Source organism: Chiroxiphia lanceolata, chromosome 2 (assembly GCF_009829145.1).
Source record: "Chiroxiphia lanceolata isolate bChiLan1 chromosome 2, bChiLan1.pri, whole genome shotgun sequence".
Taxonomy (NCBI): domain Eukaryota; kingdom Metazoa; phylum Chordata; class Aves; order Passeriformes; family Pipridae; genus Chiroxiphia; species Chiroxiphia lanceolata.
In genome coordinates this window covers 5,667,149-5,776,097 of record NC_045638.1, presented here as the reverse complement: position 1 = coordinate 5,776,097, position 108,949 = coordinate 5,667,149, and the positions used below count along the sequence as shown (strand labels likewise).

The 108,949-nt window shown below is 42.1% G+C and overlaps 2 protein-coding genes across 2 annotated transcripts; both read right to left on the bottom strand.

Moving 5' to 3' along the window:
- Nucleotides 1-24,158: 24,158 nt before the first annotated feature.
- On the bottom strand, nucleotides 24,159-73,356 carry PDXK (pyridoxal kinase). Its single transcript, XM_032677828.1, has 11 exons — nucleotides 73,166-73,356; nucleotides 51,770-51,824; nucleotides 45,311-45,415; nucleotides 42,279-42,362; nucleotides 40,380-40,426; nucleotides 39,684-39,769; nucleotides 38,821-38,866; nucleotides 36,260-36,371; nucleotides 35,123-35,259; nucleotides 34,474-34,540; nucleotides 24,159-33,684 (listed from the first exon to the last, which is right to left on the bottom strand). Exons 1-11 carry the CDS (start codon nucleotides 73,250-73,252, stop codon nucleotides 33,572-33,574), a joined length of 939 nt encoding a protein of 312 aa, XP_032533719.1. The 5' UTR covers nucleotides 73,253-73,356; the 3' UTR covers nucleotides 24,159-33,571.
- A 10,213-nt stretch (nucleotides 73,357-83,569) lies between these two features.
- RRP1B (ribosomal RNA processing 1B) lies at nucleotides 83,570-108,008 on the bottom strand. Its single transcript, XM_032679076.1, has 16 exons — nucleotides 107,797-108,008; nucleotides 102,831-102,913; nucleotides 102,296-102,353; nucleotides 101,152-101,237; nucleotides 100,050-100,111; nucleotides 97,416-97,545; nucleotides 95,960-96,024; nucleotides 95,271-95,434; nucleotides 94,967-95,058; nucleotides 94,087-94,184; nucleotides 93,576-93,595; nucleotides 93,027-93,155; nucleotides 91,487-92,229; nucleotides 88,820-88,966; nucleotides 88,031-88,097; nucleotides 83,570-86,940 (listed from the first exon to the last, which is right to left on the bottom strand). The coding sequence occupies exons 1-16, from the start codon at nucleotides 107,927-107,929 to the stop codon at nucleotides 86,750-86,752; spliced, it is 2,268 nt and encodes a 755-aa protein (XP_032534967.1). The 5' UTR covers nucleotides 107,930-108,008; the 3' UTR covers nucleotides 83,570-86,749.
- Nucleotides 108,009-108,949: the final 941 nt, after the last annotated feature.

Here is a 108,949-nt window from a genome sequence, read left to right as displayed (position 1 = left end):
TCCGTGGTCACACACAGAGGAAGGATGAGAAAGGGACAGCAAACACATCTCTTGGCAGACCAATTATCTGCTTGTTGTCAAGTTCGTTTTTGGCAAAAGAGGCTTTGCAGACCATGCAGCAGATTTGTGTGTGTTTCCTGGGAACAATTCCGCATTGTGAGGAGGGATGAGGGGGAAAAAAAAGCTGAGATTAGATAATGTCTCCCAGCAAGCATCGTGACTCAAAAAAAATCCATTAAAAACCTCAAAAATTGGCAATAAGACACTTTTCTATGGAGAGAATGGAGCTGAACCTGCACTTTAACACTTTTTTCGCCCTACAGTAATGAAGCGATTCTTCCTTCAGGTCCAGACACTTGTGGGACCTTCACAGCTTGTGAAATTACTGTCTTTTATAGAGTAAAAAAGAGACAGAGGAGAAAGAAGAAGGAAGGGGAGGAAATAAATGAGTGGCGCTGAGCTGACATCTTCCCAACCCACCCATCCCATGACAGAAATACCTCTGTGAGCAAAAAACACTCCCTGGAGGGTCCCAGCAAAGAGTTCCAGAACCCTGTGACCCACAGCACAATCATGGTTTTGGGTGCAGAGGGACAGGGCTGCTCCTGTCTGTCAGCACAGAAGGAATCTGTAAGAGATCTCCTGGAGACCTTGAGTAGCAGCACTTGCTCCAGGCTTTTGGGCTGGCCTCTCTTCTGGGTGAATTTCCACCCTGGAGAGGGGCTGTCCCAGCTCAGGTGCTGAGGGCATTGTTTAATTGTAGGAAGGTATTTAATTTCCCTTCCCAAAACACCCTCCTCCCAAGTGCCTTGTAAAGAAACTCCTTTGCATCTTCCTTTTTATGGCCAGATGTAAGTACAGATAATTTAGAGCCCTCCAGTTATTATTTCTCATTAGTTTTTAATTCAAGAGAAGAATCTCATACAGTCTGTTAAATGCTTTATTCACTGTCTTGCTGAGACTCTCATCTGATTCACTGATGGGTTGTGAATACCTTGTTATTGATTTTACTTTGCCCTTTTATTGCATTACTCTAATACAATAGTAAAAAGATTAAGTGGAATCAGCGGGTAACACAATGAATGTGCTGGCAGAGGGAAGAGAAGCTGGACTAGAAGAAGAGAAAGCAGTTCTGGGACCTCCAAGGGAGTTGGTTGAGGCACCTTATGGCTCTTAATACTTACTTTTGAGAGTCCATCAGTAACACTTATCAGGTGAGAGGCACCACGAAGCTGGAAGAGGACAAAACACAAACAGGAAAAGAGAGAAGCCAGGGACTGGCTTCACTTTACTGAAATTAATGATGAAAGCCTGGAAAAAATGTTACAACCCTTTCAGGATGTAAAAATCAGGAGGCCGATTAAAAAAAAAAAAAGTATATATATTTTTAAGTCTCAGAGCTTTGCATCATAGCTGTGGCTGTGAAGGGAATGTAAACCAAAAATTTCATAATGGTTGGGTGAGTCAATCCTGCCAACACAAGAGACAAGGTCATCTCACGTTCACTGTGTGCCTGGGGAGGGGTGGGTCACCAGGCTTTCTTTATCTCTGAGACACCAATATAATCACCTCCTGCTGCTTAATGAAGTCCTTTCCCATGCAGACCCTGCACAGAGCACACAGTCAGACTATAAATTAATTCCCAGTTCCACTTTTTTCCCATTAAAGTCACTCCAAGTGACACACAGCACTTGTTCCATGCAGAACACAGACAAGGGGAAAACCCAGTTGGGGCACAGGAGACAAGCCTGGGGCAAGTAAATTAGACACGACACGTCCTCCACCTGGAATAGGCATCTAAGCCAAACCAGCAAATCAGGAATCAGAGAAAAGAGGAAGAAGGAGACTTTTATACGGAGCTAAACAAAAGTAAAGCAGTATGGTGCAATTATTGAACTATCTGGCCAAATAATATTGTTTTTCCAGACTAATTAGCAGTCTATTCATCACAAGTAGCAGCAAAAAGAACCCCAACTCTGACGTCCCCTCCACTTCAAGCTCCATTTTGGCTATTTATATCATCTGCATTTTCAAGAGTGCACCAATTACAGCAGTTCTGCCACGCAGCCTTCGTGTTTCAGCCAGAGCACAGCGTCACAAATCCTGCATCCTTTGCTCTGCTTGGCCCCATTAGTGGTGGGCATACTTCATTCCAATGCTTTTCTGGGATAAAGGATGCTTTCTCCAAACCCTAAAGTGCAAAGGAGGAGACCTGTCCCCTTGGTTTTGGCTCAGACCCTGCTCTCCAGTCCTGACTGTGTCATGGCTGAGCCCATCTGAGGGCTGCCAGGCACGGCTGAGGGGGAGCCACGCCAAGGCAGCTGCTCCAGAAATCTCCTTGTCTCCCTGTTTCCCTTTTCCCTTCCTCACACAATCCTCCTGGTGCAGCCCCAGAAATGGGGTGTTGGGACCAGGGCAGCTGCTGTGAGGCAACAGTTGAAGCTTCCTTGCTAAAGTAAAACTAAAGAGAGCTCTGGGTAAGGTAGGAATTTCTTCCTTACCCGTAAGCCCAGGCCAAGAGTTGGAAAGCATCTTGAGACACAACTGAAAGCAGTGCAGAGTTTTATGAATAAAAGCCTGGTGTGCAGTTTCATTTTATGAGCATCCTTGTTCCTTGGAGAGAAGTAGCAGATACTGATTAGGGGCAGCAACATTTTCCAAGAAGACACATAACTTGCTTCTTCTGAGTTTTGCATCTCCAGAAATGACTTCTGTATCTCAAAGGCAATGAGCTTCCCTGTAGACTGTGTGATACAGGGTATTTTCACTTTTTTTTGGCCATGTTCATTTTCACTAGGGTGGGAATTTTGCACAAAAATACCTACAGACCTGTCAAAACCAGTTCCTCAGCAGCACCTTGTCCCACACGCCTTGGAGGATAAAAAGGACTGCAACAACAGCATTTTGACTATGAGGACAACTGCTTTTTCTCTCCTACTGAGTGTCCAGAGCACCCCAAAACCTGACTGTGAGCGTTGGAATTCATCTTCTCTTTAAAATCAGTGTTGGGGGTAGCATCCCAGTCTTCACAGCAGGTGGCAGCTTCCCAGGAAACATTAATGGAATGAAAACCAGTAAAGATCACCACAAAATATGCAGCAGCAGTTCTCCAGATGTAATATTTGGCAACAGGCTTTTTTAGCATTTCAGCTCACTTCACCCCAGAAAAATCTGACTCCTTTCACCAAATAATTGGTAATTTGATAGAGCCTCTTATGCTTACTTCATTCAGCATTTTGTGTGCTATTCACTTCAGAAAGACATTCTTCTTCTCTTGGCAGATGGAGAATCCTGTAGCCAAACAGTTCTGGATGTTATCCCAGGCCTTTTAATTTTCCCTTTCTCGTTGCCTTTCTTTCCTTCATCTTCCCCACATTGAAGTAGACTTTGCACAGATTTGGAGGATTTTTTATTTTATAGTGTTTGAAAAATAGGAGTGACTCAGGGGATACAAAACATGAAATGAAGCCATGACATCAACTATAAAATTTTGAAATCCAATGCTTTCTTATTCTGTGCCTGCATTAATTTGCTTCAACATATTACCAGTGCTTTCTGTACTCCAGCTATTCCTGCAGATGCCTTCTCATCTTAATCCCCAAGAAAAAGCATAAGTAAGAGCATGAATTTTCATTCATTATTAAATATACCTGTGCCCATCTCAAATTCCCTACTATCATTTCTGGAGACATTCCTTCTGTATTTGTATTCCATGTGCATTTCAACACTTAAAAAGAAAGGAAAAAAAAAGTGAGAAATCATTTGCCCATCATCTCCACATACCTCACTTACTGTCCTTCTCACTTGGTTGTTTGAATGTTGTATTCAACCTTCCTAAAGATTGGAGACGAGCTGGTTTTTTGTCCAGTTATCTGACTCTGTTTCAAACAGCTTTTGCTTTCAGCTTTTTTTTTTTTTTTTTTTTTTTTTTACCCCAGAGCAAACCTGTGGCAAATCAACCAATCTAGGGAAAAAAAATAAGACAAAATGAGGAGGGAGAATGCCCCAGAAGGACAAAGAGCCAAAAAAATACATTTTACTAGAGCACAAGTGATTTTTAGCAATATGTTGGTGATGGTCAGGAGCTCTGGCTGAAGGACTGTCACCGAGGGACTGATTCTGTGACCCTCCAAGGAATGCAAACAGGCATGTCCAGCATCTGCAGCAGGAAATTTCTGTGGTCTGTCCCTGCATCCAGGCAGGCTGACAACCCAGCAGTGCCCCTCCACTAGGTCTCACTTTCTTCTACCTGCCTTGGGTGTTATTTATTTCTCCAGCCTCACGAGGGTGGATCCCACAGCCTGACCACTGGCTTCAACCTGAATTCCAGAAGCCTCCCTAAATTTAGTGATGATCAATTATATGCGCCTCACAGTGGTTGCCCAGATCTGCCTGGATTGTGACGTGACCATAATGTTGTCCTTAGCTGTTAAAAATCATACTGTGAAGATATTGAAACCCTTCTTATCAGCACACGCAATACACCTCTTCTTCCTACCTCCTACATCTCCTGAAAATTCCTAAAAATAAAAGGTTTGTCAAATTAAATGAGTGCTACTTCTGCAGGTAGGCACTCTCACTCACCTGTGCAGTTTCTCCCCTTCAGAAAGTGGCTTCTTCTGAAAGGATGTTCCCAGATTCCCCACAGACAGTACAGTCAAAGCCCCAGTCTGTGCTTTCAATCTTTTTCTTGTTCCCTTATTTTATCCCACGGGATAAATTCCTTTCTTTTCCTCTCATCCATTATAAATGCCCTGTCACCAATCCACAATGAACAGCAAGGGATGGTAATTGTATGTGACTGGTGCCCTGTCCTGAGCCCTCTGTGCTGCATCAGGAGGTAGAAGAGAGGGCAGGAGGAAAAGAAAGAAAAAAACCAATGATTTGGAATTTACCAGTGACCACTGAGGGAGGACAGGGAAATGCAGACAAGCAGGTCACTCTTTAGGAACCCACTTGTCAAGTACATTGAGGTGGGAGCCCTGCCCAAATGCCTACAAAAGTTGGATAGGAGAGAGAGGAGCTAGAAGGTGGGCACCCCTTGGGCAAAAAATCCCTAGGCACTGTGAGGACAAAAAAGATAATAGTCCCATGTTTTTCCTCCCGATTTTTAAATGTTGTATTCAGCAGTTTACAAAAGATTGTGTGCTACACCGTAAGGCCATTGGCTGGCATTGTGTGCCAGACACTCACTGCTGTTCCTGGGATTTGTGTTGAGGGTGGCTTCAGTTGTGTCTGCCTTACCAGGCATGAGAGTCACAGTAAAGAGGAGCTGGGGGAGTCTGTTGTAGCCACAAACTCATCCCCACACAGCCATATCCCACGTGAGGATGGGGGAGAGAATCAGAGGGGTACCAGTGAGAAAACTCATGGGTTGAGGCAGTTTAACAGGTAAAGCAAAATCTGTGCACACCAGCAAAGCAAAATGCAGAATTCATTCCCCACTTGCCATGGGCAGACAGGTGTTCAGCCATCCCCAGGACAGCAGGGATCCAACACACTTAACAGTGACTTGGGAAGACAAACGACATCACTCCAAACATCCCCCACTTCCTCCTTCTTGCCCCGGCTCTGCATGTTAAGCATGATGCCATATGGTGAGGGATATCCTCTGGGTCCTGGCTCCCAAATCCTTGTGTACCCCCAGCCCCATCACTGGGGTGAGGGGCAGAACAGGCCTTGGCTCTGTGCCAGTGCTGCTCAGCAATAACTAAAACTTCCCTGTGTTATCCACATTTTCCAGCACAAACCTGAAACACAAACCCACAGCAGCTACTGTGAAGAAAACTAACTCTACCCCAGCCAAAACCAGCACAGCCATAGGAAATGTATAGGTGACACGTGCTTCTTATAACACAATATCATTTCCCAAGGAACCAGCCAAAACCTGGCAGTCACAGATGAATAAAAGGGATCCATGACCTGACTCCCTCTGTGCAGCCGTGGCATCCTGGCAGGACAGAGAGAAGAGCTCATTCATTTATAGAAAGCCAGTGTGTGTCCAAGACTGGAGAAAGGATGTGTGGAAAGTAACTTGCAGCTATTTTAATCAATGCTTGGTTCAATGCTTGCTGAACACTGTGCTGATGAAAAAACAACCTTACTCCTCCAGCTTGCTGCACACTGTGCTGATGAAAAAACAACCTTACTCCTCCAGCTTGCTGCCCACTGAGGGGCACAGCAGGGAAACACCTGATACCAAATAATTGTTTCCTTGACCTCGAGGTTTCATGAGGAAAAAAAAAAAAAAGGCAACTTTAAACACATTATGCAACCCTCCTCTTTAGTCCTGGCTTTTAAATTTCTCCAGGTGTCTTCACCTGCAGCTACTGCATTTATTGTAATGCTGGGAAAAAAGTGTCAGAGGAATAGCACTAAAAACCTACATCCCTTATAAGAGGGGAGAGCAGCACCTGTGCAGCCTTTCCTTCAGTGCAAGAACAATGAGCATCCCCAAAGGATGGATGAGAACCACCAAGCTTAATGAGGGTGACTCACTCCCTCTACTCACACATTCCTTGACTTTTTAACCTGGGGTTAAAAAGAAAAATCACACAGAAACTTCAGTAAACAGGTTATTTTCTCACACTGCCTTGTTTGCTGCTGGTTTGCAAGGACCTCAGCTGCTGGAGCTTGCTGTTGCTCCAGGGAATCAGGCCCCAGGTTTGCTTTTGGCAGTCAGGAGAGCCCTGGTGGTTTTTTTCCAACACCAGCATAGGAATTTTCCAGAAGCCACTTGAAATGCACTTCACCTTGCTAAGTGTTTTAGTAATGGGAAGTAGCATCAGAAAATAGTTCATTCTCATATTTCGTAGAACTTTCTCAGTTAATTATATATAAAGATTCCTGTACCTGATCAGTCAGTCTTGATCTTTCATTATTTAGAGCTGCATCCATTGAAACAAGTCAGTTATGTGGGAACATTATGGAGCTGTGGCTACAGACACTCGTGCAGACTTTTCTGATCCAGTCACTAGAGAAATTCCCTTCTCCAGGAAACAAGAAGGTGCTTCTACTGACACAGAAATTAGTGGATGTTTTTGAAAGGCTGATTGATTTTCCCTTTTGTTTCGGCATTATTTTTTTCTTCTTTTAAATGTGTTGCAAAAATCTCTCCTGATATATGTTTTTAATCTTAGTTATCTTGTGTTTTGGTTATTGCTTACCAGCACTGAAGGTGAATTTATAAGAATAGGATACAACATCTGACACCAGCTCATAGCTACAGTACATTTGAAAGCCCAGCTGTCCAATGTGCACCACATATGCACACAGGAGCAGTTCACATTTTAAACTACATGTGAAATGTAATGTATATGTATCATAATCATTTTGCCCATTGCACAGAACTTTAACATGCTTTGCATTATGTTTTATTACAGTTATCTAGACAATATTTTACAGTAACCATACTTACCCACTCTCTGCTTGGTAGGGACAGTTACAAGTTTCACCTCCTAGAAATGTGCACATACTGAAAAAAAACACACTGAAATCAATACAAGTGTTACATGGCAAGAATCAAGAGACATCTAGAGCCCTGCACACAGACACCATCCTAGGAAATATGAGAGGCATTTACACAGGTGACTTAAATCTTACAGAACTTTATAGAGAATAATACAGATTTGGTACCTCTCCTTAACCAGTCCAAAGCTGCAGGGATGTAGTGAGCAATCAGTAAATGTCACAGGCACTTTTAGTGGTGGTAATCTTTGTTTTGTTTCATTTAGCCAGCTCTCCTCCAAAAATTGTTTTGTACATTGAAATACCTCAACTATATTAAAATATAGTTCAACATTCTGGCCCCACTAAATCTAATGGCAGATTTCCACGCCAGATTATAATAGCACCAATATTTCACTTTCCAGGTAGGAAAAAAAAAAAAAATCCAGCCAGCCTTTAGCAACCTAAAAGCACCTCTGTTTTCCGTGAGTTTTTGGAAATACCACCCTTCAGGAGTTATGCAGAGCAGGTCTGGGCACAGCATTGAGCGTTGCAGTTTTGGCAGCTTGAGTAGCCACTGTGGAATAGAGGGGGAGAAGGATGGAGTTGGAGGGGTGGAAGCAGCCTACATGAAGCCTTTGCACCTCCCAGTGAGCAGCCATCCATGGTTTTATGGTTTGCTCTGAGAGACAAGGCACGGGCTGGGCTTTTAAAGAAAACATTTAACAAGAAAAATACCGTTTGGGGCACTTTAATGGGAAGACCTGTTATTGAACATACCAGAGGTCACAGAAAAAGGCACTTTGAAGCTACCCAGGCTGTCCTGTTGTGAAAGCTGCCAGGTTTTTGCAGCGCTGCCCCTCTGCTACTGTGACCGAGGCGCGGCTGGCAGGCTGAGCCTCTGGAGCTCATTGTGGGTAACTTGGCAGGGACAGGCAGTTTCTGGCAGGTAAACAAAACTCTTGAGGTTGGCAGGCCTCTATCAAGACTGTGGAAGGAGAGGATATAAAAAGAAAGCTGGTTTTGGATCCACTGAAGAAACAGGGCTGTGTTGGCAGATGAGCTGTGGGTCACCCTGCGGTGGAGCAGAGCTGCTTCCCTGAGGTGCAGAGATGCCAGAGGGAACGGGATGAGACATCCCCTCTTCATGGAGTCACATCTAGGTCATCAAGGTTCTTACTAGAAAAAAATAAGAACAACCAACATATCTCTTCCAAAGCAGCTGATGTGCCGTGAAACTTGATATGAAAGCACTCTTTATTTTATGTACGTCTCAGTAACAAACCCTTTTACTTTAATCCTCTCATTTCAAAGTGCCTGGGGTAAAAAATGAGCTCTTCTGAGAAAAGCTTTAGTTTAAACAGATCTCATGGCAGCACCACTGGGTATTTAAGTCCGGTTAATTTCTTACAAGGTAAGAAAATTTCCAGTGACACCTGGATTCCCTTTGTCCCCCCGCAGGCACACAGTGCCCAGTCTGTGCTCTCATAGTACAAGTTTAAGAAGGTTGAAAAAAAAATCTCCTGCAGACTTGTGGGGGAGGAAGCAACCTTTGGTTGGAAAAGATAAATTTTTTTGTAGAAGGCAGCCTTTCCACCAGCTGAACTCTGAATTAGTGAGTGGTAGTCACCATCCTCAGCTGGCTCAAGAGCCCCTCCTGAATGCCTCAGGGTTCTTGGCTCCCCACAAGAAGGATATGTCACTGTCCCTGCCTCATTTATCTGACAGACACCATATGAAAGGCTTGGCATTCCACCACTGAGGAAAGCAGAGCACTACTGGGCTCCTGGATAGATCCAACGCTCCAGTCTTTTTTCATCTGCTTTCCTTTAGGACCAAATGAGGAGCTCAGGTTATTCTAGGTGTGAGAAGAGAGGGAGACCAGCATCAGATGACTTTGATATCAGCTTATTTGTTAACAAAACCACACAAAGTCCTGCTTTGGTGGAGACATCATCGAGTTTTCCTGACAGCCATGCTAAATACCCTCTAGCCAGCATCCTGGCCCCTCCCAGGAGGCCTGTTCTTTGGGTCACAAAAGCTTGTTCAACCTCCCTCAAACTCCTTTTCACATTCTCACATGCACATACATACACATCCCAACATCTGAAAAACATTCAGTGAAAAAAAAGCCTACACAAAGCATTAGATTTTTCAGCATTTGCCTTAACTAAGCCCACCATGAGGACCAGACCTAGTTTGCCCAGTAAGCCCTGGAAAACAGTGTTTGAATTCCAAGTTGAGAAGCTATCCTGCCTGTAACAACACTCTGAAGACAAAGGGTCTAAACTCTCCCCCGTTAATGAGCACATGCATCAAGAGCAGAGTGGTGGCCTGTGCTACCTGCCACGCTGATTGCTGCTGCTAATGAACAGCCCTGATTAAAAGCTGTTCTTCTCTGTCCATAATAGTACTCTGAATGAAGCTCCTCTAGTAAATTAAATCTTGAGTGAAATGATGATTAGAGGGTGTAGGTCGTTAAAGTATATTGTAAAGCTGCTAAAATGGGGGTAGAGCAGAAAATACTTTTAATTAATTTAGGGTCAAACAGTCCCTGGCACGTCAGAATGGTCTCTCACTATACTCCCCAAAATTACACTTCAGAGAAACAGGTGAGAAAGGTGTCAGGACTTACCAGATAACAAGTGGCAGGAGGTAATTAGAGACTCTACTTCTAAAGATGAAGCCCCAGCTTGCAGAAGGTGTGCAGGCACTGACAGCTGGGCTGTGTCTGCTCAGGTTACCGTGGGCTTTCTTGCTTGAAAGGCTGTGAGCAACGTTCAGGGTGCCAGAAGTCTCACAGCACTTCCCAGCCCCTCGGATTGGCAACAGCAACGCAAAATACGAGACCTGAAATGACGACGAGCTGCAGACCTCACACTGTCTGCAGGCACAGTGTAGGTCTGAGAAAGGTGGACAGCAGCACCAGAGACTGCTGGAATTCAAAGTTTTGGGGGAGGGTTGGCATGGGAGGAACCATGACAGAGTAGCAAACCATGGGGGAAATGGGAGAGAGTGCCCCAGACTGCCCAGGGTGAGCTCTTCACACCAGAGTCGCTGTGGCTGCACCTTTCCATGGGCAGCACAGGCAGTCAAGAGCACTGCTGCCTCTAAGGAGGTGCCATCCTGCTGCCTCTGAGTGCTGATGAGGCTGAGCTTTTCCTCATGGGAATTGCTCTGTGTGGAAAGAGCAAGGGAGATGTTGGGAAGGACAGCTTGGAGATGCTCGTTAGGAAAGACTGGGAGGTTTCAGTGCCAGGCTCACCCTGAGGAGTGTGATAAAATCAGAAGAGGAAACAGGGCCATTTGTGAGGGTTGGTGCTAAAGGTGGGTCAAGGCTCTATGACAGTGTGACATAAGGGTCTCAATGTGTAGAGGGACAAGGCTGAGAAAGGGCCTTTTGCTTGCAAGGCAGCCAGGAGAACTGGGGATTTCACAAACTCTGTTCAAAGGAGAGAGACTGGAAAAGCAGGAACTAAAACTGACCTTGAATTCCCCAGTATAGCCAACACTGTCCCATCTTCTCCAAGCTGCTATGAAGGGGTGACATGAATTGGTTTAAACTCCAGAAAATAAGCTTCTCATCCATTATATGTGTTTGAGATCTGAGGGAAGGGTGTTTAAAATGCCTAGACTTTAGATGATTTTAAGAAAGTAGCTAATCTTGCATTGGAAGATGTTGGGAGCCTGTCTGAGTTGTGGCACAGTTATGCTAGGGAATGAGAAAATAGTAATGACTGTCCCACAGCAGACAGGGAGTGCTCCTATCCTGTGGTCCTTTACCCAGGTAACATATTAATCATTCAGGCTTTACAGAACAGAAGGAATTTACTTGTCTTGCACTAATTATTTCTATATGTTAATAAGTTCCCAGTCATGGCTAGATAATTGCAGGAAGCATCTGAGACCTTAAGAACTGCATCTTTAAGACCAGATGCTTAGTTAATGAGGTCTTCAAGTAACCCAGCTAACAATAATTAAATAGATTGAAAAAAATAACGTCTAAGAGCACTAATTACTATTTTTTCCTTTAGCAAATTATTACTAAATTAGAAATTGCCATTGCTTTGCTCTGAGGATATTTTTTAACTCAAAATTACAACGGGGGAAAAAATAGCAGCTCACAAAGCCATTGCTTTTCTCTGTTTTGCACGTTGGTGCAAAGCAGGAAGAGGAGAGAAGGCAAATAAATATCATTGAATTTGAAGTAGAGTGATGAGTACCTGGACACAGAGAGGAGCCTGTGGAAAAGATCAAATAAGAAACTTTAGGAAAGCATTGAAGAATTACAGTAAATTGGGGGGGGGGACTCAAGGAGAACGAGATGCTCTTAGAGGAATTACCAGTGGCTGACAGCAAATGCATCCTCAACAGGCAAAGGTGGTGGCACAAGGAGAGAAGCCAGGGACTCCTCTGAGGCTGGAGTACCTGCAATGGGCATTTGCTTGGTGACAGGGTTTCAATGCCCTGCATCAACAAACACATTTCCCTTGGTAAAGCTGAAGGGTGGGAATGGGAGAGTAGAAACGTAAAAAATTCAGATTTTTATCTGAGTAAATAGTAGGAATATAAAAATTCAAAATATATCAACAGTACAAGAACAAATAACAGCATTAACACTGCTCTCTACTGACAGATCAAAGCAAAACACAGGAAACACGGTTTTCAAATTTTTTACCCATTTCTGTGGCACTGTCTAATACTGTTGGTACCCTACTGGGATGTTATTATATCATTGGGGGCTATTACTGGACAAGGTAATGAACCTGGGAAATTTCATGAATGAGGGAAAGTTTGTGCTGAACACTGGATTGGAGTTTTTTGCTACCACGTATCCCATAAAGGATGATAAAGAAGCAAACAGAGATCCCACAGCCCCAGGCCCCCTCATCAGCTTCCCTGCTTTGGGTGGCACAAGTCCCAGCTGTCCAGAGAGCCAAGGTGGTGTTGATAATAAAGTCCAGTGATCCTGTGGAGCCTCATACAGGGAACAGGTAGGTCAGGCAGATGAAGAGGAGTTTCTCATGCAGGTTGGCATTCAAGGGCAGTAATAAATTGTTAATCACCATCTCCTGTTTGGTTTTCAAATGGCCAAACTGGTGAGTTGTATGGGGGGGGGCGGGTGTTGTGCTCCTGGAGGTGGTTTGTCTTTTCTCCAAATCAGCTATGCCTTCAGAAAGAGTATTTTACACTGAAGCAGAAGCTGGTTACTGTGGTTATCTCTCAGTCGGGGTGTGCTGGTGCTGTGCAGAGCACAAGCACTGCAGCCTCCTGGTTTATTTTAAGGTCAGGGTTAACATTTGAACATAAAGAGCAGACTCTGCCATCCAAGGGGTGCCAGCTTCAGCCACTCAGAACATCAAAACCCAACATATTTTCATTGTGATTTTTAACTGCAAAGTGAGTAGAAGACATTTGCTTCTCACCTGGGAGCACATAAACTAACTTTTGCAGCTTGGCAAATAACTCTTGCTCTGTTTGCTCTGTTGACTTTAGCTCCTTGCTGTCCAGATTGTACACTCAGCTTCTTGGAGTCCTGTTGGGTTAGTACTGAACTTTGTGCTCTCATATCCATTAGAGATTTCATTGATTGTTGTTGAGGACTGACTGGAACCAAAACATGTATGGGCCATTACTATCTATCCATTGATAGAATTCCACTTGCTGGATGGACAGACAAGCCAAACTGTAATTTCTTTATCTTGAATTTTGGGGAAGGGAAGCATTATCATTCCCTCTCAGAGTTGGTGGTGGTGTCTGTTTGGAGTGTTTTCTCTCTGATTGTTGTCACTGTGTCTCTGAAATGCATGAATTAGACTCTGGATAACGCTGGCTGAATTACAGCTCTTGGAATGCCTAATGCTCATGCATGATTACACAGCTCTCTCCACCTGAGTTGGCACCAGTGAATCCCTGTTCCTGGGAACTATGTTGGGCTGATTGTTTAATTTGCTTGATTTTATGACCTGTATTTTTGGTTTTACTAGGCGGACAACCCCATCCCATTTCTTGCCCACGATTTATGATGTCATGCATTGATGTTGCCCAGGCAGGGATATCTCCGCACTCTATGGCTTCTTCCTGGTCATCACCAACATCTCTCGTGGCAAACAGGGAATTGAAGTGAGTGTCTCTCCTAATTTCATCTTGTTTTGCAATGAGATAAGGTTTGAGTACAGCAGGGGCTCCGTTAATTAACGTTTTTAGCGTGACATTTGCCAAAACGGGAACATCAAGAGGGCTGTGCTCATGCATGGTCTGGATACAGGCAGCTTTTTTGACAGCTATGGAGAGCTCACTCAAGGATCTAATGTGTATTGGCAGAGGCTCTCCTCTCCAGTTTATCTATTCCACCAGCCCTGGATGCCACTCTACTTGTTATTAAGTGGGGATCATTTGGGGACTTGGGGCCAGAATTTAAAAAGACACCTGGACCTCAAAATCCTTTGGCTTCTTCACCATTTAGTATGATTCTGTCTCCTCCAGTTAGACATACACATTATAAATATTCCACCTCAGTCTCTCCTGGCTTATGGCCACAGTGCTCTTGCAAATGAACCATCTGAATCTGATCAAGTGGGGTTTTCTTTCAGGTGCATCCTGCTCCATCCTGAGGTCCATCCGTTTCTTCTGGTTTTATAGTCGGTTTGGCTTCATATTCAGGGGGATTTGAAAGAATAGTCTTCCCCCAGTTTGTTATTGTTGGGGTCACCCCATATGTTTCCGTCCCATTCTTCAGGAGATGCAAACTTTTCTTCCAGCTTTTGCTTTTTCTCCTTTTCTTCCTGTAACTGTTTCTGCAGCTGCTCAGTTTTCAAAGGCAGCAATTAACTCAGCTGCTTTCCTGCCTTCTAGTTCTTCCTTTAAGTCCTATTCCCTTTTATTATCATTCTTCATAAACTGGCAAGCAGCTGTTAAGTAGCTGCCTAACATTTTATAAGTAATTCCCTTTCCCTCCTTTATGTGGTCCCTGGCTACCTTTGGCTGTTCTTCCACAGCTTTCCAATCATGCCAGTTATCACAATCCCACTCTTCTGAGGATTTGGGACTCGGACTTACTCCATGCCTTTGTAAGTGATCAGTGATATCACTTGCCATCCTACTGACTCTGACAATTTGTTGTGAATTAGTGGGTTTGGGTTGCTCAAAGATTGACTATCAAAGGTGTTAACAAAAGTACCTTAAATATGAATCTGTAGAAGTACAACTTAAACAATTCAATGTTAAGTTTCACTCTACTACGTACTACACTCGTCAAGCATACAAAGGAAATTTGAGTTAAAATCAATTTAGAATTATTTACAAGGAGACTGAGGATGCAAAAGGGTAAGGGCAACCCTCCTGCTGATGAGAGCAGATCTTCTTGCTTTCTAAGCTCCTGATAGAGCTTAGGTGAGCTAGGTTGAGTCTTAGTCTCAGACTTTGTCAACAGTTTATATCTAAAGGATTTAGCAGCACTTAATCATCAACTAAACATTTACAGAGTGAGTGAATAGAATTTACTACAGCCACAATTGTGATTTAATTACAGATCTGAGATCCCAATATTTATATTGTACTTGCCGTGGGGAGTTAAATCAATTAACACATGCACACATATAAAGGAAAAAAAAGAGAGAAATATATGTATAAAGGGATAATAGATAAAAGCTGTTAAAAATTCCCTTTGAGTTCAGTGAAATACTGACTATTCCCATTCTCATCCTTCATCTTAGCCATTTAACAGAGGTTCCTGGTACAGCCAAGGAATGCTTCACCACAAAGACCAAGGCCTAACAGGAATTCCTGACGTTGTGGAGTGGCCCCAAGGAGGTGGGAAAAATGCACCACCACACACACCTGCTGGCTCCCATTGCCTTCTCTGATCCTTGCTTTAAGCACACTGTCCCCTACTGCAAATCTAGACTGCTGGGACTGTCATCAAGTGCCCTACAGCTGTGCAACTTCCCCTGTGCTGGAGGGTCTATGGCCAGCACCAGCTGGTTGTCTAAAGGAGGATTTTGACCCCAAATACAACTGTCATTCACCACACCAGTGGTGCCCACTGCAGACAGCTACAGCTATTTACTGGCCCAGAGCAACATGGAGCCACACAAGCTCCCATCAGTAGGTGTAAAACAGCAGAAAATCTACCTGAAGGGAGTTTCAGCAGGTAGGGCAGAAAAGCCGAGCCAGGACAGTTTGTGGATAGGATACCACTGTTAAAATGTTTATGCTTAAAATACTTTCAAGTTTAAAGTGAGAGCTGTCTGGGGCTCATGATGCTCTGCAGCACAGCAGGTCCAGGTGCTAATAACCAAATTATACTTATCAGCTCCCCAAGTTCTCTGGGATGTGAACAACTGTTGAGGTCAATAAAGCTAAGATGATCCCAGCTTGGGGGCAAGAAACTGGAATGGTTTATTTATACAAAACCTGGTATTTTTATAGGTCTGAAGTACTACATATTCATGGGGGGGTTGCATATTCATTCTATTGCAAATGGAGGCTTTTACAGCAATGAGGTAGAAGGGGAAAACCAAGGTTAACAAATTTGGGGTCTTAACACATACATCACAGGGGAAAACTCATTTTATCTTGGGGGAATTACAGGGGAAAAAGGAATTCGGGTTTACAGAATGCAAGGATCCAGAGAATACAAAGGGAGAGATAAAGCACAATAGGTCTTCTGCACAGGTTTGATGAAATCAGGATGCAGACTCTGGCTTGGGCAGGGCACTCCACACTGATGATATCTCATTTACTTCTTAAACTGAGGTTCTTTCCCCAGCTTTCGTGGCCCACAGCTTTTTGCAAAGACCACTCAAATATCTCTCTGCAGATATTATATCTTGGGATCCAACAGACAACTTCACCCTTCTTTTAGAATTGCTGGGCTTCAGTTTCCCAATGTTTAGCCCATTCCTGGCTCAAGCATGAGACAAAACACTCCCACCACCTCAGAGCACACAAGAGGTGAGAGAGCCCTTGCTCCAGTACCAGGGCTGGAAGGAAACAGCATTTGAAAAACTTGAAAATTTGAGTGGGCAGTGAGAGAACAGGCGTCATCTGGGCAGTGTTATTGCAGCACCTGAGCAGAACTTGCTGGCTGCAGCCACAACACTTCCAAGAGGCAGCACTGGGGGTTTCCCCCATGTGCACAGGCATTGGCAAGACAGTGCACATTAGGATGGTTTCTGGCTGCTCCATCTTCCCTCCTCAGGCTAAAAAATAAATTATTTTTCCAGGCTGACCCCACAGTTCTGAGGTGGGGTGAGAGCCTTCACAAAAAAGATGAAGAAAACCCCAGTCATTTAATTAATCAATCAAGTCCAAAATCAATTTATAATCGTTGAGGTCATGAGTTAATGCCTTGGTTTATGAGTCTCTTAATTTTAAAATCAAAACCAATTTGCAGTTCTTCTCTCTCAGCCTTTTGCAAGCCCCCACAGTCTGTGTGGCAGCTAATTAAAAATGTCACTTAGGGATGTAAAAAGGGTAACAGGGCTTTCTAAGAGCCAACTGCTCACTTTCTCCCCAGCACCCTCGTGCTACACTGCAGGTCCTGTGCTCAGAACAGCACACAGGACCGTCCTGTGTCCTCAAAGTCAGTACTTTAGGATAAAGTCCATTAATTGCTGAACAACAACTTGAAATTCTTGACTGCACAGCACCCTAGAGAGAGATGTGTGTTCCTGGACTGCCACAGGAGCATTGGGATTTCTAATGTGGGCTGAAGGCTTCAGACAGCTAAGTGCAGGCTTTACACATCAAGGTCATATTTGGCAGAGAGACTCAAGGGAGTTTTCTCAAAAGGATGGGAGCCTTTTACTTTACTTTGATTTGTCCTGGTTTTCTGCATCTCTATTATAGTGACAAATTTTAGATTCATTATGTATAGTCTTGGGCAATTTCCTCAGTCAGCTGGTTAGAACTCTTTGATATTCCCACCTCCTCTCTGTTCTCTAGGACTGCCAGGAGACCTCCAAAGGACATGAAGAGTTTATCAGTGTCAGATCAACACAATTACTCTGTTCTTCCAATGGTAAGTCTGGAGAGTAAACCAGCCCCAGTCAGTAATGATTCTCCCTCATGCACAAAAATGTAAAGAATTTATCACTTGCACATGTTCCCTTAAAAAGTGCATTCACCAGGGATTAATGAAAATTAAACAATAAATAAATTGCAGTAAAAGTACGCAGCTTGGTCTGTAGTCAAACTACTTCCAAAACACAAGGGCTTTCAGGGTCTTACAAACATGTGGTCCTCAGGGAAAAGAATCACTGCCTTTGACCCCATCAGGCCAAGGTGTTGCCTCAGGAGCATCGTTGTGACAGCAGCAGGACTCAACCCAGCCTAGGAGAAACCAAACCAGGGCCACAGCTCCACGATGTTCAGGTGGAGACAGCCAACAGCTGGAGGCTCATTTGACCTTCCCCCTCTTCTTTTGGCAGGGCAGCATGAGCCACTCCATCTGCTTGTGCCATCCCCAGCACTGCAAGGGCCGAGCTGCACAGAGGCAGCGAGGTGTCCATGTGGTTGGTGGCTCAGCTAAAGCCTCTCTCCACATCATCTCCACAGCAGGTTGAACACACTTATTCCGTGTTTTTATCTCACCTGCTGCCTGTTGACAGACACCTCAGTCAACAAGAATTGAGCAGAGGTCCCCATCTGCCTCTTCAGCAGCTGAACAGAAAGTCAAACCGTATCCTGAGAGCTGCCTCAGCTCCCAGTGGAGGTGAGTATCCTGCTGGCAAGGGCACGTGGACCTGCAGAGGTTGAGCCTAAGCCCCACACCAACATGGGCAGGTGTGGTCCAGGGCAGGGAGGGATGGAAGAGGGAAACAGATGGGGAACAGCCCCAGCAGAGATGGAAGAGGGAAACAAATGGGGAACAGTCCCCCAGCATGTCCTGTGGCATGCCCAGTCATCAGGAGGAAGGGACAAGCAGCTCCAGCCCGAGGGCTTGTGGTGGATCTGCATGGCCCTGCCACCAAACCCAAAGAGCTGGGACCTGCTTGGCATCTCCTGTCCTACAGCAGACAGGGAGCACATACCCAGCTCCATCCTGCCTACTGAGGAGCAATCACTGACTCTTCCACTGACTCTGAAGCAATGCTGCTGTGACTAACCCTCCAAATTACTGTAGATGTAATATAAAGGGATGGAGTAAACTCTGACCCACAGGTGCTGGATTTAAGTGTCACAAAAGCATTGAGGAGTTAGAGGGGCTTTTTTCCTTCATGGACTGAAGGTAGGAGGATAATGTTCAAACAACTGTACTACGAAATCACAAACAATGAGCAAAGACAGGATTTCCTTAAGAAAATGGATATCAGACTTGTTCTTGGGTGAAGAAGGTACCCTAAGCATACCTTAAGAGGGTGAAGGATGGTACCCTAAGCATACCTTGACACCACGAATCCATCCCACTTATGTTGGCTCACCTGCTTGGAAATCCCTCATCTCTGTGAAGTTCAAATGTGCTGCAGAGAAGTACGTTTAACCCATAGCTCTCCTTTAGGACAGAGAAATATTAATCCCTGTCTACTGGCACAAAACCAAGGACATATAGAGGTGACATTGGCTATGTAAGATCACACAAATGTTACCTTCATGAAACCACCAGATCAGGACAGGGTGTCTCTTTTTGTTGGGGAAGGAGCAAGAGAGGCAGGGGCTGCTGCTGCAAAGCAAAACTGCAAGTCACTGAATTAGTTGTTACTGGTAAATGTCAAATAAATATCTGCCACTTATAAATAAATAAACAAAATCTTTAAAAATTACATTTCCTTTATGTGGAAGCTTTCAAATCCTTGCTTCTCTCCCCAGGCTCTCCCTGGGGCACTGGGACAAAACCAGGGAATCCATTCACCTGCCAGGTGCCTTGCAGGGGCTAGTTAGCCCAGGTTTTGACCACCACCAGAGCACTTCACCATGGCAAAGGTGAAGTCAAACATTTCCTACTTAGCTAATAAATCAGCAGCTGCAATATTTCCCAGCTATTGCATCATTATTATTTCATGCCTTACTCTGCTCTGCAGGAAGCCATTTAACAGGCAATAAGAAGGTCCCTGGGGGGTAAGTCAGCTCCACCCAGGCTCTCTCACAACCTTGCCCAAAGGCAGCACTGGCAGAACAAGTCACCTCCCTCCTCCAGAATCATTCCAAAATCACCATGTCCCTGGTCCCAGGGGAAAGGCAGGAACAACCCACTTCTCAGCCTCATTTATCTGCCTTTATGAAGCAAGGGTCACTATCTGCCTTTACAGAAAATGCCAGAATTACTGCAGAAAGAGCCTTTATGCTGAAAGTTGACCACCAAGGCCTCCCAGCAAGCTAATGAGTTGTTAAGGGCTCAGCCAGGTGTTGAGAATAGTCTTTATCCACCTGAGTGTCAGGTGAGCCTGCTTGGGCACAGCCCCAGAAGTGCTGTCTGCCTGGGGAGTTCAGGGCAGACTCCCTGCTGTTAAGGCTGCGCTGGGGAAGGACTGTCAGGAGGCTCTGGCTCACACCCCACAAGCAGCCAGAGGTGAGGGACAGGCTCTCTGCTGGGGGTCCTGCTGGGCACCTCCCAGGAAAGTGTGTGACAGCTCCTCAGCCTCCTCCAGAGGACGGAAACAAACCTCTTGGAGATGCTTTGAGGATTATGTCCCAATGAATTTCTTAAATATCTGTGATGGGTTTGTTTAAAGACCTCTGTAGCCATGCTGACTGTTTTGACTGCAACAAACAAACAAACATCTCTCTGCACCTGGTGGGAGGGTGATTTCTGATGAATTTTCCAACTTCAAAGCACATCACTAGTCTGGATGCCCATGGAAGTCTAGATGCCCATTCTCACATGTGCTGCTCATCTGTGGGTTGATTTCAGCCGCGGTGGTGAAGGGAGCAAGGAGGTGAAGGGTGTTTGCTGAGTGGAAGCCAGGAAGGGGCTCTGGCACGAGGTCAGGTAGAAGTTGCACAGCTCAGCAGCACCTCTCTGGCTGTGATGTCTGGGGCACCTGGTGTGATGTGTTGGTCTCCACTAGCACCAGGATGCTGGGCAGTCCCTCCTTCCACCCGCTTACCCCTGCTCTTTAAGGACTGCACTTCTCTTAGCATCATGGTGGGTCAGGATCCAGCTGAAAAGCAATCCCTTTTTTTGCTAGCTGTGGTTTCCAGCAGGATCAGTTCCTTGAAACAGCTCACCATGGGCTTCTTTCCCAGCTGAAAGCAGGGCTCTGGGGTGAGGTGCAGGGGTCACTGGGGTGCCCTGCACTGGATCCACCTCCACTGCTGCACAGTTGCACCCTCAGCTGCTTTGAACCATCTAGCAGAGGACTCAGAAAATTCACCCCACACCTGAAAACCTCATCTCTCCCTGCCCATGTCACCCATCTGAGGAATCTCTGTGGCAGCCAGTGCTGCTTAACCGTCTTGCTTGCTTGGAAGCTGCAAAACCTGAATTGTGCCAAGGGGATAAAAAAGCCTCAATAAATCAAGAATTATTCAGATCCAGGGAATAACATTGGTGACCTCTAAAAGTGGGCCTTAGGTTATTTTGGTGTGTTTGCTCTCACTGACAAGGGCACCTGTTCTTTTGTAGTGCTAATTTAGCAAACCTTCGTTTAAATATTAAACACAAAGCTCAACCTTTAGTAGCTTTAGTAAAGTTGTTTTCTTGCACTCAGGCAGATTTGCTGGATCAACAGCACAGCCTAAAAATCCAAGCTGTAGAAGCCCAGGCTGAAGCCACATGAATGGGTTGGTGTCATACCATTACCTGCAGCACTGGGACCCAGCTGTGAAATGCTGGGTACCAGTGGAAAGGGGGATGTTATATTTCTCCCTGGCTTCCCTGCAGTTAATGTATTACTGAAAGCAGGGGATTTAATTGCCTCTGTCCTACCAGGCAGCTAATGAGTGTTATGAATAATGCCATGTCTTTCCAGCCCTCCTGAAGCTGTTCACCAGACCTGACTCATAATTCAGCTCAAATGAAAAGGCTGCCAGTTGCTGTTTGTTACCCTTCTGCTCATTTTTCAGACTTCTTTGCTTATTATTCAATCTAGTCTTTGGAATAAAAGGGGGGGGTGAGGGGATGTAGAGGGGGTAGTAGCTTCTATTATTTCTTTAAAATTCCTCTTGGTTATGTGGCCTGCAACAATCTTCTGTTGTGTCTGCAAATAACCCTACTTAGGGAAAAAAATCTCCCATGTTTGTATGACAGGGATAACCAGCCTGCTCCGTGGAGAGGGCTCGGCTTTGGGCAGTCACTGTCCGTGGCTGGAACAGGAATGTGAGGACTCCAGCTCCTTTGATCCAGCGCTCCCGGGGCATGAATAGGACACACAGAGCTCAAAGGCAGAACATGGCCTTTCTGTAGCAGTTAAACTCCCCGTTCAGAAGCGGAGTTACATCCAAAAATACTCCCCGGAGTCACACCTACCTCCCGAGTCTTCTCCTCCTTTCCCTTTGTTCCCTCTCGCTGCCTGTCACAGCTGCACCGCCTGCCCCCCCTGCAGTCCACTCAGACGGTGAGTGATGCTCTGTCTCTATTCCATGACAGCAGCATTCAAACCCACAAGGGAGGCAGCAAGAGCAGCGTTTGTCACCTGATCCTCGGCTCTCTGGGCTGCCAGCTGACTCAGGGGAAGGCTTGCCTGCCCCAGTGACCTCCTGTGCATGCACGAAATGCTCCTTTTTGCAGGGAACACTCTTTTTTTTTGGGACACGTGAGAGCCACGTGTCTCTCATCAGCCACACAGATCCCCTGGAGGATGGCACGTCCCCCCAGGACCCCCCAGATTGTATTGCTGGAGTGAGTGGCAAGTGGGACTGGAAGAGGACAGAGGATGTGGCAGAGAGACCTGCTGGAGGCTCTGCTAGATTTCCCCAGGGGGAGGTACCAGTCTTTCAAAGCCTCTCCTTATTTTGTATGTGTTCCAATTCTTCCCCAAAGCAAATTGCAGAGTAGGACAAGAAAAATGTGAAAGGGCTGCTGCTTATGACAGGAGAGAGCCCCAGCTGGGACAGTGCCCACTTTGAGGACAACAAGGCTTGTGGTGGTGCATCCCTCAGGGTCCTTGGGCCTCCTCTAATCTCAGGAGCTCCTGACAAGCCCTGACTGTACCTGTTGGGCTTCCAACCCAAACCATTCTATGATTCTGTGAAGTGTCCCTGACCACACCAGGCGCTCCTGCATGACACATGTGGGAACAACACTGACAGTGACAGGAACATCAGCTGCTTGACCAAGGTGGGGAACAAGGGTGTCAATCTCAGAGAGCCTTGGAACATCCCCTATCTGAATCACAGCCCAAGTGGAATGGCACCATTGTTACTGGGGTTTGGGAAACAATTTCCAAATGTTTTGGAAACTCCGGTAATTATTGATCTGAGGATGGAAACTTGCTGGTGACCGAAGTCAAATCACTTTGTGACCCCACAAACAGTGTGAAGCCCTTTGAGCTCTCCAGGACCACAACAGCTGTGCCAGCATCTCCCACTAAGTGGGATGTCTCTTGGAGCTTGACGACACTCAAATGTGGGTGCTCCAAAGACCATCACTGAGGAGGCCTGGGCTGATATCCACCTCCCCCCACACTCCTCCAGGGGCAATCTGGGGCTCTTGAGAAATATTAAAGGATCCAACCTGTGTCCCTGAACTCACGGGGAATTTTTGAGAGGTACCTTTACACACATATAGATGTAGATAAATAGATATATAGATAGATACATAAATATAGATTATGTTATGAATGTTGTTATCGTGAATCTATAATTAAGTCACTGCTATAATTGTAGCTAATCCTATTGAATCACTTCATAAATGTTATATTAGTCAATGATTAAGTGCTGCTCAACCCTTCTTTACCCATATATTTTTGTATCCATATCCTTTGTCCTTTTGCATCTCCGATCTCTGTGTAAATCATCCTAAATTGATTCTAATCTGATTTTCTTATGTGTGCTTCATGCACGTAGTAAGGAATAGAGTTCAACCTTGCCACTGAACTTTAATAAAGTTGCACTTTCATATATTCATATTAAAACCTGCAATAAAATGGGCAATTAGGAGAAATTTCTGGACTAATAGACCTCATCCTTGTGGAAGATTTCAACTTCCCAGACATCAGCTGGGAATACCATACTGCTGAGATGAGCAGCTCTTGGAAATTCCTGAAGTTTGTAGGACATAACTTCTTAACACACACAGTTGAGACAACTCCAAAAGCTGCCCTCCTAGACTTGCTGTTTGTGGAAAGAGGAGGACTTTGTGTGGGATGTGATGGTAGGTGGCTGCCTTGGCCACAGCAGTCATGAAATGATTGACTATAAAATTTTCAGTGCAATGAGAAAAAAGGACAGCAGAGTTGCTACCCTGGACTTCAGGAGAGCAAACTTTAAGCTATGCAGGGAGCTGTATATAATACAGTACCCTCAGAATCTGCTTTTGAGCACTAAGGGAGTCCACAAGGGCTGGTCAGGCCTTAAGAATCACCTTGTAGAAGCACAGGAGCAGGTGATTCCACTGTGTTTTGAGTCAAGCACGTGGAGCAAGCCAGCTTGGCTAAAGAGGGCAGTGGAGCTCAAGAGGAAAAAGAAATTGTATGACCTCTGGAAATGAGGTCAGGCTTCTCAGGAAGAGTACAGAGCTGTGGTTTATATATATAAGGAGGAGACACAAAAGGCCAAAGCTCAATTAGAGTCGAAACATCACCAAGGGGGAAAAACCAAACAGACCCACATTTAGGAAAGGAAATGTATTTTATTGAAAAAAAAAATTACATTTCACTTGTACACCATGAAAATACTGAGTTGTGTGTTATTTTCATAAGAAGAGGTTAAGACTTGCACAAGAAAACCACATTCTTTATTACAGCATTACTCCACGAGATGAGGCTCTGGTGGCATCTGCACTGGGCGTTTTCACTAAACAGTAGAGCAGGGCTAAATGTGCTTTGGGCAAAAACCCTAAATATTGGCCTCTTCCAGGTGCTACTGCCCATTGAAGACATGGCACTCCTTTGGTCAATACTGAATTATTTGTGAATTAGAGACAAATCTCAAAGTTTCTCTACTCACTTAGGTCCTAGGCAAATTCACAGCTATCCCTCCCCTCCATTTTTAACAATCTTGATTTGTGTTTCACACTCAGCCAGCTAAAAGCACATTAAAACAGCACACAGGCTGTCATCCTCCCATCTTCCAGAAAGAAAACAACACTGAAAGGGACACATTGCACCAACAAACACTAACAGCAAATGGCAAAATCATGGGATGGTGCTGAATTCTCCAGTGTTTCCTTCCATCACTGCAGCTCCAGCAACAAGCCCTATGGTTTCCTTCCCTAGCAAGGCAGGTATCCACATGCAGCACCTCTTAGGCACGTGAATACCTGTGCTGTACCAAATGCAGGGACAGGAGTGCCCGTCTGCAGGTGGCACCCCAATGCCATCTGTCACAGGTGTGTCACAAGACCCTGCTGTGCTCCCAGGCAGCTGTGACAGGCTCTGTCACCCCACTTGGCAAGGCATCTTCTGAAAACCCCTTATGAGCCAGAGACCTTTGGTGTGGAAAGATTTAAACATCTGCAGACAAAAATAAATGCTAATGCCACTTAAATTCACAGGTGAGTTCCCTTATTTATCTGTTGACTTATTAATGTGATTTCTTCTTTATTTAAAGAAATTTAAAGAGCCGGACCTGGACAACTCTGACACCATACAAGTGCTGTGAAAGCAGACTTGAAACTTTCTCCACCTGGATCTTCCTATTATATTCCCTATTTAGAGCACTGCTTTATTCAGTGCCGTTTTCTACTCTGCCAGGCACAAGCATCACACAGGTCATTAAGAACAGCCACGCCAAATCTTTTAGTGCTATAATGTTTTTGCCCTACAGGGAATGGGGCTGGATTGAGAACATCAAACTACTAAATCTGCAGCTCTTCTTTCAAGTACTTAGCTCACAAAAGATTTCTTTTGTTTCCCACTACCAGTGCAGCTCTGCAATTAGGCCCTGCTTACCCAGCATCTCACTGCCAGGGAAAGAGGCAACCCCATTCTCCCCTATTTTGAGCAGCTACATCATCCCAGTGCCTCCCCAGCAGCAGCAGAAGCACTTATCTGTTCCCAGGATGAGAAAGTTAAGGGAACTAAAGGAGATTGAAACCTCAGGGGTTTTGACTGGATAAATTCCCCATTGGTTTTAGCTCTTTCACTTTGCTTGTTATGGGGACAGGCAAATACCAAGGCCAGGACAGGTGATGGCAGAGGAAGGTCAGGGCACAGTTTCAGGGTGTAGCTGAGCTGGGTAAGTTAGATATATCACAGCAGCTGATAATTCTCTACCCTTCTCTTCTTAAAAACAAGAGCCTAGCCTGAGTAATCTGAATAATGCACTTTCAGAGTCTCTTGGTTCTCCATGGCCTATAGAAGAAGTATAAGGAGATTACACTGTGGCCAGGAAAGCAGCACACTGTACATCACAAGCTTTAGAGTGCACACACAGTTGTGCTAAAGCACAGCTTTGGTACAGCCCTGTGAAACAACCAGCCCAACAACTTCACACTGACCTCATCTCGGAATAAACTCCTCCGCGTTTCCCCGGAGGGAGGATGCAGGCAAACAGTCACTCTGCCACCACCACCACGGGGATACTGCACCCCCAGACTCCCAGGGGAGGAAAAGCCAGGCACAGTGAAGCACATACAACAGAGCTGTTCCCTACCACAGCCTCTCTCTATGATACATTATTCATCCCGGTGACGTTTTTCCTGCTGACTCGGCAAAGCAGAAGTACCTCTCTTTTAATGCATCCAGAACTCGGGAACACTTGAGAGAAAAACTTAAATTCTCCTCTACTTTTTGCAATAGTGATTTATTCAGAAGGGTGGTGAGGATGCCCCCATGTTTCTTAAAAGGGACACAGTAAGCGATGCTCAGTTTTCCCAGATCACCAACTGTTGTGGCAGGAGCGCAACATTTAGCAGAGGGCCCTGCTCAGAAAACTCCTTTATGTTGCAGACCTTGCACTTTATAGGGAGATCAAAAAAATAAATACATCTGGACAGTTGTGCTTTAGTGCTGGTCTGCCAGCCATGAGAAACAAAGACTCAGTTAAGTCTAGCAAGATATAAAAATCACGTTCTGGTTTTCAACCACGCGAACAGCTTTGCCTCTTGACTGAACGGGATTTTATCGGTAACTCAGCTCTTCTGAAAGGTATTTATGAATTTGAATTCAGAACACCCAACTAAAATTCTTCTCATTATTACAGCTGGCAAACCACAAGCAAAAAAAAATCTTTACTTTCTCCCCTTTAGGTTACTCATCTGTCTGTGCACACGTCCAGCACGAGCTATGAGTTAGCTTAGTCAGGTCCATACAATTAGAACAATCCACTTTTGTTCCAGTCTCCTGGCTTGTACATTTATTAAATACTTTTAAGATCTCCCAGTCTTATTTAATTAACTACACAAATCCATCACCAATTGTTAACCTATCATAGATGTATTTGAGACTTTATTCCAATGCAAAAATCTAAATTTCAGGCTTACACCACAAAGCTCACCTGATTTTTAAAATGGATAAGGTAGCAATATTTAGGGTTTTCTTTATAAACAATGGTATCTACCATCCTATTGCCTCTCTCTACAATCAAGCGTACAAGCCTCACTGCAAGAGGGATACAACTCATAACTGCCAACCAGAAAAGTACACAAACACTAAAAAGCCTACAATTTCATTAGAAATTAAATCATTTGCTATATTACACAGAACTTCATTGTTTTTCTGGCATAAAAGTCATTGAATTACTACATACGCCTCGAGGACAATCATTAAGATGTGTAAACATATAACAGGTCCACCTAGTCAGTACAAAGCACCACACAAACTTTAAGTACATAGAAAGTTTGCTCATAAATATTTCTTTGTTTAACAATTCAGCACTAAAAAAATATTACTTAAAAAGGCATCTTTTATTAAGTTATTCAGTTTGTCCAGGGCTGGTGGGGTTGTACTATCCCTACTGTATTACAGCCACCTGACTTTCTTTCCAAATCATTTTACTTCTCTGGAAGAAAAGGCTATGTGTGGCTGGGACCCAAAGCTTCAGCACAGTCTACAAAAATATATCTCTTTAAGACCTTCTGCTCACATCCTGAAGGCCTACTCAGCCAGCCCCCCAAAATTCTGTTTCCCACGCCTAACCACATTGCAAATAAAGCTTCAACATACACACACACACACACACACAGAGTACATATATTACACTCTTCTACACACAGAGTTTTTCTAAACAGCAATGCAACCACGAGGGCAATAGGTAAGTGTGATTTCAGTGGTAACATATGGCACAGCCTTCTCATATTGCTGGTTTTCTCTCTCTGAATAATGTGCTGCCTTATTCACTGCTCTGCAGATTGGGGGTTTATTACCTTTATTTGCACTGTGGAGGCACTAAGTCAGGAATGCATGCATATTTAGGAGCATCCCATTTGCCTCGAGGCCCACTGCTGCTGGAGCAGTAAAAGCACCAAACTGGTGGCACTGGTTTCCTGGTGAGGCAGACAGGAGCCTTCCTTGGCTGCTGGAATGCCACACCACGTTCCTCCCTCCTGGAAAATGGTGAGAACCAGCTTGGTCTCTCCTGAAACTGTGCAGACAAAATAGCAGCTCCCTTGCACTTTGCATGCAATGCCCTTCCTCCAGTGTCTGACTGAACCTCATGGATTCACCTGAAATCTGCTCCTGCATGCAAGTATAAACTCGTTGGTTTACTCACTTATTTAAAAGAGAAGAGTTGGGGCTGTGATTGAACATCTCAAAGCTTAGTTTCCATGGCTGATATATGTCTTTAATGGACGTGCTTTAGAAAGCTACAGAACTGTTCAGCAGGCTCTCACTTACCAGGAGCAAATGTCTTTCATGAAGAGCAGCTCTCTGAATATCTTATCCTGGGATTCTAACAGGAGTAGCCAATAAGCCAGTAAGGCTGCAATGGGATATAGAAGAAGGGGTTGTGTTTCCATTTATGGAAGAATATTTTAGTACCAGAGCGACCAAAATTTGTAACACGCCTCAGCCTTTAAAAACACTCTTTAACTGGGCAAAGACCTTTACTCAGGAGGGGTGGTTCTTTAGTATAAGTATAAACCAAAATTCTCCAGTGGAGCTAAGTGTAATGACACAGCACCTTCTCCAATGACCAGTGCTCTCACTAACCTGGATCCCTGCTCTCTCCCTCTTGCAGGGACACTGCTGAGTGCTGACAGAAGCACTTGTTCCCACATGAGGAACAACTGTTTCCCACTGTATAGTCCTGTATGTTCTAATCCACATAGTGAGGTAAAAATTCAGTGAAGGGGAGTGAAGCTACATTCTGTACAAGAAACAGATCTCAAAATGAGTTATGGTTCTTACTGCAAGCCCCTCTTTTCACCTTGTTTGCAGGAATAAAGAGCACAACACAATTAGTTCCTACATATACAAATAAAAGGAATGCAAGAGAGTTGTGCAGAATGCCAGTAGTTGTCTTCCCATGAAACTTTAAAAAAAATAAAAATTAAGACAACAAAGATGTTACTCACTTCCACATCCATATCTTACAGTAAGATGATTACAGGGCACAAATGTGTGCTCTTCCATTAACTACCCTTCCTCTATACTAGGACATAACTAAGGAAATATTTAATTACATCCACTTTATTCAGCAAGACTATAAAACCATTCTTGTGCTGTTTGATTCTGAAATGATTAACATATTTAAAAACAGGATCTAACGATTTGTGTGTGCACAGAATATAAACGTAGATGCTTTTATTACAATCTTCCTTGCCACATATTTTAAAATAAAATCAATCAATACAATCACCATAACAGTCTCAGACAACAAATTAACACCATCCAATCAAGACACAGTTAAGATACTCAAAAGGCAGTATGAGTAGCTGGAAACCTTGGTCCTCTGATTCTTTTGCTTAACACATTAATTATAGAATTCTCCCCTCTTATGATAAAAATCAGCAAACAAACATCAACAATTCATACATTTCTTAGATGTCTGTATTGAGTGGGAACAACACTGATTTTAGCACAATGTCTTTAAGCACGTCTCCCAAAGACATGGGAATTTTCCTGTAGAGACTAACGCGGGCCCAGAATAGAGTAGATGGTTTGTAAACAACTTTTGGTCTCTCCTGCAGGATGGCTCTGCCAACGAGTGAGTGCCTTGGAGTGAGTGCTTGGCTGAGCACATGCACTGTGAACCATTCCAGAAAAAAAGGGGGACCCATCACAAAATTAGTTCCAGTAAGCAGAACAAAAGGAGTTGACTGGATGCAAACACAAAGCATTCACCTCTCCCATGCCCACAGGTACTGCAGCATGAGGGATGTCCTGTGCCACTGACCTCACACGGACACGTGAAGTCTCCAGTCCCGAACTGCTGAGTGCTGCACTCTGGGTTACAGACACCTTTCATGCTCTTAGGACGGTCATGGAAGATTATCCATTGGTTATAGACTTCAATCTCTGGGCTAAAGTGCTTGTTCTGTAATCAGTTAGGAGCTAGGCTAGTTTAGATTAACCATTTATCTTTAACTAAAGGTTTGCAAGTGGATCAGACAACCCTGAAAAGCCTCCTCCAAGCCCTCAAATAAATAGTGGGCTGCTGTCTGATACTGAGACACTTTCCAGCTGCCCCAGACAGACAGCAGGAACTCAGAAAAACATAGAGGTATTATATGCAGGAGGAGGGAATAAAACACAGGACTGAGCTGAGTCTGAAATTCTGTTCTGCACACAGGCTCTGTGCAACTCTGAACAAATAAAAATGCATCCAAGTATTAAGTATGTATGCCTTGGCATTTAAAAATAACTGTTAGCCTGCTGTGGCTACAAAATGTTAGCTACAGATTATATTTACAGATAATTTCTGATGTTTGTTCCTGGCAAGAGATGTTAAGCCCAATTCTTCAGTGAAGACATAAACCTGACCTAATTTAGACCAGGTCAGCAGGAGTTTAAAACATATCACATGAGCAACCCCCAGGGACTCTTAAGCAGATGAAGCCAGCAGCCCACTGCTACAGGATCCAGCTACTGTGAAATAGGAATTTTGCAAATTGAGCATATTAGTATTAATATTCTTTTGTTGTTGTTGTTAACATGGATATGTCACAGATTCTAAGGAAGGTGTGAATTACTGAACTGATCCATTCTTTGAAGCAGTGGGAAAAGATCACACCTGACAGACATAACCTGCTCCAACAAACATATCACCTTCTCTTTTATGGCAAGATCACTGTTCATTATGGTTTACAATTAAAACCCTGTTTGCAAGGTAGCTTTAAATTTTCTAAATTCTAAGCCTTTTTATTTCAGGGAAATAGCCCTTGTTTTTCTCTCAATCCTCTTGTGAAGGACTATTTATTCTAGTGGCAAAAAAAATTCCTGCTGTCCCACACTTACTAAAAGGGCATCAACCATGGTATGTACAGGTAGGGAAGTTCAGTATGTTGATCCCTTCTTCCCAAGAGGATGGTAGGGATTATACACTTCCACATGAAATAGTCTGATTTTAAAAGATAAATAAACTCATAGTTATGTCTGGAATATGGCACACAACACTTGGTTAATCAATGTTAGAAACAGTTAAAATCCTTTTAGTGTTCAACTGCTGAAATGCACCACTAGCTACAGTATTTAAATATCTTTGCTGAAAGCAATTATCTCAAAAAAGTTAACTGTCTTCCTGGCACAACTGCCCAAGCAAGCAGCAGCTTATCTGAGAAGGGGGCAAAATATTAAAATACGAGCTATTTTCTGGCCCATCTGGAAGTTTGTGTGTGGCAGGGAGAAAAAAAAATATTTGCATCAATTTAAAAACACAGCACTGCAAAGAAAGGTAGTTTGTTGTGCTTCACAGAATGACAGGATGGCTGAGGTTGGGAGGGACCTCTGGAGACCATCTGGTCCAAGTGCAGCAGGTTGCTCAGGGCCATGTTCAGCCAGCATTTGAGTATCTCCAAGGATGGAGACTCCACCACTTCTCTGGGCAACCCGTGCCAGTGTTTGATCACCCTCACAGTCAATTATGTTTTTTTTAACGTTTTAAATGGATTTTCCTGAATTTCAGTTTGTGCCCATTGCCTGTTATCCCTTTGTTGGGCACCACTGAGAAGAGCCTGGCTCCCTCTTCACTGCTTCCCATCAATATTTATACACACTGTTAATGAAGTTCATATATTTTTACATGTTGCACATCAGCCAGGAGCTCACATCTCTGTTAATGACTGCTAATTTCAGCAACTGTTCACATCACCAAAATTATTATTGCTAGAAAGTTATTTCATTACAGTGATTGCTAAAAACGGTGGCAGTGGAGTTACATTTTGTAGATAATTTCTGTTGGTGTTTTTTTCCTTAAAATTCTCGAGTCATGATTTTTTTTTCCATTTTTATGTCAAATGCATGAGAGGAAATAAAATTAATATTGGTTGTTGAGAGTGAAAGCCTGAAGTTTGACTCTTATATTTGCTGCAAAACACGTTCCTCTTAAATTTCATTTGCTTCAAAGATATTAAAAATTAGGGATTTCAGAAACTTATTAATTATGGTAACTATTCTATTAAAGAAAACCTATTCAGCTAAAAATTTACATCAAGAATAAAACAGTCTACTACTAGGTGAAAACAATTAACTTTTACAATGGCAGAAATTCATGACAATGATGGGATAAGTGAAGACTATCAGTCAGGCAGGTGTGAGGAGGAAGATAAGGGAAAGGTATCTGGGAGATACCCAAGAGTGAGTTTCCTCAGCCTATTCCGGTAATCAAGAAAAATTTTCCTCTAATGCAAGTTTTCTTCATGTTCCAGCCATCAGAAATGCAATTTTAATCCCTTTATGCAGTCTGGGACAAACAAAGCTCATCAACTGAACGTGAACAGCAGACCAGACCTCCCTCATCTTGGGACATCAAGAACATGGGTCCCATACAGATCTTGTCTGCATGTCTGTCCCAGTGGTTCGGGATGTGGCTGTGATGTATTGGACACTGAAATTATTAAAAAATCCCATTTTGAAGCTTTAGGAAGAAGAATTTTTAAATTAAGATGCATTACTAATAACAATGCATTTCTGTGATCTCTAATTGGCTGCAGAGACTTACATTATGAACAAGGTAATTTTCTATGTTTTGCTGCATTTGGTAAACACGTGTAACTTACTAAAACAAAAATAATACTTTTCCCACATTGCTTCATTGATAAGCCTGTCTACAGTGCTTACTACTGTGGAAGTGCTCTATGTAGTTTTTAAGTACAAACCAGGGCAGCCACCTTTCAGAGTAAGAGCTGCTTTCTCCTTTGTCCTTAACAGAATGTTTGTCCTTAGTTAAAAAAGAGAGAATCAAACCTGACCTTGGAGGTAGAACTACAAACTCCTAACCAATGCTACTGAATAAAAAAGTATTATCTTATTAATGAAGGTGTTTCTGGAGCAGCTTTTGGAAGAAAATCATGTGGGCACCCACGGACATTAGAAATAAGCAGCCAGTCCCAAACTGTGCAGCTGTTCACAGGCCAGAAGCAGGAGCAGAAATCAGCAACATGAATGACACCTCAAGGTCACTTCAGAGTACTGAACATGCCAAACATCTTCAAAGTACTCCTACACACAACCAGAACTTTGTGTGTAGCTTTAACCCTGCTTAGTCTCATAGCAGCTGAGATACTGAATACCTGAGCAGGTAACCAGGTATCTCCAGGAAAAGGGAGCATGGAGCCAGCTCCGTTGGCACTAGGGGCCATCCTGAAATACATTTTCCAGTCAGTCAAGCATTCCATTAGCAAATTCACATCTCAAGTCTCCGGCAAGGCAGGAACATTGTTCTCTCCTGCCCTGGGTCATTACGCAGACTAAGTGAATCCGACAGCCATTTTGATACCTGGAATATGCTCAAATGCACACTAACTGTTTTGTTTTTTAAACTGAGCAAGGCCAGCACATATGTTTGAGAGTGGATATCTGCCTATGCTGGGCACTATTTCATGAAAGTCAGGTTTCTGTCACAGATCTAAGGCAAATATTACAATTTACAGGAAAGAAATGAGGACATCAATACATTGTGCGTTATTGGAGACGTACAGCCTTTATAACACGGTGGCTTTCACTATGATCTCTGGGTTTTCTATGTCCTTTTTGCTTTGGACCATTCTCAGTTCCAGCTGGGCTGAGTTTGGTTTGTTTCCTTCTCCAGCTTGTGCTAAAAAGATGACATCAGAATGTCATTAAAAACAGAAATATAAAAAGAAACAAGTTGCATTTTTCTGTTATCCCACGATTTTCTCTACCTTCCTCCCTTCCCCTCCCCAATCTCCCTTACAACCCTCTGCTAAAGGCTTCCAAGGTACAAGATCCAGGTCAGCACTGTGATTTTCTATAATCCTTGTTCAGCACCTCTCTCCAGGCAAAAAATACCGCTCTGCTGTTAATTAGAAAGTCACACAGACATGCTCTGAGAACCCAGAGATCCGATCTGGATCTCCTTAGAACTGAAAGACATGGGAAGTCCAAGGGGACAGAAGCTGAAGAAAATCACTCCTCACATGGCCAAGCTGAAGAAAATCACTCCTCACATGGCCAACCCAGCAAAGAAATTATTATTTGCTAATAAACCCCTCTCAATACTAAACACACACTCAAGGGGAAAGTGAGTGAGCTACACTTAAAGCAGAAGCCCTTTTGCACATCAAACTCGGCATTTCCTCATGTTCTTCTGCCTCTGTTTTGCAGAGCTGAGTCAAGCACAGTCAGCACGACTGTGGTCCCACTACAAGCTAAACAGTGACATCTTCAGTCAGCTGTTGTCACACATAGCTTGGAGGACACAGTCAGGAACATGCAGACAAGACTAACAAGCTCTCATCCTGTAAATTCTCTGGCTGCCTCTGCACTGAGAGCTGCCTTTAGTCAGGAAACCCACAAAGCTCTTTGAATGTTTCTTCTGATGCAAATGGAGACAGAACACAGGAACAAGGTCTGAATGAATTACCTTTTGCACTCTTAATGGTCCTTTGCAGAACATGCTGCATGGCTGACACAGTCTTTTCACATGCCACCTGCATCAACATAACATATTCAGGTTTTAGTAAAACTTCAGCTGCCTAGTTTAATATTACTATTATTCCAAAAACACAGCTATTAAAAGGCAAACATGACTGATGACACAAGTAGGATGACAACCACGTAATGTAGAGTTTGGGGGAAAAAAGTTTTTGACTTAATTCTCTAACCAACTGAACTAATTCTCCCAAAACAGGTATTAGAAACCATGCACTCATATGGAGGACTTTATGTACTTAAGGGAAAAGAACAGAAAAATAGATCTGAGAAATTGTTTTCAGTGCTTATTATGACATGAGGATAAAAAAATGTAATTACAAACATGCATGCAGTCTCTCTCTCTAGAGAGAACAACATCTTATTTGGAAAAATTACAAAATCAATCCAACTGAAATGCAAATGTGTTTGTTCAATGCTCCTTTTGGCAAAAGGGAAATTCTGGGTTTTTTTCCTCTGAGGTGAGGAAAAAAAGCCAAAACAGAAGACAGTCTTTAAATAATGTCATAGATTAAAAGTCATAAAAAACCCAGAAGAAACATGATCTAAACTTGCAGAGAGATGAGTAACTTCTCCCACACCTTCAAATTGTTTGGATGCTTGTGTGTCCATGCCAGAAGCATAGCAGCAAACAGGTCTCCTGTTCCAACAAAGACAGCATCCACCTTAGGAGACTCCATTCGAATTCTTTGTGTTATCCTGGTACCATCTGCTTTAGCTATAACACAAACAGACAGTTAAGTAACAGACCCAGCAACTAACACAATAGCATTTACTAGAATTTAAAAAGAAGTAATTTTAAAAGTGATCATCAGATTTGAATTCTTCTGTTATTTGGAATGTAAAGCTGCTAAGGAGTATTGTAAACTTTGTACTTTAAAAGAGAGGGGTTTTAAAAGGCACAACCTTCAAAAACTTGGCCAACTTGGGGTAGCATTTACAACTTATATACTCTACATACTTCATTTAAGATGGAGGAGGTTCTACCTTTATTTTTCATTCCTCAAAACTGTGCCCTTCTCAGGTGGAAACACTGTGTGACAGTCTGAAACATAGTGAATCTTGGTGATGGAATAAAGGGGGATATAAAGAAGGAACAGAAGCATATTTTATAACCTATCAGGGGAGGAACAGTCTGCTAACAGTACACTGTAACTTTTCAGAAAAGTATTCAAAACATTCCAAGTTCCTGTTTTATATCACCACCACTCTCAGGGCCACTACTAGGGGCTCTAAGAGCCCTGATAAAACTCACCTAGGACATCCCCCACCCTGCACCCTCTGCCCAGGAGCTGCAGAGAAGCTCAGGTCTGGGCACAAGCACCCTTGCCTGAGCTCTGTTGCAGGTATTCCTGTGTTCAGCCCTGCTGTCCTGACTTAATGATTGGATTTTCCAGATTAATCTCAGACCTGGCTTGTCTCACCTTCCTCTGATGACCACTGGCCTCTCAATGGGACCTGTCCTGCCCACCTTACTCAGATACAGTGGGTCTGAGTCTTGTGGGTGTTCTGCCTGTGCTGTGATCACACTCAGCTCCCAGTTTGTCTTCCCTCATGGAGCAGCCCCAGTCTTACCACTCCTTGATATCACTGTAGGAAAAGCTGTTCCCTTAAGGATCTATGATCCTTCCATGCACTACAGATGGGTGTGGTGAAACTGCTTCATCAAGAGACAAGTTAAAAGAAAGCACAGTCAAAGGGAGCAGTTCATGACTTACTTTTTCTGTGGCTTCCCAGAGCAATTAAGTAGTCATTTCCCAGAGGTGCCTGCAGATCTGAGCTTGTGATCACCACAGTCTCTGGTCCCATGGCATGGAGCATATCCATTACCTTTCCATGTATAAAAAGGCAGGAATCAGTGACTGCAGTACGTGTTGCATAAACTTTGCATCATACTTAGGATTTTTGACCTTATCTTGGCATGTTTTGTAAAGAGAAAAAACAGTTTCTGCTCAAATAATTCACTTGAATTAGGGGCATTACTTTGATATAGGGGAATCAAAACATCCACACTCAGATGTACACACTTGTTAAAATATACAAGTGTCTCTGTTTGTGTTATCTTTGGATGCTCCTCTGAAAAGAACACTGTTTCAGCTGTGATCAGATTTTTTGCCTGCATCACATTTTCAGAACGTATTATCAAAAGAACAGGAGAACACATACACAGACATCTTCACCTGAGCTGGCATCTTGAAACACTTGTTAGAAAGCCAACAAATCCAGGCCCTGAAATCTTATTTAGCTACTGCTTTAAGAGTTAGCAAAAATTTAAAAAGTTAAATCAGAGGTTCAAGTGTGTCTGTCTCAATATTCCTTTCTCATTCTGTTTCAACCTCCAAATTAGACTTGTAAATTATATACCTTTGCATGTGTATTTTCACTCTGTGTGTTCCTTACTTAAACTCATACTCTACTTCTGACATCACAATTGGTTACTACAGAAAGAAGTGATTTTGATTTCACAGAAGAAAGAATGACTTCAGTAATGAGTTTAGCATAAAACACAGATAAAATATTAATTCTCCCAGCAGAGTTTAACTAAAAATCCTCTCAGGCTAGCTATGACTCATGAGCAGATGGATTTATTTCTGCTATTTTTTAATTCTCTATTGCTTTTCTTTCTTGTCTAAGCCTCCAGGTTTCTTCAACTGTCAGACCTCTTTGCACAGACGTCAGTTGGGTTTTAAAGAAGCAATAAATCCACCAGCATACACTGACATAATCAAACTGTGAAATAGTATTAAACTAAATTTCATTTCTCAGTCACAATTCACCAAGAACCTAATCTCCACTATTTCTAGTCGTAGGACTTAGTCCCTTCTACATTAACATTACATCATATTTAATTTTATGTTAGATGACTATACTGTCATCACTAGTCTTGTTGAAGAAATGAAAGCATGTCACCATGGAAGTCGATGCCAGAATTCCTACCACCTCAAAAGGGGACGAATTCCAGCATGGATTATTACTCAGAAGGACAGACCTATATATGACATGCAGGTGGGGAGACAGACAGATTAAAATATAATATCCTGCAAGCAACTATTTTAAAAATGCTTCCATTCCTAAATATAATTCCACCTCTTCGGAAGAGATTTTTTTAAACCCCATCACAAATAAATGCTATCACACCAAACAGTCAGAAAACTAACTTGCACAACTGTTCAGCACATGCAACTTGTGTTTGCAGCTGAAATATGCAAATCTGAAACCAATGGCTGCCCAGCTAATTGTGTTCTCCTCAAGGCCGTGGTTCCACTGGTGAGGATGAGAATGGAAGAACTGAGTTGCAGTTAGTGGCATAAAGCACAGCTCATCGCCCTCACCCAGCACAGTGGGGTGATGTAAAACTGGGGGTTGTAAAACTGGGGGTGGGTGGGAACTAAAACAGCTGAGATCTTTTTAGATGCTTCCTGCAGTGAATCAATGGTAAGCAACCCATGTTGTCTGACGTCGCTACAGCAAAAAAACAACAAACATTTGGGCTGACAGACCCCCAGCTACTCTCCAGGGTGCCACTGCAGCTGCGGTTTGTTTAGAGATTTTGTGTTCTTTTGAAGTTCAAAACCAAACTGGGAGGAATAACATCAGTCCATTATGAAAGCACTTGACTAGTCAACAAAACAAAGAGCTCAGCCCTTCTCAAGACATCAATAAAACCACATTCCTATTTTGTCCTTCACCACCAAGCCCTGCAGCTTTTTATTTTCTTCAGTTTGTATGAAAGGGTAAATCTTTACACCTCGATGCAATATATTTGCAGGCCATCTATCATCTCTGTATGGCAATGACAGCAGCTGTCAATGCTGTGGATTTGTCTGGGAGAAGGAGGAAAAGTTGTCCTCACGCTCAGCCTTGCTGCTGCACAACTCACACATGGACAGCAAAAAGAGAGACCTGAGCAGGTTCCTGATGCCCAGGGTCACCCAAGGTTTTCACCCCAACCAAAGCATTTACACAGCAGTGACAAGTGTCTGGGTACTTGCCACATGTGCTGCTGCCTCTCTTCTTACACTGCAGGAAAGCAACCTCACAGAGATCTACTCATTATCAAGGTAATGGCTTTATCTGTAGCTCTTTCTGGAAGTTTCTGTCGAAGTCTGACACTAAAATAGGAAATGTTTTATGCCTGGAGTGCATGAACTTTTTTGATATACAAAAAGAAAGGATGGAGGCCAAAGTGACTTCAAGGTTAAAGACAAACTGCAAACTGCAGCACTGCAGGCAGGAATGCAGAAAGAGATCTTACACACCCTACCCTTTCCCTACTTACCTCTAAAGCATCTTTTTCGGTGTAAATCTTCTTGCCCGTGAGTAACCTGAGAATGAAACAGAAATCTTAAAAGAGCACAAGTTCTCCAGGCAGTGACTGCTTTGTTTATCCTTTGAAAGGAGGAAAGCTTGGACTGCACCAAACAGGCCTAAACCTTCTGTAGCTTCATGGTCTGCTGGACCAGACCGCTGTCTTTAAAGGTTACATGCACAGACACACAGTCCTTCTGCAGAGGACTCACACCAGCCCTAACCTGCCTCCTCTAGAGATCCCTGTACCACAAAAATTCTCTTACAAGTGTCTTCTCTCCATCTCCCATGTAGCTGCTCCCTCCCCTCAGGGGCACAGCCTGTGATGTATCACAACGGATTATCTCCTGACCAAAGGGTCACAGTCCTACGTAGGCAGGACAAGCAGCAGGCATTTAAATTCTTAGATCCTATGAGATGTTGACATGGTGGTATTTCTGAATCTAGTTTTGGGGGGTTGAACCCAACTATCTCAGTTTTGGTATTCTAACATACAATAAAAGTTTCCACAGTAATGGGTAAGGATGGGGAAGGTATTTTTTCAACTTGGCCTAGATACAGGCCTCTGGGGATAACAAGAAGTAATCATGAAAATGAGAGACTGGAGAAAACAAGAAGAATCTTTTCCTCACATGACTTCCAGATTTTTTATTGGTTTCAGTATGGAACCTCTGAGGTTGTCTGAAAAGCACCACTTGAAAGTAACAGCTAAGAACCAAATCCCAAAACATAAATACATAAGGCACTATAGTGAGAAAAATAAAATATGGGGTATCGGCCTTCCCTGCTTTTGTCCCCAAGTTTATTTGGCTAGAAAAGGAAATAAGCACTTACTCAGCTTCAAACTGGTTAGGAGTAATTATATCTGCAACAGGTACAACTTTGTCCCTGTAGACTGGGAGGAGATCCTTGGGCACATACTAGGGAAGAAGAAACAGTGTCAAATGCTGTCAGCAGGATCTGCAATGTGGGACTGCAACCCTCCCTCACTGCATTTTTACTGGAATTATTTGCTAGTTTTGATCAAAAATGAATGTTTGTCAGTATGCAGCCTGGTATGGGCACATGGAGCTTTTCCATCACTGATCACAGCCCAGTCCTAACAGCTGATGGATCCCACACGAAATAACTCATCTTCATTTAGGTTCCAGTGCTGTGTCAATTCACACGACAGCTGACAATGCCAGCCAGGCTACCAGCCAAAACAGAGCTCCTGAGAGAAGATGAGAGAGCTCCAAGTGACACAGGGAGGGAGAGCATGGGGATATTTTCCTGCAGACACGGTCTGTATTCCCTCTGTTGTCTCAGCAGAGAGCCTGAAATAATCCCAGGGCTATGCAGCTGTCATTCCTCCCCACATACTAAACTCATTCAAATACAAGAAATTAAAGCACAAACTTACTTACTGGGATTCAAAGCCACACTTAGGCAAAGTAGCTCAGTTTGGGTGCTTAAAAATTAATAAATCTTTACACATCTTAATAAAACAAACATTCACTGCACAGAGAATCCAAACAGATGAATACTAACCATAGAGCCTTCTCCATTCCATTTGTCACCCATCACTGGATCACACACTGTAATAGAATAAATTTAGGTTTAGAAATGGGGTACAGTTATAGAGACCCTGGTTGGAGGGAAAAATTCTAGGTAACAGCACTGAGCACCTCATAGCTTATATAACTTCACAGCTCTTGCAGCACACTCAGCCTGAAATTTGTAACTGGTGGCTGCCAATCCTGAAAGAGTAGGCCATGTCTTAAACAGTTATCAAGTTGGGATCACCCTCTCCTGCCTGCTTCCATGTTGTTATGTCTGAAGATGATGAGGATGAGAGGATCTGAGTGCTGGGAGTAAAGGGCCTGTTGTTATGGAGAACACAAAGAGCCCTCCCCTTCACTCCTCAACCCTAAACTCTGGAATGGTAGTATGGTGGGAAGAAATGTGGGAGAAGCTAATAGTTCTGAAAAGAGTCCCATTTCTACTTTAGTGTAAAAAAATACATGCCAAATATACACACCAAAATGCTGTGTGTATATTAAATAAAAAGTGTACTATAATGAAACAGCAAGAAAATCCATGCCAAAGTACATGAACTCATATTTGGTGTAGTAATATTAACATGTGTTTGGGATGGGTTCTGTATCATCAGCAGCATTAACAATGTATTCCAAGTGTCCTCAGTTTCAGAGCATGGAAATAGCCACAGTGAACTTCAAAAAGGAACATTGTTCATTATATTAAAAGAGCCTTTAGCAAGATAAAAAAGAAATACAAATCCAATCAGTATTTAAGGAAGTTTTTCTATGAATAAAAAGAGGGTAATTTGTTTTACATTTTAAAATTATTTCCTTACATTTCCTTACAGTCTATTTACTAAATATAAAGGGTCTTAGAAGCCTAGCTGTGATCTCGACATCTGACCTCTTCCTTCCTTTTCTATACAGTGAGATGTTCCTTTCTACTCATATTCCAACAGTCCTTAGTTTTCATACAAGGCTCTGGAGAATCCGACAATGCAACAGTGTTAATAAAGAGTAAAAATCCAACAAAACCCAGTGAAGATCTCTCTGCTACATTTTGCTAAATGAGCACTGTGCTTTGTTAATTTTAAGTCATCAGCAGTAGACACCTGCAAATCCTGCCAATCTTTCTAAATGCTTCCTGACCACACAGTTTACTGAAGCTGAAGATGACAGCTAAAAACCATAATTCACAGCTTTTTATCCCACTAAATCCTCCCTGACCTTACCCTGTCACTCTAAACGTTTTGCTCAATTCAAGCCTATACTGGTTATGTTCAGAAGTCTCAAAAGAGATTCAGGAAGGAAAGAGCAGAATTTTTTTCCCACAGGTTTAAGCCTGCCATGCCATGTTAATGAGGACAGTCCCTAGAGCCTGTTGCTCCCATATTTTAGGAGAAGGCACCAGAGCTAAAAAAGCTTTGGAGTTCAAGGTAAATCATGAAGCTTACAAGGCAAAGTAAGACATTTATGGGATGTTACATGAAGCCATGGTAGGGCAACACAGGAGAGTCTATCCTGCTTTTGACTGACTGGGAAGTCAGGGAGAGGCTTCAGCCATCAGCACATGCAGCCTCTGAACTACCACCAGCAGCAGCTGGCTGGGATTTTCATCCTTTCTTGGATACAGACAGTCAGTCCTCAAGGCACGTTCTCCCTTGGACAGCATAGTGCAAGAAACATACTGAAAGGCATAAAATCAGAAAGATAAAAAGCCAAGTCCCTCAACATTTAAAGCTGAAATGAAACACCACTGGAGCCTCAGAGAGCCCCCAGATCAGAGGAGAAGATGGTTGTGAAATGCTGCATAACATCAGAGCAGTGTTGTCATCCTAAAACAGTAAAATGAATAAAATTAATAAAAACGCAGTGATGAAACAGAAAGGATTATAATGCACTTCCTTACCATATACAAGGTTGGAATTCTGCTGCTTCAACTCCTGGACAATATCCACTACCATTGCAAGAAATGATGTGTCTCTTGTATACCCTTTGGGGGAAAAAAAAAAAAGACATTTCTGAAGTCTATTTTCATGAACACTTCTTCTGTTTGTAGTTTTGGATAGGAATGCTGCATACTTCTCATTCTTTGGATAAATGCATTTTTAAAACAAAGGTATTTTAGTAGTTAATTCAGGAAAAATCGGTGGGAAACAAATTCAGACAACTACAAATATAACCTTAAAAATTCATTTACTAAATATCTTATATATGAAGGGCTCATACAATTTCAAAATGCTTGAACATACATAAATAAAGGTCAGGCTAAAAGGAAAGAATCTTTCTTTTTCATCAAAACAGCAGTCTAATAAGTATTATTTATGATGTAGTAAATATTTTAATTTCCATATACTTTTCTCATACTCTGTCTTAAAGCAATTTTTTAATTCTTATTATTAATGTTGGTGCTGATAAAGTCTAGCACACTAATGCAATGGAGTTTTAATTTTGAATATTTTAGAGCAATGGCCAAAGTACGAATAAAATTCCTGGTTTTTAGGCTTAGCAGTGAAAAAAACTGGAAATAAATTTTACTATATTTTAAGGACTTAATCACATTGCTAGCACCACAATATTCTTATTTAATAATTAATTTCTTTATTTTATAGATGTTTCTTAATTTATAAATTTATATATCAACTTAATTTGCAGCATATGTAAATTAACAATTTTATTTTAATTTATTTTAGTTCATTCAATACTCTTCTTTTGAGCCAGGTAGCATGTTCAAACCTTCAGCTTGGAAATGTCCACTCTACCAGAATATTTAAAAGTGCATTTTGGAGATTTTTTTTTATTTTAAACTCGCAAAATTGATCAATTCTTAGATGTTGCAGAGAAAAAGCTTCCAAGATTTTTGGCCAAAATGCTTTGCCTTACATCTATGAAATGCTGATAATCAGGAAAAAGAGCCAAGCAAAGATTTTTGTTATAGACTGGCTGAAAAAAAAAACACCACAGCTTGGTTAACATTATTGACAGAGGTGTTTAAAACAATTACACTGAATTGGAGTTTATCTCTTACCCTGAGTCTTTTACTGTAAATGAAACAAGTACATGAAGATCTAAAAATAACAACAGTCACAAAAGTTAACGGAGTGTTACTTTGTCTAATTGGCTTAAAGAAAATAACTTCCATCTCAGCCAAGATACCTACAGTCACCAGACATACAATTAACAATAAAATCCTGTCTGTTCAGAAATCAATTTGTTTTCAGTGCATAAATAATCATATCCAGGTTTTTGGAGGTACAAAGTAGTTGTCCACTATAGTGAATGGCTGTTCCTGTTTGAAGAGAAAAATCTGACTTTTGGCCCTGAATGAAAAAAACCCTGAATTTTAAGTTCAGTCACAGTGCAGCTCCAGAATAAAACACTGGAAGTATTATTGGATATTAAGAAATTACTGACATTTCTACCCATGCCTTCTTTTTGTCCATGCTGAAAATGTCTACAGTGAATGAGATGTTAAAACAAACTTGAACAACACACTGACCCATCTACCCATAAATCCTATTTTAAAAGGCATGTTAATAAAGATTCCCTTTTTCTCCAAAATGTCTTTTTTTTCTATAGATTTCTGTTTCTCATTCTTCCACTTCTAATCTCTTATATCTATTTTGTGAGTACAAGACTGTGATAGAAAGGGTGTAGAGGTCTCTTTGAAGAGTTGGAAGTAAAATAAAAAAGGAACATTTCAGCTAAAAGAATACTCAAACACTATTTAGAATTTTTGCATACTAGCATCTCCTGAAAATTCCTGCAATACAGTGTGTTCTTCCTGGAAATGTCCTCTGAGAGAGTTCTTTCAAGGAAAAAAAGGGTGTTCATCTATTTCTCAATCACAAAGAACTCATTTATGCCAAAATTAATTTCTTAACCTACTGTTAAGAACCTACCTGTTCAATGTGCTTTCTATTTAGTCTCCTTTATTTTGGAGATATTCCTTGAAAAAGCCCTGACAATAACTTCAGACATGTCATACCCTTCCAGCCAGAATGACTGCTGTGGAGTTATAATCCATACACTTAAAGTTTCCAATTTTCCCTGTATATAAAGAACTTCCTTATATGTGGAAGCCATGAAATCAATTAAATCTGGTTATATATTTCTGCTTACCTTTAAAAAGTGACTGTTCACTGCTATAGAAAAATGATACTGTAATCTAAACCAGATGCACAACTCTTACTGAGGTGAAACCTGATTAGTAACCTACTTTTGAGAAGCAGGAATTGAATGAGAAGCAATCTTTAATAAAAACTGCACGTAGAATCTCTCATTTCTAGAAAATGTTTTACAAGAAGTTCTCTTTGCCCGTATTTATAAACACTTTGTACTTAGTGCTAGCAAAGGAAAACACTGCAGGACTGTATTTACTCAGATGACCTACATAGTAACAAGAGCAAAAAATCAAGACAGGACAAGAGTCAAACCCAAAATCCAACCCTGCTTATACTTTGCTCTGTGTCCAAGCACTATGCCTCAAAGATCAAGCAAAAAAATCAAGGACATACAACTCTGTATAAAATCATGTTGCAGTACCACAGAGTGCCAGTGCTGCAGATTTAGGAGAAAGGGTTAAACTCGTGTCTTCCTAATAAATTTTAAAATAATACTCTGACATTCCTCATCCTTTTTTTCCAGTAGAGGCACTCCCAAAACATTAAGTATGCCTGCACATGACTGGCCTGTAAAAGTCTGTAAATTATACAAGGGGATCAATTTACCCACCCAGTTAAAACCTGCAGGCTGGAGAGCTCTGGCTGTTCCAAATTAAACAGCACAAGAGGTTGGGACTATAATATACAGGTGAAATTGCAGGAGGAACCAAAGGAGGGAAATTTTAATTGCTTGGTTTGCAATAAGGAGGGATATGGTTTATATTTCTTTAGTTCTGTTTACATCTCATGAGAACTCCAGGGAACCAGCTCGTCTTACCTGTGAGTACATAATCGTAGCGGTTGACCTTGTTCAGCTTCAGTCCTTCATACAGTTCATGAAGTTCATCTGAATTCAACACCTGACCCTTCCAGTGGGCATAACCTGCAAAGCAAATGCCAGATAATTTTTTTCAAGAGCTGGATTTTCTATTTCAGATCACACATTACACACTTGCAGGGACCACATCAATTATCAGCATCAAAAAGCATTTCCACCTCTTCTGTAAAATGCTGTTGCCGAATGAAAGCTGCTGTCAGCAGAACAGTTGATGTGCTCAGCTTCTTCTTAGCACTTCTGTCTCCCAAAGAATGACTACACTGCAATTTGAGACTGTCCATTTACCAGCAAATCAAGCTGAGAACACACAAGCTCCTGCAAGATTTCCCATGGAGCCTTTGCAACTACCCCTTTCCTGTGCGGAGGGTGACAAACATATGTTTTAGGCTTCAGTGGAGGAGGGTGTCAGCACAACATATCTTTGTTATTTTATACTATATTAAAAAAGAGAAAATTGACAGTTAGATGACAAGCTTAACAGGTTTGTGGATCTGTCCATACCCAGATATGCAGCACTGCTGCACCCCATCAGATGTGGTGCTTGCTGGGACCTGCATGTAACGAACAGACATATAATGTCATCTGACAGATTTTCTTCCCAAAATAGCACAGCTTTAGTACTGAGAATCCTGGAGGAGGAAATGAGTAGCAGAAAGACACTATAAACAGACAAATAATATCCATACACTCTTATCCTTGAATGATCTCTAAGAATTACAAGGCAATATTCTCAGCCAAGAAGCGGATGGAATGTGAAGTTACTTGGGAGAAGCTGAACCGATTTCAGCAAACAGTGGACCAAGCTCCATGGAAGCCAATTCCAAGGAAAAGAAAAATAATTTCCCTTAACAGAATCTAAATATTTATTGAAAAATGTAAATGCACCTTGCACCTTGTTGTCAAAGCCTGCTGCCCATCTAGGTGGCACCAATCCCTTCCCTGTATGTAAGAATGGGGCTTCCTCCAGGATTTTAGATGAAGCACCCACAATTTAAGTCTTCCATAAAATCAGAGGTTGTTAAAAAGCTTACCTTTTTATTAACTGGAATTAGGAAAAGTGAAATGTTAAAATCATGTATCTTCTTCCATACCACCCCTGTGTGATAACTTCTGCTCTTGCAGTTAGGAAATTCTGTGATAAAAACTGTTGGTTTTGATTATCACTCTAAACTGTGTTATTAGAGTAACTGCCAAAAGGTGCCTGGAGCTTAGTCTAAGCACATTTTTCAGTTTTCCCTTCTTATGAATGCAAATACACCCACAGTATGGTGAGCAGATGGATCATTTTGTTCTCCTCAGCTCACAAAGGCCAAGCCTCTAAAACACGACTCGCTGCCAGCTGGCTGGGGGCCTGACTCACATCAGCCACCACCACTCTCTCCCAGGCAAATGCCTCCCACAAAGTCTCTGTGAAAAATGGACAAAGTGGGGGATTTCCACATGTCAGGGCTGTGGTTTCATTGCAGAAGACAGTGATATTCAAAACTGCAACAGCCAACACCCAGGCACACCTCTAGTTCTTCATGCCCCCGAGTGTATGAGGAACCCTTGACTACACCTAACCCCAGGAGCTGGTTAATTAACACATATGCAGATGTTTGTTCTGTCACATCTGCAGTGCCAGAGAGAAATCATCTGTCCTCTCCTCTTCCTTGAATCTCTGTAGCACTGCAAAGCCAGTACAGGGACACAACAGGGTCCTTCCACTGTGGCCATGAATGAAACTGGGTGCGCTTTTCACCCAGAAGCAAGATCTGCTGGCAAAAGTGCAGATTTTTGTCTCACATGTGGCCATAAATATAAATATGATAGACTGCCCAGACAATCTAGATATTCTCAGGAGGCATCCCTACAAATTCACCATTTAACTAAGAGTTCACCTGGCTGTGTCAAGCTGCCTGTACCAAACTGCCTTAAATACTCAATGCATGGGGTTCATGTCACACTGATCCCTCCACTGAGGGGGAGAAATAAATATGGAAACACAATATTGGGCAGCAGCCCAGCTTAGCTCAGGAATTGGTAACTCACCCACATGGGGCAGGGACATTGAACTCTGTAGCAATGACTTCCAAAGGTTCTAAAGGAGCCTTTTTACTACATGGTAAGGTGTAATACAACCTAAAGTCTAATCACACAACAGCCAGAGGAAAAACAAAACCCTAGGGAAGCTCTCAGGGAAGCTCCAGCTACTCAGACAGAAAAAAAAAAAGGTGAATGCCTTCACTGGATCTGCAGAGAACTGTGATTTCACTAGGAACTGAATTATGCTGGAGTAAGAAGAAACAAACAAAATCAAAACTGGCAGCAAAATGGAAATCATCCTGAGCCCTTTCCCCAGGGTAATGTCATGTAACATGATGAACAAGCTGCAAACCCCGTGATCCGGCATTAATCCTGCTCTCCTCGTGGAATATACAACCAAAAATCAGCTTCTGTAGAGGGATAGAAGAAAAAGCTGGTTACTCATGTTCAAAAAGTGTTTCACTAACTGCAGAATGGATAAGTTGGGGTCCCAGGAAGAGGGACTATCTTGAAAGGGATCTTCCCTGTGTCTTCCTTGTTTTATGTGCAAAACCACTAAATGATTCCCCTCAGTGCTGGACTGAGAGAACAGAGAGATCATTGCAAATCATGATCCAGCTCTCCAAAAGACCACTTGGCTCAGACTAACTGCATTAGTCTCCCAGATTTGTAAGTAATTTTAAACACACACAAGAGCAAAAGCATTTAAACAACTTTATACCCCTTCTGCTTATCTGTGTTATGACCTTTTACTGCAATTATCTATTTGGTTTTAGCACATAAGGGAATGAAAAACAGGTAAGATATCATGACTTATGTCACTTATCCCTCTAAAAGGACATATGTATTCATCAGTCTCCAGGGAAATATCTTGGTTCATCTGTATGAAAAAGAAAAAAAATAACAAAACCACAACCCAGAGAGGTAGCTAATACTACACCCAAGATGAATTTACACACTTTTTTGTCTTGCCTTCCTCCACTGGTACTTTTTTTCTCCTTTGGAATGTATTTATAATCCTCTTAATTACTTTCAAAAACAAGTTAGAAAGAAAATGAAAGTCCCAAGCATATCAGAAGGAACAAAAAAAACCAACCAAGCAACACAGCAAAATAAAAAATAAGCTACCATTTCAGTACAGCAAGGCGTGTAAGATTTCTTTGTTTTCCAACCCAGAACACTCTGTTCTGAGGTTTGAGTTCCTCCTGTGGTGCTCCCTGCAAAACTACTCCAAGTGGCTTTACTACCCAAGTATTTCACATGGGAAAAAGAAGAAAGATCTAGTGTTTAAGGCACATGATGGACAGGCAGTCTGGTTCCAGCAGTGTCACAAAATTCACACGTAAACTCTGGCAGACAACCTGGTCTAAACATATGACTAACCTTTAGCTACCAGGAGGCCTTCAACAAAAACAGAAATACAGTACCAAATTCCCCACTGGATTTTTAACAGCTGGGCAGTGTGGGAGTGAAATACTAGCAGTGTTAGGCATGAGTGGAGATCTTTTCTTTTTGCCCCTGCACACACAGGTGTGAGTGACTGCATATGGGTGGCAGACTATGAGGAATCACATCAAGACATAATTATAATTTATCACGTATTAGACCTACCAGCCAACCCAACCACCCACTACACACCCACTAAGTGGAAGTCAAAATTGCTTAGAAATAAAAAGGAACAGAAAAAAAACCCCTGGGCTCTTTGTTCCAGAGCAGTTTCAAAGGTAGGATTTGGACAGCAAAGTAAGCACATTATATGCTTGCTGGTAACCTACCAATGAAAAACAAAAATTAAAATCCCTGAGGAATTAAAAATGCACCCCAAAATATCAACAACAGAATAAAAAAAAAAAAATCTAGATTTTAATTTTTGCACATCAGACAATGAGATGCTTCTGCAAATAGTACAGTAAAACAGAATAAAAATCACAGTCTTCGTAGGCTGCATGACAGCTTCTTTTATTTGTACATGAAGCACGATGCCATTCAAGTGTGAGTCACTCTAATCACAAAAGATCCTCACGAAGCAACATGACAAACTGTTCTCCCAGGGGGACTGATTTAAAGCACATTTTCCAAATTTCAGGATTATCAGAGACTAAAGAAAGCTGAATTTTCTGAGCAGGAGTCAGCAGAAAGTTGCCCGTGGTAGCTTACTAATTTAAAGACAGGGCAAAAAAAGAGCAATAATGATTCACCCAAGAAAGTCTGTTAGTCATAAATTCTCTCTGCATTTTATCTTTTGCTGCCAGGACCAAGTTTAAAAACAGGGAAAGAAGGAAAGAAAGAACACCATGTCCAAAACCTAACAGACTTTTCTACCTGTGCTCCTCTGGTACGTGGCATTCTTTCAGAAACTACAGTTCACAGCTAGATTTTGAAGGAGGAATTTGTCCTTCAGCTTTAATGAGGACGCCAGAAAGGGTTCTCATAAGATTTTGTTTTTATAGGAAAATCAAGTTGCCTTCACCCATTCATCCAGCACACAATGCCTGTGTATTGCAGCACCGCTCCAGACACAAGTTCTGCTTCCCAAAGCCATGAGATGTGTGGTAACCTTTGGGATTTTTTTTAAACACATTTTCTAAGACAATCAAGATTACAGGAAAAAAAAAAAAGAAACAATGTCACTGCTAAACACCAGGAGTAGTTCCTGGTGTTTATATTTTACAGACTTGTGACCTTTGAGACATTTTGGGGTTTAGGATGTTCATTTAGGTCTTCTTTTGGGGGAAGACCCTTCTACTATCCACTACTATCTACTACCCTTCTACTACCTCCACTGTCTGCCAAATCTTGAATGAAACCCTGGTTTCCTTTCTCCAGCTATGATACCATTAAAAAAACTTTAAAAATTTTCTTTCTTTTCTGTTTTAAGAACCTGCTCATCCAATTGGTAATGTAATTTTCCTACCTTCAGACCTTTATGGTCAGTAAAACTTCTTCTAAGCTCTTTTAATGCCCTGTAAAGCTGATTTAATCTTGAAACTGAAAGCCAACAAACAACGTGCTCATGCACCTTAAGAGCCAAGTTATTTAACATGAAAAAATTGCTCAATTTCTGGAAGATCACTGGAGTTTTACCCAGCTACCAAAACCAAACAACAGAAAATCCCAGACTCCAAACCTAAACACATTAAAGAAATGGAAGTTACACCTAAGTACCTCTGAAAAACATGACAGAACCTTTGTACTGTGCCAAAGGGGACAAGAAAAATAAGCAGCTTTTTGACTGAGCCAGGAAAGGCACCCACCCCCTTGTTTAATTATTACCTCTTTTGTGCCTTTCCTTAACAAGCAGAGATGGCTTTCAAGCTACCTTTGAAACATTAATTTCTTCTTCCCAGGTTGACACTAAATTCCTTCCATGATAGGCATCTTATAATCTCTTGAAAGCTGCATGGAGCTCAACACAGTGAGAGAAGACAGAGGCTTCCTTGTCTGCTCTCTGTTCCAAAAATGAGCAGTTTATTAATACAGCTGTTCCTGTGAGATACCAGGAAAGTACCTCAACATTTGTATGGGGGGTTTTTTTTTGTGTGTGTGTTTTTTTTTTGGTTGGTTGGTTTGTTTTTGTTTTGGGTTTGTTTTTTTGGGTTTTTTTTTGTGTCAGAAACAAGTTTTGCTCTTTTTCAAGATGTTTAAGTCTGGATTTTCTTCTTAAGTCTGGACCTGTGGAATGTCTTTACCTAGAGCAGATCTCCCCTCAAACAACCCATCACCACCAAGACAGTAAATGTGTCTCTTTTGATCCAGAAACAGCAAGTCACTTGGAGCTCCTTTCTGGGTGAAAGGTATTGCTAAAATAAACATAAATTTCAGCTTTCTTTCAAAAGATAAAAGTTCTCTAGCACTCTGAATATTAATAAGTCTGAAAGTATTATGTGAGTGCATCACATAAATAAAATAAAAATACACTCAAATGTATTAACATCCTTCCTCCCTCCAAATTTTAGGATACTTGCTAGCCATCTTGGTAGGCACACAAAGAGAGGAAACATTGAGTCTATCTCAGTATTCTCTGATGTTTGGGTTGGTAATGTGATTATGACTGTCATAGGGCCATAATACACAGAAAACCATTCTGAAGACTCCCCCATTCACAGGTCTGGCTGTGTAAATGGCCTTATTTGTGTTGTTTCACTGTCTGAGTTAATTAGATTAGTGCCTAACAAAGAGAAACTCACACTCTGAAGGGCAGATCAGGACATTACCACCTCATATCATGTCCTACTCCCAAATCCAGACTTCGGAGAGACTTTAATCAAAACATGAAAATTAAATTTCCAATCTCCTCTCCACTGCCATGGGATGAGTTGAGCCACGTGTTGAGCAGAGCTGAGTGACTGTGGAGTAGTATCTGTAAAATTTTACCTGTGTGGTTTGAAAACTGGACAGAGTTCACCGTATCAACTTCAAATCCCAAAACCTGTAATAGAACACAGGGATATTTCTTTTACTAACACAGCTTCATTAATTTACCAAATGTCACAAAACACAAGGAAGTACTCTTAGTTTCCAGTGCATATTTAAAAATCTTGAAAGCTGAGTCAACAAACACGCAACATACACAAAGAGCAAAGTGCTTTACTACAGCAACCAACATGGAACAAAAGTGCCGCTGGCAGCAGCACCAGGAAAACAGAGCTCTGGATCCTCAGGCTGGAGTTCATCTGGGGATAAGGACGGATGGGCTGGTCCAGCAGCAATCACTGAAACCCTGAAGAGAACCTTTCTTGGCAAGAAAATATCTCTCAGGTACTAAATTAATGCAAAATACGGAGGGAGGATGCTGTTGGTATTCCAGAAAGCCAATTTTTCTAAAAGGAGGACAGAAGAATCTTAAAGGGAATCAATGCTACAAGCCATACTTGGATGTCACAATCAGTTTCTTAACAGCTAAAAATGAATAGAAAGAAATGCCGGAGAATTTATTTGGGGCATGACTGGGCAGAAAATGGAGAAGCTCTTAAAAACACAGAGTAAAAAAGGCCTAAAGCTTCTTCCAAAAGCCACTTGGTACCTTGCACTACCAGCAATCCAAATATTAAAATATCCAAGAATTTGCTAATGCAATCAACAAACATTCCTGTTCCCCGAAAATATATGAATATTATAAAAATAACAGCATTGAATCAGGAGAAAAGTAATGAGGATTTTTAACCTCACAATACCTGCTTAATACAGGCATTGCTGGCCAAGCCATTTTTATCTCTCATGGAAGGAATTCTAATGCAAAAGTGACATTAACAGTCTGACGCTGAATATTTGTTTCCACATCCAGCTTTCTCTGAGTAAGAAATCTCCTCAAAAGATGAGCTGCTATGTATGGCTCAGTGAGTCATACTGGGAGATAAAAGGAATGATGCACCACTGTGTATGATCCTCTTTCAGGCAATTTGCTGGGAGGGGTGAGTGAAGAAACAAAGCTTTTTCAGTCACGTTTTTTTCACAGAGACTCACGACTCTCCCTTTTCAGCACGAAGGTAACCCGTGCACACACATTAAAAATCTCTGGGTGTATGTGCCAGACGTCAGGCTTTCCCTGTGCATGTACTTTCTCCGTGATAAGCCCCTTATTCCAATCCTTGTGCTGCTACAAGAAGGATGTATGTGCTGCGACAGGTCACTCCTTCTCCCTGCAGGTGCTACACTTCTGTCATTTCACAGCTCAGAGTCCACACAGGTCTTCACAGAATTCTTATTTCAGTATTTAATAAAGGTTTCTGTTCATTCCACAGCAGAAAGCAAATTAATCCTTTGATAATGACAGAGAGAATGGAGGGTTGCCTCAATCTGTTCAAGTTCAAATTAACCCCAGCTTCTACTCCTTGCCCAGGTTCTTGTTTCACCTTGGTGGATTTTATTTTAAAGGCCCAGGAATTAAAAGGGGTGAGAACATGACCATACTGTAATTACCTTAACCTTGATGTTTGCACATGCTCTTCAAAGCAATAAATGATAATATGACCTCTAACCAGACTGTCACCCCATATTCAACTCCCCTCCCTGCAATGAACAGACCTAAGTAGTTCTTACTTCCTTCAAATGTCTTGGCAACAATTGTGAATTAATCCATTTCAGATCACGTCTCTCCAACTATTTAATACATGACACCACAGAACACACTGACTGTGATTTACTAACTAATCAGGTTCACACAGGGCTTTAGGGAAGGAGAGCAGGCACAGCTGCTGAAGAGAGGGCAGTTCTACAACACAGGTAAGCACTGTCCCAGACGATGGCCACCAAAAACAGCAGTCCCCTCCTCTGTCTCCACCAGCATTAGCTATCATTTGATTTCTCAACAAGCTTTTCTGTAGGATTAGGGACTTTTGGTTTGTTTTGGCCAGTTAATCTGCTTCAACCAGCAGAAGGGAAAATACAAGTGAGGCCACCTCTCCTGCAGACGGCCAGATGCCAGGTTAGCTTAGCTGTGCACTTGGTACTAAAGAAAATGCTTTGAACAGTTGATGAAAAGCCACAGACAACTAAAATTCTGCAAGGGAGCTGGATATTCTCACTTTTTTTCACCGGTGCAAAACAGGTTAAAAAGCCTTTAAAGGTCTCCAGAACAATCACTGGTGTTAGTTTACTCTGTCACAGTTTCTAATTTGCTCTGAAGTTTTTTTTTTTGAATAAGCACATATGACTAAAATCTAACACATCTCATTCAACCCTCAAAATAAGCCACAGTTACTCCAAAGTATTGCCTTTTATAAAGATTCTCATAAAAACAGAGGATTAAAATATACAAAATGTTATTTAAAAACTACATACAATTAAATTCCCTATTTAGTACTACCTTTGAAAGAAGACCAACAGATGTTAAGGCCTAGGCCCAGTAAAAAGTAGCAGAATAATCAAAAAGAATGCTGAAGTCATGTTAAGCCAGGTCATGCTTGCTACCAGGGAGAAGTCCATTGAAATGGAATTTAGTCACCAGAAGAAGACCTGAAAACAGGGTTTTCAACGTGTTTTCAACGTGTTGAAAGCAGCTTTTGACAGCAATCACCTCTTCTGGGGCTGCAGAGAAAACTCTTTATTTTGGTTTGTGTAGTTCATTTTAACAACCAGATCATTTATAGTGGATATGGAAATGTTTTCTCCTTCAATCAGTGTTTAAAAACCAGTATTAGTAACTGTCATCCTTGCACAGCTAAAGGACCTCACACATCAGAGAGAGTTTCTGATGTACTGAATGATGAATACTTTCCCTGCTTACAAGGGGAGCTGTGTTCAAAAGATGCCTTGTTAAACCTTTTTAATACAGGTAATTTAACTCCTTTTAATTCTTCGGGCAGAGCTGACTAAAAGAAGTGATTTTGAGGTTTGGGTTTTTTTCCAATTAATTAAGAATTTCTACTCAAACCAGAGGTTAAATAAATCTTAGTTCTAAGTTAACTACCTAATTAGAAATACATGGGGTTTCTTATGTACAGACTTAGAAAACTGAGATAGAGTAAATGTATTGAATCAGATAAACCATACCAGAAAACTAAGATAGAGTAAATGTATTGAATCAGATAAACCATATTAAAAAAAAAAAGTAAGCCTCTCATATTTGCACACAAAAGAACATATGTCACAAAAAAATACGCCTTTGGTTGGATACCAGCATTTTTTTCTAACGTCATAAGCCAGTAAAAATCCACCTTTTCTTTGGAAAATTACTAGAAAGTAAAAATTCAAAAGAGGACTAAAGTCAATATATATTAAGTTTCTTGCTTGTGTTCCTTGTACTTCTGTGTAAATAAACTGAGAAATTCACCTCACCTGGATTTTGATTATTTTGCTTATAGCAGAAGTGCCTTCAGAGCATATTTGATCAGTGTCAGGACTGAGCTTACTATGAAATGCACAATAATACTTGATTTATTGCTTCTCTATACCATCTTGAAATAGTCCACACCCGTGCTACTTCCCCTGCTCCCTGCAGCAAGTGTCCTGTGGGGATATTCCTGCCTCTGGTTTTAGAAATGTAGGTGACATCAGACACTCTGCAAGTGTCCAAGGGCTCCAGCTGCCAGGGATGCACATCACCTACGCTACCACCATCCCCTGATTTGGATGATCTGGTCTCCTACAGGCCCTCCAGCAGAGAACAATTCCAAGTTTCCACGCTCTCCCTCTGCTGTCATTCTGTGTAAGTATCATTAGCCCACAGAACTGCAAATCTTGGGCAAATCTAAAGCCATCACCAGTTTGGGTAAGGATGATAAGAGCTCTTCAAAGGAAAAAGATGACTAAATTCATCCCAAATCTCTCAGCCTCCAGTCTAAGTACGTGTCAAACACTGTTCTTCTTAAGACACAAATTAAAATTGCCTATATGACATCATACAGTGACACTTACTGCAATTGAAATCTCAGAGGAAAATGGGCAAATTTAATGTATTTTTTAAGTATCTTCAAGCAAGGAGGCAGAACTGTTAAACTTCTAAAATTAAACCACTAACCATCAAAACTGGAGGAGTCCTGTATTTGGAAGGCATGGCTGGCAGATGTGAATGACACATTTCAGAAAAATATTTGGAAGATTAAATCAAAATACACACACCAGAGCAGAATGCATTAGAAGAAACAGCCAGCATGAAGCACACATGCCAACATTATGTATGAGATGAAGTTGGGCTGAGCTCTTTATCACAAATAACTGAAGGAAAGGGACAAACATCATCCAGTTCTTCCCACAGTGGAATCCCAGCCTTGTAAAGAGAAGGTGCATCACCTGGGCAGGCACCTGGTCTAGAGAATTATCTGAATGCACATGTACAAACTAGCAAATGTTCAAGGGAAAAATCAACACAACAGAAAGGAAGAGACTTCAAAATACGTTGACAACCTCTAAAGGTGTCGGCTCTTTTTTGAAAACAGAACCAACCAGTTTATCTAAAAGGACAGAAGAATTTAAACTTAAGCCACAAATAAAAAGCCAAGAAATGGGTCCCCTTCAGGATTCAAATTTTACATGTGATACCAGTTGTTTTACTAGAAGAACAACCTAATGACCCGGACAGATAGAAAATGTCTTAAGTTGGGCAAGTTACATAAATAGCACGATCACAGTTAGGGTTCACCTCTAATAATGCAACTCTTTGGACTCTGCCATTGTGTTACTACACTAATTAGAGCTTTGTTTAAAATTTACAGCCTCTCTTCCTTCCAGAAAACATTTCAATTTACAAACACTGAAACAAACCAGCACCTAAGCAATAGAGAAATGAACAGGGAGACTCTGAAGCAAGTGCAACATCTCAAATCCAGTTTTAATGATTGCTAAGCTTTATGTTTATATTTGTGTAATCTACATTATGTACCAATGATCTCGAGATAAATAAAAGTACTCACTTGTACCTCCTAATACTATTTGGTATCTGATTGTTAACACCACTTGAGACAGAAAACTGTTCATTTCAGAGATTAGCTCTGCCTCAGGGTAAATATTAATATAAATTCTCATTTAATAATTTTATTTACTTTGAGAAATGTGAAAAGCTATTATTGAACTGCTTCTGTTTAACATTTGTATTGCAGCTTTACTATGCTCCTGCAGGGGAAAAAAGGTAAATTTTCAAAAGTATCACACACTTTATAGTACTCAAGAAATTCTTTTTCCTTGCTTGGATGCAGTTTAGGGAGGTGTCAAAGGGGGGAATGGTGTTTGGGGTTTTTTTAGAAAAATAATCAAATAAGTAACTTATATTTCCTAAGTGGGTGAGAAAAACTGTCACTGTGATTACATGAATTTCTGAACTGAACTTTTATTGGCTTCCTGGGTACTAAACATCAGAAACAAACAAAAATCCCAGCTGCCATTGCATTATCTGTACATATTTAGAGAAAAGAGGTTTAGAGCAGGCTGAGAAAGGTGTTATGGAATTACTGTCCTTGCAGGTTTTCAAGACCCACAAGGACAAAGCCCTGAGCAACCTGGGCTGAACTTAGTGCTGCCCAATCTTTGAGCCAAAAGCTGGACTGGGACTTCAGGAGGTCCCTTCCAGCCTGGGTCACCCCATCATCAGTGATACCATGACATACATAAAGCTCAACTTTACCCACTGTAGATTTCCACATGTAAAATCACACAAAATATCACCACCTGCTCACCACCCTAGAGTTGTGGTTCTAAGGTTAAATCCCGGTGGTAGGGTATGTTTACACTATTAACTATGCCAGCTTTGACAGTAAAGATAATAAGTCCTTTGCTGTTAAATGACCAGTGGACCAATTTAAATGCTATGTTTTAATTTGTATTTAATTTAGGCAACCTTAGAGAACAATGACCTAGTTCTGCAAGAATGAAATTCGATTAAAAACACTTCTCCATTCTACAACATGGTCAGTACATATATTGCCCTCTTTGGGCACTGGCTTTGTGCCTCTAGCAGCATTTTCATTTTAAGGTTGGAAACTAAAACCACAAAGCAGTACTGCAGCTTAGGTTAGAGGAAAAACCTGGAATAAGTAAAAAGCAGAGTGGAAAAAAAAAGGCAATGTAAGAAAAGGAAACAAAAAGGTTGTATAAAACCAGATTGTGTAAACTATATACATGTTTCTTCCATAGTATTTATGTTCCTGATACATGTTTACAGGTTGCTATCTATATTTCATGGAATAAAGCCAAGACCTCCATCCAAACCCTCCGGTTCCTTCAAAGTTCTTAATTTTAGAAAACATTAGCTTCACCGTACCAGAACAAATCAAAAACAATTTTCTCAGCTGACTCCACAAAGTAGATCACAAATCCATGGAAAGTATCAGAGGCTGAAGTTGGAAATCAAGCTCAGTCAGCCTTTCATATAAATTCTTTTATTGTGAACACAAGGTACCTTCTTTATTGAATGCATAATTAGAACTTCACATCCAGATCTGAGCTACAAATGTCCCACAGGTGAAAATCTTACTATATAGTTTGTTTGTTTGCATGTCTCAAAGGTAGATTTATCTCCAAGGAAAAAGCAGTTTGACAAGAAAAGGGCACTGTCTAAGAAGGAACAAGATTCTGCTAACCAGGAGAAGAAAACTTTCGAGATTCCACTTTTGGAAGGAGGATTTGACCGTCATGCATCTCACTCTCCCTGAAATAAATGCAGCCTTGTATTATAATACTTCTTCGTATTTCTTCTGCTTTGTAGCAAGATATTCACTTTGTAAGTAAAACTTTTATGGAAAAAGGATGATTCTGTTTCTAATTAATATTCAAATATCGACCATCCAAGCCAGGCGTGTCCTGTCCTTTGTGCCAACAGATGGTACCAGACTGATGAGTTTGAGCAAAGTAGCAGTAAATATTTAAAAAACCAAGAAGGTTAACACACACTAAACAAGTGAATCAAAACCACCCAGACAGACCTTAAAAAGTCAACACAGTGAATTCTGTGCAGAATCCAAAACAAGGATTCAGGCATGTAAACTCAACTGTGCTACTGATTTGTTTTCCTGTATTGGGCAAGATCAACATGCAAATATATTTTCAGAAACAACCATTAATTTCAGCTGCTTTCCTTCTCCATTACTAAACTGTTATGCATAGGAATGGTTCATTAAGTCAGGAAACCCAGGCAGATTAAAAGTGATAGTCAGGCTTATCTTTATTGCAACTTGCTCAGATGCTGACGTACACTCCACTGAAATCTCCCTCTGAAGTCGAGTGAATCCCTCTACAGACAAATACATCCTTCAGGAGAGCATGAGCAGCAAGGAACCACGGCAGATATTAGGATGTTGTTTTAAACCAGTTCTAAAAGAGTATACTACCCTCAAACCTTTCAGTGTATGCATTTCATTCTCCTGGTAAAAGCAAGCAGTTATGCTACTGAAAGATTTCTCACAGAGCTGCACTCATGATCAAGATATGGAAGTTCTAAAGCACAAGATCACAGGATCACAGAGTCAGACTGAAAGGGACCACAGTGGGTCATCTGGTCCCACCTCCCTGCTCATGCAGGGCCACCCCAGAGCACATGGCACAGGATTGTGTCCACGGGGTTCTGGAATATCTCCAGTGAGGGAGACTCCACAGCCTCTCTGGTGTCTGTTCAGTGCTCGGTCACTGCACAGCAAAGAAGTTCTTCCTCATGTCCAGGTGGAACTTCCTGGGCATCAGTTCCTGCCCGTTCCTCTTGTGCCATTGCTGGGCCCCCCCGAGCAGAGCCTGGTCCATCCTCTGCCCCCTCCCTGCAGACCCTACAGACCTGGGGGAGGTCCCCTCTCAGTGTCTGCTCTGGAGGATGAACAGCCCCAGCTCCCTCAGCCTTTCCTCATAAGAGAGGTACTCCAGTCCCTCAAACATCTTGTGAAGTTGTGTTTAATTTTCAAATATGGCAGCACATGACAAGCCACAAGGCTCTACAGAAAGAAAAAAAAGTCCAAGCAGCAGGGAAGTGCTCTGATTTGTGTCACTTAAAGCACACAGCAGCATTTTAAAAAATAAATGAGTACTTAAGAGCAAACCCTGCATCTCGAATATATACACACAAAATACAAATATATCCCCTGACGCCATTTTTTTATTAAGACCATGTGAGGCTTATCCCAACAAATATCCTATGACTGTCAATTTTAATTAATGAATACTTAATAATTGCTTAATCAGAGTCTTATTCCTCTGCCTCCACAAATATAGTTAACATAAGCAAATTCAGCAACAAGGTGCACTGGCATAAGGCACTTGAAAAAACAGATCTGGGGAAAAGAAAAGAAGTTAATAGTAGACAGGCAAACTAACAGAGAGGGACTGGTGCCCCATGTAAGGGGAAAGCATCTAAAAATATCAACCAGCAGCTCACTAGGACCACAATGTCTGTACTGAAAGCAAAACAGGCTGGCTCAGGGCTGGAAAGGCACATCTGGTTAACTCCAGAGGGCCTTATCTGAGAGGTTGTGATGGCAACACAAAACCAGTCGAAGGCTTGAAGAGCCCCACTACATGATCCTGTATTTTCTTCAGAGGACCTCTCTCCTCATCCACATTTAGATCACAGCTGGCTTTACTGCTATTAACAGGACACACATATGGTAGGCCCTACATCAACTAGAAAATTACTCTTATAGCAATGTAACACTGACAGATGCCTCAGTCAGAGAACAAATTTTTATAGCACAAAGACATATATAAACCAAAGGGGTTACAGATAATAAACAATTTATGAGGAATTTTCAAGAAATCTTGTGGTAAGACCCAAAATTGCTGACTCTGAACAGAGCGTGTATACAATCCACAAACTGAATAAGCTGGAATTCCTATATTTGTCTAAAAAAATAACTGTATCACATAAATCAAACTCATTCTATTCCTTCCAATTTTATATATATATATTAAACCCAAGCTTAATTGAAAGTCATTAACAGAATTAACTTTACTGCCACTGTTAAAATTACCCTGCCAAATGAGGTAATTGAGGTTTGGGGTTTTTTTTTGCTAGGTAATAGCAGCAATACTTTCCAATAAGGAAGTCTCCATGTCAGGCCATGAAACACTCTATGTATCCATTGTATTACAAGCTGTTTGCATTAATGTACTACAATTTGGAACTTTATCTCATCACTGTAGTTCCAGTGAACACCACTGCTCCACTGTATTCCTCTGGACATGGCACAGAAACATATTTCAAAAGGCTGAATTTCTGTAATCAAACTAATTTGGAACGGGAGAAAAATTTCCCAGTTGCAGCTTGCACTTCTCACCGTGTGCCAGCTCTTTCACTTTAATTGCGACTCCTTCCATTTGCTGCTGAACTGAAAAACATACATTGTACAGGGTGCAGAAAATTAGAACACAAATTCAATTTGAGAAAAAGGAACTTGGGAAAAAGAAAAGGCATGTCCTGACAATTAGTGAAGCAGGCATAATTGCTGGCGTGGGTTGATAAACTGAACTGAAACTGCTATTGACTAACCCAGTCTCTTTTTTCTCTTCCTGAGCTTTTAATAAACCATACCAAGTAGCTAAAGAGAACTCAGTATACATAATACAGCTGTATCTTAGTGCAGCATTTGACAAGGCACTGCAAAGAAAAATCAGTAGGATATTGGGGATATTGTGCCAGGATAAAAATACTGGAGCAAATAAACTAGGAACAGGGATGCTGGACATACTATTGGTGATTCATTAATCCAGAGTCAGGTACCAAACAGACCACTTCAAATTCTGAGGTTAGAAATAGACAATTACAAAGCATACAATAAAATCATACACCAGATGACCTTGAGAAAAGGGCACCACAGTGTAAGAAGGATATTAAGCTATTAGAGAGCGTCCAAAGGAGGGCTATGAGGATGGTGAAGGGTCTGGAGGGGAAGCTGTGTGAGGAGCAGCTGAGGGAAGTGGGGTTGTTCAGCCTTGAGGAGACTGAGGGGAGACCTTATTGCAGTTACACCTTCCTCGGGAGGGGAAGAGGAGGGGCAGGCACTGATCTCTGCTCTGTGAGGACCAGGGACAGGATACGAGGGAATGGCCTGAAGTTGTCTCAGGGGGGTTTAGGTTGGATATTAGAGAAAGGTTCTTCACCCAGAGGGTGACTGGGCACTGGAACAGGCTCCTCGGGGAACTGGTCCCAGCCCCAGGCCTGACAGAGCTCAAGAAGTGTTTGGACAATATTCTCAGGTACATGGTGGGATTCTTGGGGTGTCCTGTGCAGGGCCAGGAGTTGGACTTTGATGATGCTTCCAACTCAGGATATTCTATGATTTTACATGAGAAGAAGCCAAGTGGGGAGGAGACTGGGGTGTTTCATACATGCTGCAGCCACATTGATTTGATGCTTCTTTGTTGCTCCAGGGTCAGTTCTCAGGCCCAAAACCAACTAGTCCCAAATCAGCAAAACCAGGACAAGATGATCACCTCAGGTAGCGTTATGCCTGTTTCTTGAGTGACATTCCCTTTTCATCTTTGATCAACCCCATACCCATTTTCAGGATTTCCAAGCTGGCTTCAGCACTGGACACCACAGAGGACATACTAAAGATTGAAGCAGAAAACAAGTGCCTCTCTCTTCTGCCAGAGCAGACTGCAATTTTTGTCAAAGTGCTCTGGCAAAATTGGTACTCACTGAGAATTTGCAGATGGGCTGATCTAGCTGTAATGTCGTGACCATCTGAACAGAAAAAACTAGAACAGCCTGAGACTGCAGTGAATATGTTCTCAAATAGTTTATTTCTTGATTTTTCTGAAAAGGCTTGCAATTTAAATGCTTATCTGAAAAATAAGCAGGCCAAATTCAAGATTACCCAATAGTGCCTTAAAGATGCTCTTCCAAATAAGCTTTGGAGACACAGGAATGTTTCAGAGCCCATACCACCAGGTCACTCAGTTTTACTTTGCACCTGGGCAGACTGATTGGTATGCACTGCTAACCATTTAATGCAAACTAAGATGATGACATAAAATATACGTGTTTATCAAAATTCCCTCTAAGCCATTTTGTTCAGCACTAAGAAATTCCTTGTTCTACATCATCATCATTTTTCCACAGGCTACTCAAACAAACAGCCTCTTGTCCCTGCAAGACACACATGCTCATCCGCCATTATTCCCTGCACCACAACAGTTTTGTTCAGGACAGACCCAACTGCAGAGTCAAAAGATTTGTGATATAGCTGCGCTATTGACCTTCCTATGGGCAGGAGGCCATTCCTGCCATCTGGGGTGGGATCAAGTGATGGATCTGCAAGACACCAACTTAGAAAGACTAAGGCGAATGAAAGACAAGGAATAACAGCTTCTTCTGCTTCCCCCTTCATTCTTCCCACTAAAGGACAAACCTAAAACCAGGAGAACGAGGTGGTGCTGTGGGAGTCTGTCTGCCTTCCACCTAGGAGTACACTTCACCCCCATCCTGAGAGCGTTTGCTGTCAGGCAAAAGTGACTTCAGACACCAATTTCAGATGGAGAAGTGTGGTGGTTTGGGCTAGGCCTTCCTTGGTGACCAGTTTGTAGCCAAGGAAGGGTCCAGATTTACCCAGTATTCCCTATGATTTTTATGTAAGCCAGACTATAAGAAGAAAGGAGGAGAGGCCTTCGTTCTCTTTCCTTCCGGCGGCTTGGAGGTGCAGGTTCCCTGCTGTTGAGTGTACCATGTTGGGGAGCAAGGCCTGGTAAGGCCTTGTCCACCTTGGGAGGCGGAGGTTGCCGGCGATCGTCCCGGAGTGACTCTCGGTTGTCCCAAGGAGAGTGGTGGGATATTTCTTTGCTAACTCTTTAGTTACTAGATCTCGGGCTACTGACTGGGATATATATATATATTATTTTGGTTTTGTTCATTTTCCCTTCCTCCTTCCCTGTGAAATTGTATATATATTTCAATTGTATATAACTGTAATATAGGAGTAAATATATTTATATATATTGCTTTAGCTCTCTCTCTCATTTTGGGTTTTCTGAGGTTTTTTTTTCTCCCTCTTCTCCCTGAGGTTTGGGGGGGAAGGGGGGGGACTCTTGTGGTAAGGTTTGGAGACTTGGCAGGGAGCCAGCTTCAAACCATATCAAGAAGTTGCAGTTCACAAATTCTTCTGAAGAGTTATAAAATCTGCAAGTTCACCACGAATTTCAGATTCATCATCTTCATGTTTCTTCCTTCTACACTCGGATATAATTTGACAAAAACACCATACTGTCACTGCAAACTCTGCCAGCTGGAATCCTACAGTGCTACACGAGGAAGTTTACAAACACTGATTAGAAGAGGCAGACATAGCAGCGATAGGTCCAACAGGCATGGAATTAATCTACTTTTATTTCAGTGAATGAAATGGGGGGCAGGATCCCACAACACATTCTTTTCCTCTGATTTTTATTTTACTTTTAGTCCTGCTGTTCATATTGTGGCTAGACAGGTCCCTCTAACCACCAGTTCATTAGTAAGATGTAGCAGGAACGTTTTCTACATCTCAGTTGGAGTCATCCTACAGGAGAGGGATTTGTTTTATCCAGCACATGTGCCTTATTTGGACTTCTTAGGCAGACTATTGAATGGATTCCACATTGCTACCAATGTTAAATTGTACAATAACAGATACTTGTAAAAACAGAAACAGCTCCCTGAAAGAGGTGACACATTACGTAAAGATCCCACCAAGGCCACCACAGGGAAAGAATGAAGCTTCTAGAGAACACATAAATGTCTGACCAATTCCTTCAGAATAAGCAGATGTCTTAGATAACAGCACACTTTGAGGAATGATTCCTTCAGCAGGTGCCAGGTGCAGGAGCCTGAGGCTTGCTCCTGCTCTGGCACCTCAGTTGTGCCAAAAGAGCTGTGTGTGGGGCTGTATTAGGGAACTGGATGAGGAAACTAGCTCCCAAAATAAACACACATTTGCTCCTTTTCTCTCTTTGTCAATTCATTAATAAACCTGGATGGCTTCTCAGAGCCATTTACCACATGGCCTCACAAAATGACTTTCCTTGGAGCGTGCAAGTGGACACAAAACAGTGCAGGTGGAAGGACCGGCTGTCAGTGGTGAGGACAGAGCAAGTGCTTCTCAATCTTGCATCACTACTGAAACCAGTAGATTGTTAAACTGCACCCCAGAGCACAGGTGACAATATAAAACTTCTCAAATTTAAAAACTAAGTTTAAACAAGCATTGGTTTGGTTGTTGCATGAATGAGTACGGGCACAATGTTACTGCCATTAACTACAGTGAGAACAGAAACAACTGCCCCCAAAATAAAGCTACAAGCAGTATTTATCCACAAAAGGAATGAGCTGTGACACAGGTTGTAGCTTGTGATGGTCCACAAACAGAAACAACAAACAACTACTGTGCTGCAGGAAATACTGTCCCTGCTGGCCTCAGTTTTAATTGTTTTTTAAACTTGTTTTTTTCATCTTTAGCTACTCAGAATGTCTGATGGTTTCCACACATAATGTGGTGCCCAGTCCTGTGAGACAGGAGCTGTATCCTGCCAAAAAAGTGAAAATAACCACAGTGAAGAGTTAGGTGGATGGGAAAAAGAGTTTTCCATCAGCCTAACCTTGCTCAGTAGTACTCATCACCCAAAGCAAATACCACAAACAGATTTATAAAAAATATGTATATTTAAATTGATTACATTTAGGCCCAACTTTACTAAATACATGACTAGAAGCTCTGGTGTGTAATTCTTCAAAAACAGTATCAAATTTTGAGAATTTAGCCAACATTTTTTTTTCTGTTATAACTTCTTTTTGCTTAGAGAAGATGGGGACAGAATTACCATGTATAGCAGATATGATGAAACATGGTAAAATTCAGGAAGATATCAAGTAATTTAGTGTTAACAATAAAACAGAGAACTATTAAGGGGAGTATGAAAGATAACACATTTGGCTTTATTGGCTGTCAATCTGGCAAGAGAAAAAATGTTGCTGTATTCTGATACCGTGGGACAGACCAGAACTTCACTTCCTTGGCAGTTTCCAGTTATATGACCTAATGAATGCTGTTCTTGAAGACTGTCATGGATTGCTCCTTCAACTCATTAATGTCATTGATAGCTGTGTCATCCTTGCTTGACGTTTACACACACATCCCATGACTGGACCCCTCAGTGGGGAGAACTGGAACAGTTGTGATCAGACTGGAAAGGTTCTTCAGGTCAGGAAAACCACTTACTGCTGTTTTTGGGAACCACTGCATCCACAGATCAGAAAGCAGCTCTCTCCAGCTTTTGCTTTGCCACAGGGGAGAGACTTTCCATTTTCCAGTGTGTGCCCCAGCACCCCCTTGATCCCACACATCCAGCTGGCAAGAGGTGCTCCACATTCCCAAGACAGCCAAGTTAAATCACCATGGAAGGATTTCTACTCAGCTCAAACTAGTCCATATGCTCAAAATTTACAAAGGATGACAGAGGGTGAAGTGAGGTTTGTTTTGTTTTCAAATGAACCACCTAAGAGGTTTTGGTATCACAGTTCTCTCACCTGTTCTATGGATAACTGTTCCAGATGTTAAGGGAACTGGAGCTCAGAGGTGTCACGGATGAATTAGTACCAAAAAATTCGAGTTCTCAACAAAGGCTTGAAAACATTTCAGGTATTCAGCCCAGTAATATTTTTTTAGCTACAGCACAACATAATGAACTAGTCTGGCTTCTGCTGGGGCTCATATTATCTATCAACACAGACCTCCTTGGCATGTTTCAACCATTATGCTCATCATTTTTTCTCCTCTGTATATATTACTATGGAGCTGCACACTCTATCACATATAGTAATTTCAGAAGAATGGACATTTTATGTTCCAGGACTAATGTCCAGCTCCCCAAATTAATTTGCTTCACCAACTCCAGCCTGTTTTCCATACAACACAAGCAACTGAAGTGGAACTTCCACTTGCATCTTTTCAGCCTAAAGAGGCTAAAAATACCTGCCTGGTGTGTGTTCAGTCAGCCATGGATAATGCTGTATCCCTTATCTAAAATGACTAAATATGCTTTTCAAGGAAGGGTGACCATAATTTTTTTGAATACAAATAGAAAAAGTGAAAAGTAAAAAGCAACACTTGACTTAAAGGGAGATTTTAGAGAACTATCAGTAGCTTTGTCTGTCCCATATTTTTCTCAGGTGTACCTTTGCACAATCTTTATGTATGTCATTAAAGACACATTTTATTATTTTAAATTATGCTTTTATTTTTAATACATTTTAGTACATTTCAATATGAAACTAACTTTCACTTGAAGCTTTTTTCCCCCCAGAAATCTGATCCCTATTGTCTCTGTTCTCTCTCCTTGTTTGTTAATAGAAAAAAAAATTATTCTCCCAACTGGAGAATATCTCATCTGGAGCAGAAATAAGACATAACTACTTCAAGAATTAAAAAAAAAAAAAAATAAAAAAAATTAAGACTTAAATATAGAAAATAAGGCCATCCCTAATATAAAAATGCCTCAAGCAAGTAAACACTTGCTACTGAGTCTCTGAGTACATTATATTCTCCACACAAACAGTGCAAATCCACCTTTAGGCAAGGTTTTCCAGTCTTTTAATAAGATTTGCAATTTCTTGACAACTCATTTTTTTCCCCCCAAAGGCAGCGGGTGAATCAGGGTAAAGCATTTTTGCTTGCTCTGAAATCGAATATTTGCACATACTTGTAGACACCAAATGGAATACTCCTTAATCTTTTCACTTTGCTGTGTTGTGGTAGACAAAAAGACTACATTTATGTCAAAAAAAAGCACTACTGTTTGTTCACTACATGTCACTACACACTCTCCAGTGTAACTATGTCAAGCAGCACCATACGCATCTGTACAGCTCAAATTTTCACAATGTACTATGAAAAAGTTAGCAAATGATCATAATCATCAACCACTGTAAGCATTTATCATCACCTTTTTAAAAAGTCCAAAATGCCAACTGGTCAACTGGCCCCATACACACACTGCAAAATAACTTTTAATGCATCTTAAGATGCTTTTTGCAGCTCTTCAACTGTACTATACAATCAGCATTTCTGTATTTTCATGACTGCATTTTTTGTATTTTCGTGACAAAGGCTTATTTAACAAGTTGCCACCCACTACTAAGTGACTTGAAAGAACAGTTATGAATCCTACAGTCACACACTCAGACTTGACCTTGGATGAGGATGGTTCAATCAGTCTGGCTCTCTGTTTATTAGAGACTCTGCTCAGTCATTCAGAGTCCACAGCACATCTGCAGTCCCAGCTGCACGTCTTTTAGGCAGGTTGAAATTACTCTAATTTTTCAAACTGATTATTTTGCATTAGTAGCTGAAAAGATTCCATTAAAAGTTTGAAGAGAAATTTGAGGCCTCTTTTAGTTTAGAGTTCTGCACAAACATAAACTCCTACTATTACATAAAAGTGAGACCTCAGAAGCCTCAGTCTCATCCATCTTCCAGCAATATTAAGGGCTGAAAGCGACACCCCCCCCCTTTCTTTTTTTTTTAATTGTCTTTTGAGGAATAATCTACTTTCTTGTCCTCAGTCCTATCCCACTTGCCTTGGCTTCCAGCTTCCCGTGCAGGTGGAAAGTCCATCTCCTCCAGTCTTCTCAGAGAAGTTCAAAGTTCTCACCTGAGCTCACAGACAGCCAGAGCCATCCTTCCTTCCTTCATAGGTGGGTTAATCTGGACAAACACTTCTGGAAAGCTCTGGTAAAGCCTTTCCCCAGAAATCCAGACTGCCAGGTGGGGAACCACTTTGTTAGGACCTTCTGGATTACAAGTCCTTTTTGGGACTTCACCTTGAGCAAGGTATTCACTGGTATTCATTTTGTAGCTACAAGTACTGACATCCACATAATAAGCAAATACTGTTTATACAGCTATGAACAAACCTTCCCAGAGGGGTCCTGATTTTTTTTCTTAATGTTTTTGTTTGGGTTTGTTGGGGGTTTTTTGGTGTTTGGTTTTTTTTTTTAATTCATCCACCCCTTATTTACCTTTCCTAAAAGAACAAAAACAAAGGTAAGGAAAAAAAACATGCTTCTGCAAGCCTCATTTGAAGTTTGATTTTAGAGCAATACTTCCTGTTTCAGATATGTAATTTAGGACAATCTTTGGCTATTACAAAGAGAAAATACATTCTTTTATCTTTGTATTTACTTTTTGTTTAAGGTTAGGCTTTTTCAGCCTTTGATCTGTAACAAAAATAAGGGCTACCCAGTAGGAGCATTTCTTATTGTTACTCTGAAAAGACTTTTGATTGATTCATCCTTCTTCTGACTCATGTTATTAACACAATAGGAGCTGGGTTTGAAAAACAGAAAAAGCAATCATTTTGTTGAAGAGATACACTTTATCTTTCTGCAAAATACTTAATCCATTTTACTACTCTGTTCAACAAAATAAATTTAAAAAAAATCTTAAAACTTTTTTGCAAAGGCAGCAGATAATTAACAAAGATCTACTGATACTGGTTTTGCTCTCAGCATATGAAAGTAAATTGTAATCTCTTGGCTGGATAGTGCAGTTCAAGACTATCCGTAAATATCAAAGAAATTATAGTCTGAGCTGACCTAAGTCGTTTTCCCATGTTTTATTTTACAATTAAGAAAGAGATAAAAATGTAGACTTAAGGTTTTCTTTGGAGAAGATAATTACTGAGAACTAGCCTAAGACTGAGAATCATCTGCCCTTATTAATACCCAGACAACTATTTCCATTTAGCAGATTAAAAAAATATTTTAAATAAAATAAAATAATTTAACAGATTTCAAAAGGCCATTTTATCCTGTATTGTAGAAACTGTTTATGGTGTTGTTCTACAGTTCAGAACAGGTAATTTCACTCTTCAGACCCAAATAGTTGGGGGTATTTGTCCATGCTTTTAGCTCCATCTTCAAGGTAATCAGATATAAAAGGAAGTCAAGATTTAAATACTCAAAACAGAGACATGATTTTCTCAAATTCTGAGTGTTAGGGCAGACAAAAGAAAAAAAAAAGATCAACAAAACATATTCATGTTCCATTACCATTATCAGTAAGAACAGGAAGTACAGAACTCTCCAGATCTCACTGTTACCAAGACATAAAAGCAGAGATCAACATTCTCTGGTTTGCAGACAGGGGTATAAACTAGTCCAGGGGCAAACAAATGTCCAGTGCCCAAGTAAAACTGTCTCAGACTTTCTCCTGCCTCTTCCTTATACTTTCAAAACTCTTTCTTGGAAGCTCATGGAGGCCCCACGAACATACAGACTGACACACTCATTCCCAAGAGCTGATATTATGATGGGTGCAGTACATGAATCTTAAATTCATCCACCTACCAAAATTTTCCTGATGGTCAGAATGAAAAGTATCTCTGCAGAACACAAATCAGCCTGTCCTTGTGTATTCTCTGTGGTTTGAGAAGGACTGTAACCCTCTGTTTTCCAGTACTGTTCCCTTTTTACTCACTGCCACATCCTATCTATCTAGAAGGTGAGGCAGGAAAGGTAACCTAAAATCATATTTAAAATTAACAAATAAGAGGTGACTCTAAGGAAGAAACCACATATTATAAAAGTAATGTTGAACGGCATGGTGAAAACATACATTTTTTATTTTATATCATAAAAACTAGGACAACTCTTAGTCAAGTAGAAGAAACATTTTTTTGGTGTTTTAAAAGAATTTATCTGACTAACAGTGGAAACTCCCCAAGTTAATGTACACCCTACTGCTCTTCCTCTCTTAAATGCTGGATAATCCTGAACCACTTCCTGATACCAGAAGCTGCTCAGGTTATTACTGTTTAATAACTAATGACTAGCTTAAAAATTATTCTAAACCATGTTCAGAACTTTTTTAAGAGATAGTAAAACCATGCAAGTAAAAACTACTTAAATTCTTGACAAGGCAGAATTCAAAGCAGAGGTGAGGACAGTTCATCTTCTGGCAGGCTCAGGTATACATTTCCTCTATGACCTATTAGTTAATCTAGATTCTCCAATTACTTAAAGGTACTTCAACCTGAAATGGTGTAAAGGGTTCTAACATTTCCCATTCAGACTATTACTTTCATTATTACAGCTGCTCTAATATATAACTCTTGTTTTGCTGTGTTTGCCATATAGACAGCGTTTAGTATAAACTCCACAGAGGAAGTCTTTCCACATATCTCCTTTTAAAATACTTTAGCTTTTAGTGTAATGGAAGTCTGACAAAACCAACTGGTTAAAAAGAAAAAAGACATTAAGGAATTCTCTGCTGTGCAAATTGCTGGCTATTGCTAATAAATAATAATGTCACAGATTTCCACCAAAGAATGAGCCATTTACACACGACTGATGCTTTTGCAGAAGTCTGCAAACAGCAGATGAAACCATGTCTGGTTTTCTATTTGGATGCTGCTGTCCAAATACAGATTCCTGAACTGTTGTGTCAGGATTTCAGCCCATCGGGCCTCACAAGCACATAGACACACATCCTGCCTTGCAAACTCAATACTGGTGAGCTCAGAAGGAAGCCTCACTTACCCTTTATTGGTTCAGAATACCAAAATAAAAAAAAGAGAATGGGCAATAAGCATGCCACACTTGCCCCCATCCTCAAGAATAGCATCAGGTACCATTTTATCTACATATTAAAAAAAAAAAATAAAAGAGAAAGACTCAGGTTTGTAATTCCTTTCCTTGTGTCAAGAAAACATAAAAAAAAAAAGGGGAAAGTGTCACTTGGTGGCACCTTGCTACATCTGATCTTCTAGCAAAACAAGGGTTTACATAACTTTCCAGCATGCACAACTTCATTAACGGTTGCCTGCATAGGATTTTCAAGTGCAGCCTTTAGTAGCAGGTTGGTTGTGCCTCAAGTGAATTTCTTTTCCACCCACCCCAGAAACTTCTTCTAATGCTATACTCTGAGGAATATTACTGCCTCCTAAACACAACCCAGCTACAACATCAATAGGATTTTTTAAACTCCAGTAGTATTTTATACTATCACAGTCAAGGAGCTAAAGACACTTTACAGGAACCCATTTGCCAAGTCACATGGGTCAGCCACGCAGAGGCTCATATGTCACAGAAAGGTTGAGTTACATAGAAGTAGAGAGAACCTTGGACAGAGAATTAAAATGGAGACAACAGTTGGAGACCGGAGATTTCTGGAACAAGTATTACTCTGTGCTCTTCTGCTACACAGAAATAGAATGGGGAAGTACAATTTCAGAATCACTCTGTTAGGAAAGAAGGGACACTTGTCCTGTAGATCACGACAACCTTTCAAGCCTGGGGCTCCACATACACAGATTTTTCCACAATACTCAGATTGCAAATATACATCACCCTTCACCATGTACTAATTTTCAAGAGGCTTGGTTACACTATAACTGGGGGGTGACACCGAGGTGTGACATTGGCTTGCTGCAGGCCTGGTCTCACGTGCATCGTTTATCAGAGTACACCATCGCTCCTGTCTCGTCAAGTGAGTTACACCATCGTTTGTTAAGCACATACCAAGATAACCAATGTCACAACACACCGTGTTCTGGCAGTGAGGTTCTTAGAGAGCTTCCTACGGACACACGCCCTCAAGGAACAAAGACCTCCGGATGGTGAAGGCCCCAAATTAAGCCCTTTAGGATACAGACCCTTCACAGGAGCCAACAGTGCGACCTGCAAAGGCTCACTCAGTGTTTTCCCACCACCAGCCAGGTCCAAGCAAGCACCTCCGAAGGCAGCACATGACAGCCGTGAAGGCCGAGATCCAATTACACCCTCCAGCCCTGGGCCAGTTCCTCTGGCACAGCCAAGTCCTTACACTCCACTACAGCCTCCCAAGACCCTCAGAAACCCAGGGGTGCCGTCCCACCCCGCCTCCAAGGAGTAACGGGGCTGATCTCTGTGCCAGCACAAGGACACCGGTGCCCCCAGACCTCGGCGCGGGACACCGTGACCACCGTCCCTGAAGGGGCAGGAGCCCGGGCTGGATGCGCCTGCGGTGCCGCCTCTGCCCCACCGTGAGCCGAGCAAACCCACCAGCACCACCGCCTCCCCCGCTAATCCCGCTCGCCGTGGCACGGCACGGAGCAGGAGCTGCGTTAACGGGAGCGCGGCCGCAGCGGCCGCGGGGTGCGCGGAGCCCCGGGACGGTCCCCGCCGCCCGCTCCGCCCGGCACCGCGGCGGGCGGGGAGGGCACCGCTCCGCCGTGCCCTGACCTTATCCCGACTTGGCAGGGGCCGCCCGGGCGCCGGAGTGCGGCGGGCAGAGCTGCCATCACACCGCCCGCCCGGCTCCGCGCAGGGGAACAGCGGCAGCGCCGCAGGAGGAAGAGAAGGAGGAGGAGGAGGAGGAGAAGGAGGAGGGGGGCAGGCCCGCGCCCGCTCACCTGCAGGGGGAAGGTGGCCGCCTTGTTGCCCACGTAGCCGCGCACGACGTGGCTCTGGATGGAGAGCACCCGGCACTCGGGCTCCATGGCTGCGCCGCCCGCCCTCCCGCCCGCGCCGGGCCGAGCTGGCGGCGGCGGCGCCGGCAGCAGGAGCAGGAGCGGGGGGCGGAGCGCGGGCGGCGTGACGCGCTCGCCCTCCCTGCCCGCCTGTCACACACACACGCGCTCCCCCCGCGGCAGGGAGGGAAGGGGCGGGGGCACCGCACGGCTCCCCCCGCGGTGGTCGCTGCCCGGCGCTGGGTGCGGTGCGGAGGGGGCGCCCGGCGCCCACCGCAGATCCGCCCCCCGCGCTCTCGCCGCGGGTCCCGCCGCCGCCTCCCCCGCGGCGTCACCGGTCACGCGCCCCAGCGGCCGCCCCGCCCGGCGGTGGCACCGGCGACACCGGGCACCGAGCGCGGACACGGCCCCGGACACCGCCCGGGCACGGCGGGGGCAGCGGGAAGGGGTGAGCGCCTCGCCCCGGCGCTTGGGGAGTCACCGGGATGGGTCGGGTTGGAAAGGGACCACGGCGGGTCGTCTGTCCCAACCTCCCTGCTCGTGGAGGGCCATCCCAGAGCACGCGGCAGCGGGTTGTGTCCAGACGGTTCTGGAATGTCTCCAGTGAGGGAGACTCTCCACCCTCTCTGGGCATTCTGTTCCACTGCACAGGGAAGAAGTTCTTCGTGTTCGGGTGGAACTTCCAGGGCATCAGTTTCTGCCCGTTGCCTCTTGTCCTATTGCTTGGAACGACCAAGCAGGGCCTGGTCTGTCCTCTGACACTCACCCTTTGGATATTGTAGCATTAATTAGTGGACACATTAATGAAGTCCCCTCTCAGTCATCTCTTCTCCAGGCTAAACAGGCCCAGCTCCCTCAGCCTTTATTCATAAGAAAGATGCTCCAGTCCCCCAGTCCTCCTCTTAGCCCTCCACTGGACCCTCTCCAGGAGCTCCGTGTCTCTGTTGTCCTGAGGAGACCAGAACTGGACTTGGTAAATGAGCTTTTTCCACCTGGAAGGAAGTTGCAGTGAGGTGGGGGTCAGAGTCTTCTGCTCATGCCCACAGTGAGAGGACCAGAGGAAATGACCTTAAGCTGAGATAGTGGAGGTTCAGATTAGATAGAAAAAAAAAGTTCACTATCAGGGTAGTCAGACATTGGAATAGGCTGCCCAGGGAGGTGGTGGAGTCACCATTCATGGAGGTGTTTAAGCCCAAGCTGTGGGTGCCCTGAGAGAGCACCACCCTCGCAGTCGAGTTCTGAAGTGAGTGCAATTGTGTGTTATTGACCCAAAAAAAAAAAAACCCTTCGGAGGGCTGCCAAAGAGTAAAAGAAGATGTATGTGTTGGCTGGCAAGTGCTACAATATATCAAGACTCTGCTGAGACAGGACTTGATGGCGTGTTTGGGAGTTTCATCTTCCTCTGACCATTTGTCATTATTGACCGTCACAGATCACAATAAGAAATGACGCCTGATGCCTCTTGTTCTTCTTTGTGGATAGTTTTGAATTGACTCTTGAAATAGCGTGATTATTTCTCAGCAAGGTGAAAGAGTATTTTCCTCATCATAAGTAATCTGTTGGAAAATGAGGGAACATGCTGTCCTCTTTTCAGTCATCACTCCAGTTAAAAAACTTCGGGCTTATTCTAGTCTGGCCTAACTACTAACAGTTGCTTCACCACCTATAAATTTATGCGTTTCTTGAATTGCAGAAATCAGTGCATCTCCATGGTGTACAGGGCCAGAACAATGAGGAATCTGCATCATGTTATACTCCTGCTCCTCTAGCTTAGAGGGCAATTGCTGGAATACAGATCTTGTCCTTTTTTTTCCTGTGTTTCCTCCCTTCCTCACTATTAGGGCTTCATGCTCCACTTTGACCTTGTAAGCCTATGATACACACATACTGGCTTAGGTTCCTTTTGGGAATAACTCAAGATCAGTCTTGTGGGTTCCACAGTGTGAGACTGGGCCTCAGTTAAGGCAGTTGTGTAGTGGCATTAATGGTTTGTCTCTGTAGTGCCTATACCAATTGTATTTTCCCCAGACTGCTTGTACACCTGAACAAGGAAACTGCAGCATGGGTATCAATTACAGGATTGTTTAGGTTGGAAAAGACCTTTGAGGTCATTAAGTCTAACTTATTAAACCAGCACTGCAAAATCCACCACTAAGCCATGTCCCTAAGTGCTACGTCTACATGTCTTTTAAATACTTCCAGGGGCGGTGACTCCACCACTTCTGTTCCAGTGCTTGACAACCCTTTTGGTGAAGAAATTTTTCCAGATGTCCAATCTAAACCTCCCTTGGCACAACTTGAGGCCATTTCCTGTTATCCTATCCCTGTTCTCCTGGGATAAAGTTCTGTTGCTTGCTCCCACACCACATGCTGTTTCTCCAAGCAAGTGGAAAAATCCACTCTATGCAAGATTGCTACTTTCTTTCTGATGTTCTGAAAGGTCCAACAAAGGCAAGTACTCCTAGAAAACTTTATGCTTTTCCCAGAGGAACATCTGAAGCCTCCCTTTGTACTCTAAGCTGTAAAAATTGAAGTATTTTTAATGAATTGAGGAGTAGAACCTGCACACACAAAAGTAAGCAAGGGGGTGACTCAGCAGTATCAAGTGCCATTGTTTTTCCAACTATGGGGGAATCTGTACATCCATATACTAAAAAAGTTGCCACAAGCAAAGCAAAGGCTACAAAACAATTTGCCTTCCCTTCCAGAAAGCAGCTCATCTGAAAGTGTGCACAGTTTCTGAGCAGTGGGTTTTTTAAAGACAGAATTCTCCCTATTTATTCTTTAAGAAATCAGGCCTCTTCCTCATAATAAAAGACTCTGTGTCCCAGGAAAAAGTGAAGCTTCGATTCCATAGTGATCATGCATCCTGCTATTCTATCGTTCTCAAAAAAATAACTCCCAGGTACTCCTCCAAATCTGGGGATTACTAAGACTATTCGAGGAGCAAATAACCATTCAGTGGGTGACAGAAAGCTTCATTGGGAAAAAAGAAAAAGTCAGAGCAGGTTAGATCAAGTGCAGGCAATAGAGAAGCTGTCCTGGGCTTCCTATTACAGCTGCTGCAGCAGCACTGTGATGATATCTTTCGAGCTCCTGCCCTGTCAGTGGACTGTGCATGGAGTTTTATGGTGGTTTTTTTTAAGGTAACCTGACCACTCAAATCAGATCTCCTTGGTCAGAGCAGACTATTTGCTGGAAATGTTGAATTTTGAGTAGAAGATCATCATCATTTGGTCGAGAGGATAGTTAAAAAGACCACAGTTTGTCAACAACTGGCAACGTTTCTTCCACAAATGTTCCTTGTTCCTCCTGTGCCCTCCTTCTGTAACTCGCCGAAATCCTGCTCACATCTCCCCCACTGCTGTGCTCAGCCTGTCAGTACCCACAGAGCAAATCACCCCACGGCAGACCTGAGGCAGTAATGCACATGACAGGCATCCAGCCTGCAGTTCTGGGAGATACACATCTTCACCTGCCTTCTTTGCTTCTGGGCAGACAGGACAAACATCCTTATGGGGCCATTTGTTGCACAGGCTGCTGCCTTCCTGTGTCTGTGTTGTTGCCCTTTGGAATTCCAGCTCACCACGCATGAAGAAATTGTGAGATTATGGTGAATAACAAGCTTAACATGGATCAACAATGTCACAATATTGCAATAAAGGTAATCACCTTTTGGACTGCATAAACAACACTATAGTCTGCCAGACATATGAACTCGTCCTTGCAGCGTACTGAGCACTGGTTGGGTCTCTGGTGAAGTACTGCCAAGTTTTTGGAATGACATTTTATTCAAAATGAAAAAATGGCACAATGGGAGAGGCCATAAGAAGGATCCAAGGCTCAGGACACACAACATAGGAGGAAATGTTTTCTTTGTATTAATGAAAACTCAACTCTATTAGCAGCCTACAAATACATATAACACAGGGCTATGAGGGAGCAGAAGGGAACAAACCAATGTCCATGATGGAGGGCTTGCTGCCATTTTGCAAAGGATTATGAAACACGCAGGAGGAGATTGCTTGGGAAGATTGATGAGGTTTTATCTTCAGTTTGTTTGTTTTTTCATAGCAATTGGAAAAAATATTTTATGAATATTGATAGGTGTATTTAAATTTGTCTTGGAATGGGGAACAGACTTGAACTACCAAGGTCTCCTGAAGCCCAGATTTTCTATTTCAGCACAATAGAAAAGATGTGGAGCTGCCAAGAATATGACACACTGAGCTTGATAAAGGATGCACAGAGAGAAGGTCTTAAATCAGATTTTGTATGTTGCATATGGATTCTCTAAATCATTGTAGACATTGACAGAAAATAAAAGGTGACAGTTATGTAAAAGTAGAATCAGTACCCTCTCCTCGAAAAGTCTTCAAGGCAGCAGAATCGGACCAGCAGAGAGTAATAACTAGAATCATAGAATTGCTTAGGCTGGAAAAGACCTTCAAGATGGCTGAGCCCAGCTATTAACCCAGCACTGCCAAGTCCACCACTAAACCATGTCCCTAAGCACCACATCATATTTCTTAGATACCTCCAGGGATGGTGACAGCCACAAGCAGCCTGTTCCAGTGCTTGACAACCTTTTCAGTGAAGAAATTTCTCCTATATCCCATCTGAACCTCCCCTGTCACAAATTGAGGCCGTTTCCTCTTGTCCTGTTGCTTGTTACTTGGGAGAAGAGACTGACTCCCCACCTGGCCACAACCTCCTTTCAGGTAGTTGCAGAGGTCAGTGAGGTCTCCCCTGAGACTCTTTTTCTCCAGGCTAAACGCCCCCAGCTCCCTCAGCTGCTCCTCACCAGACTCGTGCTCCAGCCCCTTCCCCAGCGCCACTGAAGAGTACACTGAAGAGGACATGGTTCAAGCCATGACCAGCCAGTTTTTCCAGAAGAATTCTATGGGAAGTGGTGTCAAAGCCTTTGCTAACATCTAGACAACATCCAATTGTGCATTCCTCAATCAGAAGACCATCTGTATTTTAAGATACTGATTTTTGCTTGTCAGTTCAATGTTTGCTAAGACAGATTGTAAAGCACCAATTTATGATTGTGATAGTAACCATAAGCTGTTAGCAACATTTGATGTAGGAGGGGACCGTTGTCCTTGTTTTGTGCCAAATTTTCACTTGGCCTGTATTAAAATGATTAACTTTGTCAGGAATTGTCAAAATTAAGGGATGATCACAAGATCAAGTGGGCTATCTATTCACTTATACCTCTGACTCGAACCTGTTCTCTTTCACTTATTTGACAAATCTCCATATATTTTGAGCATTTTTACCTCCAAATATCAGGCCCAGTCTTGCAATCCTCATGTCCATTTTTGGAAGTGCTTCTGGGATGGCATCCACGGGGCTGGGTGTCAAGCTGAGAGACAGGCCAGTGATCACAAAGTTCTGTTTAAAATGCCATATTGCTGTCATGAGTTGCTGCAGCTGAACAGCACTGTATAGCGTGGCATTCTCGATCCTCATCGCCTAAAATACATCCTCAACCTAAAATATGCCTTTTCATAAAAAACATGCAAGACCACTCTGCTGTGAAATTCTAAGCTAAAGCACTCCTTACACTGGTGCAATTCCCAGTAACTACACACAAATATTTTAGCTGGTACTGATGTCTGGTGCACGTTTAGGTTCCAGTGTCCATTTAACAGAATTATTTAAGTTAAAGAAAGCCAGGAGGCCTCCTTTGCTTGGCTAAGGGAGCTGAAGTGCTTCAGATCAGCTTGCAGTTTTGTCCTGAATGCTGGTGTTTGCACCCCCAGGATCCAGTTCTATTGCACTTAGTATCCACTACGTAATATTGGAGAAAAGCAATTCATTAGTTTAGTAGTTTAATGCCATTTAACCCTGTTTGTCCTTGAATAACCATTCACCAGCATTAAAAGGGTATCAGGGTAAGTGCAAATATCTCTTTGCCAACCAGTTTATTTCCAGCAGCAGACCAGAGGGGATAGGAGATGCAAACAAAGACATAGGAGATGCAGTTACAGGGCAATACAGTACAACATATGTCATGATAACAGCTTTAGAAAAATTAATATAAATGTTTTTGTTTTGTTTTGTTTTTAAGGCATCTTTGGGAAAAGTGTGAAGAAATTGGTGATATTTCCCTGTTTTTAATAATTCGATTTCATGGACACTTCATACCTGGTTTTTGATATTTAACCTTGAAAATTGTTTGACTTAGATTTTGGGTCAGAAACGCCACACACTGCATATTTGCTTTATAAAACATGATAACAGCTGGAAAAGAGCAAGGCCCTTCCTGGCAGTGGGAATAAACCTCTCAGCCATGAACTGCATCTCTCAGCAGTTTGTCCTGTGCGTGTCTTGCATCACATGCCGTCGTCTTGCAGTCATGAGTCACTTGCTTCAGCTCCCACTGCTCAGGGATAACGGCTTGGCAAAACTACATAGCTTATTCCTTCATTCCCTAGGGAAATGTGCACACAAAGCAGTGGGAAGCCAGGCCACTGCTGTGCTGGAAACAGAACAGATTTGCATTTGAGTTCAAGCTGCAGGGTGTACATGCTAAGACTAATACCACGTCTTTTTTCTAGTCCTGTTACCTGGGTAATGGTAATTTCATTTTGTTCTTTTCCTTCAGTGGCTACAAAAAGATTTTCTACTTTAAATTAAGCTTTGAATTGAAAACCTGAATGAAATACACTAAGTTCAGAAATGAGCTACTTAATTTTTCCAGTTATTCTAACTTCCCTAATAAGCAAAATAGCAGTAATAATAGAGGACAGATTTCAGGAGTCTGAGAGGGGCTAGTTCTGTCCCAGGGTGGAAATTCCTTTCTAATTTGCTCTTGCTTTTCTTTGTTATTGGAGGACAGTTCTCCTCCCTCCTGTAGTTTTGACCATTGTGACCAGTAGTGAAGTCTAACCTATGTAATTCTGAAAATCTCCAGGATTTTCCTCCTTAGTACAAAAACATAACGGTAGGATGAAGTTAGCAGACATTAGTGGGACCAGGATTTCATACGAGACTTTCAAAATTTCATCAGGAGTTTCAGGGTGATCCTGAGTTTGCTAGATTTACTATTTCCTGGTACAGCATTGGTTTAGTACCCAAAAGGTCTCTAAAAAAAATAGAGAAAAGAGAAGAGAAGCCTAAAAGCACACACACACACACACACACACATATACAGAGAACTGCAATTCACACAAATAGCCAAAGTTGCAAAAATTTGGATGAACACTAATCATGAGTTTCCATTCTTGGAATGTGAGTAATGATCAATTCCTTTATGGAACTCAGGTTAAGATCCACTCAGCAAACAGCAGCAATCCAAAGGTAGTCCCCCAAAACTCTAGGAAAAGCAAGAGGGATAAAACGAGAACCCAACTACAGACCATTATTATAACATGAGCAAAACAGTTGCGTGTGTGAAATAGAATCTGAATTTACACTTCTGGTAAGGGAGGGCCAGAAACCAGAACATTTTTTTGGACTCAGTCCCCCACCTAAATTAATGCAAGATGCTTCATACAAGATTATTTCTTATGAGGACTTTTCATCTTTGTAAATTTGGTATTCTGGGATTGAAGAAGAAAGAACTTCTTACAGAAAAATTACTGGCACAACATAGTGAAAAGCACTAGAGATTCTTCCTTAGGAACAAGATTTTTCTCCATTAACAAGTTTTTTCTCCAGGATAACTAACAATTTCTATAATTAAATGAAGGAAACTGATAAAAAAGATGTAAAGATTGCGTGAGATAAACGGGCAAAAATTAAAAAGTAGCCATCTGGTCCTGGCAGATACTTGAGCTGTGCAATACTATCAGCAGCAGTTGTAAGTTCCTTGGGCAGTTGACATCATTGCCCACAGCTGGTTAGAAATAATCAGCAGAAATTTCTGTATCATGTGCAAGCCCTGAACATGCCAGTGGCCAACTGCAAATTCCTGTGTCTGGCTTTACAGTGCAACACAATGTTTTCTACTCTTGGCAAGCAACTCTGTGGAGCTCAGGCCCTCAGTGGCCAATTTTGCAGCTTGTGAACAACAAAGAGCAATTTCTTCCTCTCTTGCCTGAAAGGGCTCCTGAGTGGGTTTCTAAGGAAGAAACTGTGGGCACTCTCTGCTCTCTGACAGGCTATTGGAAGGCAGTGCAGACATCTTGAATGATTCCTGTCCTTTCTTTCAAAGGGATTAATGGCAGGGAAAGGCTTGAGTGTTTTCTTTTCAGAAATAAAATTATCCCATGACAATATTCTGCAGAGGCAAGTACACATTATTGGATTATACAAGTGTTTACAGTTTTAGCCTTCATTTTATAGCAGATGTCTCCAAAATGCTTACCATAGTGGCAAAGCCTGTGAAAAGATGGGTCAAGACTGGAATGAGATCTGCTCCCTAAACTGAGACTGGAATTCACTTCCCTGAAGAGCCTAACCTGGAAGTTAGGCTTCCAGGTTTTTCACAGATCTGTCTGAACAAGGTAGGATTTAATCAGGGATTCTCTCCACATCCCCATTACTTAGTAAAGAGCAACATTTCCTCACAGAGAGCTAATTTAGTATTGTATCCTCCTTTCAGCAACATCACAGAGAAGAGTCCAGGCTGGAGCATGACCAAGCCTTCATTGAACTTAAGCATTCAACAGCAGAAGGAAATTCTAAGAAATATTATTGGATTTAGAGAAGCCTGACTTTTTTCTCACTAAGATCTTGAACTCTTTTCATCAGTTCAGTTTAATTCTTTATCTTTCTGACCCCGCATGCATATTTTTGTGCTGAGTATTACATTCACCAGTGTGCTAGCCCCGATCTCTCATCTTCCCACTGGGAAAGCTCTTGGTCCATGTAGCATTTCCACACGTCTTCCTTCTCCTAGACCAAGGCTCCTCCTAAGTCTCTGGCACTGGCAGCACTGCCCTCCATCACTGCTCCCTCCCACTGAGCCCTGAGGGCTTCCAGGTGTCAAGGCCATGGGCTGAGGGGGCAGCAGGGGCTGTGTGGGGCAGGGCCCAGGGCTTTCTGCTCCTGCTGCCTTCACCTGCTCCCACACAGGCAGGAGAAGCTGCTGCCTGTGCCGACTCTTGTGCCTTGGGAGTGAGAGGTGCATGGTGCTCCTCTTCCAGAGACTGCCCGTGGTCCTCCAGACCAGCCCCCAGACCTGCAGGCCCTGGTGTGCCCAGACCCCTGGGAGGCTTTTGACACAGTCCCACGTGACATCCTGATCTCCACATGGGAGAGCCGTGGGTTTGGAGGGTGGGCTACTCAGGGGATGAGCAATTGGATACATGGATGGAGCCAGAGCGTTGTGGCCAGTGACTCCTTGTCCACGGAGAGGCCAAGGATGAGGGGTGTCCCTCAGGGCTCGGCCTTGGGACCAGGGCTCTGGAATGTCTTTACCAGTGACACAGACTTGGCCACAGTGACTGTGCAGCCATCGGGTTTCAAATTTCTGGTGCCTTCGTCCCAAAATGGACCAGGCAGAGATGACCATGATTAGAAAATCAGCATCTTTTGTTAACATGTCCATGGATGAAGCCACTGCACAGGCTCCGGGCTGGCCTCTTTTACAGGACTGTGTTCTGAAGGAAATCTGTTCCCATTTTAACTGGAGGTTTAAGTTTTAATTTCACTCGTGCCACCGGTATGGACAGATCAGTTTTCTTTGTCTGAATAATTATTTCTGCATTTCTGAAAATTCTGTGCCTGTCAGGAGACCCTGATTAATTTTTGTAATTGATCCTGAGCAGGTGCAGGACCTGTCAGCACCTGAGGTGGGGATGCAGCTCTCTGTGGGATTCCTCTCTATACATAACTCCATGGGGCATGCTGATGGTAACAAACAGCTTTCAGTGTGTCTCTCTCTTACCTGCTTTGGCCCTCTGCAATACACATCTTGCCATGTTATCACTCCAATTACCAATTTTCATCGTCAACCAATGATAGTGTGTGATCTACTTGCTTCCCCTGAGCGACCTTTTAGGTGCTGCTCTCTATGGGGGAGCAGCTCAAGGTGTATGAACAGGTATATCCTACTGCAAACCTACTCCTAATATGTCTGAGTCTTCATCAGTTTTGGCTTTTTATACCATAAAAATAAAATAATAAAATAAAAAGAGAGAGAGCAGGTCATGGCTGGGCTTCGCGAACGAAGATTTGGGAAGGCTTTATCCACGTTTGTTACATGCACGTTGGTGACTTATGAGGCCAATACGTGACAGACATATCCGGTTGCAAAAGGCACAATAGAAAGACTCCTTGGATGGAGAGCAGGTGCACACAGGCAAGAACAACTTTTTTTATACTTTCAAGTGGCCCCTCAGATTCTATCCTCCCATTTCCCACATTTACAGATTTAGCCAACATACAATGTCCACAAAAAATATGGTTTATTGGTCTAGATTAAATGATGTCAATGCTTAGACACTGTATTTGTATTAACAATGCTCTTGCAGAGGTACACAAAATGATATTTTTCTGCCTACAATTAAATCTAAGCACAGGTAATAAATGACAAAGGGCGTTTGATGCTTTCCAAGTCACATAGCTTTCATAGACTATAAAAGACCTTGCATATCCAATAATTTAAATACAACTTCAACTTTTTGCCTTGCTGAATTCATTTTGTGCTTTTGAGTTCTCTTGAAGCTATAAAGAATTATCAACTATTAAGAGTTTGAGAAAGCTGATCAGATTTGTAACAAAAATGCAGGGACAATCATTACAAAATACTGTCCTTTAAAAGTTATGTCACATTAGTTTTGACTCAGAGCATAGCTGGCAGCTGGAAAGATGGAATAACACTATGAAAAAAAATCTATGAAGCAACATCAAACAGATCAGATGAATTTTTCCTTTCTCTTTTCCCATCAATACATCTCTCCTTACAGTACCATTGTGTCTGTGCAGTGGATATCCCAGATGTTACATTTCTTTCACATTTGTTTTTGTCTTCAGTGTTTATTGGAATTGTCACTATCCAAATATTTTGTGTAATTTTAGGGCATTGACAGTGAGTTTTGTTGGTAAAGTTGTCCTGAATGAAATTCCAGACACCACTGAAGACAATACACACTATATATGTAATATTTACAAAACATTCCACCGGTTTCGTGGCACAGATGGATTAAGGATGAACCCCAACAAGCAATCACATCACTAAAATTATAGATCAAAATCTGACTGCCATTTCTGGCCTCTCCATTTAACACCGTGGGCAACAAAATATTTGTACAAGCAACAGGTTCAATGGATCCACGATCAACAGAGGAGGATCCAGACAACCATTTAAATACATTTCCATAATAAGTTATATGTATTAAAACCAAACCAAACCAAACCCAGACAAACCCAAACCAAACCCCAGTGTGTTCTGATCCTGGATTGTTCTGTGCACACCAGATCCACCGACTGATTGTTTGCATCTGTATCCTTGGAGGAATGTGGCATCTTCAACCTAAGGCATTAACAACCATGCACATACAAATGCTTTTATGCATATTCCACAGCAGACTTTTCACCCACAGTACAAAATAACAGTACAACATATTGAACAGGCTGTCACACCCTACTTACCATCATCTTGTTAAAAAAAAAAAAATCCATTACGCTAATATACAATGAGAATTTTTTAAAACATAAATGAACAATACTTGCTCAAACAAGTATCATTAATTTTATCAGTGTATTCTCCAGAGTTCTTTATTGATCAGTCAAACAAATATAGCCTAAAACAAAACCAAAACCAAATGAAATTCAGTCCTTCACTGTAAATGAGAAAAGACAAGAGCAAAGTGACTTTCTGGCAGGACCACAAACCATGGACTGTTGCAAACTTAGTGCAAGAACTGGGATGGATAAGAATTGAGCAGCTGAGACCAACCAACAATCTGCAGGTACACCAGTATTTTGAAGCAATTCTAGATAAGCTACAAAAGAACAGCTTCAATCCAGTTGCTTAAGAGGAGTTGTCTGGCAGAGGACAGTCAACATCAAGAACTGGTAAAAACCAGTATTGAAGTATGCAAATATGACACAAAATATAATTCTGCTGGCTGAAATAGCTAAATAAACATTTATCAGTTTATTTAACTGATAATCCAGTTACTATACGACAAGGTAATGAAGCAGGTCCACCCTCTCTCTTACAGAATTCCAGAAGTAACTGGGGGGAAGCTTCAGGAACAGCTTTGCTCTGACACCAGGTTGTGCCTTCAAGCTGAGCTCTAATGTAGAGATCTGCTGCAAAGCCTTTGCCTCATTTGCATTAGCAAAACTTCCAAAAAAAATTTCAAGTCTTCCAATCATATCAAAAGAGTTTTTATTTTCATTTGCTCTCCCTTTCCTCACTGTTCCCCCAAAGAGAACATTAATAGTCTCTCATGGAAAGGCACCTCATTCTTTACCAAAGAAGTAAAGAAAAAAACCAAAACATGCAGAGTAGTGATAAAATACCCGAATAAAAACTTAACGCCAGGAAACACTGCAGACAGAGTTCTTCTGGTTCTGCATCAAAACCAAAACGAAGCTGCCTGGGCTTTGAAGTTTCACCTGTAGTGAGAAGCACCAAAGCTTTCAGAGAGACGTGTGTCCTACCCAAAGATGCACTGCACGGATCTAGCTCACTTCAGTACAACCAGAGGCTCATTCACTGAATGAGATCTGAGTTCTGGCACCATGTGGTGACACACCAGCTGCTAAAGCAGAAAACCAGGAGTCCTGTCAGACCTTTGGGAAAGGCAACAGTGGGGGTGGGGGAAAGACTTGGAAATATCAAAGATTTCTCCTGCGCAAGAGCACGATTTCAGTGGCAGTGGAGGGAAGAAGCCAGCTTACAATGTGACAGGCACAAGCCAGCTTTGGCACTTGTGTTACTGAAAATAATGTGGTGGCTGTCCCCAACTCAGCAGGCAACCAGCTGTGAAGGTTTCCTTGCAGCAGTGACCACTTGAGCAGCGAGGCATTTCTTATCCCAGGGAAAGCTTGCTTGCTACCTGTAAAGCTACCCAAGTCCAGCTGTTATGAAACAGAGACATGAGGTAATCATTATTTCCAGAAGAATTAACAGGATGCCAAGGGTGACACACGAAAAATGACAGAGTAAAATTTTAAAATAATGAACACACGTAGGCTTAAAATCTACATTGCCTTTTTCCTTTTTAAGCCCTATCCAATGAAAGACATTCTAACAGCATGAAGTGCAAGTTGTCTTACACTGGCTCAAAAAAATAAAAAATCACTGGAACAATCAAACCCTGAACATTCCTTAATTAAATGGACAAGTCTCTTGGGAATGACATGGGCAGAGACCATATTTTTTGTAGACCAAACCTGAGCAGAGACTGGATTTTGTTTCTTTTCTGTAAATAGACAAAACAAGTATTTCAAGATACAGCTGAAGTGGTTTCAAAATAGCAATGACCCAGGTCACAATCAGAATTTTGTATATACAATTTGTATTTAACTTAAAAAAATAAAGAAGTTCAAAATACCTCCAGAGAACATTCTAGCTTAGCAAAATGTCCTGTACAAAAGTAGGCCACATCTGTTGGTTTAAAAGAAGTCCACAGCAGTTGGTCTCTTCTTAGCTGACATAGTAAATGGTTTCTTCATCTGGGGTTCTCTTGCTGGGGTAACTGTGGGTGACTTCAGCACCCCATGATGAGGTTTCTGTTCAGGATTGAAAGCCACACGGGAGGGTCCTTCTGGGCTCACTAATATACTTTTGTCAGTCTTTTTAAATTCTGTTGAAAACCAAGCCAACAAGTTAGAAGAAATGCAGCTGCTGGAACAACTGGGCCTGTCAAACAACTGTGGAATTGCCCAGCCCTGTTAAGTCTGCCCTAGATCCTTAATTCCACTAAGGATCAGAAGCCTAAGGCTGCAGAGAAAACAAAGAGGTGGTGGTGAAGCACATCTCTTAGCAGAGTCCCTTGGAGAACAGGGTCTGCTGCAATCCACTGAGAGGCTGTGAACCATTCCCATGGTTCCACAGACCACCAGAGACCCTGGGCCTACTCCTGAGACACAAGTGTTCCAGCTATCCTGAAGAACACCACTCCTGAGTTTAAAATATGATGATGGCTAAGAAATGTCTCTGCTCTGACTGCTGAACAGCACTGCTCTAGTGTCTCAAGGTCATCCCTTCTGCCAGGAGAGAAGCACTTATCTTTCATTTTGTGCAGCTGTGTTGTATTAACATAAAGACATATATCTAAATATACTGTTCTCAATATAAACTTGATTTACTGCACACCTTGGTGAGTTAAAAATTAGCTAAATGAATACATGGAATACAATTCTATGCTATGGAGCAAGACATTTATTTAACAGGGAAAACACTGTCTGCTTACAGAAGGTCACTCGTGACCATCAATAAACCACAGGCAGCCAAGATAAAAAGGAAACTTTGCTATGTTAAAGTCTGATCTTATCAGCACATCAGCACTCTTTGTCCTGGGAAACAAGTGAGCAATGAAAGCTGTGAAACCCACGTGTTTCCCTCAGAGGTGCCCTGCAAACAGGCAGCTCAGGAACGCGACTCCATCACTCTGCTGCAGTTTTCCACCTATGAGGCTCCTTCTGCAGGTCAGTAATGCAGCACCCTGGAATTGCTCAAGTCTAGTTGTTGGGCTGAATGTCCTAAACTTTCCCATCTCCTCTGAAAAGGAACTTGAGGAGGGTTTGTAAACTATATACACAATTATTGCAACAAAAAGGGGTCAGAATCATGCTGTTCTAGAGGTGTTCTCTAGATGTGTGTGAATGCATGAAGCTTCCCCCTCCCTCAGCCACAAGAGAGACTGTGGACACACACAGATATATCAGACTCACCAGCAGTCATGTTTTTATTCAAGCCAAATGTGACTTTTTTGCAGCTGGGTGACTGCAGCTTGTTCAGCTATAAAACAAAATGGAGACATGAAATAAGATTTCTGAGGCAATGCTATGATTTCTTTTACCTGCATCCCACCAGTGTAAAGAAGCCTATTTCCTTCATCTGGTTTGGAACTGCCCCAATCCTCTAGCACTGACCCCTGCTAAGACAGCACTGTTTTTCTAGCCAAAAGCAAACATACTCAATTTGTGGAGAAATCACATACTCTCCTTAATGTCATTACATAATTCAACAACAAACAAGAACATATTTGTGTATTAAACAGAGTGGCCCCACTGCACTCAGGCCTCAAAGTGCTGAGAGGGCTTGAACAGATATTACATGCTAAAAAGGTTCAGAAAAGAGGGCAGTCTTTTGAAGCCCTGTGCTGTTAAAATCTCCACAAATGGGAAGAAATGGAGGCTCAAAGTCCCTCTGCAAGACTGAAAGTCAGTTTATGCTTTTGCTTTCTTGCAAAATGAGCAGACTCAGAATGGTGGGTGTTCAACAAGAAGGTACCTTTAAAAGCAGAGGGGAGGGTAGGAGGGGGGTTTAGAGGTGTCTACAACGCATTTTCTGAAACTCTGGAGCCATATGTGACTGTCTACAGGGAAATGCAACAGCATTTCCACTTTTATCTGCTCATGGTAAGAGTGGAAAAGACAGCACGAGTGAGGTCACACCCTTCGGTGGGGCAGGTCTCCTGGGAAGAGACTTGTGCCTGTCCCTCTGTGAGATCACCTGACCTGTAAGGATGTCCTGGTGGAAGAGATGGCGTTTCTGGCCTTCCTGAAGAACACTCCCTTTGGTAAAGTTGTTTTCTCAAATTTTACAAAATCACTCCCTGGTTTTGCTTTCTTTTTCTTTAATGGTGACAGAGTATCACTGCTTTCCTGTGAAGGAGGGAAAGGGAAAAATGCTTCAGTACAACAGTACTGCAATTAACCATACCTAGTACATTGGCTCATCATCATGGTGAACTCTTAAGATGCAATTTTGCAATTAGCACGACTGAAAGCAGAAATTTAAGGCAAGCTCTGTAGAGAAATAGGAAACTATCAGTGCAAAGCACAGAAGGAAGAACCAGTAACAGATTTGCCAGGCCCATCAGAGTGCAAACAAACAAGGTTTTCTCCATGTGGATGAGGCTGCCTTGCAATTGATCCAGCTCTCCTGCACACAAGTCATTTTTTTTCCTTGAGCAGAAGCAAAAACTATTCTGTGGTACCTCTGGATGCATAAGATACACAACTAATGAACAAACCCACCTAAGATGGAGATTTTGGAGAAAAAAATAAAGTGGAGTACGAAGTCTTTGCACTCTCAGAAATCCAGCTATTGTGTATTGCTTCTAGTTTGCTGCCTCAAATTCATACTCTTGTAGCATTTAAGTAATTCTTCCTTCCAGCAGAAGGCAATTCTTAGGGCCTGTACTGGCAGAGCTTTCTAACCTGCTGTTTACAGACTGTGGACCAGTCAGATACCTGTGGACTCCAGTCCACAGTTATGCTTTACATCAACCTACAGATGTGAAATTCCAAAAGCAGTTCACTGACAAGCTGTGGAAAATGTCCAGGGGATATGACCTCTTTTGATTTGAAAATCACTTGTGCTTTCAATAAAGTGAAAAATCACACGACTTTTAGCTTCCTGAAATCTGGATACACCTGTGAAATAATGCTGATCTTGTCTGTTTTTTCCCCTTCCCCTCCTCCTCCTCCTCCCTCTCAGGATTTGAAGCTAATTCTTTGGAGGTGTGTGTTGTCCTTGAAATCAAGAATCAAAACATGCCCCTCATTACTGGGCTCAAGGCCAGGATTATGTAACTAAAACCAGGAAATAAAACAACATGTTATTTCTCAAGCAACGAAAGCAAAATTAGCAGAGCTTTATTCCCTCCACATCTGTGCATTTTAGCTTTACCCTGCCCTCCTGTTTCTTATCCCAATACCCTCACTCTCTTCCTGACTCCCAAATATCTCTCCTTCTCTCCACCCCCCCCCGCTCCCACTCAACACACACAACCACCTGGACTGGGGTTGTGCTGCTGCTTTTCCCCTCAGTGCCCACATTAATTTGTGCCAACAACTCATTTCCCTGAAGTTTGCAGGAACTTCTTATCTTGAATCCCTTTCGGGTCTTGGAGCCTGTTGGTCAGTTGCAGCAAAGTTTTACAGAAATAGATGGGAGTGGCAGAATCATATTTTCTTAGAAATTACATTTTTATAGACAAAGACAAGGTATGCAACGTGGAATATTTAGGCTGCAGGAGATAAAGCCAATGGTTCCTGCTTTGGAAGCCCTGCAGTGAAAGAAATGCAGTTTGCACAGTGGGGAGAGAGAAATGTTTTTGGTTTTTCCTCCTCAGTACTTTACTATCAAAAACCAGAAAATGCCAAAGCTATTTTATTACTGTTTAAACAATGTTTCAAGATGCATTTTTTCTCCCTTGAAGGGCTGAGGATTTATACCAACTTCATTTACCAGGCTGCATTACTTAACTAATGCTACAGCTTTAAGTCAGAGGTGAGCTGATGGGCTAAAAACATGCACTTTTAAGTCAGAGGAAGATGGAGTTGTTTTGTATTCAGAATCTCATTTATGTTTTATTAATCTTCTTTCCACTAAAGTGAGACTGCCAGCAAGACTTCCAGGAATGTAACTGAACCCCTAAAAGTGTTAGGGTGAATATGCACATGGGAAGTGAGCAGTTAAAAAGAGCTTCAGTGGCAGGGGAGGGGACAACCCCTGCACTCTCTCTTTTAGCCACACTATGAAAAATATACAGTGAAAAGTGCTTTTTGACTCTCAAACCACTGAGAAAAATCAACCTTATTCTACTTATTGCCAAGAAGAAAACAGGGGTGGGAGGTAGAGGCGGGGGAGAAAAATAGGTTGTTTCCAACCTGCAGTGCATACATTTTTGAACCAGACTACAATCAGACCTTCCTAATGAAAAAACACTGTCTTTATAAGAAACTGGACTGCTCATGAATATGATCATACAGGCACTGATGACATTAAAGGTCACAGGATCACATTCTCTGTTCCATCTTTCCCCAAATGCTTTTCCCAGACAGTTTGTTTAAGATGGGGAAGTGAGTGAGCAAAAGAAGCCACTCCTGGAATTGCTGTGGGCAATTTCACAAGGAGTTTATACTAAAAACATCCCAAATTTCAGTTAGACGGGTTCTTCAAGCTGAGCATCTGGCACAGGTTTTAGTGTCACTGCACAGGAGGGCATGAGACTGTAGCAGCTGTGGATTTCTAGGGAATTGAGCTCTTTTGGTGACAATGCATGATGACATCAGCATTCAGCCCACGGAGCCCCACAATCAGAAAGCTAAAGCCAAATTTGAAATTGAGCCTGGCAGCTCATGAGGAAGGCAGAGAAAAGAATGAGATGTACGTACCCCCTTCCTGCTTTTCTTGCATGCAGTCTCCAGAATCCCGTTGGCTTCGACAGAATTTAGCACCTCTTTCACTTTTCTCTTCTTTTTCAAGGTTGCTGCATTCTGACTGGAGACTTTCATCCCTTCCAAGCCAACGAGCTTTGTCTTTGTCTTCAATGTGACCTTCCCGGAGGGCGCAGATTCAGACCCTGCATTTCTTGGCAGTGTCCCCAGCAATCCCTCCTTGTTGGGTTTCCTGTCACTTTGCTGCAGGAGGGGATCCCCATTCACCAGGACAGCCCCTGCCTTCTGTTTCTTCTTCACAGCCTTAGGAGTTAAGGGTGTGACAGATGGGCTGACACCCTCTGCTGCACTGGCATTAGCTGGTCCATTCTGACACGTTGGTTTCGCAGGAACGTTCTGTACTTTTGGATTCATTTTCTTCAGCTGACTCTTTTTACTCTGTTCTCCGTCGGTTGGACTGTTCTGTGCAGAGATACTGTGATTTTCTCTGGTGTCAGTTGCTACATTTGTGGTCTCATTGGCCTCATTTAGTAGCAATTTCTTTTTCTTCCTCTCCTTGATATTTTCTGGCACCTTTTCCTGGCTAGAAACATTAGATCCAGATGTTTCAGCTATTCCCTTCTCACAATTTCCATCAGCTGTTCCAGGATCAGCATTTGGGCCGTCCCTCTTCTTCCTTTTTTTCCTCTTCTTCTGGGGAACTGATGGCATCTTCACACTTGACAGCTCTTCTTTATCCTCTAAATCCATCACAAAAAGAATACCATATAACACAGATGTGAAACACAAAGGTACTTACAACAGTTTAATTCTATCCTTTTTGCTCTTTTCCTTTTCTTTTGAAACAGGTGTACCATTTTCCTGCTATCAATCCACAAAACAGTTTTACTGTTACACCTGGTCAGGACACTGCAGTCCACTGACATCTGTCCTAATTAACATTCTGCCAATCTTGCCTTGCCACAGCTAACTTCTAAACCATTCCCTGTGGCAACCCTATTTTTTACAGCAGTATTTCTAGAAAGAGTTGTTATTACCCACCTGTCCAGCCCATCAGAAGGGCAACTCAGGGGTTCAGCAGTTTGGTTGGATATTTTTGGGCATGGCTGGGCATGTGTCACATCAGTACAAGCCACGATGCTACAGATACTTGCACCTTGTTCTCACTAACCCTCCTCACCTTTCAAGAAACACCCCCAAATTCTTATATTCTAAGTCATCCTGTTTTAAGACTGACATGTTTCTGTTTTCCTACAGTAAATGCAACTGCTCAAAGGAGCAATGCAAACAACTGCTTCCAGTTCTGCTTTTGATAGAAATTTTTGAGGTGATGCTTGACTCAAAATTGGTCGGAGAACTCCCACCACTTTCAAAGAGAACTTATTTTCACTTATTTAACCTTCATTGCAACAGGATACAAATCAGCACAGCCTGAACAACAGCGTTGCCTTCTTCAGAACAGCTTTTATCTGACACTTGGCCAAACTGCTCAAGACACTGCAGATTGTCTCTCTTCCAAATGTTGATCTTGCCTTACCTTTTACTTTTTCCAACTCGCTTTTCTTCCAAGGCTTGACAGCTTTTTTCTTTCGCCTTCGCCTGCTGAATTCATCATCGTCGTCTTCATCTGTAGAAACATCTTCAGGAATATCTTGGGGGAAGATTCCTGTTGAGGAAGGATAAGGTATCAGAAAACTAATAGTTTTATTTCTATGAACAGTTGTGCTGTTCCTATACAGCAGAACTCCCACAGAAGGAAAAAACAACTCCTTTTTCCCCACTCAACCTGAAGGAAAATCACTCGACGGATTCCTATTTGTTTAAGTAAAAATAATCATCTTTCATTTAAGGACAAAGTATGGGGCTGCTCAAACTGTGAGAGGGATTTGGCCATCTCACCAAAAACATGTAATGTATCTTAAAGAGATTTAAAAAAACCACAACCCCCTAAAATAATATTCTTGAAATACATATTTAAAAAAAAGAAAAATATTTCCAATACACATGGTATGGGAACATTATATATCCTTTAATGGAAAGAAACTACTGTCTCTGTCTGATGTTTAATTACTGTCTCTGTCCTTACCTTCTGCTAAGTCCTGGAACCTGAAGGTGGGAAGGGAGGGAGAAAAGAAAAAACAAATCAGTATTACTGGTTTAGTACCAATAATAACAGTAGCAGAACAGTATCACTGTACTTACTATGATTTTGTCAAAACAGGAACAACATATTCTGCACAGGAAGAGCCCATTCAGAAGAGACCTGCCTCAGAAATCCCCAAACTCAAACCAAACCACCGAAAGCACTGAGAAAACAGCAATTTAACACTTCTATATCTGTGCCTTGCATCACACACAACTTGATGTCACATCCTGCAGCACAAACCCACCCTGTGCAGACAAAACCTCAGCTGGCTGCAGCTGCACCAGTGAGGAACAGCAGCACAGGCTTCAGGCAGCTCATGCACATCATCCAGGACTGTGACCTGCTCTCGTGTGACATTGTCACTGGGACAACTGAGGGTGGACAGAAAGCAAAGTGAGATAGTTGTTTAGGACAGGGTGGCACATGCAAGGTGTATTTCCACGGAACTCACTTTTTGACCAGCTTGTACAGACGCTTTCTGTTCCGGGAAGGTGTGTTTTTCTTGCTCGCCAATTCAAAGAGTTTGTCAGCAACAGCCTTGTAATCAAACTGTCAGAAGGGAAGTACAACAACAAGTTTATTCATGCAAGATAACCCAATGCAACTCATGTTACCAATACTTCAAGTATTGAGTTCAGCCACTTCTTTTAAACCCCAAATATTTTTCTCTGTTGAAGTTTAGGCCCCCTTTACACCTATATACTGACTTTTCCAGATTTTGTTGCTTCATTAACAGAACAGCTGAACTCAGTATCACTGTCTCAGATGTTCTTAACCTTATTTCTTGCTCAACCTACTTCGAAACTCCCATAAACATTTAGCTAAATATCAGATTTAAAGTGTGTCATGTCCTAATTCTTGCTTGAAAGCCACAGAAGCACGAAGTGCATCTACCTGCATGTGTGTTTGATGGGTGGATCTGTCAAAAACACTACACTGCACTGGGTCTAGAAAACCCAAATTGTAGCATACTACTCTCGCTCCTATGTGTCCCATCATTCATTACTTTTGCCCTTATTGTCAATGAAACTTAGAACTGATTGCTTTACCACCCACACTGACTTGGCATTTAACTCTTGAAACAGGAAGGGAGAGGCAGAAAACAGAAGGCATGGGAGAGAGGAAAGAAGAATTTAGAATTTAGACTTGGATTTATTTTACTACAACTCACAGAGTACACATTACACTAACATCACCTTATATTAAATCAGAAGGGAATTACAATTTTGTAATATTTATCCATTAATGCCCTTTATTTTTGTACCTTTTGAAAGGGATGGGGTAAAAAGAAGAGAGAGGAGTATCAATAACAGAGCAAAGAAGCCACAAACCTGAAGAACGGTCCCAATCCCGTCATCAGCCTTTTTATCAATATGCTCTGTTTTTTCAGAGCTCTGCACTGATTTTCTTGAAAAACATCTGTCTGCAATTATAGAAAAAAGATTGAGTATTAACGTTTAGTTTGTTTGAGACAGTAAATCCAAAAGTGCAAGCTTTGTTAAGCACATTTGGAGGGAAGACAGGAAAACACAATTATCCTTACAACACCCTGAACAGAGCAGAAATGTATTTTTGAGCAGCAGATTTTTCAATCCTATCAAGTCTTACCAGGGCAACTTAGAACCTCCTCCTCACCTTTGGTTTTAGGCACCTCCTCCTTTTCCTGTTTGTCTTCTTCAGAAACATCCTCCTCATCACTGTAGTTACCCAGTTCTTTCATCAGGTCCTCGATGGCAAAGGGGGACTGATCCACAATCAGCTCAAAGATTCCAGTGGCTACAGCGTGCAGCAAACACCGACTGCGTGAGGAGAGAGCAGGCACAGAGCTGAAAGGCAGGGAGTGTAAACACCCTCCCCTCTCACATTAAAAAAGTGGAAATTTGAGGAACACAGAGAAAGAAGTGGAAGAACATCTAGCTCTTCAGATGAGGGAACTGAGCATGTTACTCCTTAAACAGAAGTCCTTCAGTCCAAACAGGATGCTAATGTCCCTCTCTTAATTTTCACTGCTTATATGTTGCTCTGTATTACATTGCAACAACAAAGAAGACAACCAGCTCAGCTGCTCTATGCATGTTAAAAAAATAAAATAACTAGATATATTAACTAACAGAGGTTGGTTATAGTCCTTATAAATCCATGTTACCTACACCTTTGATAAACACAAGTTATCTTCAAATGACCGTGCAGATGGCTGGTAAAACACCCTTCTTTCTCTACATTCTGAGGTTAAGACTCTTCTTCAATCCATTTATTACCATGTGGAGTGGTAAATTCAGATTTTCTAGATTCTTAAAAAATATTTGTCTTTTCATTAAACTTACTCCTTTGATTTGGCAGCAAGTCTGCAGAAAGGTTCAATGAACTTGAGATTCTGGTCTGCTGTGAGCTGCATGATGAGAAAGAAAAAAATAGTGAGTACAGTAAATATTGTAAGTGTACACTCAAATTCCTGAATATTTGGTGTTTGGGGGATCTTCTTTAACAAAGTCTTTCAGTATACTAAGTCCAACTGACAGGAGTATTTAGGGACTTTTTGTTACCACTGCTACCATTAACTTCCAGATATTCCCTGGAAGTATTATAAAAACAGTGACTGTCCTGCAGATTTTATTCTGCTGAGTACAAAAATATAACAAAGCTTCTTATTTTAATTATGGAAACACAAAGCAGAGAAAGCTTGAATAATTTCATGCACTTCCACAAAGAAGGTCTGTAGCAGCCAAGAATAAGATCTAGGTTTCTCTTAACTGGACTCCTTGGACCAAAACCCTGTCAGCTCCAGAAGTGCTAAAGATAAATATCCTTCCCTGAATTCAATTTATGAGCATCATCTGGGATTTCAAATAGTCTAGGGGACTAACTCCTGAGGCTTAGCTACAGTTTTGTGTTTGTGGAGCTGCAGAAATGATTTGGGCTCCAAGCCCAAGATCTCTGTTGCAGAGATCTTTTTTCTCACGCTCCACAATCCAGAAGCACAAAAGCTGCAGGCAGGATTGCTTGCAATACTGCAAGGAATACAAATGGAAAATTGCTAACAGCTTTGCCCATTGCTAGGAGAAGTATCAGAGGCCAGAGACAAGGGAAGGTGACTGAGCAGGAGTCTGGGATGAGTGTGGGGCTGCAGGCAGAGTGGAGGGACAGGAGAAATGCTCTTTGGAAGACGTTCAGCAGCGACAGCTGCAGTAACAGGCTTCCAGTTGCTGCAAAACTGGAACATCAGCCAAAATTAAGGGCAACTGCAACAGCAACATACAGCAGAACAAGACAGACTGTCACCAGCAAAGCCAATAACTGGATGTGGAGGGTAAACTGCACAATGCACAGGCAACAGTAAGGAAATATCAGACAGCTTTGAAAGCTCACTTTCTTCCTCTATTTAATTGTTACACAATGAGCCAAGAGCAGGCTTGATGTCAGGTTTTGCAAAAGCAAAGACTGGAAAACATGTTCACACAAGGGAGAAGACACTAAGTCCCTTCTGTTGAAACAAACAAACGAGACTGGTCTAACTTTTCTATTGCTATTTCCAACCTCAATTTGGAGCAGCATAGCAGTACTCAGGAAGTTGAGAGAAACTACCATATTCTCACTGTCAAAGACATGAATAACAGTAAAAGCATAACTTGTAGTAAGTCACTTTCTTCATGCTTACTCAATGTGTCTAGGTTACAATTAAAACTGTTAAAAAATACGTGATGCAAAAATGACATTTCTTCTAAAATGTTGCATGCTATGGTTGACATTAACCAGGAAGAAAATGACAACATATTTCCTAACCTCCTTTGCACCAACTTTAGCCAATTCATCCAGATAGATATCAATGAAATGTAACTTTATCCCAGTGGGAGAATTGCTGTCTGGGTCCATAACTTCTTTCATTAGTAGCTGCAGCAATGGTTCAACTAGACTAAAAAGAAAAAAGAAAAAGAGAAAAAGAAAAGAAGATATTCATATTCAATTGCTCATGCTTTGTTTGCCTTGAAAACAAACTCTAGTCATTCACAGCTTTACCAGCTCTTTACAATTCTGGACAGATATCCAACATTCATGAGAAACAAATCCAGAGGTCAATTTTCACATTTTAAAGCAAACTTTGAAAAAGATCAGAACTCCTTACAATCTAGATGATTTTGCAGCATCAGACAATCCACTCGACTCAGTTTGCTACAATGAAAATCACTGTTTTAGAATTCACACCTTAATTTTGGCTGAAGGTTATTATGCCATGTTATTGATGGATAGGAGGAGGAATTCTGCCATTTGAGCAGCTGTCACATGCATCCATCCTTGATGGACAGCACCTTGTACCCTTCCATTTGAAGATGGAACTCTCTGCCACTATTAAAGCTGGGTCTGGCATTATTGTGAATAATTAAAATTGCCTTGTTAATGATGAAGAAGAGAAAGCTGTAGGTGGGAAGTTGAGGTGAACATAGATAAGGGAAGAGAAAGGGTATCTGGAAAGAAAGGGAAGAGAATGTGAAAGAACATAACTTGTTCAGATAGAAATTGCCAATGGTGGTAAATAGAGGGAAGTGAATAAAAGAAAGAAGGAAATAACAATAAAGAGAATTCATTCACTTGGGTCTGTGAGGGGAAGGATGCTACAGTCAGTGCAGTAAAATTCAAAGTAACATGCCTCCATTTTCCTTTTTTCTAGAATCTACCTATAGAGGCACAGATGAGACCCAGTTTCTAGATACAGGACTTCTTCTGTATAACCAGAGATGCCAGTAATTTTCTTTTACAGTTAGACATGATGATAGGAAAGGAAGAGAAGTCCATGAGACAATCTCCATTTCGGTCAACACCCAAGGACTAAATTTAATACTGAACCTGCTCAAACTCATTTCAACTGTGCAGACTTTGCTTTTGTTAAATCACGTTATTCCCTGTCCCTTAGAGCAAAACAATTACACTGAAGAACAGAGTGAGAGACAAACTAGGCATAAAAAAAAGTCACCATTGCAATAGTTCAAGCCAGAAATAACTGAGATGTGCACGAGTAGCTCCGTGGTTCAGTTATTCACTTCTGGGGTACCAACAAATACTGCTGGAGTGACATTGCTCAGAGATATGCTCTCATTGCTGCAGCTGAGCAGCAATTGCGACTTTTTCCCTTTTCTTTTTTTTTTTTCTTTTTTTTTTTTCTTTTTCCCAAGGCCTATCATTGCTATCTTTCAGGAAAGTGAAGCTATTTACATTCCAAGCTTTCTCCCGTGGTGTTCTTTGGCACTTCCTACAATTTTGCCCAGAACAAATGTTTCCAGTGCCAAAGAGAATTCAAAGCATCCAAATCCACAAAGATTATTTCAGTTTAATACACCTTCTCTCAAAAGCACTTTAAAAGAAAAGAGAAATGAAAGACATGCCAGGCAGCTTCTAGGCTCCACTTAAGGAGGGAAAGGCAGTCCTTGAGCTCCCTCACTCTGCAAAGAAAGGAATCATGACATTCTCTTCCCACAATGCCTCCACTGGTGGTGAACAGCCTTCAGGCCATCCTTCCAGTGGTACTGGAAAAATGGAAGCCAAAGCCATAAGAAACCTTGTCAGAGATCAGTTTGGGTGATAGTGTCTCTGTGTGGGGAAGAGAGGCTTTGGCTGTATCAAACCCCCTCCCACACCTTCTGCTCCTGTCAAGGAACATTTTCATCTCTTCAACCTTTTGCATTTACTCAATGCAAAATTAAGGTGGAACAGGAGGAATGTGGGGCACTTTAGCTTTGCATTCCTTTGTTCTTCCACAAAAACATGCCTGGATGCATTCCACATTTCAGAAGGCAAGAGAGAGAAAGGATAACCTTAACAGGTGATTATCAAGCACTTTCAATTAAAAGGCTTAAATCTCTCCATCAGTTTAAAGACAGAATGCTTAGAAGTGGCACAAGAGCTCTAGACAGGGCAAGTGACTGCAATTATTTGCCTTTTGATAGAGTATAATACAACCCAAATCACTGATGTATAGAATAAACAGGAAGATAGTTTACAGTTAAGGACTTCTGCCTTATCAAAAGAGAAGTCACCAAGATTAAACACAGTAAAATAAAAATTAAAAAAAAAAGTCACAACCAATCAGAAAAAACAACATAAACAAACAAACAAATTCCTTTTCCATATTTTCTGGAATGAAGGTTCCCTGTCTAACCTCTCTGCAGATGATATTGTATTGATAGTTCTTCTGGCTAAGTCAGAAAATTAAATACACTAAATCCTGTATTTAACTTGAGGAAGTGTAACACCTGGCTATGTTTCTAAACTACATAAGTGATCTGAAGAACAAATAATCCTTAATGTTAAGACTGTAACAATGCCACCTATGGAAACAAAGGATCTATTAAATGAAAATATATTGGATTTAAGGTAAATCGGGTGACTTCTTTATCATGCAACTCGATTCAGGAATCTCCTTACCTTTCATCCCATTCATTTCTTTTCAGCACTTCAAAGGACTGTCTCAAAATCAGACGCATCAGCTGCAAAGTACAAAGTTTGTTATACATGTTGTTCATGAAAACAGGCAAAGGAGTCACTGTCAATGAAACAAGAACACATTACTTAGTAAACCTCTTTGTAGCTAGAAGGTGGAAGCTGCCTCATGAACATTTTGAGAGGCTGGTCTATCATGTAAAGCAACAGAAGGATGCTGTGAAGCTCAAAAGGCAACAAACTATTTTCATATACTAAGCATAGAAACGCCCATGACCATTTCCTCTGTCAGCTTCCTCTTGCTCCATCACCCTGATTTCTCCATAAGTGCTGCCAAATCTAAGAAAACTCACAGCTTCAACTGAAGAAACAACATGGGACAGATGAACTTGAAACTTGCACTAAGAGATAGTCATATGTAAAATAGCTACATTCAGCTGGCTCAAAACACTTCACTTACTGAAATAACTGGTATCTGCTAACACTGAGAAACAAAAATCAGCAGTGAATGTGCTGCAATTAACTTTTTTTCAAAGACAAAGATTAATGGGATTTTGTTCCTTACAAAAGCAGGTCTTTTAAGATTCTTCTTTCACTGATTTTACTGCTTGTTTTAATATGCTGTTTCCTATAGAATGAATTCAGACAGCTGAATGTACTACAGTGGATAGTTTAATGGTAGAAAATTGAAGCTCTAGTTACAATTACTTTATACAGAGCCATAAAGAAGTCTTTAAGCAGTCTGATCTAAATAATTATGTTGGTACAGTGTCCTTTGAGATTGATTTGTATATGGAATATAAATACTATGAGAATAATCACTATGTTATAAAGGCAGACAAGAAAGCACTTGAGCACTATATAAACTGCAATGGCTTTTAGATTTGCAGTGGTGTGTCAGCCTTTAAAACAAGTGTCTTTTGCAACGGGTCATGAAGATGGTCCCTTGTCTTGTCTTACAAAATACATAAATGCACATTCTGGCAAAGCTGCCTTCCAGCACACCACCACCACCACCACCACCATCTCTTCTAGGAGAAAAACTTATTAAGTAAAATACAGGTTTATATTTTAGATGTGCTGTTACCATGTAGTACTTATCGAGGCGCAGGCTGTCTATCCCAGTCCATTCGCGGCTCATCGTCTGCCAAAATGTCTGGAGGAAAAGGTGTCCTGGGAGAGAGTGAGGGGAAAAATACCTGCATGTCTGGCACAACAGGTTATCTTGCTAACCTGAAAGAATCTCAAGAAATCCCTTCCATGTGAGAAAGGGACGCAGTTCCCTAGGGAATTGCCCAGTGACAGGGACGGAGCTATGGAAAGACATGCTTGAGACTGGTACAAGAAGTCAATTAAACTTGAGAACAGCACAAGAAAAGACACACATCTACTTATAAAGTTTAATTATGGGACTGCTTTGTATCCATTTTTTCTGGTTTTTTTTGTTGTTTTTTTTTTTTTTTTTAAGTAAAGTTCCACTTTCCCAATAGTTTTATTCCTTACTAGGGGCTTGTTTTGATAGAATAAACTTCTAGCAACCAACACATTTATTTCCGTATGACACTGTAAATCAAAAACCCTCAGCAACTATAAAGAAAATACTTCCAACAGAGTTAGTCTTGAGATGTAGTAACACCTGAATTTTAACAAAGATATTTAGTAAATAATATTTTCACTATGAACAGCATAAAAATTCTGGTCAAATTCACACATCACAGAAGGAAAGTGTTTAATGGAAAATAAAATTTTACTGTTAGTAAGAGTTGCTCAAAAACTGGATCTTTCATGACATCAAACAAGTGAGAGCAAAATATCCATTCTGCACTCTTTTCTATTCATGCAAGTTTTAGCACTGACTGAGCACTCTGTTCCAAGTGCATTTTGAATTATTAGAGGCTAAACAGTCATGCTCATGGTTTTGAGCAGGAAATACACAGAACAGTCTGTGCAGAATGGAGGAGCAAAGGAAGAAGTTTGTTTTGCTATCCATCCTGCAAAGTCTCCCCCTTATCACACTGGAGATACAACTCTTCCTCTGCAACAGCCACAAACAAACTGCATTTCATGCTTCCCTTAATGCAATCACACACACCAGCTGGACAAAAAGGAAAGGAAAAAACCAAAGAGCATCCCTATCTGTCTGATTATATTCTGGCACTGTGACAGTGGCCTAAAAATCACCAAAAATTAAAGTACCTTAATAAAGCATTAAATACTTAAATAGTACTTACGAGCTTCTGTATTTTGAAACACATGCATAAGCTGTGAGATATTTGCTGCGAGTTCCTCCTAAAAGTAAATAAATATAGTTAGTGTAGCACGTGTCAGAGCTTGGTCTCCTCACTAAAGACACAACTAGAAAAAACAGGAAGTGAAAATTTCATGAAACATCTCTCAAAATGAAAAATATTCTCTCAAAAGCTGCTTTAGTACTGCAGTCATCCTTCCACTGGGATTAGGTCAGTTGGAAGAGAAGTTTCAGGGGTATCAAAACCTGTCCATTTCACCAGATCTCTGCACAAATCATCTTTCTGACAGCAGACAAAATTAAACTAGGAGGAGGAAAATCCCGTGTATTTGAATTAACAAATGATATAAAACTTTAGGGGCACTCTTCTCAGACAAGTCTTTGTGGAGCTCTCTGTGCCATGTGTGAGATAAATGTTCAGACAGACAAGTGATCTGAAAACTGATGAGGTGAGGTTACTGAGAGCTGGGACTCCAAAACCAGACACACTCAAGCAAATATACAAACAGTTACTATACCTGTAGCAGAGGTTTATCCTGCATCCACATACAATAGAAGAGGCCCTTCCATATTTTCAGCAGTTCTTCCTGGCTGAAGCCACCTACAGTACAGAAGAAGTCGGAATGAAATGAAAAAAAATCCCCCCATTTTCACGAAAATATTTTCATGCAGTTCCCTGCTTTCTTCTCTGGTTTTGTTGTATCTCTTGGGTAAATGTTGGTTATTGCTGTAAACACACCAATTGGAAGGCAACTTGTGATTCCACCTGGTGCCAAAGTAAAAAAGATTTCAAAGAAACCACAGGTGAGATGAATACCAAGATAATTCTGATAAATCTCTCTGGCATATTTTTAGCACCAAGTCTAAAAGACATTTTTAATGAGGGCATCATAACTATTTTTGCAAGAGAGGTGATGTGCCAATCCTCAAACATAACTGATATGGCTTTTTGGTTTGTTTGGGGTTTTTTTATGCAAATTCCCACTTTACCAATAATTTTATTCCTTACTAGGTGCTTGTTTTGATAGAATAAACTTCTAGTAATCAACACATTTATTTCTGTATGAAACTGTAAATCAAAAACCCTCACCAACTGTAATGAAAATACTTCCAATACAGTTAGTCTTGAGATGTAGTAAAACTTGAATTTTAATAACAATACTTAGCAAGTAATATTTTCACTATTGACAGTATAAAAATTCTAGTTAAATTCACACATCAAAGAAGGAAAGTATTACACGGAAAATAAAATTCTACTGTCAGGAATAGATGCTCAAAAACTGGATCTTTCATGACATCAACTACGTTCCTGGGAGGTAAAATTATAACAGTATGTTGTTACAAGGCAGCTACAATGACCTACTACAGCTATTTTCAAACTATGACCTATTAAGTACTCCCAAGTAATTGCAAGAAAATCACTTTAGAACGGTAATCATCTTCAGTAAGCTCAAATCTGCTCCAAAAAGATCACTGTCACTTTTGACAAACCCTCAGGGGTCTCTCAGTCAAAAAGCCTGAGACCCAGTGCTAGATCTAAATTGTGCACCTCCTCCTTGGACCAACTCATTTGAAAGCAATCATCAGTACTGCATCACTTAGACAAAAAAAACCTACAAACACATTAGTTGAATTGTCTGCAGTTCTGCTTAGTTAAAAAGAAAGGAAGTAGAGGTGAGCGAGGGAAATATGCAAAATGCTATGTAGGAAGCAACAAGTTCACTAATATTAAGCATTAGTTATAAATTTAACTTAGATTTGACAGTAATGGTAAGATTAAATATGAAACAATTTAGTTCATTATTTATTAAAATTAAATATTGAAACGTTAAAATTTGAAATATTAATATTTTAATATATTTCAAAATATTGAAATAATAAAATTAATAAGATTTCTTAACAGAATTATATGCTATACACATATTGGTAAGAAGCAGGCTGAACCTCACATGCAGCATTAACCCTACAGAGACATGGGACAGTCATTTGCTGCCCATAGAGGTGGCTCAGGAGTTCACAGAACTGAATCATAGAATCATTTAGGTTGGAAAAGCCCTCTAAGACCATCAAGTCCAACCATTAACCCAGCACTGCCAAGGCCACCATGTCCCCCAGTGCCACAGCTACACATCTTTTAAATCCCTTCAGAGAGGGGGACTCCACCACCGCCCTGGGCAGCCTGTTCTAGGGCTGGACCAACCTCTTGGTGAAGAAAACAGACTTTCCATGAGGTTGCTTTTCATACATAAAGGGCTTTTTAAAGTGTCCTGGGCAGTCCTGTGTCCATTTGACATAGGATTTTAGCCAAAAGGTTTCAGAACAAATTTCTTATCCTACTCACTCAAAAAGTAGTTTCAAGGTTGTGTTTTCTGTTTTTCAACTTTATGTGCCATCCCCAGCCACAGCTGGAAAACAATAGTCATTCAAGCAAGGTTACTTCAGAACCTGAATGTACTGTTATTAGCAACCACAGTGCACAAAACTGAAGACCTTCTTTTCCTTAAAGCTACTTTGAGAAAGATTTTGGATTTAGGGCATGATTGTAACTCTGTCCCCCAGTGTGGGGGTTTGGATTAGTAATGTTACTCTCACTGATACTTTAATGCAAGCCTCGTCAGCATTCCTGTTTGGCACTCAGGCTGCTTTGACATTGCTACCACTAAAATTATTGCAATTTTTCCTATTCTAGGTAGTCTCCAAGGACGAGATCCACACAGTCACATTTCAGTGGAAATTATGTAAATCCCTTCTAGATCTGGGCCCAAGTAAGTGCAGCTCTGTCAGACAGAAAACCATCCAGCAATCTTTCCTCTTTTACTAAGTTATTTCCCTTTACTATTCTTTCATCAGTTCCTTTATAAACACACCCCTCCTATTTTTAGTGGCACAGTACAGCATGCTCTTCTCCTTCAAGGCAGCTAACAAGAAAAAAAAAATCCAAAAAGGATCCCTTCCAAGGAATAAGGTGCTCATCCAAGCTCACCTGCACACATGATGACTTCAGTAGTTCTATGCATTCCATAGAGTTTAATTTCTCGCTGGAAATTAAGAGCTCTGGCTCTCTGAAGAAGCTTCCCCAGCACAGACCACTCTGAGCAGTCCTACCTATGAAACACCTGTTCACTGAGGTGAACATCAGGTGAACTCCAGCACTTCCCTCAAAACTCAGCATGTTCTCAACTCCTCAAGTTAGGGCATCTTATCTGGGCTGTGAGTCTCATCCTCTCAGAATGCTGGATGGATATAAGGCTGCTAATTAGTAAATAAATTTTAAAAAATTCTCTCTCCTGAACATGCTTTCTCTCCGAGCCCAAAGAAGTAAACCTTTACTTCAATACTATGAGCTTCAATAGTACTTGACAGTAAGTAAATCTGAGAGCTCTGAAAATAAGTCACCGTTGTTTCCTGCTCATTTGCATGTCATGGTGTGCTGATTTTAACCTGCAAAATGTTCACATCCCAACTGAGCAGTTCCCCACTGGTGGGTTCATAATGTCTTAAGGGAGTAGCTGCACCTGCAGCCTCTCCCCTCAGTTAGGGCACTCCTGTCCATCCTGTGGCTGCTTCCACAAACTCAAAGGAATCTGCACTTTGCAGTGGGATGCACAGAGCACCACCGAACACAGAGAAGCCATGAACAGCTTAGGAAGTCTCCAGAGCTAAAAACAGCTAGAGGGTCAGAAAGTACTTGGGAGGTATATGATGTGCACTTGCTTGTACTAGTCCCCAGGCTATCCCTAGGTCTTTGATAACTGTCAGAAATGGGATAATGGGCTGTTTGGCTCCCTGGCCTGACCCTGTAAGGTTGTTCTGTGTGCCCTTCCCTCTGTGGCTACTGGGTCAAATATTATTTGTGTAGGGAAGAAAAACATCTATTCCTCAGTGTCTTTTCAAGGAATTGACTCAGCTCCAACCAGCACTCCAGGTGCAGTTTAGATCACAGGATCAGGTCTAGGCTAATTCCCCAAAGCCAAAGGGGTGTGGATGCATAAACCTCTGTAACAGTTTCCCAAATGCTGCAGGAAACTTTATGAGGTCAGACTCAGTGCTCTGAAAATGCTCATGACCAGCTTCCCTTCCTCATTGTGTCCAGCTTACACCACATTGTGCTGGAAACAGCAGTCCAGAAACACTGGAGATGCCAAAGATCCCTTGAGGATCTCTGCACTGTGCTCCTGATCACTCCAACAGGAAGGTTTACTGAGCTGGATCCATGACTTCACACAGTGCTATGACTGACCTCATAAGCTTATAAAATATATAAATATAAAATATGAAAGTATAATATACATATGAAAAGATAAAATATATACTTATATAAATAACATAATATGTATAATATATATCAATATATAAAATATAGACACACTACGTAGTAATATATAATTTAAATATATACATAATTAAATAATTTATAAAATAGCTTATAAATATATATCTTACATAGAAAATGGCAATTATTTATTTACATATTATATGTTATGTATACTTTTATAGATAGATTATATTATATAATCTATCTATATCTAATCTATATCTATTATAAAATATAACCTGCAACCATGTGGAAAGAGTGCACAGGAGGCACTTTCAGGTGCAGGCAGCTTCAGACTGGCATTGCCAGATTCAAACTGTCTCCAGGGACATCACCAAACTCTTGGATCTAAGGTGCCAGTACACAGCTCCAAGCAGGATTTTTGGAAAAAATTTGGGAAAAAAAGCTTTCGATATCATGAACGTGGAGCTAATGAGTAACCCAGACGGGTAAAAAAGAATCAACAGCAATTATACAAGTGCTGAAACACTCCTGAGCTTCCCTCAATTCCCTCCAATGCTCCTGAATATGACTCCTGGAAGCAGGCAGCTCCTACCTCACAGAAATAACCGAAAATAAAACTTTATGCTGCACATATGGGGCTGTTTCCGGCCTGGATCAGTTCAGTGCATTTAAATCCTGTTCCTGCCAACGGGAGCACATGAGCCACCCCGCTCCCATCCCGGGAATATTAATGCTGCCAGCGAGACCCTCCCGCGGTCGAAGGAGATCTTCCCCGAGCCCTCCAGCCTCTCCAGTGCCCGGAGACACCTCAGGGGGCGAGGAAACACGAGTCTTTCCGCTTCTCTAAGGGCAGCTGGGGGATGCTGGGGGCGCTTGCGGCAGCAGCGGGGGGAATACTTCTTACTGATGAGATATACGCGTAAAAGTAAAAAAAAAAAAAAAAAAAAAGAAAAATAGAAAAAAGGAAGAATAAATAAATAAATAAATAAATTTAAAAAAAAGAGGGAAGAATAACAACGAAAAGAATAGAATCCACAGGAGGCGGGTCTCGGCCCTCCGCACACACGTGGTTCCCTCCCCATCCCGTCCGCCCGCCGGGGCCGCCGCTCCCCCCTTGCCCAGACGGCACCGGGACCGGTCCCAGACCCCTGTCCCGGTCCCAGATCCTCATCCCGGTCCCTGCCTCGGTCCCTCCCCAGCCGTACCTGCGGGGCGCTGGGTCCGCACTCCGATGTAGCCCCGCAGCTTTTTGAGGGCGCGGTCCCGGATGCGCTTCTCGTTGGCGGCCAAGCGCTGCGCGAACTGGACCTCGGGCGGCTGCACGGCGGCGGGAGCCATGGCCGGGCCGTGTCCCTGTCCCTGCCCTGTCCCTGTCCAGCCCCGTCCCGTCGCTGTCCCGGCCCGTCCCGGCCGGGCCCGTCCTGCCCGCGCCGCGCCGGGCTCCGCCTGATGCCGTCACGGGCACCGCGCTCTGCCGTCACCGCGGGGAAGGCGGAGCGCCGGGATGGGCGCCGGGAATGCCCCGGGAGCGTCGTGGGAGGGACACCGCGGTCGGTTCGGGGACACGGGAGGTCCTGGGGCTCCCGGGACCCCACAGGATCGTTTAGGTTGGAAAAGACCTCTGAGGTCATCGAGTCCAACCTGTGACTGATCCAACACCTTGTCAGCCAGACCCTGGCACTGAAGAGCCACGTGCAGCTGTTTCTTGAACACCTCCAAGGACGGTGACTCCAGCACCTCCCTGGGCAGCGCATTCCAATGTTTAATCACCTTTTCTGTGAAAAAAAAATCTTCCTAATGTCCAGCCTAAGCTTTCCCTGGTCCAGCTTAAGGCTGTGTTCTCTCATCTTGTCGCTGGTTGACTGGGAGAAGAGACCAACCCCCACCTGGCTACAGCCTGCTGTCAGGGAGTTGTAGAGAGCCATAAGGTCCCCCCTGAGCCTCCTTTTCTCCAGGTTAAACACCTCCAGCTCCCTCAGCCGCTCTTCATCAGACTTGTGCTCTCCAGACCGTTCACCAGCTCCTGTTGCCCTTCTCTGGACTTGCTCCAGCACCTCAGTGTCGTTCCTGAACTGAGAGGCCCAGAATTGGATACAGAGCTCGAGGTGTGGCCTCACCATTGCCGAGCACAATCACTGTGCTGCTCCTGCTGGTCACACTTATACAGGCCGGGATGCCACTGGCCTTTTTGGCCACCTGGGCACACGCTGGCTCATGTTCTGCTGACTGTTGACCACCATGCCCAGGCCCTTTCCCACCTGGCAGCTTTCCATCCCCTCTTCCCCCAGCCTGTAGCACTGCAGGGGGTTGTCGAGACCCAAGTGCAGGACCCGGCACTTCACCTTGTTGAACCTCACA

Coding starts and splice junctions, on each gene's coding strand:
- PDXK (XM_032677828.1), bottom strand. CDS start 73,252: ATGGAGCCCGAGTGCCGGGTGCTCTCCATCCAGAGCCACGTCGTGCGC. Junction 51,825..73,165: donor CGGCCACCTTCCCCCTGCAG/GTGAGCGGGCGC, acceptor GTTCTATTACAG/GTTTTGGGATTTGAAGTTGA. Junction 33,685..34,473: donor GACCATTAAGAGTGCAAAAG/GTAATTCATTCA, acceptor TCATCTTTTTAG/CACAAGCTGGAGAAGGAAAC.
- RRP1B (XM_032679076.1), bottom strand. CDS start 107,929: ATGGCTCCCGCCGCCGTGCAGCCGCCCGAGGTCCAGTTCGCGCAGCGC. Junction 93,156..93,575: donor GTTCCAGGACTTAGCAGAAG/GTAAGGACAGAG, acceptor CTTCCTCAACAG/GAATCTTCCCCCAAGATATT. Junction 88,967..91,486: donor GCAAGAAAAGCAGGAAGGGG/GTACGTACATCT, acceptor CCTCCTTCACAG/GAAAGCAGTGATACTCTGTC.